General features: G+C 42.1%; 1 protein-coding gene across 1 annotated transcript; it reads right to left on the reverse strand.

Moving 5' to 3' along the window:
* Positions 1-249: 249 nt before the first annotated feature.
* MUC5AC (mucin 5AC, oligomeric mucus/gel-forming) lies at positions 250-71,403 on the reverse strand. The gene is made up of 49 exons (XM_060262396.1): positions 71,310-71,403; positions 67,586-67,717; positions 61,438-61,512; positions 59,938-60,199; positions 58,614-58,728; positions 57,094-57,184; positions 55,893-56,002; positions 54,868-55,084; positions 54,575-54,700; positions 50,861-50,978; positions 49,557-49,695; positions 47,852-47,962; positions 47,547-47,616; positions 46,214-46,351; positions 45,959-46,123; positions 43,349-43,443; positions 42,257-42,383; positions 41,431-41,683; positions 40,746-40,798; positions 40,358-40,464; positions 39,713-39,864; positions 39,431-39,569; positions 39,217-39,330; positions 38,402-38,581; positions 37,188-37,427; positions 35,096-35,252; positions 34,001-34,129; positions 32,362-32,506; positions 32,142-32,188; positions 31,844-32,044; positions 23,017-29,856; positions 21,943-22,166; positions 18,368-18,539; positions 17,947-18,197; positions 16,148-16,331; positions 14,331-14,529; positions 13,970-14,148; positions 11,616-11,685; positions 11,044-11,144; positions 10,028-10,059; positions 7,505-7,682; positions 7,052-7,156; positions 5,601-5,641; positions 4,929-5,051; positions 4,687-4,782; positions 3,859-3,984; positions 3,213-3,264; positions 2,382-2,496; positions 250-523 (listed from the first exon to the last, which is right to left on the reverse strand). Exons 1-49 carry the CDS (start codon positions 71,380-71,382, stop codon positions 250-252), a joined length of 13,443 nt encoding a protein of 4,480 aa, XP_060118379.1. The 5' UTR covers positions 71,383-71,403.
* Positions 71,404-123,980: the final 52,577 nt, after the last annotated feature.

Genomic DNA, 123,980 nt, shown 5'->3' on the forward strand with positions numbered 1-123,980 from the left:
TATTTCACCATCCACCACCCTAATTTCCCCCAAATTTATCTATGGATGCACAATTCAGCATTACTGAAGCTTAGTAGCGTGCTTTTCACAAAAGAAAAGACATTTTACACACATGGAACCTGCTGAAAGTAGATTTGTAATAATTAGGGGGGAAATCAGTATGTTCAAGATGCTTCTTTGAATTCAGTTTAAAATAACAAGGGACGTGAACATCAATTTTTTGTTAATTCTTTGTCTTGCTCATTTGTTTTATTTCTGGATCTGTCCTTGTTGCTGCTCTTCCTGTTGTTGCTGCTCTTCCTGTTGTTGCTGCTCTTCCTGTTGCTGCTGCTGCTGCTGTGACTGTGTGGGGATGGGCTGGGGAGAACACTGGCTACTCAGACAATCACACTCCTCCACTTGGATGTAAGAGTAATCCACAATGGAGCCATCAGGGCATCTCAGGGCTACATGCTGCTTGCTGGTCTTGACTTCTTGACAGCACTTGCATGTGTGTTCCATTACGTTAGTCTCTGAGGAATATCTGAATAGTTACAAATAGTAAACAAAGAGAGGTTTAGCATAAATGGTGCAGGATCAAGACACGTCTGATATTAGGTGTCAAAAATGTCTTCATCTCTACAACAGTCAGGGTTGTGTAGGCTTGCCAATCCCCAGGTCCCAGCAGGGGTTCTTCTGCTTTCCCAGGCTCCTTCCTGCCCCCAGTCAGCTGGCCGGTGGGGGAAGCCCCGCCCCCAAAGCCATCATGTGACTTTCCCCTCCGAAGGCTCCAGTCTCCAATTGGACAGGCTTCCTCTTGGGTTGGGGTGTCTGTGTTACTTGGAAGAAGTTGGCTGCAACTCGTGAGTAGAGAGGCCAATCCCTCACTTCAGAGTCATCAGAAACGGGGGGGGGGGGGACGTCTGCTGAGCACTTCACTATTCCCTATGTGGAGATTTATTCTCATAGGGTATAATGGGGAATTGATCTGGAGGTTTCAGAGGCTCTGGGGGAGCTGTTCTTTGAGGTAGAGGCACCAGACTTTCAGTATAGTATCTAGTGCCTCTCCCCAAAGTACCCCCCAAGTTTCAAAATGATTGGACCAGAGGGTCCAATTCTATGAGCCCCAAAAGAAGGTGCCCCTATCCTTCATTATTTCCTATGGAAGGAAAACATTTAAAAAGGTGTTCTATCCCTTTAAATGTGATGCCCAGAACTCCCTTGGAGTTCAATTATGCTTGTCACACCCTTGTTCCTGGCTCCGCCCCCAATGTCTCCTGGCTCCACCCCCCAGATATTTCTTGAATTGGACTTGGCAACCCTAGGGTTGTGTGTATGCCACAGTTCCAGATGAGCACATGTGGGGCAGAATGTAGTGGTACTGGGCTCTCTCACCATTAATTTTCTTTTAAAGAAAGTTTCTAGCCTTTATAATTTTGAAAATATGTTTGAGTGTGTATGGGCAGTGCCTGCTGACATCTTGAGAAGGAGCTGAAATATTTTCAGCGGCTGAGGATAGGACTTTTGTGGCCCACACATAGCACCTTCTGTTCTCCATGGCTAGCAACATCATATATACTGGTGGAGTGCCGCCTGACATGTCTATGAACTTCTGGGATTCTGTTTTATGGCCTTAAATTACAGAAAAGGAGACAAAGGTTTTTGAAAGGATTTAAGAAGATGTTGGACAGACAAAAGTATGATTTTTTAGAACATAAGAGTCAAGCTAGAGTGCTCTTTGGAGTACCCTGCAACTCCATATTTTGTGAGCAAAAGTGCTAGAACCTGATTTTGAGTAAAAAACTATCACTTTAGAAGGATTTTAAATTCTTTATAAGTCTTCTGGGAATAGCATGCAACAACAGAGATGCAAAAAGATTTCCTAGTCATCTATTCCCTTCCCTCTTAACAAGGATTGACTTTTCTCAATCACCATAATACTTGCAAAGTCCACTCTTACAGATGCTAATTAGTTTGGCCATACTTGTGTAGCTTTCTAATTAGATGTACTTTTGATGTGTCATCCTGCACATTCCTAGATCTTGTTTTGTACAATATCTGTTGTTTGTAGCCTTGTGTCTCATTGAGAAAGGCAGACTATAAATAATGTAGATAAATAAATTCTTGCATCTGATTAAGCAAGTTATAATTCATGAAACCATATGATAGAGTATTTTTTATTACTCTCCAAAGTGCCAAAGTGGAGTACTACTGACAAAAATGGCTATCAAATCAATGTATCACAGGAGTCTAAAATTAACCACTTAACTTCCCCAACTCCAGTTTTAACACGAAATTCAAGGTAGTTCCTGAACTGTTTAAGTCAACCATTAGAAACAAGCAGGACTTAGAAGAGCACAAGAGATCGTTCACAAGGACAGTGAGCAGTCCTCTTTACTTACTTTGAGGAAGTACTACAGTTGCCTTCGCAGTATGTTAACTGAATAGGTGAAGAAGCTTCACAGCCATTGTGTCTAATTATTTTCGGAGTAGTGTGGGGTATGCAATTTCGTTGCTCTGAGAGAGAAAAAACACAACAGTATGATTATATGGTCGCATGGAGCTGAGGCAGCTAAAATGGTATGTGTTCATGCTAATATGGCAAGTGAAGGGGACTGATTGGTCCATTTTTTTAATTCATATCTAGATAAACTTCAGGTAAAGAAAAAAGAGCACACTCATTTCTGTTTTCTGTGTTCATCAGTGTAAGCTTCAGATACAAATGAGCCATACTCCTTGAGTGTAATGATGCATCATCTACTTTAATGCAATTGGTGAAAGACAGCATGTTCTGAAACTTGTGAGGATTGGGAGCAGACCTATTTGTATGCATACTGAGTTCTCTAGTCAGTCAGTCAAGATTTATTGTGGCATTGAGCCATTTACAGAAATATAAATACTGAGGTCTCTATTCACAATATTTGCTTCAGTCCTACTCTTTTTGGAATCCTACTCTTCCACTGTGCAGCTTAGTGCTAAAACAATACATACTAATTATAATACAAATTGAAGTAAAATTTTGAATACCACAAGGGTGATAATAGCAAAAAAAGAGACAGAAAAACAGCAACAAATGCCAAAGCAATTCGCTCATCAAATGCCTGTAGAAATAATTCAGTGTTCCGATGACTGAAATTAACAATATTATTGCAATAAGAATGTCTGAGAAATATGTTACATAGTTAGGTCATTATAAGATATACATATTTTTGTATTTATTTGGCATTACTTACCTTTATGAATACAGACTTTGCAGCAGCCATCCTCAGACAGTTTCACATCCTCCTTAAAGAATTTTTTAAAAAATGATTTGAGAATTGATTTACTGTTACCAAATCGATCACTTTTCTTGGCAAAAACATTTTCTTTATGCAAGTGAGAGACTCACACCTGAATAGGTACAATTTCTAATCAGAAATTAACAGGATCATTTTGTTGGTAATGGGTAAAATATCTATAATTATGCCACAGAAAGCGAGTGCAGCATTGTATGTTTTGGAGACTTCAGAATGGAAAGTAGGGACTTTTAGGGATGTCAGCCTCCAGGTGGGACCTGGGGATCCCCCAGAAAATGGATGCTTTGGAAGATGAACTCTATGACATTGTACCCCACTAAGGTCTTGTGTCCTCCCCAGCCCCCATCCCTAAATCTCCAGGAGTTTCCAGTCTGGATCTGGCAACCCAACCCCCCATCCTCTGCCAGTGGCAAGGGGGACCTGACAACCCTATCATATAGGCAGCAGAAGATAAAGAGTAGTTGGGCTCTTGGACCCAAAGACTACTGTATCTAAAATACATAACATGCCACCTATGAAGTTTGTGACTTAACAATAAATATATAACTATATCAAGCTAGATAAAAAGTTCAGTCAAACTTACAGGTAGACAGTCAGGAGTTAAGGCAGGACAGGTTCTCTTGACAGGCACAAGAACAAATGTGCCATCAATGACTTCACATTCATAGGAGGTACAGTTGTTTTCAGGACTATGCCAGCTCTTTCCAGGCTGAAAACAGTTACAGTTTTAATTATATTGGTATAAACTGACACAATTTTGAAGAGTTTTGATTATATCACCAACACAGTATAAAGCTTTGTGGAAAACTTTTCCAAAAATAACAAAGTTATTCAGTTTGCTGTGCAGCTTTTTTATTAAAAGGAGGGAAATGCTATTCTTTTGTCTGCATTGTTTTGACTGCTATAATATACTTTCTTGTCCCATTCAGCACATCCAAATTACAGTTATCCCACTGTAATAAAGTATGGATATCCTTTGCTTTTGCCATCAATATTAATTAGTGTGCATATTATACAGCAGAAGGACAGAACTAACCAATGCTCTGTTAAAATGGAGGCCCTTCTGCTTACTTTAGATTAATATATGTTGAGATAGGACTGTATGCATTTTATTTAAACTTTTTTGGTTTGTCCTTCTCCAAGTAAGAAGCCAAACTAACTCTCTACAATATCTTAAAAGATTTCTGTCCTAAATCACAAGTCTGGATAAGAGCAGAACATCCCATATTAGCATGTCAAAAGGCAACGCTTGAAAATACATGACATCTACATCATGTTTTTAACCTTCATATCTGGAATGGAATGGATATTCAGTCAGTGGAACAGTACTTCCTTGTCCTTAGGAGCTTACAGTCTTAAATCAACAATGAGGACAATGCCAGAGGATTAAAAAACATCACATATTAGTTACCTGAATAATGACATGGGTGGATTCTTCCTTCAGAATACAAGCTACTGGGGTGCATTCACCACAGCATTGTCCAGCTTTTTCCTTGTAAGCATATCCCTGCATTGGGAAGGATATAGATAGAAATGCATAAAATCAATTATGTCATTTAGTTTTTTGAGAAGATAAATAGGTGGGTGGACAGAAAGAGAGAGAGAGAGAGAGAGAAAACAATCAGGGGTCATTAAAAATCAGCATGAACTCACATCTGGACAACTTGTGTTGCATGCTTTTGATATACATTCCACTGTGTATGTATTGCTGTGTATCTCTTCTTCCAGAGAGCATTTGCATAGTTCACAGGGATCCCTTGGGACAACTGCTCCAGGCTGAAAGGGAGAAACAGAAATAAATTATTCTAACCACTCTCCTATGAATAGTTAGCGTAACTACATTTATTTAATCAACTTGGGGCTTTAGTGAGAAGATATCTGAAATTAAAATCAGAATTGCTAACAAAATTCCGTTGAAAGTATAATATAACATGGGTTTTAGGTATCCTTCTTGGTTAAAATGCCTGAGGAATTTTATGGAATCTTACAGAGTCAAATTTGGAGGTTCCTCCTCAAGCAGAGCATTGAAAGAATTTCAAATGCAACCAAAAGTGATGCAATCCTAAACAGTTACACCCTTCTAAGGCAAATGATGTAATTAGATTTAGAAAGCTATAACTCTGCTTTGGATGGAACTGTAAGACTATCATGATTTGGGGGAGGAATGGGGGATAGTCAAATATTTATTTACTTTTTATTTTGAAGCAAAAAGACAATATAAAGATCTTTTGTTTTGATTTTCAGTGTGTTTAAATTGACCAATGTAATGGTTAGTCACATTGATCTGCCAGTCATTATTGCAATTACATTATAAAGAGTACTCACTTGATAGAACACATTGCTGACAACACACCCTGGAATTTTCTCTGTGAGGCAAAAAAACATACATTTTTTATGTTCTCTTAAATCATCAGATTAGAATAATAAGGTACACAGCAGTAAAGTATTAATACAAATTGCCAGTCATTTTAAGAAATTGCATACGGCAACACAGTTTCAGAGGACAGCCATGTTGGTCTGCAGTAGAACAGCTCTATTCAAATCCAGGAGCACCTAAGAGACTAACAAAAATATCTAACTAGGGGAGTTTGACTCTCAAAAATTTATAACCTCAAAAATCTTGTTGGTCTCAAAACATCTGAATCTTCTAGCAAATCTCACATTAAAGAGACTGGGGTGGGAATTAGTTTAGTTAAAAATATTGGCTTATATCTTACCACTCCATCCAAAATTGTCAATGGTAGGCAGGCTAACATCAAATCTGGCATATATAACATGTGGAGTTTTTGCTGGTTGAATGCAAATCTAGGGTCCTTACAGGAGGAAGTAATGATTATCATATGGTTGAAGAGATTCTAAAGATACTTTCCTGGGAGTAAGCCCCTGTAATAGGGTTGCCATTCCCCAGTTAGGGACAGGGGATCACCTGGTTTGGAGGCTCTCCTCCCCACTTCAGGGTTATCAGAAAGCGGAAAGTGTGTGAGTTGAATGTCTGCTGGGCACTCTATTATACCCTATGGAGACTCATCTCCATAGGGTATAATGGATAATTGATCCATGGGTATCTGAGGCTCTTGGGGCCCCCTGTTTTTTGAGGTAGAGGCACCAAATTTTCAGCATAGCATCTGGTGCCTCTCAAAAAGTTTCAAAAAGATTGGACCAGGGGGCCCAATTCTAGGAGCCCCAAAAGAAGGTTCCCCCATCCTCCATTATTTTCAATGAAGGGAAGGCATTGAAATGGAGTGCAGTCCCTTTAAATGTGATGGCCAGAACTCCCTTTGGAGTTCAACTGTGCTTGTCACAACCTTGTTCCTGGCTCCATCCACAAAGTCTTCTGGCTCCACCCCCAAAGACCCTAGATATTTCCTGAGTCTGACCAGGCAACGCTACCCACTAACAACATTGAGCTTATTCCCAAGCGGAACTGTTTAAGATTACTTCCCAAATAGCTACTGAAAAAGAAGATGTGGACAGAGAGCTACCTCCTGGTGATTCTGGTGACTTTTCTACAAGGACAACTATTTATGGGGAACTGTTGTGCACAGAAACCACATGACAAGCTGGGCAGCTTCTTCAAGAGTAAGTTTACTTGCAAAGAAGCCAAATGTCCTGTCATGCTGAACAAAAGACCATGGAGCTTCTTCTCCAGTTAACCACTCAAGAGGATTGTGTGTGTGTTGGGTGGGGGGGAAGTTATAATTGCTGTGCATATATGAAAAAAGATTAATATCATTCCGTGAAATCCCACAGCTTTTCACCTATAGTTCCATACTTACCACAAGTGGCATTCATGCAGCAGTCTCCTGGCAGTTTTTCTTGTTTTAATTCATAACCTAGTGGACATCTATCAATGGATTTGGGGCAGTAAGTAGTATTGCATACTATATAAAATAAAGCAAAAAGGAGAGGAAAAATCAATAAAGAACATTCAATTCAGAACATCCTCACATTAAAAGAATCTGAAGAGAATTTCTCAGCTTTTCTGTAATAAAACACCTGTCTGAGACTGGTGTCCTTTAGAGAGGGAGGAACCACTGCTACAGCCACATCAAATAGTACTATTTTTCTGTGGACAGGAAACCACTACGCTATGTACTCTAAAGCATATGAGCTTAAACAGATGTAATTATTTGTCCTTTCCCAAAAAAAGACAAATGTTCCCATTTTGAAAAGTTTTGCTGAAAACTGCTCACAGTACATCTTTTGCTAAAGTCTTGGATTGTACTTACTGCATTTTTTATGAGGGCAGCATGGATCTTCTAGTGTTGTTACTGAAACAGGCACATAGCCTTCATCAATACAGGGCACTGGGGCAGGTGTTGCACATGTCTTTGGTTTACACTGCACTGTTAGGGAATATTTCTCACAAGTGCACTCCTGGCAGTTGCTGTTCCAAACTGAGCCAGGCTGTGGAGAAAAGTGAAAAATGTTAGTAGTTTGCACTTCCTTTTTCGTACATGCTTCTTTGGTAAACTTCAGAACAAGAGTGCTCATGAATTACCACCCCCCAGTGAGAAGTATGATCTTTAGACATTACAGCTCACACACTTATTTGCACGGCAGATAAGACATCTGGTTTGAAAGATCAAGTCACCCCCATTTCCTGATCCTCCTTCTCAAGATATACCTAGCAAAGCCCTTCTGCTCATGAGGACCACCGTTTTCTGAAGGTAAGTCTTGACTATGTTCATGCTTTCAGGATAAAAGCTGTCCAAAACATGATTCACTGTGAACCTATGTTAGATTTTAAAGACTATCTTATATGATGATGCTGCACCTAGTGACATGCACTTATCATTACTACAAGGGTAACCTTCTACTGCTCTGTGTAAGTTGCAGCAGTATTCAAATAGCTTCTCCTCAATGTAGTTTTGAAAGTACATATGTCTCCACAATACCTCAAGGCTATATGAGCCACAGGAGACTTATACCATCCTATCTATGTCATGCCAACATCATTCCATCTCTTCTGCTAGCTGTATGACAGTGGCTTTGTGGCTGATGGTAGTGGCACAGTGGCAGCAACCCTCACAATTGCATCAGTGACGGCTGTGCTAGATGGCTCAATATCACTAGCAAAACTCACCAGGTTGGGATTTGTCTTTCACTCATTATATCTTATATTAAGTGCTCATTTACTGATCAGTCCTATGCCTTGATTGCAAAGAAGTTATTCTATCACAAAAAAGTATTTTTTCCTCAAATAATAAGTTGCCTTTTGGTGATAAGGCAAAAATTTTAATGATATGGCTAAAACTTTGAAAATCACAATGGATAGAAATATAAGGTTTGTAGCTGTTGCTAGGCTATTCTCCATTTATTTTATTATTCTTAAAAGGGTAACATGACAAATATTATGAAATAAGCCCATAAGACTCAAGAGGTGGTGGTGGTGGTAATCCCATCACCTTCCACTTGCACACTGAGACCATGCATGGCTCCCCGCAACACACCCCATCACCAGGTGGGATGCTGCTTCCGTAGGCTTGCCAGCCCTCAGGTCCTAGCAAGGGATCTCCTAATTTCCCCTGCCTCCAGACAGCTTAAAAGAGTCTTGCAAATTGCTTGTGTTTTGGACTGTGTGTGCCTTTAAATTTCAACTGGAGGAAAGCTGCATGGGTGGGAAAGCAAGCAGGGCCAGGTGGCTCTTCCTGGTGAGTATGTGAACCATGTGAGAAAGGAAGAGAAGCCAGTACAGTCCCTCTGTTTATTTTTCATTGGTTTCAGTTGTTGTGGAGTTAACAGAACTTGATTATGAAATGGAGGAAAACGCCACCACCCCCCAGACTGCTCTGCTTTCATTTTCCTGTTAGTCTGAAGAAGTTGGTTGAAATACAGCAGATGGTTACATTCATCAACTCCCATGAGTAAATTGCCCCGTGAGATCACAAAAGTGTGTGCATGCTGTGTTTATTTTGGCTGCTTTGTGAGAATGTGTGCATGTGTATGTGTGTTTAGTGGAAGTGCAGCTGCTGGAGGTTGAGGAAATGAAAACTGTATTCAGGGGTACTGCACTGCTGTATTTTTATTTATTTTAGGGAATGGAAAAGTCTCGTCGCTCCATGCCCAAAGTCCCCAGGTATTTTCTGTGTTGGACCTGGTAACCCTATGCTCCAGGCCCCTGCAAATGTTTTCAGGCCTGGTGGTGGTGGTATCCAGGAGCCACTTCAGACCTGGAGCAGCTTCTGGATATCACTCCACTGCACCCAGACCTTGAATAGTTTCTTGGACTCCACTGTTACCATAGCTGAGCCTGGATTTGGTTGCTTGGATTCTGGCTCCCCAAATAATGACAATATGGCTAGGCTCCTACAGGACACAGGAACTCTGTATCTACAGCCAATATTATTGTTTGGGGGTGATTTAAGCCTGCACAATTTATTTTTTGCTTAATTTTAAAGATTTTTCTGCAACTGGGGAGAGATGAGAGAACACTTTGCAGAACTATCTGTTTACAGTCAGTGTAGCCTGATTCACAAAATTAGATATCAACAGATTAACATTTTATATTCTGTCTAAATTCCTCCAGTTGTTTTTGACACTCTTTAAAAATAAATTTGTCATGCAATTATCTGTGAAGGAAGATCGTATCCTGTGGCTACTTGGTTTTCAAATCTAAGCCTTTGGATTATTTAAGAATGACAAATGGTGTTTAAAAATACTCATGTAAAATGCTTGAAAAAAATTCAGCTCTAAACATGGTTTGAGCTTACTCATCTACATTTCTTAAGTATAATCATATTGATACTTACTGCTTTGGGCATCCCATCTGGTCCCACACAAGCTGAAAGAATTAAAAGGATGCAAATTTTGTGTTATTGCCATTAAAGAATTGTGGAGCTAATACAACTAGCTTAAAGAGCAGGCCTATGAAAGCTGTGTGAAATTGCTGTTTCCTGAGGAAGCTGGAAGCATTAGAAACTGAGCTATAAAAGGAAGCTTTGTAACTATGGAAATTAGTTTTGAAGGCTTCATGCTTTCATAATAACAGACGTTTATCCATCTAGAAAACCTCCAATCCATAGCCTTCTGGAAATTTGGGAAAGGTTGCCATAACCATAACCAGCAGTAGCTAGATGAGAGAACACTTTGTAGAGCACTCCTATGATGGAATGCCTGTTCTTTGAATGAAATCCTCTCTGCAAACACCAAAGACTTCTTGCATGTCATTTGTATAAACAGTACAAAAAACATTCTTCTTGAAAACTTCAAATGTTCCACTGCATTCTATAGCACTCTCCTTTATGAGAACAGAGAGCTGTGCAGCAGCTTATTTTATTGTCCTGTTTAGTAGGACAGTAACTGATATCAAATGCAATTTACCCTTACTTTGTGGAAGACTTGCTGTCTAAGATGAACTTCTAGTGTTGGTTACCGGAAATCATTTTCTCTTTGGGTTCCAAAGGTATACCTGCAAATTGCTGCAATCTAGATCACCTGGACATCTAGCCCTCTGCTACTGCCCTTCTAAGCAGAGTTGCCCTATCCCAAGTCCATTGGTATTCACTAATCAGACAGAGACAATGTGGAAGACCCAAAGCTACAATCTGGAGAGTCACTACCAGTCAGAATAAACAACGCTGCCCTTGAACGACCAATAGTCTGATTCAGTATAAAACAGCTTCATGTATTCCTGTGAATTCAAGGGGCTTAGAAGGGGGTAACTCTGCCTATGATTGCATGATTCGCTGACTGTACAAGGATCTTTCAGACCATACAATACTGCTGAGTTGTTATAGCCACTTCTGTCTTACATAAGAATACTTACAGCATTCACGAACACAGACATCGCTGTAGGTGTTAAAGAGCTTGGTTCCTGGAGGGCAGTAGCAACCTTCAGTTATACCTTCACCAGTATGCTGAACAGCTCTATAGAAAAGAAGCATGCATTAGAGTAGTTTTACATCCTTGCAACATGAATATCTAGTATGTGTTTCAGTTCTCTCCATTATAATCATGCATAAAGGAAGAGGGAGCCAGACTGTTTCAAAAAATGTTAGTAATTAACAAAGTTTAGAACAATTCCAGCAATCCAATAACTTTTAATGTAGTGGACACCTGATAATATTGTTAGAAAGTTATTCCTTATTTATTCCTAGCTCAGCCTTCTTTCAAGCAGAGCAGTGCACATTGCATATATCACATTTTATCCTCACAATATCTCTGTGATGTAATTAGACTGAAAGTGCATAATTGACCCTAGGTCTAACTATGCTTGATGGCTGTGCAGAAACTTGAACCCAAGCATCCTCAGAGCAAATCCATCCCATTAACTATACTGCAATGGTTATGTCAATAACAATCATAATAATAATAAACAACTTTCATATTCTTCCTTACTTTGTGTCACAGGTTGGAGGGTTGAGTTGGCCACATGGTTCATATACTTTTCCTTTAGGACAGGCAAATGCTGTAAATAATAAGAGAGACAGAGAAAGGTAAACATAAAGATGTATTTCCCTTACCTACAGGGCTGGGAGTCGGCAAGGTAGGCGGCCGCCTGGGGCACCATCTCACCACAGGGGGTGGGGGTGGGTGCCCCCTCCCCATACCTGATCATGCTGACACTTATGCTCTGAGTCATCCTTTCTTTGCTCCGAGCACGAATGCTTGGTCCACCCCTTGCCCAGCCCTCTCCCGCTTCAGAAGGAGTTGGGAAGAGGCCTCCTTCTCCTTTCTTGTAAAGAAAGGAGGAGGTGATCTTTTTCTGGCTCCCTTTGAAGTGGGAGAGGGCCGGGCACGGGATGGACCAAGCATTTGCACTTTGTGCACCCCCCGATGACATCACTTCCAGAGGTTTCTGCACACAAGTCCTTGGGGGGAGGGGGGCGCAGGTTCTGCCTTGGGCAGCAGAACCCCTAACGCTGGACCTGCTTACATATTACATTTACAGTGAGCTTTAGCATGACCAGTCCTTTGATTTTTGTCCCCTGTTCTGAAGTACTGATTAATTATAAGGGGAGAGAGGGTTTATTAATGTTCATTAGAAACATAAGAAGAGCTGTGCTGGACCAGACATAAGAAGAGCCCTGCTGGATCAAAAGAGTGGTTGATCTAGTCCAGCAAATTGTTTCACACCATGGCCAACTGGTTGCCCTGAATAGCCAGAAAGCAGGGCACAAAGGTCAAGTTCTGATGCTGCCTTCTAACAGTTGTATCCAGAGGTTTCTTGCTTCTGTTATATGGAGACTCTCTAACCCTGCTAAAGCTATCTACTCTCATGGCCATCATCCACTGGCATTGGATTTCACATTTTATTCACTCGTCAATTAAGTAAAGGTAGGTAAATAAAATGATCCCCATGGTGCAGAGTGGTAAGTTGCAGTACTGCAGTCCAAGCTCTGCTCACAACCTGAGTTCAATCCTGGCAGAAGCTGGGTTCAGGTAGCCTGCTCAAGGTTGACTCAGCCTTCCATCCTTCTAAGGTCAGTAAAATGAGTAGCCAGCTTGCTTGAGAGTAAAGCATAGATGACTGGGGAAGGCAATGGCAAACCACCCCATAAAAAGTCTGCCAAGAAAACATCATGATGTGATGTCACCCCATGGGGCGGTAACAATTCGGTGCTTGCACAGTGGACTACCTTTACCTTTTTAAAAAAGTAAATACATATTTATTTTTGTCTGCGCTGAACCACCCGTCAACTTTATTGAGTGCTCTCCATTTCTAGTATTATGGGGGAGGGATTTTATAATGGTTATCCACAATTATAAATATCTATGGTGCTTTAAACAGTATTTTTGCATGTGGGCTTTTTTCTGTGTGGGCTTTTTTCCTGTGAACATTTATGACTGTGGGTTTTTTCTGTGAGCTTTTTTTCCTGGAACCCACTTTTTAAGAATCAATATGGCATTTGCTACTTTCCAATTATTCAGTATTTGAATTCCTTCAGAACCCTTGGGTTTATGCCATCTGAACCTGGTAGGCTTATTATTTTTCTGTTTTCTGGTAGTCCAAAAGAACTTCCATCTCCTATCACTTCAATTTGATTCAATTTTTTCAACATCCTTTCCCAAAACAGGAGTTCTGGCATGGGTATGTTACCCACATTTTCCACAGTTAATACAGATTTTAATTAATTAAATCTCTCTGTTGTTAAATTTCCTCCCATGTTTCTTAAACAATCATTTTATTCCTTTTTCTCCCAAAGGCCCAACTGCCTTCCTAACCAGTTTCACGCTCCTGACATATTTGGGGGGAAAATACATATTGTTTGTCTTAATGTTTTCAGCAACCCAAAAATTCTTTTTGCTTATCTTATTGTCAACTATATTTGTTTTGCCAGACACATAAACAGATTTCCACCAGATTACAATGGAAGCTCTCCTTCCTACCATGTTATGCTAAATTGTTATCTTCAAATACACGTCGGTTTGTTTTTTATACAAAATTGATAATATTAAACTAAATAAATTATTTTATTATCAAGATTTCCATGACTGTATGATATGCGACCCTGACCTGGATAGCCCATGCTAGCCTTATCTCATCAGATCTTGGAAGCTAAGCAGTTAGCCCTGATCATTTCTTGGATGAAAGACCACCAAGGATACCAAGCTTGCAACACAGAGGCAGGCAATAACAAACCACTTCTGATGGACTCTTCCCTTGAAAACCCTATGAGCTCACGATAAGTTGGCTGCAACTTTAAAAAGATATGTGAAGAAACTACAGCACTGATTGAATGTATACTTACGGCAGGAACCATTGGTCTTTGTTCTCCAGTCAATACAGATGCCTTTAGAGGCACAAAGAGAAGCATATATCTCCAGCCCAGAACACTGCATAGAAGTATTGCCCATATAGCAAGCATCAAAGTTACAACCTTGGTAGAAAGGTGTTGGAGGTATCACATCATGGCACTTAGAGAAGATGCTGTAAAGGTACCAGAAATGTTGCATGTGAAAATGTGCTTTCAAACAGATGTTCTTCTTTTCCCCATACCCCTATTAAAACTTTCAACTAAAAATGCAGAATGTTTTCTTCTACTATATGATATCCTTGTCATTAAATTCTCTAAGCAGGAAAAAATGAATTAAGTTCATTTGCCATCTTACTCGCTCCAAATCATCTGGCAAAGAGGGCTTGGTTTACAAGTTGGTGGTGGAGTTGGTGTGGTTGCAACTGTTGGTTTTGGTTCCAAGCAGTACTGTTTCTTGTCATCGGGAACTCTCCAAGCAGGAGCCATGCGAGGACAATCGGTTATCACACCACTGGGTAAGCGGCAATCATCTTTTCTGTTATTTGTGCATGTGCCTGGGGGAAACAAGATAGAATCAAAATAGGTAGTGGGAAACATTACATCTATGACTACATTCAGGTTAAATGTAGAGATGCAATCAGTGACCTCCTAGAGCATTTGACAATTTTGTTTAGAGCTGTCTGAAGAAATATCAGGTGGCAAGGAGGTGAACTGGCAATGTCATGACTTCAAGCCATGGTAGGCCAGAAGCAAAAGCTATGCCTCTGCAACCTAATGGCGACCTGACAAGGTCAGGCCAAGGAAAAGGCCAGAGCAAATTGTGCAGACAATTCCTAAGGCTTCCCAGGCAACACTTGGGATTAGGGATATCAAGTCCAACTCAGGAAATATCTGGAGACTTTGAGGAAAGAGGAACAAGGTTGTGTGACAAGCACAACTGAACTCTGAAGGGAGTTCTGCCATCACATTTAAAAGGACCAAGCTCCTTTTAAATGCCTTCCCTCCATTGAAAATGGTGGAGGATAGAGGCACCTTCTTTTGGGGCTCATAGAATTGGACCCCCTGGTTCAATCCTTTTGAAACTTGGGGTGGAGTTTGAGGTGAGACACCAGATACAATGCTGAAAATTTGGTAGCTCTACTTTAAAAAAAAGCCCCCCGAGCCCCAAATGCTCACAGATCAATTCTCCATTATACCCTATGGGGACCAATCTCTATAGGGTATAATGGAGGGCCCAGCTGACATACCCCCCATTAACCCTGAAGTAGGGGAGGGCCTCCACAGCAGGGGATCTTCTGCCCCCCAACTGAAGATAGGCAATCCTACCTGGGATTGGCTGGTTCCACAAGAACCAAAAAAGGGAGAGGGACTTGCAAGAACTGTGAGGAGCTATTTAAGCTCCACCAGCCCAAAGATAAGAACAACAGCTTCACAGCCAGGGGCAGCACTGGCGTTTTTGCCACCCCAGGCCACCCGTATGGCTGTGCCCCACCATGGGGGGTCTGAGTGACACCACGCTTCCTCTTTCCTCTGCCTGGCTGCTGGGTAGGGGAAAGGGGCAACAGGACGGCCTGCCTCGCTCTGAGGCTGCCTCCCTTTGCAGGGGAGGCAGCTTCAGAATGATGCTGCTCTCCTCTGAGCCTGGCTAGGAAGCTGGGCTTGGAGGAGAGCACAAACTTGTATGCAGTTCCATTACTCTCAGCTTCTGAAGTCGCAGACCTCAGAAGCTGAGAGCAGCAGATCAGTGGGAGAGGGTGCCTTTATGCGAGGTGTATGCAAGGTGGCTACATTCAGGTTAAATGTCACTGACTCCCACGTGCTGGCCCTGCTCACAGCTACTCTTCTCTCCATGCAGCTAACTCAGAGAGAAAGGCAGGAGATGGAAGGGAGAGTCCCAACAGGAGGCAGCATACTGCTCCCCTCCTAGTCTGAGGCCTCTGCAGGAGTGGGGGATGAATCTGGTACCCTCTATGTTGGCCTCATCTCCAAGGAGAAAGACATGCAATGCCTTCACTCAGTGAATCACCAGCCACAGATTGTTGGATGGCTTTCCCTTTATGCTGCTAGTGCTTGCTCGCCTGCTCACATAGGTTTAATAACAATTTGATTATGAAGCATGAACAAAAGGTTCTGTGGAGCAATATGAGTTCTGAAGAGAAGCATTATTCTTACCACACTGTCCTTCAGTATTGTTGCCAAATTTGCTATATGGAAGCGCTATAGAGAAGATTAAACCACTGAAGGTGATGGTAGCCTCAACCTCTGGTATCTGAACCATCATATTGACACCCAGCGTGGAGACAGAAATGCCATCTTTCTGGAAACCTGGGCTGACAATCTGGTTGTTGAAGTAGATCTGCAAATGGATTTAATTTTACAATCAGGAATTCTCTTTCATTTAATGTAGGTTTAAAAGCATTATTTCTTCACTCATCCTTGTGCACTTAAATTCTGAGTGATCACAAAGAGCTTTGGCATGAACACAATGAGAATTGATTGTTAATTTGTTAATTGATTGTTATTTGATTGTTATTACTAGCCTTCTAGTAATAGCTTGTGGAATGTCTGTAGAATGCCTCTGGAAGGGTCCCTTAATCTCCTATGACTTTCAAAACAAGGGTGCTTGGTAGAAGGCTAACTAACATTCCTTCTTCATATTTACATACAATATGTAATCTTCATCATATCTGACATGTGGGTTCCTCACAGTATCTGCTAATCCCCCTTTTATTTACCTCTTTTATGTACCTCAAAGAGACCATGTTGAGTGACAAGTGCATAATGATTATTATCTTCATATAGCTGGCCATAATTAATCTGGGCAGCCAGTTCACAAGAATGTGCTGCTTTAAGGATTAGCAACAAGAGTGATGATACATTTTATTTCATGTTGCTACATTTTAAAAATTAAAATGATATAGTAATGTATTGACTTCAGTAATATACATTTCCTATTTCATGGTCATCATGGGTTGCATGGAACATTTCTCCTGGAACAAGAGCTCTTACACAAGCAGAAACACGAGAAAGTCATAGCAAGTAGCTCTTGCATTAAATCAACTCAACTGTATGCCATCTTGTTTCTGCTTGCCAAGGCATAGTGGAAGGTGTATTTCAGCAGCCCCTCCAATAATGAATTTCTTCAATCAAATCATAATGCCTCTCCAAATTGAACTGCAATGACTCCTTCAAATAGTCTTTTGATTTTTGTACACAGCAACACTGACTGATCTTACAGTAGCTCTTGAGCAAATGTTACTGCATTAAGTAAACTTTGGCTTCTGCTATTGCATGCGCTATCTCAGATAATCAACAAACAATGAATTCACACATATGTAGATAGATCCCAGTAGGCAGCTGTGCTGGTCTGAAGCAATAGAACAAAGCAGTAGACAAGTGCACCTTTAAGACCAACTAAGTTTTATTCAGAATGTAAGCTTTCGTATGCTCTCAAAAGTCTGATGAAGTCTGCTTAAGAGCATACGAAAGCTTACAGAATGTTGTGCATTGAAGCATTGTTATGATATGATAAGGAAACATGCTGTTTGAGAGATCTGCGCAGGCGTTATTTGTGGTTACGCTGACCAGACACGATAAATAATTGGCTGGTGCAGGTGGAATGTTGTGAGGTCATGTTGTTAATAAAAACAGTGCGGACAAAGGCAGGGGGGGGGCTTCCTGAGAAGTGATCTACTACAGGTTGCTTGCTCAACTTTCGTGCGCACTTTTTTCTAATTCAGACGTCTCCCTGTGTGTAAATCTTTTTCTATCCGCACCTATAGTGTTAGAGCTGGTTCTCTGACAGGATATAGTTAATTTTCTCTTTCAGTAGTGAACTTTGCCTTATATTTCTTTTTGCTTTATAAAGTAAATTGGTTTCTTCAGGTTTTTTTCAGTTTTACCAGTATTATATTTCCTAGAGGTCAGTACACTAAAGGAGCCAAGTCAAACATTTTATGCAATATTTTTACCTTGTTGGCCTCTGCTCCATTGAAGCGTTCACGGGTTAGCTCTATTTTTGCAGATTTGTAGAAAATAATAATAGACTGAGGACAAGAAAGTCCATCTTCCGATTCACAGAAGTAATTATCAATGAGAATCCTGAAATTGTCGTATTTTGGTGTAATCTGCTGCACCAACACATATGTGCAGTTGTCCAGGAAGGTGTAATAAGTTCCATCAAATGTGATATAGTGAGGGTCACCCCAGCCACTGCAAACACCTTATAATGAAGGGGGAGGGATGATTAGAACTTTAACAAGACTTTGAGAAACATTCAATTGTGATAATAATAATAATAATAATAATAATAATAATACCACCTTTGTAGTAATTCTAAAATTACTAAAATTGATCTGCATGTGAAAGTTTCTGGAGTGCATTTTCACTTACATTCACATTCATAATCATAACAGCAGCCATCGTCACTGAAGACTTTTACTGGTGGGTACCCATTTTCACAGACAATATTCCGCACAGGGGGGCATTTCACTTGATTTATAACAATTTTGTTATTTCCTTCACAAGTTGACTTGGTACAATTTGATATCCATGTCTCACCCGCCTGCAAAGACAATGACATTGATATTAATGCTATATAAGCTTCAAATAGGGGCTATTATACATGGGTGTTCCCCCTAGCTTTTACGGTTCATGTTTGTTGGGTTTTCTTTGTCATTTTGAATCAATTTTCCTCCTTTCAGGTCTCAGTTTGCTTTCTGGTTGCTATGTCTGGATTTTCTGAGAGTGCATTTGTGCCAATTTTCCCTTGTTTCACTTCCAAGCTAAAAGCAATTCAGAAGTGTAAAGATTCCCTCAGATTTCTCCCCCACTTTGCCCTTTTGCCTTCCCTTGAAGGTCACTCTCCCACCCACATTGAGATTGTTCCACCCACTCTGCATCTCCTGCCATCCTCCTGCCTTCATTCCTGTACATGCTCCATTTCCCCATCAATGTTTTTAATTTTTATTTTTTTTACAAACTACATGAGTCTAGCAATATGAGACTAGCGATAATCTCAGATCACTAAATTAAAAAAAATCTAAAATGATTGGGGGTGGGGAGAGTGTAAAAAGAATTGCATAAGATTTATTTCCCTGCTGGTATTGACTTGAAAGGGGGATCAGAGAGGAGGCAAATGGCAGCATCCCCAGAGCAAAAAAACAAAACAAAAAAAGGATTTCAGTGCTGCATGCAAACAAAATAAAGGGGGAATCATCAGCACAGAATTAAATTGACATGAGATGTAAAGAGAGAGAGAGAGAGACTAAATAATGCATTTTTCAACTGGATTTTTGCTATTCTTACATGTAAAAACCCAATTGCAAAATGTATTATTTAGTGTACAGTGAACGCACTAAGTCTTGTGATGGGAAAATCTTTCTTTTCTTCATTCTATTGACACATGTATGCTGATAGTGCTAGATTAGATGTGTTTTGACTTCTGGGAGATGTAATAAAGACAACCTGCAGCTTGTGGTTAAGGTTTTAAAAAACAGTTTCAAATTTTATAAATGCATTTATAATTCCTTTGACTTTTACTCTGCCTTGCAGTGCTGAAGAAAAAGAATTTTAAAATTCCCAGGAGTACTGAATATTGTTTTTTTAATTCATTTTTAACATTTTGTGGTTTAAATTTTTTGCTTATTTTTCCCTCTGTGTTAGAGCATTAATTTGTAGGTCTCCTGAGTGGTTATCCCAAATTCTTTTAAAATAGTACACTTGCTTTCTATCATATTTTTCCTTTGCCATTCCTGAAAGGAGGTCAAAGCAGCTTACATGGTTCACCCTTCCTCCATTTTATCCTCACAATTGCTCTTGTGGTATGGTAGGATGACTGGCTTAGGCTCAGCCAGGGGGCTTCACACCTCACTGACTTGAACCTGAGCCTCCCTCTAGCCCTTGTCTGGTATTCTAAGCACTACAACAGGAGTGACCAAACTAGCTCAGGAGCCACATGCTGCTCTTTCACACATATTGTGCAGTTCCCAGAAGTCAAGGAGGAACTTAATGCAGGCTTACTCTCCAGAGAGTGGCTTCTAGGTAGGCAACTATTTCTGTCATGTGTGAAGAAGGAAAGGAGGGGAAAAGAGGCAGGCTTGCAAGTGCTTCTCTTCCACCACAGAGGTTTCCTGGAGACCTAGAGTGGGAAAGAGAATGCAAGAGCCAAGGAAGCCACTGGAAGGAGGGATGGAATTAAAGAGGGCAGTGTAGGGTTCCTCCTTCATTTCATAGCTCTTGAATGAGCTGTATTTACTAACCCTGGTGTCAAGAGATATGCATAAGGATGCAAATGATGCTCAGTGATTTATATGGTACATGCGTGTTTCTTTCTCCCACTAGTGCAAAAAAATAATTCTCTATCTTTCCCTGTGTTGGTCTTATGGGCACTGTTATTCCCAGATTTTAGGGGAGGGGGTTACGTGCCTTTCTAGCATGATCATGTTGAAATTGTATACATATATATTTTATCTTTCTGTGCAAGAAAGTATTAAGAGTTTTAATAAAGATGTGTGTGTAATATTTATTCATGTCATGTGGCTCAAACATCTGATAAATAGAGAACCAATTTTGTGCAATGGTTAGGTGTGCAGACTTATCTGGGAGAACCAGGTTTGATTCCCCACTCTTCCACATACACCCGCTGATGTGACCTTGGGTCAGCCACAAGTTCTCTCAAGGCTGTTCTGCTCAAGAGCAGTTCTGGGAGAGCTCTCTCAGCCCCACCTACCTTACAGGGTGTCTGTTGTGGGGAAGAGAAGGGAAAGGAGATTGTAAGCTTCTCTGAGACTCCTTTGGCTAGCGAAGGGCAGAGTATAAATCCAATCGCTTCTTCTTTTTCTTTATTCTATGTGGCTCTTATATTAAGCAAGTTTTGCTACCCCTGCACTACATTGTATGTTCCCACACCATGTCACTAAGTAACTCAGATTCTGAATACTATAAAGTGTAAGCTATCAAATGTCATTACATATTACCTAACCAAAGGGGGATGAGTTGTGCCTAATATTAAAGACAAATATTCAGAGAATATCTTGGGAATAAGCAGCATTAAAAGTTTACAATAACAAAATTTGTCAACAGATGCTGGAATAATTTTCAGCTCTATCACTGAACAACTGATAACTATGACTGACATTTTGCCTCTTCACTTTGTTGTACAGCTTGTGTTTCTAAAGACTGCATTGACTCAAAACAGACCTACCCATGACTATTACCTCTTATTCCTCCCTAGCTATGTTGCTAATTATTTATTTATTACATTAAACTTCTATCCCGCCCTCTCCGCAAGCGGACTCAGGGCGGCTTACAACATTCATTTATACAGTTAAGAACAATAAATCAATAAAACATCAATACAATTAAAAAATTTTAAAAGCTATTTCATGGTGCTGTATCATTACTATATTGGCGGTTCTGCTTTTTAGACGGTGATCACCGAGTACTCTAACTGATGTCAGGTGGCAGCTCTTTATTATCAGTGGTTGTGAGATTCAAGCACATCTAGCACCTTATGAAACCTCAGCTTGTGATCTTTCCATACTCCCAGCCTGTAGCCTCATTTTTATTCTCCATGTCTCTTACATTCGAGGAGCATACATAAGGCATCAGGCTTAACCCTAAACAAAAATGCTATTTATTTGAGGGAGGGGAATGGAACACAGCATTGGAATAAGTCATTTACTAAAAAGGGAATGTAAAAGTGCAAACATTAATGACCTACAGCTAAGGAAAGGAACAACCACCTGAGGAAGAACCATTTTCATAATGAAGAATTATTAAGAACTATTAGATGACTGGGGGAGGAGAATTTATAGTCTACCTGTCTCTGAAATCAATGAAGAAACTTCAGTTGAATTTTTCTACATGCAGATTACATCCTGAGCCACATCACTGAAAACCATTTCAAATACTGTGTAAATATACTTCCTGCAGAAAGAATTGCTATAAGTATTTTAGAGCAGTACCTTCCTGGGTGGCACAGCATCAGGACAACCAGGTACAAGAGTTGCTGGTTTGCTGGTGGTGGCTGGGGCTGTGCTGGTGATGGCTGGTGTGGTTTCAACTGTTGTGGTTGGTTTGGGTGTTGTTGATTTGCAGGACCCTTTGAATCTTTCAACAGAACATGTTTCACTACAAATGGCATAGAAAAGGCAGCCATCGTGGTCTGTTTTATTATAAATCGTATCACCTATAAGAAAAAATAACTCTGTTAGATCTTACAGCTCGATGCACAGATTTCATCTGTAGTATGTAGATCCTTTAACCTGATTGAGCTAGTTTTCCAGCTGTGACTCTTGCTTGAGCAGTGGGACCTAACCATTGTGCCCTTGCTCTGTTTTCTCCAAGTTAGATTACTATGCTGATGTCTTTATGGAGATGCCATTGAAGATGATTCAGAAACTTCATTTAGTCCAGAATATGGCATCATGATTGCTAGATATGACACTAGTCCTTAAAGATCTGCACTGGCTTTCTGTTCATTTTTAGTTCAAGTCAAGGTTTTAATTTTAACCTATAAAACCTCACCCAGCTTGGGGCCATGGTACTTGATGAACTGCGTATTCCCATGCTGTTCTGCAAGGACACTGCATTCAGCTTAACATTTTTGAGTCTTCCTGTCTTTGGAAGTGAGGTGGGTGATCCAAAGGGATGTTAAATATCAGCTCCAATTCACATCATGACAGCAATGGGCAATATTTTTTCTCTCAACACTATTTCCTGATCACATACTGTTTTCCAGAATTGCTGAGGTAAACATGCAAACAACGTTTAGGTGTGCAGGAAAGTCAGCAGCCTTGGTAACAACTCTGGGAGATTATTTGGAGAAGAACCTCCATTTTCTTCTACATCACCCCCTGATCCAAAACATAGCTTCCTGGATCTGCTTTATACCAAGGAAAGCAATAATTGGTATTCCAGTATTTCATAGTGATTTACCCAGTGGTACAAAAAAAACCCCAGAAATTATTTTTTTTTGGAAAATTGAGTAAAATTACTCTGGATATAAGCAGTAAAGAACTGTAAAATAAAATACATACCAGGTAGATAAACACTCTCTCCAATTTTGCAGAAACATGGGGACACTGGTGGTGTTGTAGGAAAAGAAGGAACACTTATTGTGGTTTGGAGCGTTACGGTTGATGTTACAGGTACGGTGGTAGTTGTGGTTGTGGTGGTGACTGTGGTAGTTGGTTCAGTAGTGATGGTTGTTTCTACGGTTGTAGTCTTGCAGTTAAGGTTTTCCTCACAGCATAATACCCGTATCTCATAATTGAAACACTGCTTGTACTTCCCCACTTGATTCTCATTCTTGCACACCAGTCCTTTATTGACATCACAATCTACATTCTGGCCAAGCTGGTCAATGCTTATGTCAGGGTGATTTTCAGCCCTACACTGGATATTTTCTGGCTTTGCACAGATCTTGCCTCCTGCAGCCCGGATATTATTGTATGTTTCAATGTCTCCACCCTTAAGTCCAGAAGTGGGGAAGTCTACATCAAACCACTTGGACCATGTGCATATGGCAGGTCCACAAGTTGTTCCAGGAGATGTGGTTGTTGTAGGCACGGGGGTAGTAGTGGGTGGGGTTGTGGTGATTTCTTTGCGAATGGTGGTAGTTGGAGCAGTGGTGGTTGTGACTGGTGAGGTTTCTGTGGTTGTAGGTTGAGTGGTAGTAGTGGTCGGCTCTGTGGTAGTAGTTTTGGGTGTTGTGGTTGTTGTTACAGGTACGGTGGTAGTTGTGGTTGTGGTGGTGACTGTAGTAATTGGTTCAGTAACTGTGGTAGTTGGTTCAGTAGTCGTGGTTGTTGTTTGTACAGTTGTAGTCTTGCAGTTAAGGTTTTCCTCACAGCATAATACCCGTATCTCATAATTGAAACACTGCTTGTACTTCCCCACTTGATTCTCATTCTTGCACACCAGTCCTTTATTGACATCACAGTCTACGTTCTGGCCAAGCTGGTCAATGCTTATGTCAGGGTGATTTTCAGCCCTACACTGGATATTTTCTGGCTTTGCACAGATCTTGCCTCCTGCAGCCCGGATATTATTGTATGTTTCAATGTCTCCTCCCTTAAGTCCAGACGTGGGGAAGTCTACATCAAACCACTTGGACCACGTGCATACGGCAGGTCCACAAGTTGTTCCAGGAGATGTGGTTGTTGTAGGCACGGGGGTAGTAGTGGGTGGTGTTGTGATTTCTTTGCGAATGGTGGTAGTTGGAACAGTGGTGGTTGTGACTGGTGAGGTTTCTGTGGTTGTAGGTTGAGTGGTAGTAGTGGTCGGCTCTGTGGTAGTAGTTTGGGGTGTTGTGGTTGTTGTTACAGGTACGGTGGTAGTTGGAACAGTAGTGGTTGTGACTGGTGAGGTTTCTGTGGTTGTAGGTTGAGTGGTAGTAGTGGTCGGCTCTGTGGTAGTAGTTTGGGGTGTTGTGGTTGTTGTTACAGGTACGGTGGTAGTTGTGGTTGTGGTGGTGACTGTAGTAATTGGTTCAGTAACTGTGGTAGTTGGTTCAGTAGTGGTTGTTGTTTGTACAGTTGTAGTCTTGCAGTTAAGGTTCTCCTCACAGCATAATACCCGTATCTCATAATTGAAACACTGCTTGTACTTCCCCACTTGATTCTCATTCTTGCACACCAGTCCTTTATTGACATCACAATCTACGTTCTGGCCAAGCTGGTCAATGCTTATGTCAGGGTGATTTTCAGCCCTACACTGGATATTTTTTGGCTTTCCACAGATCTTGTTTCCTGCAGCCCGGATATTATTGTATGTTTCAATGTCTCCTCCCTTAAGTCCAGAAGTGGGGAAATCTACATCAAACCACTTGGACCACGTGCATACAGCAGGTCCACAAGTTGTTCCAGGAGATGTGGTTGTTGTAGGCAAGGGGGAAGTAGTAGATGGTGTTGTGGTGATTTCTTTGCGAATGGTGGTAGTTGGAACAGTAGTGGTTGTGACTGGTGAGGTTTCTGTGGTTGTAGGTCTAGTGGTAGTAGTGGTCGGCTCTGTTGTAGTAGTTTGGGGTGTTGTGGTTGTTGTTTCAGGTACGGTGGTAGTTGGAACAGTACTGGTTGTGACTGGTGAGGTTTCTGTGGTTGTAGGTTGAGTGGTAGTAGTGGTCGGCTCTGTGGTAGTAGTTTGGGGTGTTGTGGTTGTTGTTACAGGTACAGTGGTAGTTGTGGTTGTGGTGGTGACTGTGGTAGTTGGTTCAGTAACTGTGGTAGTTGGTTCAGTAGTGGTGGTTGTTTGTACAGTTGTAGTCTTGCAGTTAAGGTTCTCCTCACAGCATAATACCCGTATCTCATAATTGAAACACTGCTTGTACTTCCCCACTTGATTCTCATTCTTGCACACCAGTCCTTTATTGACATCACAATCTACGTTCTGGCCAAGCTGGTCAATGCTTATGTCAGGGTGATTTTCAGCCCTACATTGGATATTTTTTGGCTTTCCACAGATCTTGCCTCCTGCAGCCCGGATATTATTGTATGTTTCAATGTCTCCTCCCTTAAGTCCAGAAGTGGGGAAATCTACATCAAACCACTTGGACCACGTGCATACAGCAGGTCCACAAGTTGTTCCAGGAGATGTGGTTGTTGTAGGCACGGGGGTAGTAGTAGATGGTGTTGTGGTGATTTCTTTGCGAATGGTGGTAGTTGGAACAGTAGTGGTTGTGACTGGTGAGGTTTCTGTGGTTGTAGGTCTAGTGGTAGTAGTGGTTGGCTCTGTGGTAGTAGTTTGGGGTGTTGTGGTTGTTGTTACAGGTATGGTGGTAGTTGTGGTTGTGATGGTTGTGACTGGTGAGGTTTCTGTGGTTGTAGGTCGAGTGGTAGTAGTGGTCGGCTCTGTGGTAGTAGTTTGGGGTGTTGTGGTTGTTGTTACAGGTACGGTGGTAGTTGTGGTTGTAGTGGTGACTGTGGTAGTTGGTTCAGTAGTGGTGGTTGTTTCTACGGTTGTAGTCTTGCAGTTAAGGTTTTCCTCACAGCATAATACCCGTATCTCATAATTGAAACACTGCTTGTACTTCCCCACTTGATTCTCATTCTTGCACACCAGTCCTTTATTGACATCACAATCTACATTCTGGCCAAGCTGGTCAATGCTTATGTCAGGGTGATTTTCAGCCCTACACTGGATATTTTCTGGCTTTGCACAGATCTTGCCTCCTGCAGCCCGGATATTATTGTATGTTTCAATGTCTCCTCCCTTAAGTCCAGAAGTGGGGAAATCTACATCAAACCACTTGGACCACGTGCATACGGCAGGTCCACAAGTTGTTCCAGGAGATGTGGTTGTTGTAGGCAAGGGGGTAGTAGTGGCTGGTGTTGTAGTGATTTCTTTGCGAATGGTGGTAGTTGGAATAGTGGTGGTTGTGACTGGTGAGGTTTCTGTGGTTGTAGGTTGAGTGGTAGTAGTGATCGGCTCTGTGGTAGTAGTTTGGGGTGTTGTGGTTGTTGTTACAGGTACGGTGGTAGTTGGAACAGTAGTGGTTGTGACTGGTGAGGTTTCTGTGGTTGTAGGTCGAGTGGTAGTAGTGGTCGGCTCTGTGGTAGTAGTTTGGGGTGTTGTGGTTGTTGTTACAGGTACGGTGGTAGTTGTGGTTGTAGTGGTGACTGTGGTAGTTGGTTCAGTAGTGGTGGTTGTTTCTACGGTTGTAGTCTTGCAGTTAAGGTTTTCCTCACAGCATAATACCCGTATCTCATAATTGAAACACTGCTTGTACTTCCCCACTTGATTCTCATTCTTGCACACCAGTCCTTTATTGACATCACAATCTACATTCTGGCCAAGCTGGTCAATGCTTATGTCAGGGTGATTTTCAGCCCTACACTGGATATTTTCTGGCTTTGCACAGATCTTGCCTCCTGCAGCCCGGATATTATTGTATGTTTCAATGTCTCCTCCCTTAAGTCCAGAAGTGGGGAAATCTACATCAAACCACTTGGACCACGTGCATACGGCAGGTCCACAAGTTGTTCCAGGAGATGTGGTTGTTGTAGGCAAGGGGGTAGTAGTGGCTGGTGTTGTAGTGATTTCTTTGCGAATGGTGGTAGTTGGAATAGTGGTGGTTGTGACTGGTGAGGTTTCTGTGGTTGTAGGTTGAGTGGTAGTAGTGATCGGCTCTGTGGTAGTAGTTTGGGGTGTTGTGGTTGTTGTTACAGGTACGGTGGTAGTTGGAACAGTAGTGGTTGTGACTGTTGAGGTTTCTGTGGTTGTAGGTCGAGTGGTAGTAGTGGTCGGCTCTGTGGTAGTAGTTTGGGGTGTTGTGGTTGTTGTTACAGGTACAGTGGTAGTTGTGGTTGTGGTGGTGACTGTGGTAGTTGGTTCAGTAACTGTGGTAGTTGGTTCAGTAGTGGTGGTTGTTTGTACAGTTGTAGTCTTGCAGTTAAGGTTCTCCTCACAGCATAATACCCGTATCTCATAATTGAAACACTGCTTGTACTTCCCCACTTGATTCTCATTCTTGCACACCAGTCCTTTATTGACATCACAATCTACGTTCTGGCCAAGCTGGTCAATGCTTATGTCAGGGTGATTTTCAGCCCTACACTGGATATTTTTTGGCTTTCCACAGATCTTGCCTCCTGCAGCCCGGATATTATTGTATGTTTCAATGTCTCCTCCCTTAAGTCCAGAAGTGGGGAAATCTACATCAAACCACTTGGACCACGTGCATACAGCAGGTCCACAAGTTGTTCCAGGAGATGTGCTTGTTGTAGGCAAGGGGGTAGTAATGGGTTGTGTTGTGGTGATTTCTTTGCGAATGGTGGTAGTTGGAACAGTAGTGGTTGTGACTGGTGAGGTTTCTGTGGTTGTAGGTTGAGTGGTAGTAGTGGTCGGCTCTGTGGTAGTAGTTTTGGGTGTTGGGGTTGTTGTTACAGGTACAGTGGTAGTTGTGGTTGTGGTGGTGACTGTGGTAGTTGGCTCAGTAGTGGGTTTTTGTTGTGGCTGTGTAGATGGTTTTTGAGTGGATGTAGTTGTCCCTATTTCTGTAATGATTGTTTTTGCTCTTGTGGTTGTTACTGGTACTGTTGTGGTGATTTCTGGAACCATGGTTGTGGTAGTTTCTGGAGTGGTTGTTGTTTGTATTTTGGTTGTTATTGTTGTGGTAGTTTCTGGAAGTGTAGTAGTTCGTGTTGTAGTAGTTGTGGTTGTTTCTGGAACTGTAGTTGTTGGAGTTGTGGTAGTTTCCGGTACTGTTGTGGTTGTAACTGTTGTAGTTTCTGGAACTGTAGTTGGAGTTGTCGTGGTAGTTTCTGGAACTGTTGTAGTGGGTATTGTTGTGGTCGTTACTGTTGTAGTAGTTTCTGGAATGGTAGTCGTTGGTATTGTTGTGGTTGTCACTGTTGTATTAGTTTCTGGAACTATAGTTGTTGGAGCTGTTGGAGTAGTTTCTGGAACTGTTGTAGCGGATGTTGTGGTAGTGGTTGTAACAGTAGTTTCTGGTACTGCTGTGGTAGTTTCTGGAACTTTAGTTGTTGTTGGTGTTGTCAGTGTAACTGTTGTAGTTTCTGGAAGCGTAGTTGGTGCTGTTGTGGCAGGTGTAGTCACAGGCTTTGTAGTTGTAGGGTGCGCAGTTGTTGGACATGGTATAATAACTTTTTTGCAGCATTCAATCCTTATCTCATAGTTGTAGCAAATTGGCGCTGGAAACTGGTCCTTATTAACACATATGAGTCCTTCTGTTTTACTGCATGTAACTTTTTGCTCTAATTCATTTAAAGGTGTATTAGGGTATCTTTCTGCTCTGCATTCAACAGCCTTTGGTGTCTTACAGACTTTATATCCTTTGGCCCTTATGTTTTTAAATGTATCAAAATCACCATCATCAGGTGCAGATCCTGGATAACTGATATCATACCATTGTGACCATTCACAGACTTCCTCACTGCAGTGTTCAGTTGTTGAAGGAACTGTAGTTAAAAGACTTGTAGTTTCTGTACCTGTTGTTGTTGTTGGAATACTTGTTACTTGTGTTGTAGTCTGAGAAACTGTTGATGTAGATGTTGTTTCTGGTGTAGTGGTCACACATTCATTTTCACAGCAATAGACCTTTATTTGATAGTTAAAACACATTTTCAACACTCCTGATTGATCTTCATTTCTGCAGACAAATCCAAATGATACATTGCACTGGACAATTTGACCAATTTCATCTATTGATTTCTCTGGGAATTTCTCTGCTCTGCAAGTTATACGTTCAGGTCTTTTACAGATATCTTTTCCTGCAGACTTAATGAGATCATATGTTTCAAAATCCCCTTTATTGTCCAAACTGGGAAAATGTATATCAAACCATTCAGTCCATCTGCATTTGGGTTTGCAAGTAATTTGAGTTGTAACTTCTGTTGTAGGAGAAACAATTTCTGTGGTAGGTCTAACAGTGGTCTCAGTAGATGTAGAAGTAGTTTCTGGTGTTGTCACAGAGATGCTAGTTGTTTCCGGAACTGTTGTAGTGGAAGTAAGTGTAGTAGATAATGTGGTAGTTGATATTATTGTTGTAGGAGCTATGGTGCCTGTAGTAATTTTGGGTGTAGATGCAGTAGTGTAACCACATGGTACAAAACTACAACAAAGGATTTTGATTTGATAATTGTTGCAGCTCATTGAATGCTGGTCTGTATTGTAACATATTAGTCCCACTGTCTTACTGCATTCAACTTTTTGGCCCAGTTCACTTAATGGAGTATTGGGGAATTTCTCCGCTCTGCATTCAACAGCCTTTGGAGTTTTGCAGACTTTATAACCTTCTGCTTTTAAATTATCAAAAGTGTCAAAATCTCCATCACCACTTCCAGAATCTGGGTTAGTTACATCATACCACTGTGACCAATGGCATATTTCTTGAACACAAACCGAAGTAGCTGTAGGCACTTTGGGGGGGGAGATAAAGAGAATAATTTAGTATAATATTTTGTTTCCAACTAAGTGCAGCATGGAAAATATATGACATCTGTAAGAAGAAAGTTCTTTAAATTAAATATTATTAAAATTAGTACATCAAAATATCACACAGGCCTGTTTCTGTTTAACAGCAAAGTGGCTGACCCCTGTGGGGATAATGAAAGCAGCGCAATGAGGCCACACAGACAATACAGGGGATCTAACATCTCAGGAAACTCCCCAGGTATGCAGAACAATATATATTTGCAAACTAACCAAAGGAAAAATAACCCTTTAAATCAACCTAATGAGGACTGATTCCAGGATGGAGGCACAAGAGGACAGCATTCACATGCCATGTGCCTGCACTACTCACTGTTGGTGTTGCCCTTTTCCACCTCTTTCTTCCTTATTGCAAAACTGTCAATTTGAGGAAAATCTTGCCAGGACTCCTAAGCCCGACAATTGTCCTTCCCACAACAACTGAGCTGCAGCACAGTTGCTAAAGGGGGGGGGGGGCTGTAAAACTGCTAAAAGAAGAGAGGAGACTGCCAAAACTTAGTGCTACCATTTTGAATGTGGTCATAAACTCCCCTCCCCCAGATTGGCTGCAGGCAGAGGTTTCACATGGAGGCTCTGCCTGCAGGTGATGTGCTGTTTCCCCTTCAAGGCAGAGCAAAAGAGGTTTTTCTTTGCTCTGACTTAAAACGGAATACCTCAGGAGTCAGGAGTCCCACAAGGCATGCTTGAAGAGAGCATGGCATTGTGGAAAAGTTCTGAAATGAAGCAAGAACATTTTATAATCTGTTCGGGGTGGGTGGGTAATCTCCATGTGGAAACAGCCCTTTTTGGAGGACCAGCGTTCATACAGTAGGAATCTCAGCGGCTTATCTTTGCCTCATATGACATCCTATGGGACACTAATAGTAGTTCCCAGCAGATAAAAATGTTTGTAGTTTGCAAAGAGCAGCCTATTAATTCTACGGTGCACTTTAAACTGCAAAAGTACAGCTAATGTTTTGTACTAATGCAGCTGAAGCATGGTCCTAGCTATAGGCTACATGACAGATTCAGCTGTCTCTGTCTGACTTCCCAGGAAAATCTTATCCCGTCCTGTATTGTATGAAGTTGGTGAAGTACATTTGCACTACCTTAAGAGATCATATGGGTCAAAAAGGATCATAAGATACCATTCCATGAGGAATCCAATTCCCACGGGAAAGAGAAACTTCAATGCAGGGGTGCTGAAGGAGCCTGCTATGCTAAAGCTATGTACTCTAGTCTCAAGACAAGGTTTTAACTCTCACATTGGCTTGTATAAGACAGTGCCACTTCTTATACCACACAAACAGGAGGGAATAATTCCAATGATGCTGTAGAGATAAGGTCACTATTCAGCAGTCTTTATGTAAACAGAACTGATACACTTTGAATATAGATTTCTTCCTTTTCCTCCCCCCACTCCCCCAGTGCTTTGAAAAAAAAAGTTCCATTGCAGATTTGGAATGCTTTGGCTAATTTCGATAGAGACTTTGGAAGTTACTATCTAGTGAAGATAGCACTCCTTGTTTCTGCAACTTAGTAGTGTAGCTCACAATGGGAACATCATTACAGACTTCAACTGATACAATAGCCATTTAATAGCCATTCTCTCTGTATAAAGGAGCTCTAAGAATTTTAGTTCTGTGAGAGGGGCTTGAAATCTCTAACAGGGACTTCTTTGCACTCATCAAACTACAATCCCCAGGATTCTTTGAGAGTGTGGGGAAACCATATGAGTTAAAGTGTTAGCAAATCCAAATCAGTTTGCAGCAAGGATATACGCTTTTGCCTAAGTTTGCATTGCAAACATCACATAACCCACACACATATTAGAAACCTACAGCTAAGCTATGAGAATTTCTATTGTGTCTATCACAGTTAAAATCATGTTCTTGATTTAGAGACAAACTTAACATATTTGTCACAGTTTTCTACCTGGTGTAGTAGGTGCTGGTGAAGTGGTAGTGAATACAAAGGTAGTGGAAACAGTTGTGGAAGCTGGGCATGGGAAGATGTTCCTCTCTATTGTTCCATTGTGACTGCAGATTGCAGTGATGCACCCTCCAATGCCATCTGTCGTCGTGTAGATGATTTCCCCAGGCTTGCTTTTCTGCCCTTCATAGATGCAGTAGCATTCTGTCGTTTGAAAGATAGCATTACTAAGCATCTGAAAATCTCAATGACTGTTCCGAATTATCACAATTCATACTGAAAAACTGCTTTGTCAACCTACCATCTTCAGTGTAGACACACTTCTTTTGATCATTAATTCCGCATGTACTGGAAAGGAACAAACACACACCAGATTTTGAAGACAGTTAAAATCAGTAGAATTTAAAACAGCAGCAAAAGCAGTGTATAAAATGTCAAGAAAAGAACAGATAGTACAGGTTCAGCTGGTTGTATGAAATACGTGAGACTCATATTATTTAACATATTAAGAGGAATATTACCATGATTGACAGTTCTCTTCAGACGGCATTTTTGCTCCTGGCTTATAGTATTTTCCTCTGTCATCAAAACAACCACAAGTCTCGACACACTCCATGTCATCTTCATCAAAATAAGGCATATTGTTTGGACACTGGGGATAGCAGCCTGTAATAAGAAAGATAATTTGTTTTAGGTAGTAATACTTGATTTTTTAACATGTTAGAGTAAACTATTTCCTTGTGGACTTTGACTATTCCTCCATAATGAATGATGTTTAATCTTTCTCTTCCTAATAAGACATATTATAGTATTTTCCAATTTTATCTATAACTGATTTTAAGATTCAGCCCTGACCTCCACATGAATGGACTCCCCCCACTCCAAAATAAAGAATCAGTTTAAAGTCTACAGCTTTCTATCTCAAAATGCATGAAGGAGTTGCCTGTTATAGGTTATTGTAGCCTTCTTTTGTGGCCAAAGTATTTGAGCTTCAGCATCTGGAAGGTCAGATGCTGAAGCTGAAGCTCAAATACTTTGGCCACCAAATGGGAAGGGAGCACTTCCTGGAGAAGATCCTGATGCTGGGAAAGACAGAAGGCAAAAGAAGAAGGGGACGGCAAAAGATGAGATGGCTGGACAGCGTTACTGATGTAACTAACACACATTTGAGCAGACTTTGGAGGATGGTGGAAGAAAGGAGGGCCTGGCATGACTTGGTCCAAGGGGTCGCAAAAAGTTGGACTGAACAACAACAAAGCCTTATCCTGATTGCTCAATGACATTGTATTGTTTTGTCCCTGAGAAAGAATGTGTTAAGCAAACACTGAAGTGGAGAGTACAAGAAGAACAGAAGTCTGGGTATCCATTTATTTTCTGTGATATGTAAGACAGGCTGCAATACTGATTACTAAGGACATAAACTGTAGATGGGAAAATCAATACAAAGATTCTAAGATTTGCTCTTATGTTGTAAAATAGCAAACCCAGATAAAACAAATGGCTTTGGAGGAGTAGTCAGTGGAGTAGTTGTTGTTTGTGTGTAGGACTAGCATCTGGGAGGCCCAGGTTTGAATCCCCACTTTGCGATGGAAACTGGATGACCAATCACATATTCTCAGCCTAACCTGCCTCATGGTTGGTTGCTGTACGGATAAAACAGAGGTGGGGAGAACAATACTGAAGGCTGTTTTGGGTTCCCATGGGGAAGAAAAGTGGGGCATTAGTGTGTAAATAAATTGTATTGGATGTCATGTTAATTCATTCTTGTGACCTCCACAGATTTTTACCATAAGCATGCACTGTCTTTATACTCTAATCCCAAATGCTAGTAATATGATATTTCAGTTAATCACATTGTTAGGAAAATTGTAACATTCTGCTTATTATTCAACTAATTTGCTATAAAATTATTTTATATCCCAAAGTCTTGAATATATTTGATCCTCTGACCTAGCCTGTGCTCCCCTTTATGGTGCCGAAAAGGAACCGGGCAACTTTATTTCACTAATCTACTGATCTCCCCAGTGTAATCCCTGGTTTCCAAACTTCCAGAGTAGCAATCATTCCACTTTTAGATATCATAGTGTGCATAATATCAATTAATATCCAGAAATTATAAATATCCTTCGCATGCCAAAGTCAAATCAATAATCCTTATACCTTCCAAGCCCTGTAACTCATGTAGGCATTTTCCACTTGGATTTCTGCAGGTCTTCATACAAGGAGATCCACAAGGTCTGTAGTGCCACTCACACTCCCCTTGCGGATTGTAGTAATCACAGAACAGAGCTAGAGGAAATGGGAAAGAGAAAATGCCTTACGTTATGCCACTTAATACCTTTCCTTACACTATATGTACATCCTGTGTTATTACTATATTGCAAAGTTGCAACTGCTAGCAGGATTTCTGGATCCCCCTTGACATTCTTACTCAAACAGATTATTTTACACATAATTGTATGTTGAACAATGTGGTGAGATTACATATCAATGGGCCGTTACTCAAATCCTGCTAAAATAAACATGTAACATTGTTCTGTTAGCTGCCTTGAATCTAAGGAGATGTGGACTATAAGTATTTTAAATACAATTCTGGAACAATAGAAAATAGACCAAAAAAGGAACAAGAATAAAAAGCGCATAAGAAATCCTTTAAAGTCTAACATCTATTTTATTGGTAAGGCCTGTTCTCATATTTAATCTGAGAACAGCAGTGTCATCACGATATCGCCTTTACTCCATTAATATAATGGCACTGGACCTCCCAAGTGTAGCCTGAGATCACATGGGAGGGCCAATACCATGGTTACTTCCTATGTCAAAATATCTCAGTTCACAATGGAAAATGGTGTGGGAAGTAAATATGTTACCACGCTCTCTGATGCAATCTTGAAGGTTCAAATTTTACCAGAGCAGTGAGGAATGGCAACCACGTGGTTCTCAGAATTTAAGAACTGGCCATTGAGATTCAGTTCTTGCAATATTAGGGGGCATTCAGAAGAAATGATTGTCTTATTAAATTGATATGTAACAGTCACATTATGGTGATGTCAGTGTATCAAAAGTTAAAGTGAAAAGTGGAATACAAAATATATACATTATTTGTATTATTTGTATCCTATCATCCTGTCATTTGCAGTCTCCAGTTGGAACAAGCTGTATGGGTAGAAATATTCTGATTCCCACTGATCAAATGTACCATTTCTTTTTAAAAACAAAAAAACCAAATCCTTAGAAATTATAGTCAGTACTCACGGCAGATGGATGGTGTTCTCCAAGCAATGCAAACACCAGCTTCGTTGCATGCCTGAGCATAGGCAGCTACAGCTGTACAGAAACATTCACAATCTCCCCCAGTGTCACAAGCACAGGCATCAGACACACACGTGTCATAGTATTTTGTTGGCTCAACCTGTTAGAAAAATAAATAGATCTTGTTTAATATTTGTGTATGCACTTTCAGTTTTAGCATGCTTCAGTTAGAGAGGGAAAGGGACACTTTAAAACTCTTTTGTTCCAGTTCAGCCAAGAGAATATAATTTGCTACTTTAGTTGACGTTTTTGTTTTCACGTGACATAATCCATCATAATAACAGAATTGCATACAAAAGCAATTTGTTATAATAAGAAATATAAATGGTTTTGAAACAACAGATGGATATGAGAAGGTTATGATAATCAAGCATTAGTAACCGCCAAGGAAAATAGTTTGGTAAAAAGGCAGTGCATTCTCAGAGAAAAAATGAAATTGGATGGCAAATCTCTATCATATTAATAATCCACCCAATGTGTTAATGTCAGAGCCTTACTGTACTGGGGAACCCAGCTGTTGGGGGCTTTACTTGTGACTTTCTTTTTTTACCAATTGTTAGCTGGTAGCATTTTTAAGTCAGCAAGGCAATTTTGTTTGACTTAAAAAGGAGAAATAACTGGCAATATTGTTAACTGTGGTATCAATAGTATCATCTGGGCAAAGTCTTTTGAAGATGCCATCCAGCAAATATGTAATATTAACAGCTGAGTGAGCCTGAGCATTCTTTGTTATGGCCCCCACCTGATGGAGTAACCTACCTGACAAAGTCAGGAAGGCTCAGACATTACTATAATTCTGCAGAATGTGCAATGTTCAGAGGATATTTTTATAAAGTTGACAGTGTCTTTAAAGTCTATAATTTTTTTCTTGATAGTTTGATTCTATTTATTGTTAGTTTCTATTGTACTTATTGGCTGATAACAGATGGCCAGTTTGGGGTGGCTGCAAGCCGCCCCGAAGAAAGCCGGCCAGAAGAAGAGCACCCCAGAGCTTCCAGACGGTGCTGCAGGAAGGAGCGGGCCTTGGGCGGCTGGGGAGCATGTGGAAAGCTCCCGCATCCCACTCATGGCTCCCCGGGCGCTTGTAAGGCAATCTTCTGGATTGCCAGGCGCCACCTCAGAGCCACCCCAGCTAAAAGGGACCACTTTCTGAGTGGTCCCTTTTGAGCCAGGTGGATCATCCTTCAGGACCGGGTAAGTGCAGGACAGGGGCAGGTGGCAGATGTTGCCGTCTGGCCGGTTTATTTGGGTCGACTTCAGAGACGTGTCTGAGTTGACCCAAAGTGCCAGTCTGTAATCAGCCATTGTGTTGTTTTTTATTTTGTAAAATGCCTTGAATCTCTGTAAGGAAGGCAGTAAAAAGTTTAGTAAGTAAATAAATAACATTGCTTCAGGCTTGCGCAGGCTTAGTACATTCTAGTTAAATATACTGGAAAAACACTAGATGAGTTTACCATTCATGTAGATGGATTTTTAATATATAAATTAGAGCTCTAATCAAATTTGGGGCATAAGAAGTGCCAGGTATATGAGAATTAATAATGAATACTGTTCAGGTTTTTTATGCTGATGTTTCTGAAGACCAAGAAGAGGCCTGGATGACCAGGATAGCTTTCCATGTCTTCAGCACTGCCTTTGGGCTCAAAGTCAACCTTGAAGGTGGGGCCATCCACTTCACATATCCTCAGGGTTCATGCTAACTATTCTGCAGTGTAAAGATGTTACAAGAAAATGCTTTGTAATGTACTACTTTGCCAGAAGTGCCAAATAATGGCTTGTTTCCCCAAACCAGCTTAAAAAAAAGACTATTTAAGATCTTTTGTGTCCAAATTACAAAACACAGGAACTGCAACTGAGCTATGTGCCCACAATATCATTGTAATGTTCCTCCCAATATCAAGGTGACATTTTATATTGGTCTTGTGTGTTGGTTTACGCTTCCATTCATGTCCTGTACATTTACATGCAGTCCTAAGACTAAGATCAGGGCTGTTAAAGTGACCCATACATTTACCTGGAAAAAAGTTGTCCATACCTGAGAGTGACAGGAAGCAAACACTTGGCTGGTAATGATGCTGCATTGTTTCTGGGCCCAAGAATTCCTGTATGGGTTTGCAGTACAAGGATCCCTATTCTTTTTGGCATCTGGGCAGGTGGGAGATGCTTTCCAGCTGTTACCAAACTCAAGCACATCTCCTACAACAGATTGGCTTCTGGTGGTGAAATCATTAATGTCATTTCCATCATAGTTTCCACAAAGTCCACATACCTGTCCCTGTTATGGAGATAGGAACAAAATAATAAGTAGATGTTTTAGTTTTCTGTGATTAATCAAAAACATCCAAGTTTGAAGGATACTTATGCATAGGCATCCTTACCAATCTTTGGAAGTTCTGCCCCTCATAATGGCTTTTTACTTAATTAATAATGGAGCAAATAATTAATATATTCCTTACATGTATAGATCTGCTTTCTCCTTTAAAATAATGGACAGTCACATAATAAAGCACACGGAGGGCTCTCTACCAGTAATTAAATGTGGATTTATAAAAGAATTAATTTTATTGTTTGGACATGTAAAAAATGAGTTAATATCTGTAGCAATGCAATGGGTGCCTCTTTTTTCAAGGATTATCAGATATTTTTTTGAACCCTCTCTGTTCCTTAAGGGTCTTTTCTACATTGCTAAACATTTTATTATGTGAGCAATTTCTAAGGAATATACAGTTCTTTTCCATAAAAATCAGTCACTGCTTACTATAAATGCAGAATAAATGCAAAAACCAAGAAAAATTAAATGGTCCAGCACAAGAAAATTAGGGAATCTTGTATTGAGGAAGTGGTATGTCCCAAACTAAGCTACTGTTCTACTAAACTGAATCTTTCAATAGGATTCACTTAATGTTCTGAAGCAGAGTTAGCTGTGCCTCAGAGAGAAGATCCTTTAATCTTTTGTATCCATCATACTATTTCCGATGCCTGTCCACTCCCTTTACTATTACAGCAAATAACCATTCATAAACCAAGTGGCTAGAGGGGGAAACAAGACAAATTGACCATCACATCTTTGTGTTGTCTGGGTATAATTCATCTATTTGTTGATTTGGAGGGCAAAAGTGTACCATGAAACATATAAGGGTGCAGACTGACAACATTTAAGCATGAATATATTTCCAAAACAGTTTTGACATTCTTTTTCATAGCTGATTCTGAAAAATATGTGCCAACATCTTAGCACTCACAACTCACCTTAAATTCTGAACTAAGTTTGATAAAGATGCTGGTTTTTTTGTCCCACATCAGGACTAGACCAGCTGTTGTGTCAACTACCATGTAGATGCCCATGTATCGAACTTTGTATGGCACTTCACCACCTGGAGATCTTTGTATCACATCAAATTTGCCATCTGTGAGTATTAGCTCATAATTCTGCAAAATAAAACAGTCAACACAGGTGTTTCATTGGCATTATCTATATCAGGAGTCTTAAACAATTGTGTTTTTTTCCAATATGGTAAACCCTGTCAGGCTGAATGAAACTTTTGAAATGACATGTTGTATATTTACAGTACAGTCTAATTGGTAGCTCTTGTAGTACTATTTATGAAGTTGTACAGGTACCTGTTTCTTTGATGTTTGTGGCTAGGATCCGAAATACTGCTTTGGCTTATGCTGCAAAGTTGAATTTTGTCAAAATATAAAATTTCTGACCAATGGCTCTCCATGCCAAAATATCCCATTAGTTCAAAAACCAATTGTCATGCAGCATAGTTGGGAGGAGAGGCTGGGACTTAAGAAAAATATAGCTAAAGTCCTCTTGGGCTCATGAAACTAATGTTGCAGTTTTTGGGTGCTACTCATTGAAATGCAATGAAACCTCTCTTATCTATGTAGCCTATAATTGGGTCTGTCTTTATCCCGCAAGTCAGTACTGATGACCCTTTTTAATCTAGCTATTTTATGCTTTGCTTCAAGATTTTCTTCTGCTGTAGACTGATGTCACACTTCCCAAGATTGTTCAGGTGCACAGCTCCTATGGTATTGTCATAAGTGAAGCTACTTACTCCCATAAACACTTTAATGGCCTTTGAGCAGGTAGTCCCAGTAGTCCCACAGGGGATGTTTTCAGTGATGACTCTGAAAGTTCCTGCCTTTGTACTGTTTTTGCCACAATGATCCTGCAAAGAAGAACATTATTCAGTGTTCACAAACATAGATAAACTAAACTGAAGATTTAGAGTACTATGACAGTGGTTCTTGAGGAAAAAAACTGAATACCTGGACCAATGTGTATTCACAATCTCCACTGAAGCTGTAGCGTTTGCCATCAAAGGAGATGTAATGGCCATCACCATAAACTGAGCATGTTGCCAGGCATGGTTCGTTGGTGCATTCCCACATTCTGTTCTTACATGTACTACAGAAGCAGAAATAAATATGTAACTACTATGTTTCCTGCTACATGTGTTCAATACTTCTGATTCATTTTGATACTTTCCATTCTGTTTTTAAAATGTCATGAAATAATGATCAAAATGATGCTCAACTACTAGTACGTACCAAGTGTTACATTTCACCTTGATGGTATCCCCTGCTTTATATGTGGCTTCATTGTGAATACAAGGACATTCTTCAGCAGCTACACATCCACCTTTGCCATCTGAAACCAGATCATTGGGGCACATGCAGCCAGAAACACATTGTGTGCTATACTATAATAAGAGAGGATGGGAGAGTTATTAAAATGCTGGATAGAAAAAGTATAAATTGACACATACTATTAGTATCAGTCTTTCTCAGTGAGTCACCAATGACCACTTCATTCTTCATGCCCAATGCAGGTGAAATTGCTTCAAATTTACTTTTTCAGGGGAGTTTTGCTATGTTGAAGTCTTCTTGAGAACAATCCAATAAATATCTAGAATGTCATTTGGCACATTCTAGAAGACTGTCCATGTTATGACTGAGAATATATCTGCTGTCCATATAAACATTTGTTCTATAGGTCAACCCTGTCACATTATCACCTAGCAGCTGGGCTCCAATTTTGCATTATCTGCCTGAGGTGACAGAAGGCTGTGCTGTTTGGAGACTGGTATTAGCACTTCTGTACATTCAGATGATCAAGGGATAAACTGCAGTTACTGAGCAGTAGCTTGACATACAAACAAGTTATTTAAGCAAGACAGAGTTACAAATATTTACCCTTACACATTCCATGTCAAGAGTCTGACAGCTCTTCTGACACGCAGCTCCAGCGACACCTGGTGTGGCATTGCGGCAGTCGAAATGGATCATGGGAGCATCACACACTGATAGAAATTATAGATGAAATCTCAGTTTTAGTCAGATTCTAGTTAGTACAAGAACAGACGACATTATCAACATTTCACATAGGAAAACACTGGCTGTTATGCCAGACCTTAGATTCTGAGGATTCCAACAACTTGTGCCCCTGTATTTGTCGCAACTGTGCATGTGGAAGTATCTGCAGATCTCCCATACTTGATTGGTACAGCTGCCTTCACTATTTTAGTGCAATAAAGATCACTTAAAAGCAGCAATCCAAATAGATAATAAAATGGTGCTTTACCTGGTTGTGGCTTCACCTCTCCAATGCACTGAAGCTTCCCTTGTGTGCAAGAGCTGTAACAGAGAGAGAGGAAAACCTTTTTGTTAAAGCAAGACCTAGGCTAGCCTGATTTTGTCAGATCTCAAAAGCTAAGCAGGGTCATCCTTGGTTAGTATTTGGATGAGATACCACCAAGGAAGTCCAGGGTCACAACTCAGAGGCAAACATTGGCAAACCACCTCTAACATAATGGGTTCACTGTAAGTTAGCTTTGACTTGGCAGCAAACAAACAAGTTACGTGGTGAGGGGTTTGCCAAGAAGCAAGATTCTCCTGCCACAATACTGAAGTGTGACTTTGTGATCAAAAGCAAAGACTTTTCATTTAAAATAATTTTAGTTACTTTGTTTATGGCCCACAGACTCTTGTCTATAATGGGTTTGTGGGTTTGAGGAATCTGAAACCAGATTGGCTGTACTGCAGAAATACAATGAATTCTGGCAAAAGCAAGATAGAAGTTTCAAAGAAGCCCTCTCTCTCGGCTTCGCGAACGAAGATTTAAGAAGGGTGTAAGAAGCCCAAATGCATAGCAAAATGGTGGTAGCCATCTTATTCCTTTGACATTGATTAATTTCAGTAGATTATTTTAATGGATGATCATGATTCTTGTCACCTCATACCAATGTTTCATTCAAATAATCACTTACCAAATGACGCCATTTTCATGAATTACATCTCCAGATGGTAGGGGAGACCCTTTATAGTAACAAGGACAGCTAGTAGCAGGTATACATTTGCCACTCTCATCCATGTATGTCCCTTCTTCACAGGTGCATCCATCCACTGGGGTAAACTTAATATTGCAGGTGACATCAGGCTCACTCAGAGATCGGCAGGTGGATTGGCATGAATCAATGTTATAGCGGTATGCCAGGGTTTTGGGACATACTTGGTATTTGGCTTGAGAGAAGAAAAATAAAATCATTTATAGGGTTTACCTAAGGAATTATGTAGATACAAAGTACTGGATGTGGTCAATATATCTTATATCCAAAAATATTTGTTGGGTTGTTATAGATACATACTCTCTGTTAATGGCAATGGTAGTTTGAATTGCATGTAATGCAGAAAAGAGATGTTACGATTATGCTAAAGGTGCATTATCTGCTGTGGCCATTCCACGTATTTTATTTTATTTTATTTTTAATCAAGTTACGTTATTCCAGATGTACCTAAGCCTTATCTTTGAAAACTATTCATTTTGCAATGTACATATCTTAGTATCTTCTCTAAATTGTGCCTGCTTACCCTCATTGCTAATCCAGAGTTGACTAAGTCATTTTGTTGTGACTGAAGGGAGAAATAAGCATATGCTCATTTATTCATGTTACAGTAGAGGACAAAGTTGATCCACTGAAATACTAGCGAGTCCCACTAACCTTTTGTACAGGATAACTTAGAAACACATCTGCAGTTTCCTTTAACATTCTTTTTTCTGAGTTAGAAACTTCTGTGCGTAGTTCTAATACTTACTGCAAATGTTGGTCCTCCATCCACTCAGAAGAACTCCTTTGGCAGCACAAGCCCTGACATAGGAGGAGAGGGCAGCACACATGCAGTCCTCGCTTCTCTCACAGTTGCAGGTGTCAAACATGCAGTTCTAAGAGCACAGAGAACACCAGTGCATATTAAACTACCCTTGAGACTCAGTGGGAAAGGTGGACTGTAAATAAATAAATGAAGATCTAAAACAGGTCCCTCAATGACATTTCATTTTAAGCCTTCCTGTGCACAATTCACTGAATTTTTATTTTATGAAATGGCCAGATTCCATTTTGATCTTTGTTTTATGCTTCTCTGTATGTGCTGGGGAAAGGGGAGAATTAGCTTTCATTCTATACGCGTATAGAAACCAGTACATATTTTGGGAAACGTAGATGCCACTAATACACATCTCACCCATATTTTTCCTTGTAATGCTTTGTAAAAGAAAACCATGAGGTGTCATTGTCAGAGTCAGCGTTTCCCCAGTCCTCTCCCTCCATTTAATAGACCATGGTTTGCAAGAGATAAAGGCTGATTGTGATGACCTCTCAATGTGCATTTATTTCCAGGACGCTGTATGGCTGAATCCTGTAATAATGCAGCCCCTATAAAGTCCACTTAGTTCCTAACTTTTGTTATAAATCAATTATACTACTTGGAGTTTACTCCTTTACAGCAGAGTGTGTGTGCCTATATCTATAACTAATCTAAAACCAGGCATATTTGTAACTGCACTGTACTGATGATGTTAAAATATTGTAGTGGAGGCTGGGTTACACAGAAATTAGCTATTAAAACCACATAGGATATTTGCAGGGAAATGTAAAACATTTCCTGATAGCATCCAAATATTCTGTTCTTTGTCAAAAGCTGGCAAACATTCTTATCTAGCACACAGGGTGAAACGAGATGTTTGCATTTAGTAGTGGAGCAAGAAATGTATATGTTGGATTATATGATATGGGGATTAATAATGACACTTCGAAGCTTGACAGAAGGTAAACTGAGCACCTTATCCAGATTGGCAAGTTATTTTTAAATTTTTATTAGCTCTTCAAAGAAAAAGTAGGTGTCAGGTACCGTGTGGTAAGCAGCTGGATTTACAATGGCGTGACACTTCTGAAAAGGTCCATTGCTGTCTGTCAGCAGTCCACACCAGTGCTGAGCATATTTTTCTGTGAGTACAAAACATAAAAACAGGAGCTCATTAGAAGAACTATGAGGCAGTGATAGTAGTGGCAAAGAAATTCTACTGTTTTGCTAGTTTTGTGTCATCTAGTTCAAATCCAGTTCAGCTGCTTAATACAGCTAGCCAATTGTTGATGCCAAAGTCCGAGTCTTTAAATGTCCAGGAACTGACAATTAGCTGGGACACTTTTGCAAAGTTTTCTGCTGAGAAAACCTCTAAAATATGGTGTCATTTGGACATTGGCTATAATACAGCTGAGACACTAGTAAGGGATCACTTTGAGCTTGTCACTGCAACACAATGGATGCCAGCAGGATCTTGGGATTTGTGAAGTCTACCACTTATGCATTAGCCCCTTGCCTATCCTGGGCACTTAAAAAGCTTTTAAATCTCACATTAATAATTAAAAAAAACTTTGCTGGAGAAAACTTATGTTGCCAATTTTCGCTAAGTCTATAATTTGACCTTCCTGGGCAAAATTATAGAAAAAGTGGTTGCAGAATAACTCCAGGCCCTCCTGGATATATAATCTACCCAAGAGCCTGGGACTGAGGCAGCTGGTGGCCCTAGCAGGTGACATCTGCATAAATGTAGACAAAGACCATGCCTCTTTGTTGCTTTTATGAGACATATAAGCAGCCTTTGATATGGTGAAACATGCCACCCTGTTGAGATGCTTAGAGGCTGCAACCTATAAAGCCATTAATGGTACTGGACCCATGTAACTGCAGGACAACCTCCCCTACTATGTTCCACCACAACAGCATTGCTCAATTGAGGAAAGCCTTTTGAAGGTGCCACCCTGCAAACAGGTAAGATCAGCAACCACCCGCTCATCTGGATTCTCTGTGGTGGGTCCCACATTATGGAATGGTCTGCCTGAGACTATTAGGAAAGACCCCACAGGCCTATCATTTTGCCAAATATGCAAAACAGAATTGCTCAGTAGGGCATTCTTGTACAGGAAATAGAACTGTGGTGTAATGAATCAGCTCAGGAGGTGACTTCTGCTAAGGATAAAGTTTTCCTAGCCGCCCTGAGCCCGCCTTGGCGGGGGAGGGCGGGATATAAAAATAAAGATTATTATTATTATTATTATTATTATTATTATTATTATTATTATTATTATTATTATTTATTGATTGTCTTGTTGCCTTAAACTGGTACAATTGCTTGTGTTGCTCAATCCCAGGCTGACAGCCCTGAATTCCAGCCCCACAGCATTATTTTGTTTTACTAAGAATCTGCTGTTAGATTCAAATGTTATCATATTTTGTAATCTACCAGTGATAAAGGCAGACTATAAATGAAAATAACAATAACAACAGTATGTAATTCTGTGGGATAAAAGTGGTTTCAAATCACCAGCTCCAAACCTGCCAGACTGAATGTTTAACAGTGATTGAACAACAAAATACTTTTCTAAAGTCTAATTCAATCCTGTTGAAAAATCCAGTTTCACAAAGCTGTTCCCAATGCAGAACCCAGCCATCTCCCCCATAACATTCTGGTGTTATACTTTTCACATAATTACTTTAAAAGCATGGCTATAGAAGAAAACACTTATACCATAGTTTGCACAAGTTATCTCAGATTACCTTTTCTAGTATGTCTTGCCATCATGCTGCTATGGAATGCATTGTCTATTTATATGGTGTAAAATGATCTCTGAAGATTGTCTTAGGTATACAAAATCTTGCCATCTTGCAGATAGATAATCTAGATCAGGGGTGACAAACATGCGGCCTGGGGGCCGAGTCAGGCCCCTGGAGGGCTTTTATCAGCCCCGCCCCCTGAGCAACTGACTGTTATCTGCCTCCTTTTCCCTATCAGCTTGCTTTGCAAGGCTTGCTCAATCACATAGCAGAGCTACAGAGCACATCCTGTTTTCTCAATTGCCTGAGGGTCCTCTCTTGGGGAGGAAGGGAGGGGGGAGGCAGAACTTGTTTTTCCAGGCTTTCTCAATTGCACAGCAAAGCTACTGAGTGAAGTCTCTCTTCCTTCTAGTGGCTAAGGCTTCCCCCCCAGTCCCCTGGGGAAGGAAGGAAAGAGCCACAGCTGTCTTTGCCCCATTCCCTGGATCCCAGGGAAGAAGTATAAAGAAAGCACCTTTAAGACCATTGAGTGCTAATGTTTTAAGTTTAAAAAAAAATCTTTGTTTTTCTGTGTCCTTTTAAAGTTTATATCTCTTCTACCTAATCTTAAATAGGTGCACACATGGCCTGGCCTGACATGGTCCGGCCCAACCTGACATGGCCTGGCCCAACAAAGCCTCATTTATGTCAGATCCGGCACTCATAACAAATGAGTTCGAGATCATCTTTATGTCCTTACCCATTTGTGACAATTTATATAATACAAGAGTTACTATTTCAAAGTTATGGGTTTCTACTCTTTTTTCAAACCAATGGTAAGTTTTAAAAAGTATTTATTTTCAAGGACATGACAATTATTCTGATTCTTGAAGAAAAGCTGCAGTGAATGTTCTGCGATGCACGTACCATTTTCTATGCTGAGGATACATGGGTTCTCAAATATGTTTTTGACATTTGGGCAATCAGCCTGTGTTTTCCAGGTATTGGCAAAAGCTGCTGAGGTTCCTTCTACCACCCCACTGATAGCTTTGAAGTCATCAGTCTGGATATCGTTGAAGTTTCCACAGAGACCTGAGAGAAAATCAGGTGGGTTTTTAATCTTCCATGAATTTATAAAAACAATTAGACCATTTCCTTATGTATTGTAATAAATTAACTCACCACATGTCTTTTCTTTGTGAGTTGGGTCTAAACGTGCAAAGATTTGCATGATAGGTACAAGTTGGACTTCTAACTGGATGCCAAAATTTGTGTGTAACATGATGAAGAATGATGATGGCCTGAAGATGGTGACATTGGCTGGGGAAGTAGAACATAATTAACCATGCTTCAAATGGAATCAAACATCTTATCAAGTATGAACTAATTACTGGTTTTGATGTGATAGTTGAGACATAGGGATGACAGAAGATGTATTCAGTGTATTTAACTTCTACTTAGCACTCCTATAGAGGATAGCAGCTATATATATACCAGATATATATTAACCATTTTCTACGGTGAACTTCCACCAAAATGACCTTTTGACATAAGAGGAATGCATTGAAGTTATAGTTCAAATCCCATACAATGTTAGTCTGCAACACTTTTACAAAGGGTATCCAGAGGATCATAAGTGGAGCCCTTCTCATGGAACACCGTGCTCATTTACCATTTTCCTTTTGCTACTTCAGCCCAACAATATGTGGTACAAAGTAGGGGTCTGCTGTGGAAGGTAGAATCAGCAAAATTCACCAGTAGTAGAAGAGGATTTTAGATCCAACCCAATTATTACCATCAGTACATTTTGCTGGAAATTAGTACAAATACATCCTGTAATAATGCATAACTGACTGTATTGCCTATGTAAGTATAATATTATGAGTACTGGGAATTTGGTTCTAAGTCAAAGAATTCCTGTCATAGCATAAAGTTCCCTCATTTTTATTGACAAGGAGAAGGTGATTCCATGGAAGCCTTTAAACTCAGAGCTGACACTATCTTTGTAATACCATAAAAGATGGAATTACAACGAACTATTTCTGATCCAGCAGTTGCCTACTTGTATAAGAATTTCAATGTACATTTAAATATCTGTACACCCAGGGCTTTTTTTGAGCAAGAACATACAGGAATGCAATTCCGACTGGCTTGGCATCAGGGGGTGTGGCCTAATATTCAAATGAGTTCCTGCTAGGCTTTTTCTACAAAAAAAGTCCTGTGTACACCAAGATTTCCCAGTACATTTCAGTGCACAAAGGACTATAAACTTGGACTACTATAACAGGGACGCCTTCTTATGTATGCATCTTGGTGCACAAAGACCTCTGGATAGGGTAATCATCTGTAATAAATGTCTTCTAATAAGTATTGAGCAAAATGGTCTTTGGCAAAGTACATGAGCCATGGTAAGTATCAATCAAATACCTCCATAAACCAAATTTAGCCTTTGAATACTACAATAGAAGTCAACGAATGAAGAGTGACACAAGTTATCTCCAACAGCAGAACTTACAAGCTGAGACAGGCAGCTGGGTGAGGATCATATTCACGTACACAACCCCAGAAGGCTTGATCACAATTACCTAGCCATGGAGAGAGAGAGAGGGAGTGTGTATAGTCTGCTTGTAACCAGTCAGACATTTTTTTTCCAGCAGTTTTGAGTATAGATGTTTAGAAAATAAACTGAAATCAGAAGATCAGGAAAGAACAGTGACTACATTTGTATAAAATGGTTTGCAGGAAGAAACAGCAGTTGTCTTATCCATGTATAACCTACATTTAAAACATACATTTGGCCTTTTTGGGTCTTGTACTTACTGTCTGACCTCCATCGATGCTGATGGCTACACCTTTCAAGCATGTCTCAGTGTCTGTGAGGCCACACTTTCTGATTTCAACCAAAACAGTGAAGGCATTGCTGTCACATAACTGAAAATGAAGTCACAGAGTATTAGCAGCTTGCATTGCCTGGACTTTATACCAATTTATATCACATTGACTTTGAGCTCTTAAAAAAACTTATTGAAAACAATTCTATCCCACCTTTCTTCCTGAAATCAGAATAGATCCCAACAGTTAAGAAAAGGTAAAGTGGGACGACAAAGGGCTGGATCCAAAGATTTCTTGCCGCTGACAGCACTGGTGATGCCAAGAGCCTTGATCAGGTGGAAGAGGCACATTTCACCTGTGGAAGGCTCTGTGCTCCAGCAGAAAGCTCCTTGTGTCAGGTAATTGCTGTACCATTTGCAGAACTGAACCTTTAGGTCCAAATCAATTTGAGGGACAGTTATAAGAATAAAACATTGCAGCTTAACAAATCAAGGCCAGGTCACATTCCATTCTTATGGGAGATGAAAAGCTTGTTTGTGCAAATGTGTTTTAGGTTATCTCTGAAGGACAAGCAATGTTGAGTTTATCTTAAAAGAAAGTTCCGCAGAGTTGGACCCATCACTGCAAGGACCCTGCTCTTTGTCTGCAATGCTAGTCAGTGGGAAGATGGTGCCCAGAGCAGGGCCTGCTTTGGTTATCTCAGTGAATTGTAGGGATCACTAGGGAAGATATGTTCTAAAAAGTAAGCTTGTCAGTGAGGATTTTAAAGGCTAAAAATGGCATTCTGAATTATGCCCAAATTGTGCCTGTTGGTAGTCAGCACAATTCACAAAAAACAGGTGAGGTGATGGATGGTGTTCTGTCCAAGTTACAAGAACAGTTGCAGCTGTTGAATTTTTGGTCAGCTGCAGTTTCTGAGTTCATGCAAAAATTTAGAGATCTCATATACTCCTTAGGGTTGCCAACTCCAGCTTGGGAAATTCCTGGAGATCTTGGGACAGTGCCTGGAGTGGCTGACTTTAGGGAGGGAGCTCAGAGAGGATATAACTTCATAGAGTCTACCACTGGAAGTTGCCATTCCTTGTTTGGGAGCTGATCTCTGTAGTCTGGAAATTAGTTGTATGGTAATCTTAGAATAAGTCATTTTTGCAACCCTCTCTCTTCACTTAACATTTCACCTACAATTGCTTAAAGTGATGGTGTGGTCATTATAGCACATGCATATCCAAAGATGAAGTTTGCATTGGTTCTAATTCTTTACCAAAAGGCCTTATATAAATACATACATACTAATAGAAGATAGCTTAAGTCCCTTTGGACTTACATGTAACTACTAAGTCTACCTCTCAACATAATACAAATATTTTTATGGAGATAAAAATGGGTGGCGATACATGAATGGCTGTGTCTTACACAACTATTAAATAGCGGAAATCCCTGAAGATTGTCAGTTGTATACTTTCTTATGGAACTGATCTAAAAGGCTACTGAAATAATATATTTTAAACACGAATGGATTTTATTGCATTTCATGATGTAATTTACTAAAAAAATAATTTTAATGTCAATGACCTTAATTAAATCACATTCTGCTTTTCAACTCTAATTAACAATTTTGACGCCCCTAAGTATATTGTATGGAGGGCACTCCAGTTCAAAACCTTAATGGATTAGAGAGTCCCATTTGGATTACCTTAGTAAAGACATAGCTACAGTCACCAAAGAAGGAATATTGTTTCTCATCAAATGTTGAAATGTGGGACCCTCCTTCAATAGAGCATATTCCAGGGCATGAAAGGCTGACACAGGCCCACTGGCCTCCGGTACATGTGCTGAGGAAAAAACACAAAAAGAAGAGTTGATCTTGTGTATTCAAATGACAGTCCATTTATGAGTGCACAGTCTTTGTTTTAGTCTTTTTAAAATAGAGTCTTTATTTTAGAGCTAAAATCAACTTGCTCTCCAACTTTTTTCCTTCATGAGTTTTGATGTCTTATAAATCACTGGATATTTTCTGAATGTTGGAATGTTTTCTGCATATTGGATATCCAAGTTTGATTTCAGCATTTGCTTTCTATATTTGTAGCATCCGATTGTTGACTTGTGCTGGTTTTTAGTATTTGATAGTGACTGTCTATGCACAATAGTTTGCCGCAGTGGTTTTCAAACTTACTACCTTCAGGAAACACTTTCCACATAAACAGCTGTCAGGAATCCTCTGTGGGTTTGCCACAGAAGTCCACCATTTGGAAGAGAATTCTGTGGCATGTTCTAGGGTGCATACTCAGTTCACATGGGGAAGGGTTTGGCCCCATCATTGCCATATAATGAGGAAACGTTTGGTCTGACTAATAGCTTCCAGTCCGTGTGTTTTGGAATTTATGGTCATTATATCAATTAATCTAAATTTCACAGAGGGCCCATCAGCTTGAATTAATGTATTTAGAAAATAATAATAATAATATATTGGATTTATATCCCGCCCTATACTCTAATCTCAGAGTGGTCACAATCTCCTTTACCTTCCCCCTACCCCACAACAGAGATCCTGTGAGGTAGGCTGGGCTGAGAGTGCTCTTACAGCAGCTACCCTTTCAAGGACAACTCCTATGAGAGCTATGGCTGACCCAAGGCCATTCCAGCAGCTGCAAGTGGAGGAGTGGGGAATTAAACCTGATTCTCCCAGATAAGAGTTCGCACACTTAACCACTACACCAAACTGGCTCTACACCAAATGAGGCACATGATAAGAGGAACTTTCCTTTTGCATAGCTCTTCATACGTGGAACTACTTCATTTAAATTTCTCAAAATGGAAGCAATCCATCACAATCAGGCTAAAGCAGTTAAGCTCTAGAGCAGTGTTTTCATAGACCTGGCATCTTCAGCTTTAGCAGTTACATCCACCACATTCTTAGAAATTCATCCCATTAAGTAAGGCACACAAAGTAAAACATTCCTTTTTCAACAATCTAGTATAGACTGGTGGTCTGCTTACCATGAAGTACACTGGGATGCAAAAGAAGCTCCAGGAGCATAAGCATCACCATTGTAGGTGCAGTGACAGTCCTTAATAGGGATGCAGCCCAAGTTGTTAATGTCATCATATACAGTGCCTAAAAGAACGACAGAACAAAGTTTTAGTTCAGTGGCACCTTTAAGACCAATAAAGTTTCATTCTGGGTATAAGCTTTCATGTGCATGCTGCACGCTTCTTCAGCTTACATCTTAAGCTAGTTGTATGGATACCTTTATTTTCAGATACTGTGTGGAATGCATGATGTCATTCAAATGACTTCAGAAGTATAGTATCACTGGCTGTTATATTAATATATTTTGTCTACAACATACTGTTTCCTTTTTCAAATAATATTGGAAGGCATAGCTATGAAAAAGATACTAAAAAATCTGGAGCAGAGCTTTTTTTATTATTAATTAATTAATAGGAACATATGAAGCTGCCATAAAAAGTAATCTAGCTCAACTCTGGCAAGTTGTGCAGGGCCTTAGGCACAGAATGGTCTTTCTAGCACTTGCTACTTGAGATCCCTTACCTGGAAATGGCAAGAAGCTAGAATCTTTGGTGAGTAACACATTCATTCAGTCATTCTTTCATTCATTCATTGCCTTTCTAATCTATGGCATGCATTCTGTAACTGAGCCACAGATCCTCCTTTTGCCGTTGCTTAGTTTTCCTCTGTTTTTAGAATGTAAGAACTATCATGTTTTGTCAGTCCATCGATCCATTCAACTAAGCATTCTGCCTTTTAGATGCCACAGGAAATTCTGATTAGCAGTAGATTCAGAACATACAAAAGCACTTTTGAACACAGTGCATAAGTAATGCAGGAAATCTGTTTTTCCAAATACCAGATGTGGTGATGAACTTTGTCTTTCCTAACTTTTAGAAAGATTATCCATGATAAAAAGCACTTCCATTTTTTTGCTTCCCAGAAGAATATGGATGGTCAGTCTTGGAAAGCCATGGCCCTGAACTTACCTGGGACTGTTTTGTGGCTACAGGACCACAGGGCAAAAAGTGGAACCAGGAGGTAGGCTTTTCATGCCTGCAAGACATCAGTCTGCATGGGTGCAGCCACTGGCCATCTAAGGGTGCTTGACAGCATCATCTAGGCAGCCAACTTGCTGCCTCATCTGCTGGTGTAGATGGGCTGGGGGAAAGCTCTTGGCTTAAGGGGATTTCCCCAGGTCAGCTTCTTCAAGGCCATATGACAGCTAGGTTCCCCTAGTATATCCTCCCCCCACCCCCCTCAGTTCTTGGTTTTGTAGCATGATTGTATTGTTAATATTCTTGCTTGTTATAGCTTTAGGCAGATTTAGGCATTGGCCAGATCTATTGGGGGGGAGTAGTGCCTGCATGCCCACCTACCCCTTTAAGGGGTCTCAAGGGTGGAACCAGGTAGCAGCATGCCCAGCTCAGGGACTGTCACTTAGCTCCAGTCACAGCTGGCATGGGAACCATGCAGAGGCTTGCACCCATGTGGGACCACTGATTTTGCCATTCCAGGTCTACCCCCAGCAGCTGGGTCACCCAATGTGTGGATTGATGCCTTATGCCATGCCATTGCTCTAGCTGTAATCAATAAAGCTGTGGCCTGTTTCTCCCCCACTTGCTTTCTGAGTGTTAAGAGCCCCGTGGCACAGAGTGTTAAAGCTGTAGTACTGCAGTCCTAAGCTCTGCTCACAATCTGAGTTCGATCCCTGGTGGAAGCTGGGTTTTCAGGTAGCCGGCTCAAGGTTGACTCAGGCTTCCATCCTTCTGAGGTCAGTAAAATGAGTACCCAGTTTGCTGGGGGGAAAAGTGTAGATGAAAGGCAATGGCAAACCACCCTGTAAAAAGTCTGCTGTGAAAACGTTGCGAAAGCAACATCACCCCAGAGTCAGAAATGACTGGTGCTTGCACAGGGGACCTTTCCTTTCCTTTTCCTGCTTTCTGAGTGCATGTTTTTTCTGCCTTGCCCTGCCCACCCTTCACCTTCCCATAAGAATGCAAGAGGATGCTAGAAACAGGATGCTTATTTAGTCTGCTCTGGCATGTTCTTATAAGTAAGGTAAAATGCTGATATCCCTTCTCTGGTGTCTACTTCAGACAGGAACCCTGTGCAAATTTACCTGAACTCAGAAATTTACTTATGACTGAACATGGACATCTAGTAGACAGAAATATACAGTCTCTAAATATGGGGGCTATGTCAGGCTTCATTCACCAACACATGCATCCTTTATGAATTCATCAAATCCTTTCAAAAGCTAATATACTAAAGCTGTCATAGTCCAGTGAACAATGTGAAGGACTTCCTTTGTTAGTCTTCAAACTGCCGCCTATTATTTCATTTGATGATCTTGCATTCTTATATGTTGAAGACATGAATAATTTTATAAACTTCTGCCAAGTTCCTCTTCAATCTCCTGAAAACTCTCTCTAAAAAAAGGATAATTAGTCTGGCTCCTTTAGTTGTCCCTTTCTGTGACTTCTCTGGTGCCATTATTTCCATGTTAAGACAGAACAAAGACCTTACAATTAACACAATCGATGAGGAGCTGAGCAGAGGAATAACAGTCAGTCACAACCCACTCTCTCTGTTTATGACTAAAGTTTGAGTCCAGAGGCACCTTTAAGACCAACAAAATTTTATTCACAGTATAAGATTTGGTGTCCAAGCACACTTCTTCAGATACAGACTATTGGTCTTAAAAGTGCCACCGGACACAAATTTTGTTCAGCTGCTTCAGGACACACAGCAGCCCACCTGGATCTATTTAAGACTATAATAGAGGAAGCTGCAGTGCAAACTCATATGCTTGCCAACTTTGTGGCCTGGGGCTCAGGGGATGGGATGAGGGAGGAAGTTCTGGCTGGCCATTGCCAGCCTGATGGTTCTTGGAGAAGTGGCAGCCCTAGAGCAGACTTTTGCCTGTCCAACCACTCCTGGACTTGCTGCCCATGCAGGAGGGGAGGGATAGCCAGGGTTTGGCATTGTGGGACATACGCCACCATCCCCTTCCCTTACTTAAGGCAGTGTGGTGGGCTTTGATTGCTCTTGCTAGCATGTTTTTTTCCCCCCTCTCCCACTCCCCTTCCCTTTTTCTTGCATTTGGCTGTTATGGGTTTATTTAATGTTTATTGCTGTCTTGTAATATTCACAGCTTTTTGGCAGCTGGCATTAAGAGGAAGTGATGCCTGTGTGCCTGCCTCCTTCTTGTTGGCGTATAGGCTGATTTGTACTGCTATATTGTTATGCCAATAAAGTTTTTTTGAATTGGAATTGGAGTACTGGTTAAGTGTTCTTGGAGGTGGAGCACTAAACGGCATGCTCAGATAGGGGCGGTTGTCTGGCTTTTACCTCCAGGTGGTGATGGAACCATGCAGTGGCTGTTGCCCATGTGGGACCTTGGAATTCACCCTTGGCAGGCCAGCCAGGGTGAATTAGTCCATCGGGCAGCAGACAGGTCACATGATTCTGGCTCCATCCCCATGCGATGCCAATGCTTTTGCACTGCATCCTATAAAGTTGTGGGTTTTTAAAATCCAAACACTGATGTAATGGTATTTCTTCCTACAATACCTCTCACACACACCCCTTGATAGCCCCTGGGTCTGCAAGCTGCTTGCTATTGTCTTAATGCCACAGAAATGCTGCAATCAATATAATAGATACAAATACAACAAAGAATATGGCTATTGATTAACCTGGGGGACAGAAGCAGCCATCTGTACAGTGATCCTCACAGAGCTGCGACCTTTCTGGATTGGTACAAGTATCAGAGCAGGGCGATCCACATTCCCGGTGTTGCATGTTGAAAGGACATGGCTTGGCTGAAAGCAGAAATAAAGGAAGGAATGTAAGATAGTTCCCAGAAAATATTTTTTTTATTTATTGAGGTAGAGATGGCGAATAGAATTCTAACAGTGGTTGGTTTATGTTTTGACTCTCTACAGTTTTCCTCACAATAAAGAGCTGAAACTCCATCTTGGATGCTTACCGCACAGATCTTGAGTTCTCCATTCAAGGGGCTGCCCACCAGCATGGGCACATTGCCGGGAGTATTCAGCAAAGTTGTTACAAGTGCAGAAGTCCGTCATAGATGAATCGCAGCTGCACAGATCTTGTACACAAGCATCAATATAACTTTGCACATCAACCAGGGCATTGCAGCCCATGAAGGCTTCACTAGTCAATACAGTCTGGCAGATAGTGTTCTAGAATGAAAAAAAGATCAGTGTTAAAACAATGGACTTTATAGAGTTCTGGTTAAACAAGTATAGCAATATCTTCTCAATGCAGAGCATTTATGCTGGCCAGACTCAATATATTTCCTTCGGCCATGGTCATAGGCAGGGTATCCCCTATGAGGAAAAATTCTGCAGATGTCTCTGTAAAAAATCCAACTCTGTTCAGGATATCCTCTTAAATTGCCCACTGTTTACTCAGCTATGTTTACATTTGATTAGTCCTCTTTTTCAGCTCCCTAACACTTGTGACCAATAGAGGCAATGAATTCTTGCTAGCAGTCCAAACCCCCAAGTTACTGAGCAGGTGGCAGAGTTCCTGGCAAATGTACTCAGAGGCCAAGAAAAAGAGGAAAGAAAAGAAGGAAGAGTGAGTGGAAGAAATAAGGTGTATCTATGATTCCTCTTCAGATAGTTAAGCTTTTTACTATAACTGTTTTAATTGCTGTAATATTTGAGATTACTGTTCCAAACTTTTATCACTTTGTCCTATTATTATAACTACATATAACGTTACAAATCATTGTACTTTGATTGTTTCTTCTTGTTGGCATATAGGCTGATTTGTACTGCTATATTGTTATGCCAATAAGGGTTTTTTGAATTGGAATTGGAGTACTGGTTAACTACTTAGCTGATTTTTAAAATTTATTTTGCCCTTATTTCATTCTCTTTATTTTCTTTTACAACCTGGAAATAAAGTGTGATCTGAGAATAAAGAGTGAAGGAAAGGAGTAGGCTTTACATTAAAAGAAGACACAAAACCAGAAATCCTTACAAATTCTTGACTGCAATTGTGTGGCGCTGAAGGGCCAGGATCTTGGCATTGTTCTGTGGGTCCATCCATCTTTTGCAAGTTTCCAAACTGCACAGGATTCAGCTTGATGTCTGCAATAAATATTGCATAGTATATTTTCAGAAGAGTCACCCAAATATTGGTGCATGGAACACAGTCAGATGGAAGAACAAAAATGAGAAGTGAAAGACTGAAGTTGATTCACATCAGCTGCTACTTTCTTTTGTCATTCTTGGGGAGAGGAGGAGGGATTGCTTTTATTTTCTAGTCTTAAGAATAGTTTGGGTGCCCTGTGCTACTAAGACCTCTTAAAGACCACAGTGCCTCTGCCCATCCACCATGGTGCTAATGTTCCTGCCTCTTTACTTACAAAGACTGAGTTATTGCTTCAAGTCTATACAGCGACACATTCCATATATTGACAAATGTAACTGATATAGCTGTTTCAGATTTACTGGAAATGCCCTATCGGAATAATGGGAAGGATGGCCGAACACCTGAGCCTGTGCCTAGCAACTAGCATTAACAAGCCCAATAAAAATGCCTTCCTGGCTCAGTCAGTCAGTGACCCATTGAGAGCCAGAATGAATTCCCTGTTGAGTCAGCTACTAGAAGGTTTCCTTTAAGTGGACAAGAAGAGTTGACCAAAGATGGAATGCTGAGGCCCAGACACATCCACATTAAACACCCATGAAGTGCATCTGGAAGTGTTCTTCACCATGGTCCTTCCTGCCATAACACAAGAGGGCCACAGAATAATGGTGGTCAGGGAGAGAGGGTCTAGATTAAATTGGCCTGCAAGGCTATGCAGTCCCATGGAGGCCCTCCATCTCTGGTTCTCCTCGTTCTGCCCCCCTTGCCTGCTATAGCCCTTGCTCAAAGGTATCAGGTTTCTATGCATCATCTCAAGAGAAAATGCAAATTTTGAAAGTGCCCAGACTTGCTATATGATTGTTTTAAAAAGTGGAAGACAGAGAAGCAAAACAAGACGTTAGCAGCATTTATAAGGTATCATTTCAGAAGACTAGCTCTCATCCTTTTCAAATACTATACAGCAACTGTATGGCTGTCAATCAAAAGTCTTGTATAATAGTGTTTGCAAAAATAAACAGTACCATTCTATACTGGAACTGATTAGTATCCCACTTTTAAAAGCAGACGAATCTGTAAATAGGTTACATACCATTTGCAAAGAATTCATTGTATATTGGGATGCCATTGAAGTCTCCACAAAGGCCACAAGTCTGGTTAGCATATTTCTCATTCAGTTCTAACTAAAATAGGATTGAAATAGTAAGATGTAATTATAGTGAATAGGATTGAAATAGTATTGAATAGTGAATAGTATTGAAATAGGATTGAAATAGTAAGATGTAATTATAGTGAATGTTCAGTGTATTATTATAAATCAAAATCCAGGTTACTGCAAGCTTTGGATTTGGATACTGCATCTCTTATATAGACTGGAAACAAATGTTTACAACCAATTCCATAGTTAGTAAATTGAGCTGATTTCTAAATGTTGGTATTGTGATATTATTTCTTTCTAAACTTTAAATTCTCAAAGGATGACTCAATGGATGCTTTCACATGGCAACTGTTTGCAAGTGGATTTTGCTATTCTGACACAATAAAAATCCAGTTGCAAAGCACGTTATCTAGTGTGTGTGAATGAACTCAATGACCAAACATAGTAATCAAGTTAAGCTCATGATCCAAATGACCAAAGAACCAACAGAAGAAATTTAATATCCAAACATTGATTGGTTTGTACTACCAGGTAATTATGTTGTGTGATTGTATACTAGAGTTGCCAATCCGCAGCTGGGGGCAGGGGATCCTCCAGTTTGAAGGCCCTTCCCCTGCTTCAAGTTCAGAAAGTTCCCATAGGGCAGGGGTGGCTAAACTGTGGCTCGGGAGCTACATGTGGCTCTTTCACACATATTATATGACTCTCAAAGCCTCTGCTGCCCTGTCAGCCAGTTTGGAGAAGGCATTTGTCTCTTCTCCAAACCAAACTGGTTGGTGGGAGGATGGGGCTTAGAGAATGCATTTAAAGTTGCTTTCTTTCCACCTCCCTCTCTATAAGTGAATGGGTTGTGTGGTTAATATTGCAGGAGCTGGTGGGCCAGAGTGAGTCCAGCCTCATTCATGTCTTGTGGCTCTCAAACATCTGGTGTTTATTCTATGTTGTTCTTATGTTAAGCAAGTTTGACCACCCCCTGCCATAGGGTATAATGGAGGATTGATCTGTGGATATCTGGGGCTCTGAAGAGGCTGCTTTTTGAGGTAGAGGCACCAAATTTTCAGCATAGCATCCAGAGACTCTCCTCAAAACACCCCACAAGTTTCAAAAAGATTGGACCAGGCAGTCCAATTCTATGAGCCCCAAAAGAAGATACCTCTATCCTTCATTATTTCCAAATGGAAGGAAGGCATTTAAAAGGAGCTTGGTCCCTTTAAATGTGATCGCCAGAACTCCCTTTGGAGTTCAGTCATATTTGTCACACCCGTGCTCCTTGCTCCACCTCCAAAGTGTCCTGGATCCCCCCCTCAAAGTCACCAGAAATTTCTTGAGTTGGATTTGGCAACTCTATTGTATATCATAGTTTTCACAAAACAAGTAAACAAGTAAAATAAAACAAATCACTTTTCTTTGTTATATTCTGAGTTCCTTACAAGATTTGCAATTTTTTTTCTTACCAGAAGGTTATCTTCTTGGTTCCACATTAACAGCAAACCTAATTTGGCATTGATTTTCATATAACCATTGCTTTTTTCAATCAGGATCCCTGAGTAGGTGAAAGGCAGCAGAACTCTAGAAGTAAAACAAATTGCAATTTAAGTCTGAGATAACAAATGGAAAATCCCTCATTCACAAATAGCCAATTCAGCTTTCAAAGGACAGAATGTTTCATTGTATTTATAAACCATTTATAAGCAAATACAGGTTCAAGCAGACAACAGGAACTTATATTAATTTTACTTACATAAAACAAACTTGATTTTGAGGCCCTTGACACAAATGAAATGTTGAGGAATTGAAGCCCTCCATAAGGGAACAATATTTGCTAAATTTCATCCAAATAGAAGATTGGTTTTTCTTAATTCTAGGGCAATTAAATTTAATAATTTTAAATGGCTCTTGCCAGTCCTGCCATAGGTTTTGTAGCAAAATTGCTTGAAACTTGGAGGGAATGGTAAGTTTCCTGAAAGCATTCAGAAAGTTGGATGCAGGCATCTATCCATAAACATAGTATTCGCATGGTTAATTTATAATTATTTTATTTTCCATGTGATTGTCCTCCAAATTCCAGGAAATACAGAGCAAACCTTAGGTAAGTTACTTGCAAAATTTCAGAAAGACAGGTGCAAAGGTTCCCAAGGAAATCACTATTGGATATGAATGTAATAATATTTTTGTGTACTGGGATTTAAATGAGTCAGTCCAGGAACAGACATAATAATTATGAACAGTGGAATGGCAAAGACCATTGATTTGTTGAACACACCAAAAACCTATATACATATCCTCACTTTCATAAATCCCTCCTAAGAGTTACATAGATGAGAAGTGAAAGCAATTAGAATACTCGTGACTAATTTCACACAATTGCTGTGTGCTCACTGAGCTGTCAATCATGTTGTCCCTTGCCTGCCCACCCTGTTTGAAACCAGCTTCCTCATATGGAAGAAAATAGTCCAGTTAGTTAATTCCAGACGCACAAAAAGGGCAAATAGCCAAAGGAAACAGCCAGCAACTTGAAGCAGCACAAAGAGCTTCAGATTGCCTTTCTTTGGTTTGGAGTTTTTCAGAAGTCCTTTGCTGCATTTCGGGGTCCTCTCCCTTTATGGCTACAAAGCAGGAAGATTTTTGGAGCGTGATTCATTTCCAACAAATATACAGTTCTAATGGGTATTGGTTTGGGGCAATTTTTACCTATTGCCACCTGCCCCTGACTTGCAATTTGAACATGTAGCAGTAAAGTAAGAGGAAGGAGGTTGCTGATAAAGTTATTCGACTTACTGCTTTCCATTGACAATAACAGAGTTCTGCATCAGTTCAATGACCACTCCATCAACTTTTATGAGAATACGGCTAATTATGGTAGCATTCTGAACCATGGTGCGCCTTATTTGGATGTTGAAGTCTTCATAAGTAGATTTGCAGTGGGAAGCAAAGACATAGTTGCAAACTCCAGGGAAATGATAGATGTCCCCATCAAAGGTCTTGAAGTGGAAGTTGCCCCAAGTGCTACACACTTTCCCATTGTGAGCAGGATTTCCAGCTGTGGATCAGAAGGGACTGTTAGATTCTACTAAAAGTCCTGTATCTATTCATATATGCATTGTATATCCATCTGCCCACTCAAGAATCAAATTATCAAATGGCTCCTTTGAGCTTTGGGCCTGATCCAAAGGATCCTCTTGGCCTCCTCCTCTGATAGGCCCTGCCTCTGTTCAAAGAAGGACTTCAGGGCAAAGGAGCTTTAGTGCATTTCACTTAACCAGCAATCCCCTGCATTTAGGGTTGCCAAACTCCAGGTGGTGACTGGAGTTCTCCTGGGATTACAACTGATTTCCAGGCAATAAAGATCACTTCCTCTGAAGAAAATGGCCACTTTGGAACATGGGCTGCATGGCATTATACCCCACTGAAGTCCTTCCCTCTCCCAAACCTTGGGTCCACCTCCAAAATCTCCAGATCTTTCCCAAGCTAGAGCAGGCAATCCTACCTACATTACCTGATGAACATCTGCTCTTTCCTAAAAACAAATTAAATGGCACAGGGACTCTAGAAATGGGGCCCTCGGCAAAATCCCTCCCTCTCCTTCTTTGCATGAGAAAAATAAACTTCAAAGCTGAACTTGCTGCACTCATGGAAGACCAAGGATTCTGCCTTATCACCTCCTTCTTTTGGTAGTCTCCTGAGCCATGGGGCATATTATTTTTCTTTGCAGAATTCAAGATGACTTAAAAATCATTATTAAATACCATATGAGTAAAATAACAATTATAAAAACCCATAAAATGTCATGATTTAAAAACTCCAGTTATGACCACCAGTAAAAGCTAAATCAGTCAATGCAGTAATAAATAAGACTGCCTTCAATGGCTTCCTGAAGGGGGCTTGGTGCACCTCCCAGCAGAAATTGTTCCATAGTTGTGGGGGTGCTAGCAAAAAGGTCCTCTTGTTTGCCTACCATATGAGCATTTTTAATTGGCAGGACAGTCACCCTGATTCCATATAAACCCCATACACATATTAGCATAAACTCTTTGAGATCCTCAGGTGGCTGCTGGGAGAATGGGAAGTGGAAAAAATCAGCTTCCATGAACTTGTTCTAATCACTGATAAAAGGATTCAATCTGATGTTTTAGCTTACAGCCTTTAGTCCTTCTTAAGAAACTATTGTTGCTGATCCAGTTGATGTTAAAATTATTCTTGGATAAGTGCTTTGAAGAATTATTCTTGAATAAGTGCTACAGTTGAAAGCATAAATATCTTGAGATCTGGACAACTTACCCTTGACAGCTAGAGTTGTCCTCACTGGTGGGATGATGGTCACATCTGGGTTTCTGGGAGTTTGTGTGGTCAAAACTGAAGGAAAGAGATACCATTATAGCTACTAGTACAAATGCTTATATAAAATATTTATTTATGTATTTATCTAAAACATTTATATCCCACCTTTCATCATGGTTCAAAGTGGCAAATGGCAATAGTTAGAAACATTTTCAGTTAAAACTAAAAATAAAACAACAACCCCAAATTTACCCCTTCTCCCCTCCCCCCCAAAAAGATGCTGTAAATTTAAACTTCTTCTAAAGCCCTGGCAAACAGACAATACTCCCTAAAGATATCCAGGGAGGGTGCCCCTCTCACCTCTGTAGAGCCAGAACCACAAAGGAAAAGTTGTGGGCTCTGGTCAGTGCCAAATGGGCCACCCCACATGGTGGAATAGTCAACAGATGGTTGCCTGATAACCATACTTGGCACACAGGAACATATGGTGGGAGATAGTCCTTCAAATGCAAGTTACTTGAAAGTGAGTTCCACTGGAATTTGTGGGACTTATTCCCAAGCAAGTATAATTGCAGCTAAAAGATCTCAGCTAAAACTCTTCTAACTTAGTGTTGTGAAACAGTGTTAAGTGTTGATGTTCTATTACTTCTTTCACAATTCCACTAAACAAGAAATGAGTAAAATACAGCAATAAACAACAACACACTTGATAACTGGAGAAAAAACAGACCATAGCTTTATTAACAGCATTCGCAGCATTTGGCACAGCATAGTGTCAGACCCAGACATCAGGTGGCCTGCTTGTTAGCCAATGAACCACATCCCCACCAGCATGCTGGGGAAATCAGGAGTTACAAGAAGGTGGACCCACAGAGGCACAAGTCCATGTGTGGAACCCATGCCACCTGAGAGTGGAGTAAAGTGAATGCCCCTGAGCTGGGCATACCATTAAGTACCTTGACCCCCAAGACTCCTTAAGGGAGTTCCCACTTGGGAAGGCAAGTGGCATGGCTCCCCCAAAACGGATACAGCCGAGTAGCCAAAACTGCCATAAGCTGTGACAAGGAAATCCATACTAACCACAGAACAAATACAAACATTCTGAAAAGGGGAGAGAGGGTGGGAATGTCCATGTGGTGAACCAGGCAGAACCCAGGAGGCTTGGGCATTTAAATAAGCCCAGGAGTGGGGCCAGGCAGCAGGTACACTTTGCTAAGCCTGCCCCGAGCCAGTCCCATTGGAAGGATCCAAAATATGGCCAGTGAATGGCTAGCCACAGAGAAGGCAGGCCCTCCTCACCAGTGAAACCCAGGAAAGGCAAACACTGTGAGCCTGCTGGAGCCCACCATGACTGTCACATGATCTCCCACCATGTTGGAAGCCCTTGAGCCCTAGGAAACAAAGGCTGCGATCACATGGGAAATTTAGCCCAACCTAGCCATGCCTTCTTTCCAGATTTAATGTGTGCAATCACACGCACACATCTTCCCCCTGAGTCCTGCCTGTACTTACCTTGTCTTAGGATGGGCTGGGACCAGATTAAATAGATACCAAGAACTTCCTGGTAGCACATCTCAAAAACACAGGTAGGGCATATGCCCCAGCTGTCTGAACAGCTGGGGCGCATGATGCAAGTGCCCTGCATGCACAGGAGCAGTCTGAATGTTCCTCTTGTGTGTGTGTGGCCCATGCCTCTCCCAGCAGCAACAGGGCAGGGGCTGTGTAATTGTCATGGCTCACATCAAAGAGAACCAGATTTTTCAAAGCCGGGATACTGCCATGCCAAATTCCCAGTGTGATCCCACCCAGGGCTGGCCCTAGGGTGCCCTGTGTCCCAAGCAAAGTTGCTTCACTGTACCCCCTCTGTGGCACCGAGCCCCACCAGCCCTCCTCTCTGCCTGCCCACCCACCTACGGCATGGCCGCTTCCTCTCCCTCCCTTCTTGTGTTATTTGTGTGCCACAATGCGGCACCCTCTCCAGTCTCTGCCCCCCCCCCCCGTGCGCTCAGAAGAGCATGCCAACCTCCCCTTACCCAGGCTGCTTTGACCTGGGCATTTCCATAAAGCGTTCTCTTAAGAGAGAGTGCGACGCGACGAGGCTTCATTCCTGAGCGAAGCCTCATCATGCCGTGCTCTCTCTAAAGAGAACATTTTATGGAAATGCCCAGGTCAAAGCAGCCTGGGTAAGGGGAGGCTGGCGCACTCCTCTAAGCACACTGAGGGGGCGACAGGCAGGCCACCTTCCACCACCCCCGGTGCACTGAGAGGAGCAATGCCAGCCTCCTCTTACCTGCTTCAATACGGGCATCTCTGTAAAGAAGGAAGGGGCGAGCAAAGCCTCATCACATCTTGTGCTCTCTTAAGAGAACACTTTATGGAGATACCTGCATCGGAGCGGGTAAGGGAAGGCTGGGGTCATTTCTCTCTGCGCACTGGAGGGGGGCACAGCAAATTAGGCATTTGGGGTACTGGGGGGGAGCCCAATTTGGCTTCCCCTCCCAGCGCCCTAGGCAAATGCCTAGTTTGACTAGTGGGCGAGCTGGCCCTGATCCCATTCAAAGTGGCCCCCAGTAAGTTGGCAGCCGTGGATTTCCATAGAAATTATATGTTAAACATGTTACATAAGAATGGGCATTCAATAAAGCTGCACATTGTGAAATCATCGAAATTACTAAAGTGGTGTTAGCTTTCTTTATGTAATGAGGCATTTTACCCTTTTGAATCTGATATTGGCCTCTCCCAGCTTAAAACAGCATCTTTGGCAATCAATTTACTCAGGGGGAAGATGTAAATTACTGACCTCATGTAAATTACTGGGAATGTGAGAAGCAGAACATTATGTTAGGGTTTCAGTTGTCGACAAAATATGATTAAGTAATATGGAATAACTGAAAGCACACACAAATAATTTGGGATTGAACATAAGGACTAAACTGCATGATACATTTGTTTACAAGTTGTCTCTGGTTTCACTGTTTTGATCATTGTATAACTTTGGATCTGCAAGTGCTTGGACTACTGTACATGCAGATACAAAGCTGTGTTAATAACTTACCACTGGGGATTCTTTAGAGACAGAAAAGAAGCTGGTGGAGCAACAGGAGACCCCTCCACCCATTATCAGCAAAATCAGTTTCTGATGTTTTTAATGAGACATTCTTGGAGCTGATGGGTGACTCTAATCAAAATGTTGAATCAGAAGACAATGTGTAAACAAATGTATTGTGCGGTTAAGCTCTTAAATAATACAATAAATCCTGTGGTGTGGTTATGTGTGTTTTTGCATTGAAACGGTGGCACAACAAATTCCAGTAAAGGGGAGGGGAACAAATTATCCTCATGCAGAGTTGAATCTGATTCTGAACTGCCTCTGGAGCAAGACTTACTTTCAGCTCTCCTTGCATCAATGTTTCTCCTTCTACTCCAACCCTAACCCTAAACACCATGTAACACAAAGGCTTGGATCCAGTGCAGTGTTTCCACTAACTGAAGGATTTCATAGAATGATAGTTAGAAGGGACCTCCAGAATCATCTAGTCCAACTCCCTGCACAATGCAGGAAACTCACAAACACTCCCCCCACAACTGCAGTTACACTTGCTCCATGCCTAGAAGATGTCAAACAAACAACCCCCCAGGATCCCTGGTCAAACTGGCCTGCAGAAAATTGCTTCCTGACCTCAAAGTGGGGATCAGTATTTCCCTGGGCTTGTAAGAAAGGGCCACAAGAACTAAGCACTGATGCAACTTTTCCTGCCCTCCCCACAGAATCAGCATTGCTGTCAGATGGCCATCTAGCCTTTGTTGAAAAACCTCCAAAGAAGGAGGTGTTAGCTCCCAAGGAAGCCTGTTCCACTGAGGAACAGCGCTAAACTGTCAGAAAGTTCTTCCTAATCAAAAAACTCTTTTGATTTAGTTTCAACCTGTTGGTTCTGATCTGACCTTCTGGGGCATGAAAAAACCACACCATCCTCTATATGACAGCCCTTCAAGTATTTGAATATGGTTATCATTCCACCTCTGAAGCAAAACTTTCTACCTTCTCAGTATGGCCTAAAAGGCCTCCCAAAATAGCAGGTGCAGCATGTTGAGGGGCATTTGGGGATGTAACAGGAGGGGAAAGTGAGATAGTTGTATGCCACAAATGATAATTCTTCTGTTCATGGAAACACTCCTCCAGATCTAAGCCAATGACCCCTCAAAATGTAATGGGTGAAGGACATAATTCCTCCCTTTTGTTTGCATAGCATTTCACAAGTCTAACTGGTACCCAGGAGTTACTAAGGCTTGTAATTTATTTATAGGAGTGAATTGTATATCACATGTGCAGGATTTTTTTTTTTACTTTTATTTTCATTTTAAAAATTTTCCATAGCTTTTTGGCTATGTAGTTAGCTGAAGAACATAAAGTAAAGTATTATAGTATTTGCTGTTATGGGTGTACTGCTTGTACATCCATGCTCACACATAATATATTTGTACATCTGTGTAGTGCAAATATATTTCTAGATTAGATACCTGCATTCTGTATGTGTTTGCTTTCTCCTTAACTGCTGAAAATAAATATAATCTCAATATACATGTATCTTATCCAGTGTACACAATCCAAGAACATAAGCATATAGCCTTAGAGGTTTTCATGGCTTAGAAACCTGCCTTTTTAAACTGAAGAAAACAGAGATATAACCCATCAGTACAGAAGTAACATTTGGAAATATAACCATAGGGTTGGATGTAGGGCAAAGACATTACAAGGCCTATGCAAGGATCCCCAATCTTCCCGGCATTCCCCTTACCCCAGTAGCCACTTCCAATCCTGGGAAAGTTTATTCCTTAGACTGTAAAATCTGTGTGGAATAATACCCACATTAATTGGAAGGATGCAGTGGTAAGGGAGAAGGAGGTGAAATTGCTCCTTTCATCCTCTTTTGTCAGTGGAGCTCCATTCACACAAAGGAGGGTTTCCCCCCCCCCCCAATTTTATTGCCTTCCCCTTTCCCACTGCAGCCTCCCTACCAGCATCACCAGGAATAATTTCCCCATCAGTATCCCCCACTGTCCCAGAAATAAACTTTACTATGATTGGAAGCAGCTGTTGAGTGGGGAAAGCAGGGAAGACTGGTAACTGTTTGCTTGTTCTGCTGTGAGGTTGTGGGATCCAACCCACAGGATGCATAATTAATGTCAGTACAAATTAATCATGGAGCAACTTGATGGCCATAATGGGCATTAACACAGTGTTATGGATAGAGGGTCTGTAACATTAATGCTATAAAAATAGAAGAAGATATTGGATTTATATCCCACCTCCACTCTGAATCTCAGAGTCTCAGAGTCTCAGAGCAGCTCACAATCTCCTTTATCTTCCTCCCCCACAACAGACACCCTGTGAGGTGGGTGGGGTTGAGAGGACTCTCACAGAAACTGCCCTTTCAAAGACAACCTCTGCCAGAGCTATGGCTAACACAAGGCCATTCCAGCAGATGCAAGTGGAGGAGTGGGGAATCAAACCCAGTTCTCCCAGATAACAGTCCGCGCACTTAACCACTGCAAAGAGAGCCAGTTTGGTGTAGTCTTTTAAAAATACTTTTAAAAACCCTAGAAGCCAGAGACAAAACTGATGGAAGAAGGATAGCTGATAAAAGAAGTATTCCCATAGATATGGAAATAAGAGAAACAAAGTCTAACATCAAAGATACAGGAGGATAAAAAGATGTACATAGATAGTACGATATGTAAGGATGTAAATAAATAGTAGAAAATGCTGGTGAACACCTTAGGGTACAAAAAAGAGAGAGATTCTCTCCCCCCCACCCCCACGTTCCGGAGGTAAGATATATCTACATAGTAGCTGTGATAGCACAGATCAGCAGAACGGGCTTGGAAGGATACAGCCGCTTAGGACTACAATTACATTATTAATTATAACTATTAATTAGAAATAATGCTCAGATGCACATTTTTAATTAGCTGAAATGTATGCATACTTAGACTTACTAGTTTGTCCATGAACCTAGGGCTTACAAACATGAAATTAGCCATACTAATTCTTTTCTTATGCTGGGGAAGTGGGTTGAAGCCTGCCAGGATGCAATCCTGCCCTTCACCTCCCCGTCTGACTTTGCCCAAATAAAGTTAAAACACCTACGGTCATGTCCCTGCTGGACAGATTGATAGTCATCATAATTTGATTGCTGTTGATCGTATTGAGACTGTTGGTCATAGTCCGGGCCTTGTTGATCTTCATACTGGAATTGTTGATGTGCAGCTTGGGCATGGACTGTGGCAACAATGCAAAAAATAAGAGACAAAGAATTGCTGTGAGATCTCTTAGGTCACATAGTTGTAACAATTCTATGAACCATCAAATGGCTTAGGTGCAGCACAGATCGAAGGGTTTATTTATTCAAAACATAGACAATATCCAGCATATAACAAAAATTAGTTCCAAATAATTAAAAACATAATGTCACAAAATAATGCACAATAAAATATTACTGAAAATGTAGAATATAAAACAGCAAGGCTCTATATAAAACAGCAGGTAGTCCTTAAATCCCGCAGGCTTTGAAGTTATGGATATACCTCCTATATTTGAATTCATGCTAGTAGAGTTGTCTGTGTTTTCCCAGTTTTAAACCCACTGACAATAGAATCCAGTTTAAACCCACTGGGTGCACTTGGAACCTCTTTCTTGCAATTCACATGCTAAACTAATTATCTTGGCTTCTTCCCAGTGATTACTGCTTTTCTGTCTCAGAGAAAGTTCACATAACTTTAAATTTAAAGAATCTAAATACAGACACGTCCCTTATTTCTGTGGCCACTTCAATCATTTTGAAGGTGGAAGGATCTTAGAAATCATCAAACATACAGCAGCAGCATCCGATGACTTGCAAATGTGTATAGTATTCTGAGGTTAGAGTAAGTGTGAACTTTCTCATAGAGTATAATTATGCCAGGCGTGGTAGTAAAAAGGTAAAGGTAGTCCTCTGTGCAAGCACCAGGTCGTTACCAACCCATGGTGTTATGTCACATCAGGAAGTTTTCTTGGCAGACTTTATGGGGTGGTTTGTAAAGCCTTGCTAATTTGTTCAATAGGAACTCAAAAGTTTTTGGAAGGTGAATGTATATAAGCCTATATATGAGTGCAACTCAGAACATTAAGATCCTTGCTAAATTAAACTATCTAGTTCAATATGCATCCTGTTTCCAGCAATGGGCAGGCAGAGACTGATAAGTAATGTATGAAAGTAACTGTCCTCCCTCCTTTTTGCTCCAAAGTAAGTTAAATCCAGCAATCTGCAGATGCAAGAACCACAGATTTTTCCCTTGTCCCCATACCCCACACTCCACAGCTGTCCTTTTCAACCTTGTGAAACTTTATTTCCAAGGTCATAGAACTCACATGGTCTAATAGCCACATGGGTCAGGAAGATGCAGGGAGGAAAAAGAAGGGGATGAAATTAGGGCAGCTCTACTAATGGAAAATAGAGGGTGATTTTTCCCTTTCTCCTACCCTATGCAGCCTCCCGACCCACATGGCCATTAGACCACATAGGTCCCACAATCCTGAGGATAATCTTTCTTGAAGTTGGAAAGGATTATTAGGGGGAAAGGGACATGAGAATGATTTGCATCTATCAGTGCCTTCTGCTGATAGATTACAAGATCCAATCCAATTACTGTTATTATACTACCACTGATGCTAACTTGACTCCTACTTTGTTCTACTAAGAATCCCATTTATCTATCACAGCTAATAGCTGTTGATCAACTGCTTCTTTGTGAATTTGTCTTATTCTCTTTTAAAGCAACCTGTGTAAGGGGCCACTGCTACATCTTCTTACAACAAATCCCACAAATTAATTATGGTTTGTGTGGAATAGTAGTTTCTTTTGTCTGCCTTGAATGTACTGCTAATCAATTTTCATTGGGCGACTCCACATCCTACCCTTCAGATAAAGGAAATTTCTCTCTGTTCACTTCCTCTGTACCAATAATTATTTTATAAACCCCATAGTTTTTTTTAAATTGAAGACTCTAAAAGCCTTCAGTACGTTAGCTTTTATGCACAGCCTTTCCTCACAGAGAACTTTTTCAAGCCTCTTAATTGTTTTGGTTAGTCTATTTTCACCTTTTCTTTTCTATTTTCTTTATTATTTATTTATTTTTGTTAATTTATATTCTGCCCTTTCCCAGGCGGGCTCAGGGCAGACTGCATTCAAATAAAACCAAACTCTATGATGCCTTTTTAGAGTTGGGGTGGCCAGTATTGTGCACAATATTCCATATGCAGGAATACCTCAGATTTATACAAAGGGATTATACAGGCTGTGTTATTTCAATTCCATTCACAACAATTCCTACCATGGAATTTGGCTTTATTCCACTGCTGCTGTGATCTGAATTGACAATTCATCATGACCCTAAACCAGTCGAAGAAGGTTAATGATGGAGTTGGACTCTGTTGCTAGATTTTATGAAGTCCTGATGAAAATTAGCTGTCAATGAATCAAAAACTTAAAACCTAAATTAGCTGTCAATGAATCAAAAGCTTAAAACATAAACATCTGTTCTTTTTAAAGAACAGCTTCATATTATTGTACTGAATCCATCTGTGGTAGCTTTCTATTTTAGGACCTGGCAGCGGTAATTATTGCTTATCAAAAGGAAACTTAGTGTAAACTGCATACAGCTGTCCCTGTAATAGCTGTGCAGAGTTTTATAGTATTTCTCCTTCATAAATTGGTTTAGAGATGGTATCTTAACTGAAACAATTCTCAGTGATAGTAATGTAGTGCATTCCACATATCCTGCATCAGCTATATTAGTTTAGTGTCCATCATATTTATTGGTGTCCTCATAAAAATAGCTTGAATTTATGTAAAAATCATTCAGTTTAATATGTACTTTTAAACTGTTCAAAGTATGAAGAAAAAATGAAGATGACATAGATAAAACATTTGCACAATGACAGTAGATTTTGCTGTGGAAATAACACACTGAGTTTTTATCCTTCACCAGTAACTGTGTTTTCTCCAGTTTCAATCGATATAACATCCCTTCAGAATTTTTTTGTAGGATCAGTCAAGTAAATATGAATGGATCTAGTGTTGATAAGTCTCTTGCAATAGATCTTCCTTGTATCACCTCTCATAAATACAGAAATCAAAGAACTTCTGTGTGTGGTTGCCAACAGAAGTCTAAGGGCCATCTTAGCTTCAGAAATTGTGATTGTTGTTCCCTTGTCTATTAAATAAATAAATATTAAAAATTGTAATGACTGCCCTTTATTTCAGAAGATTTCCATTCTATAGAAGGTTACAGAACAGATGCCCAGGTGTCATTCTGCTCCTGCCCAGGCACCTGTCTTTGTACGACTGAAGATCACAAGTGCTATAGAGTTTAAGTTGGGAATTCCAATTAATTGAAATCAACATGAGTTTTTTTTGTTGATTTCAAAGGAATTGAAAACACTTCACTCTGGTATAACAAGGGAGTCTATAATGCCCTTCTTACTAATCTAGTTCTTTTAACTGTCAGTTCTGTAGCTTTCAATATTCACAATTTCTAAAAGGGTCTAAACAAAACAATGGAACTATTTCTTGATGCCTTTTATATTGAGGTAGCTCCACAAACATGATTCTTTTTGATCCAGTTACATCTAGACAATGGGGTAATAAAATTTGAACACACTGACATTGGACTGAGATAATGGTGATGGGGGGAGGCAAATATTTTTAAAGCTTTCATTAGACTTAATGAGGCGTAGCAAACCAAATCAGTGTAAAGATTTTTTTTTTTTAACCTTGGAGGAGCTGGGCAATAGCTGCATATATAAGAAATGAAGATCTATTAAGGTCTCCTACCTTGGTGGTGTGTTAGGGCAATCACTAGCACTGGTATCCATAGTGGTATCCATGCCCTCCTGCCTGTACCCATCTTGGCTGGAGGTCGGCAGCATGTACCAAGCAACAGGCTTCTAAAGAGGCACCTGTCTTTTGATGACTCTTATATAGCAGAAGTGTAGACTTTGGCTCAGTTCCCAGATTGTTTCACAAGTTTCTCAAGAGGTGGGGCTTTAGAGATTTTAGCAGGTGCTCAGGTAAACAGATGATGCTCTTTTACTCTACTAGGGCTTGGCCAAATGTATTTGCATTTGGGGAGGACTATTTCCCCCCTACATTTTTTTTTCTTCTAATGAAGAAACTCAGAGGAAACAGCAGTGAAGGATATTGCTCCCTGGGGCTAATGCCCTTCAATTGTTTCCATAGACATGGAGCAGGACTTTTAAAACTGATTGTGACTTAATGTTGTTTAATTCCCTTTGATCCAGGATGTGATATGGTATCTTTCATATTTGTGAGTCACTTCTTTGCAAAAGAGATTTTATGTTGGTTTTTCTCCTTTTGAGAAGACCATGCTAACAGAAGGCTATGGTGTTTCCCAACAGACAAGTGGCCTAGGATTACTTCTAAAATATTCAGTCCTTTTTATTAATCAGGAGTGCTCAAACAACATTGTATATAAAAAAATTTAAAACACACTAAGGATAACACTAGTCCAACTGACTGTAAGTGGAGATCAGAAAATAAACGAAAGGGGGGTTTGCTGCTGGCAAATGCCATATAGAGGAGAAAGTCAATCCATGCTTCTTTGGCTGGGTGTTCCAGAGGGTGGGCACCCAAACTAGACAGGCTTTGCTTCATGCCAGATTGGTTCTTACTGTAATAAAAGGGGGAGGGGGGAAGCAGGGCCTCATTTGCCTATCTCATGTTTGGCATGTGGTGGCATATGTTTGAGAAGCAGAGTTGAGGAGGGGAGGAACCTCTCTGGTACATAATGCCATAGACTTCACCATCCAAACCAGCCATTTTTACCAGTGCAACTGATCTCTATATTCTGGAGATCAATCATAATACTGTGAGATCTCCAGGCCACACCTGGAGGCTGGCAGCTGAGAAGGCACTTCCTTATGGGAGACATAGGAGGAACTAGTGACAACTTCTTAGTCCTGAATGCTTTATTTACATGTGTTCAAGGGTTTCATTCAGCTAAATCTCCCCTGTGTTATTGTCCAACGGGTGGAAGTATCTTCCCAGAATAACTTAAATTTAAATGTAGTATATGTCCATATGGTACATGTAGAAACGAGAAGGGTCTCATCCCAACTCATCACAGCCTCATTCAATTGTATGAGCCCTTTCTCACATTCACGCAGCATATTTAAGCAGTTCTGTACCTTTACAGAAAGTTGAAGGTTGCATTGTATTAAGAACAATGCAACTTTATTTTTTAAAAACGGGCTCATTAAAAAAAAAGCTGTTACCTTTACCAAGTTCACTCTTTGAGACATTGCATCCCTCAGTGCATCAAAATGTACGCAATCAATGCATTTAGCCTCATAAGGTGTGCTATTGCTTAAGGGATTCTGTTTATGCTGGGTTAATTTGTTTAGACTGGGAAAGGGTGGTGAGAAATAAACCTCACACATCCCTCTCTTGTCAAGGCAACAGAAAGTAATGTTTCCTTTGTACACCAGTCAGCACTATAATAAATACGCACTGTACATAAGAATAGCTCAGTGGAGACCATCAATCACATTCTGCTGCATGAATCACAACGCTGGGAAAACCTGTTGGGTGGATTAGGAATTTATACAGGATATCTGTCAGAAGAAATTTGTCCCAGACAAATTTGACCTCTGTCACAAATGACTCTCAAAGAAGTAGGGTACTGCACTTTTACAAGATCAAACAAGTTCAGTTGTTAACAAGGTGGTAATTAATGCTGGTATAATGTTGAACAGTGGGTGGGGGAGCTAGCCAAATAGTTACTTATGAGCAATGGTCCTGATTTCAGAGCTGTACATTCACATTGATGAATCTCGCACAACTGTATATAGTCAAAACTATATGTGGTAAGGCAGGTATCCTTATATATCTAAAAGCCCAGACATTACTGGTCACAGCTCATCACATCAGGTATTGGCCTGTCAACAGCCACTCAAGTTCCATTGTGTTCCATTGGTTGAGCCCACTCCTATCTTTCACCCTCTGTTGCTTACCATCTCCCTGTGACATTCGGAAGAGAAAGTCGGCAGCGGCGGCAAGGAGATGGCTTTTCCTCAAAATGCAACGAAGGGGCAAGGTCTGACCCCGTCAGGAGCATTTCCTCAAAGACCATGGCAGCCACCTCTTTCCTGTCACTTCCTCTCTCCCTCCTCCCCTCAGACTCACCCTGGGACAGACCAGGATTGGGCCACTGGGGAAGCTGCTAGGCAGTGGCTGTTGCTGGCAGTAAAAGGCAGAGGAAGGAGGCCCTTTCAAGGACTAGTTGACCTTTGAGGGAGAATTCTTTGAGGCCAGACCTGACTAGGGTTGCCAGTTCCAGGTTGGTAGGAAATTCCTGGAAACTTTGTGGTGGAGTCTAAGGAAGCCTGAGTTTGGGGAGGGGAGAGGCCTCAGCTGAATATAATGCTATAAAGTCCACCCTCCAAAGCAATTATTTTCTCCAGGAGAGAGAGATCTGTTGGAGGGGGTGGGTGGGTGGAAAGTCACAAAGACTGGGAGGGAATGAATGCCTTCACTTGTGTGGGTGGGAAGACAGCAAGTGTGGGGGGGCACTCACCCAGAGCCTCTTTCTAGACCCTGTTGTATTTTCCCCCATAAAAGCCCAACCGTGATGGCAAATCTGAGAATTTTCATTGGTTGTATGTGGCCTATGCAGGATTGGCTCACACTCTGTCTCTGGCATGCCATTGGCTGATTCTGCTCTCCCCTGACCACTGTTGGCCCCATCAGGCAGGAACCTCACCAGAAGTCACTGACCTTTGAGGGAAACAGTTCTCTGCTGACAGGTTCTCCTAGGAGCTTACTGATCGCTATTGCCTCTCCTCAGGGCCTGTTGCAGGAAGTCCAGGACAGTCCATCTCCCCCCACCCCCAAAAAATGCTGCCGTGAAGCAAACAGTTAAGCAAACAGTAAACTGTGAGAGACATGTTCATGAGACAAACAGTAGCAGTTACTTCTCTTCAACTGACACAAAAAGGAATGTTCATTCACAGCAGGGAGGGACCAGTTCCACAGCAGCAGATAAACAAGCTGCCCCCTTTCCACCTGCAAATACTCTTTCTATTCAAATTAGGCTACAGTGGGCTTATATGATAGAATGGATTCTGAAGGAGAGGCCTTTCTTCCTGGGAATCAACTATTACCAATCTCCAGGAGATCACTCAGAATTATAACTGCTTTCCAGATGGCAGAGATCAGCTCCCCTTGAGATGGGGGGGAGGGAATTAATGTCTTCACTTGGGTATGTGGGAAGAGAGCAAGGGTGGGGGGGCACTCTCACAGAGGCCTTTAGATAGATAGATGAATTTATTGTCATTGTTCTCAACAAAAAGAGAGCAACGAAATGAGGTGCTCTTCCACAAACATACCAACACATCAAACACACATATTCATAAACCATTTAAATACATCTAAAACCATTAAACCATTTAAACCATTAAAACCATTTAAATACATCTAAAACGGATAAACATTCATAAAACCATTTAAACCATTAAATAAACATTCATAAAACCATTAAACATTCATAAAACCATTAAAACCATTTAAACCATTAAATACATTTAAACCATTAAATACATTAGGGGAAGGAGATAGTGATACCTTTCCAGGTTGGTCAGAAATTCCTGGAGATTTTGTGACAGAGTTTGAGGAGGACAAACAAGTTAGGGCTTCAGAGTGAGCTTCTTGCTGTGGAAGTTGACTGGGTGATTTTGGAGCAGTCAAAGACTTCCCGCCTAACCTGCCTCACAGGGTTGCTGTTCAGATCAAAGGGGGAAGAGGAGAATGATGTAAGCTGCTTTGGTTCCCCCTCCCCCAAGACTGTCCTTTTCCTATATAGAGGCTGCAGGGGGAGGAAGGTGATGGAAAGCTGAAGTCAGAGGAGCAGATTAGGGGAAGGAGATAGGGTTGGCAACTCCAAGTTTGGAAATTCCTGGAGATTTAAGAGGTGGGACCTGGAGAGGGTGGGGCATGAGATGGGATGGGACCTCAGACAGGTACAGCACCATTTCCTCCTGGGGAATCATTGTTGCCAATCTCCAGGTAAGCAGGAAAAATTGGTAAAAACCTCTGCGAAGACCAGCCTCCTATCACGTACAAAATATAAATTTACTTACAAGTAGGCATCATTCAATCATACATAGTAGATACAAATTGTTAATGCAAAGTAAGGAACATCAGTGGCCCCACCCACAGTCATTCAAAAGGCAAGTCAATGCCCATGATTTCTTATCAGTTGGGTGCAGGTCATGATTCCAACTATGCAGTTCTCCATGGAGACCGATGCTCCTATCTTCAGTTGCACAGCTAGGCACATAAAGTGATACGTGACGCGGTAGTACTTTATCCCATGTTTCGCTGTTTGCTTCTAGGAGCTCCTTGAGTAAGGGATCTTTTCCTGCTGTCTCTTCCAGAGAGCCCTCCTTCTCTGTGTGCAACCTCTCTAGACAGAGAACCTCTCTGTCTGCAGCTTTTCCAGAAGAAGAACCGGGTTTGAGTCCGCACTCCTCCACTTACAGATGCTGGAATGGTCTTGGGTTAGCCATAGCTCTCGTAGAAGTTATCCTTGAAAGGGCAGCTGCTGTGAGAGCCTTCTCAGCCCCACCCACCTCACAAGGTGTCTGTTGTGAGGGGGGAAGATATAGGAGATTATAAGCCACTCTGAGTCTCTGATTCAGAGAGAAGGGTGAAGTATAAATCTTCAGTCCTTCTTCAAAGTTATTAAATATAGAATTTGCTTGATTTTAATAAAAGTAAACTAATATCCTCTAGGCATATGTAGAGCATCTTTTTTACCTCATGTAAGAGGAAAACACATAAAAGGATGGTTTCCATGGGTAACCCAATTCTATGCAAGACTTTAAAATTCAAATATAGAAGAACTGGTATAAAATACAGCTGATGTGTGATTCTATGCTTGGTATATTTCTATCTATTCCCTTATGAACAAAACAGCTACAATTTTGCACCTATGTCTTCTATGACCATTTAAAAGCCACAAGACACCACACACACAGTTGAATCCAGTGGAAATTTCTTCTGTTGTATGTGGGGGGAAGGAACAACTTCTGCTGATTCTCTGACTCCCCTGTCACTTGGGGCATCTTTCTGAGGAGTGTTTCAGTCTGCAGCTGGAGGGGGAGGTGGGAATGTCCTTGTCTGTTGACCTCTCTGCCTGCAGCTTCTCCAGAAGAAGAACCGGATTTGATTTCCCACTCCTCCACTTGCAGATGCTGGAATGGTCTTGGGTTAGCCATAGCTCCCATCTGTCACTGCAGATTTTGCACAGGATCTATCCTTGAAGAAGTATCTGAAGAAGTGAAAAGTGCCTCACGAAAGTTGACTCTACCACAAATTTTGTTAATCTTCAAGGTGCTACCGATCTCTTGCTCTTTTCTAGGTTCTAACCCCAGTGAGATAGGAGTGAATGGTTTCCCACCTCAGCAGCACCAAGGCCCATGTAATAGGAGAAATTCACTTCAGAAAGCATTGCTACACCATCTCTTGAGGATGCAGCCTTAAGCTTGACTCTATGAAGATGGTGTGCTAAGCCTAATAAGAAGAAGACTGCAGATTTATACCCCACCCTTCACTCTGAATCAGAGACTCAGAGCAGCTTACAATCTCCTATATCTTCTCCCCCCACAACAGACACCCTGTGAGGTGGGTGGGGCTGAGAGGGCTCTCACAGCAGCTGCCCTTTCAAGGACAACCTCTGCCAGAACTATGGCTAATCCAAGGCCATTCCAGTAGCTGCAAGTGGAGGAGTGGGGAATCAAACCTGGTTTTCCCAGATAAGAGTCAGCAGACGTAACCACTACACCGAACTGTAAGGCTGTCAGTGGTTTCATATATATATGAAAACGTTTTCCAAATGTCTATAAATGTTGAACTTTTAGCTGTTGGGAGACTTGTATTTATAAGATTAATTTAAAGCAAAATAAAATAAAATTACCTCCCTCCCATTTAGATTAGCCACATGAAATCCTCTGGTCAGTACAATATGCAAAGTTATTCAAGGAGAAAAAGTTTTCACAGTGCTTGGGAGTGATTCAGGTGATGTTTCACTCTTACTTCCTGCTTCCCCATATTTTACTGTACAACTCAACACGTCTGTGAGGTCAGTCATTGCAAAGCTCATCATTTACTGAAATATATCCATTAAATCATGAAGACTGAGCACTGAAGTGATCCCTGGGGAAGGAGGAAGGTACATAACAAGGCTGTTGAAGGAGAGGGTATTGCAAGACATGGAGTACTGCTGTACAATGTGATGTACACATTGGCCACCAGTTATGCCTTATTGTGAGCAAAATCAAAGCAACTGACATGCCCAGGTGATGCAAATCTAACACAAAGTAAAAGTAGATCTTTGATTCAATTAGAACTTTATTAATAGTTACGCTTATATGCACTGGATGCATATCAATGCACCACATACTGCAGCTTCTTTCAGAGCTTTCAAATGATTTGCCTTGTTTTTCTATAGAAAATTGAAATGTGAAAATCTTAATGTTTTTACATTGTGCTTAAAAGTGCAAGCTGGACCTGTGTACAAAACAGAATATTCATTCTATAAAATGTTTGATGTTTGCAAATTATTTAAGTGATTATTTTATTACATGTGATTGAATTCCAAGCTATTCATATGAGACAAAACAATGTTAATTCATAAGGAAGATGAAGATTTGACAAGGTCTGAGTCACACTCTTTGTTAAACCAAGTTTGTGAAAAATTAGCAGGAATATTAGTAAAGTTTTAAACTCCATTCTTACAGAGCAGCAGCTACTCATGTGTAGAAGCAGGCTTCTACCTGTATATCTCTTTATGGATAAGGAACGGTGTGTACAAAAGGGTGGTGTGGCAGCAGTTACCAATATGGGGGCTCTGCATCTGTCTGTCAGAACTGAACATGCAGTAATATGGTGCTGTTAAAGCTGAATGTGCCTACACCCATATAGCTCAGACTCAGTTCACAGATACACATGCATAGCAGTGCAGGGGCAGCCCACAATGATATCCATGTGCCTTGGGACTAGGGCCAATCATTACAGATCAGACTAGATTTACAATGTAGAGCTAACATTAAAAGAAACCCCATTAATATAACTAATCTTTTCTAGATTATAGCCTCCAAAGCTTTTATTATGTATGTTTGTGTACTTATTATGTACTGTTATGTACATTGCCTTGAATCAACATGAACAATCAGAAAACACTAATTGATATGTCATGCTCACTCCAGTTCTCATGCCTTGGAACAAATATATGCTAAAATTTAGCTCTACAGTATCTCAGGGTCAGATAACAGTGGTGTAGTTCAATATATAGACTACTATCTTTCTGAAGAGGCAGTGTAAAGCAAGCAAAGACAATTGTTTCACCAGTAGTCCCAATCCAGAGACACAATCTTTTGTCCTCCCATCTAAGAGATCTTCCCCCCTTAATTGGAAGGAAAACCTAAAGATTCCATCCCTTATTCTGCCGAAGTTAACAGTGCCAACTCCTGTTAAACATTTTGCATAGGACTCTCAATACAAATAGTATGAAAATGCTAGTTACTAAATGACTTAGTAAACATGTATAGTAAGGAGAAGACATGGAAGTAGTGACAGACTTCACATTTCTGGGTTCCAGGGTTACTGCAGATGGTGACTGTAGCCATGAAATTAAAAGACGTTTGCTCTTTGGGAGGACACCTATGGAGAACCTGGGCAGAATAATAAAAGGTAGAGATATCACCCTGCCAACAAAAGTCCGTATAGTCAAAGCGATGGTATTCCCAGTAGTAATGTATGGCTGTGAAAGCTGGACCATAAGGAAGGCCAAGTGCAGAAGAATAGATGCTTTTGAGCTGTGGTGCTGGAGAAGAATCTTGAGAGTCCCTTGGGCTGCAAGAAGATCAAATCAGTCAGTCCTAAGGGAAATCAACCCAGACTGTTCCTTGGAAGGTCAGATGCTGAAGCTGAAGCTCAAATACTTTGGCCACCAAATGAGAAGGGAGCACTCACTGGAAAAGATCCTGATGCTGGGAAAGACAGAAGGCAAAAGAAGGGGATGGAAAAAGATGAGATGGCTGGACAGCGTTACTGATGTAACAAACACGAATTTGAGCAGACTTTGGAGGATGGTGGAAGAAAGGAGCGTCTGACGCGACTTTGTCCATGGGGTCGCAAAGAGTTGGACTTGGCTGTGCAACTGAACAACAACAACAATGTGAAAACATGATGTATTCCACTATCTGTGCTTAGTCAAGCCAGTATCCCAAATAGAGACCTTGTTAATTAACCATCATTTCTTATGCATTTCTTATGTGTATAAATGTGTTCATTTTGCTTTGTTTCCTGCCTCGGCTTTCCTCTTTCCTTGGCTACAGAGCTGCCTGGCAAGACCAGTCAGAAAATGAAACCTTTGCCTTGTTTTCACAATCTCCTGTTAGCAGTGGCCCTGCTCACACCTGTGATGGGGGCTGCTCACACCTGTGATGGGGGCTGGCAATCCTAGGTATGAAATTATTACAGGTTCTCATTATATTGTTTTGCACTTGTATAAGTGCACTCCATCCTGGAATGAAATCTTACCTTACTAAAACATTCTTACTCTTGACCTTCACCATTTTAGTCCATACAGAATATTCATTTTGCAAAATGTTTCACCTTTTATCTCCAGTGAGGCCACAGCCAGACAAATATTGCAAAATGTTTCCTTCTTTCTCCCTTCCCAACTACTTAGCTGCCCTCTACAATGACCTGGCCTTTTCCTTTATATTGCATTCTCAGATATTCATCCCCCTCTCTTGATTTGGGGCAGCTTGTCCTCAAGCTTATCTGAAAACCAAAGCTACTAAGAAAAGTATGAATGAGTCAAATTCAGACCCATAACCCACCTTTAACTATTTGTTTCCAAATGGTTGGTGAGATTTGTGACTATTCTAACACTATTGTTACCAGAAATACTAGGGATCGCCTCTTTTTAGGGGGGGGGGGGGGAGATTAGCAAAGGCAGACCTAGGTAAAGCTATTTAGGAGCGGAATTCCCACAAAGTTTATACCAATACTAGTTCAGAGAGAGATATTTTAAAATGACTAAACCAGAAAGGAATTTTATTAAAAATAAAATAAAACAATGTTTTAAAAATACACACTCAAACAGAATTTAAACACACACACACAAGAACACTAGAAAAATAGGTTTTAGCAGAGCAAATGGGGGTAAAATTTTGCCTACAAAATATGCAACTTCTTTTACTAGATTTTACTTTAAAATATTAAAACCCTTTTAAAAGTCAGATAAATCATTTAAAAAAAATCTGTTTGATTGTCCCTTCCTCACAGTTGATCTGATTGGCCTCTGAGAAAAACTGGGCCTTTTTTGTTGCTGTATCTGCACAATGACTTGCCAGCCATTTTCTATGGTGCAAGCATTTGGAATGTTGCTGTTGGTCTAGGGTTGCTATTCTTCAGTTGAGATCAAAAAATCTCCAATAATTACAAATGATCTCCAGACTACAGAGATCATTTCCCTTTAGAAAATGGCTGCTTTGGAGGGTAGACTTCATGTCATTATTAATTTATTGGATTTTTTTGCCCACCCGTCCCAATTTGTGCAGGGCTCAGGGCAATTCACAACAATTCAATACACTACAATATGCTGTGACTTAATAGACCTGTTCAGTAATTAATTTCTCCACTTGAAGCACTTTAACATTTTTCAAAATATAATAATCCTAAACAGAGTTATATCCTTCTAAACCCATTGATTTGGATGGATGTACAATTAGCAGGTGAGACTGGTTGGTATGTAGGATTGCCAATGACAGGTTCAGAAATACCTTGAGACCTGGGAATTCCCCGGAATTACAGCTCATCTCCAGACTACAGAGATCAGTTCCTCAGGATAAAATGGCTGCTTTGAAGGGTGAAATCTATGGCATTGTATCCACACTGAGGCCCCTGTCCTCCCCACACTCCACCCCATCTCCAGAGTTTTTCCAACCTGGAGCTGGCAACTCTCCAGTGGTTAGGATGAACCTGGCAACCCTATCAAAACCTGGAAGGGTGGGGTTTTCAAAGGGAGAGGACCTCAGTATGCTTTATAATGCCATACAGTCTGCCTTCCAAAGCAAACATTTTCTCCAAGAGAAGTGGAATAAATGTTTTAAATAAATAAATTCTATATAAGCAATCTATGTGGTCTGGAGATCAGTTGTACTTCTGGGAGATCTCTGCCCTCACTTGGAGGATGGCAACCCTAATACAGGCCTTCCTGTTATTTTTTAATGGTTAATTCATTAATGCCATTTCCAGTAAGCATACAGATAAGCAATTGCAGTTTTAATGGCTAAGGAATCAAAGGATGGATCTATAGTGTGCCTTCATTAGTGAAAATTGCTTGAACTACTACCTCCATTTTAGGGGAAATTTAAAAAGGAAGAAAATTGAGGTGAAACTACAGCCACTTTGTGCAAGTTATATCTGCCTTATTAGCCAATGTATTTGTATAAAAAGAGAACTCGAAGTACCAGCGTTACTACAACTAAACTGAATGTTCAACAGTGAAATACATTTCTCTCCTATTGATCATCTGATTAAAAACAGAATAATTAAAAACAAAATGTCCATCTTTTTGCAAGCTAAATTCTCATGGACAGAAAGAAGGAAAATTGGCTCAATTATTCAATGTATCTGAACTGGATATACCAAAATACAAATTCTAGTTAACGAATACTTTTGCATGCTGAGGCTACCTAAATCTGATACTTATATTCTCACAGCTTGGAGGAGGGAGTGGATTGAAACATGTCTAAACAACAAAATCAATAATATTTCCATAAAATCACATAATATCAGTTAAGCCAACAGCATAGTCCAGAAAAATCCAAGAATCAGTGAAAGTCATCTGAAAGAGCACTCTCCCCTGAGGGAGAGTAAGAAAAATATAAACACAGCAAATTATGTGAAGGTAAAGTCACCACAGTAAAAGCCTTAGCACAAGCTGCAGCTAATCTAACTTCCCCTAGAGAAGGACCAAAGTTAGAAAAAGAGTAGAGCTGGAGCATGGGTTCATATCGGGCAGGGGTGGGGAACCTTTTTTCTGCCAAGGGCCATATGGATATTTATAACATCATTCGCGGGCCATAAAAAATTATCAAATTAAACAACAGTGCTCCACCAAAGGAGAACGATTCAGGCCGGCAAAATTAATGCAAATAATTGTTTTTCTATTTGAAGTCATGTGGGGAGAGCCTAATCTGGCGCGCGCGCACACACACACATTGCCTGCTGCCCTAGGCAAATGCATAAGTCCAGGGCTTTTTTGTAGAAAAAGCCCAGCAGGAACTCAGTAGCATATTAGACCACATCCCTAATATTAGCATATTAGGTCACACACTCATTAGCATATTAGGTAGGGTTGCCAAGTCCAACCCCAGAAATATCTGGGGACTTTGGGGGTGGAGCCAGGAGACACTGGGGTGGAGCTAGGGGGATGGGGGAAACGGCGCTTGGGAGCGTGGCGAGCTGCCCCGCAGCTGCCGCCTCTTCTCCGCTTGCCGTGGCTGCTCCTCCGAGATGGGCTCAGCCTGAGCCCATCTCGGAGGAGCAGCCACAGCGAGTGGAGAAGAGGCGGCAGTGGCGCGGTGGCCTCACCCGCTCCGCCTCTGGGGTGGAAGCAAAGGGGGGGTGGAGGCGGGCTGGGGGCATGGCGAGCCGCAAGTCCGGGTCCTAGAAGGGCCGGGATCCGCGGCTCGCCATGCTCCTGGCCTGCCTTGCCCTCCCCTTCTCTGGTTTTGGCTGCGCTGCTCTTGGCTGCTCCTCCGAGATGGGCTCAGCCTGGGCCCATCTCGGAGGAGCAGCTGCGGTGGGCGGGGAGGGGGCGGCAGTGGCGCGGCGGCCTCGCCCGCTCCAGGATCTGGCGGTTCCCCATGCTCTCTGGCGCCGTTTCCTCCCCCTCCCCCCACTTCCATTTTTTGGGGGAGCGGGGGAAGAGGGTGGAAATCCTGGGGTCCCCCGCCAGGGCGGGAGGGTTGGGAAGCCTAATATTAGGCCACACCATTTGGGATAATCAAGTGCAAATTGAACTGTGACAGTAACTTTTCCAGGCCCTGCAGCAATTCTGGCTGGCCAGCCAGACCCCAGGGAGGCTGCCGCACAGTACATCTGGGTCCTGTGATCCTTGCCTGGCCCTGGGGAGGCTGCACAGCATGGCTGGACCTCATGATCCTCGCTGGCCAGCCAGGCCCCAGAGAGGCTGCCACATGGCTCAGTTTGGCCCAGCAATCCCCAAGGGCCACACCATGACCTCAAGGGCCGCATACAGCCCTCAGGACAGAGGTTCCCCACCCCTGATATAGGGAAAGGCAGTCCTTAATCAGAAGAAGAATCAATGTTGAGCATTAATAAAATTGCAGGGTTGTTATGATGACAAATATGATATTGTATATCAGTAGTGCTCAGTAACAGTGTGGTAGTTTTCAAACAACCATATAAAACAAGGAGAAAGCAAATGAATGCACTAAGATTTGTATAAATACTATTGTATCTAAGCATATGTATTTCCCTCTAAAGTTCATTTCATAGTTCACTTGTACCTATATAAAAGAAAGTATATTATCTGAGATCTTCAGACTCTTTATGCATGAAGATTGACATTTTCAGGATAGAGAGAATCTGAGGAATGAAAGGAAGGATACATTGCTCAACTACAGTACATTTTTTAAAAAAGATGCAGTGAAAGCATATAGCCAATAGTGCTTAAATAAATTGGCACATGAAGGATATTTTCATTTTGAGGAGAGGAAATACCTGGATGTTAACTGACCACAAGTATTTAATACTCAGCTACTAGTGTTTTGCATGCATACAACATAAGCTATTTGTTAGGCACTGTGCAGACCACAGGCAAGTTATGGTCCTTGTCTACTAAGCTTACTCGGGGTTGATCTTAACATACTTGTTGACGACTACAAAAGCTGGCTCTCTATCCTCCATGTTCTTGAATGTAACTTGCTGGGTGTTGTATATGTGCTTAGAATAGTATCTATAAGCTGGAGTTCTTGCCTGGCTCACTGGGGCCTGAAAGACAGAGCTTGGGGGACTCGGGAACAATAGGCAGCAGGATCCAGATCCTGCTGCCCTGCTCCAATCAAGAGCCCCCGACTGGTTTGAATGGTCCAGTCACAGGCAGCGTGGGAACTTTGGGTGTGTGTATATAGAAGACCCCGCGGCCCTAGCAGTTAGTATTTGTAGGCAGCACTATACCATGCTGCATTCAATAAAAGAGTTATGTTCACTACCACCTTGCCTCATTACTGTATAGAACCCACTATATTATAGTGGCGATTAGGATGGGATCTTGGTAAACGAGGCCAGCAGCTACAGGTGTTCTGCACCATGCATGCATCACCAGCGCTGACAATGGTCGCTACGCCAGGAACAATTCCCGAGTTCAATGTGACCAGCCCAGAGCGATGGGAGACCTGGTTGGATCGACTGGAGAACTTCATCCACTACCACGGAGTTGTGGGGGATAAAAGAGATCGCTATTCCTCAGCTCGTGTGGGATGAACACCCAGGAGCTAGCCCAGGGGCTAATAGCACCCACCCTACTCAAGGATGCCTCCTACATGGACATCACCACCGCCCTGATGGCCCATTTCGCACCACAGTCATCAGTCCTGACCCGTCGCTTCGACTTTTCCAAGCGCAGGCAGTGGTCCGAGTCTGCCATTGATGACTCAGGGGGAGACAATGTTCTCAAGCTCCACCATGCCTCTGCGAAGTGCCAGCAGCCATGTGCAAATGAAAATGCACCAGCTTGAGAGTGTGCAAGTTGCAGGGGAAACTACAAGTGCCGCTCCTGCCGATTCCGGGACACCGTCTGCCACCAATGCAGGAAGACAAGTCACCGCGCCAGGGTCTGCTGTTCGAAATTGACACCAATCCAAGAGAGCGCCCCCCGCTGGAAGGGCAGAAAAAATGGCCGCTGCCACGAGGTTGCTGTCATAGAGGATATCAACGCTATCACCGCGTCAGTCGGACAGGTATGCAACATCCTCATGCCGTCACCAGATAAACTCAAAACGAGTGTTTATTGATGGCGCCCCTGTCAGATGGAGGTTGACTCAGGGGCCATACACACCATTATCTCTGCCCAGACCCTAAAGAAGCGTTGCCCCAAGGGGGGACCTAAGCTATACCATCCCCCATGCTTGTACGAGACTTCCAGAAAAGAGCAATTGGCATCAAAGGGGCAGGGGTAGTCAAGGTGCAATACAGGAAATTTTCGAGAGACCTCCCCTTGCTGGTGGTGGAAGGGGATCTGAGTAGCCTGTTGGGCCGGGCTTGGTATGCACCCTTGGGGATCCGAGTAGAGGGAATCCATCATGCCCCCACCAGCATGGATTTCCAGGACATCTGTGAGGAGTTCCCAGCAGTTTTTAATGGGACACTAGGAACATACACGGGTTCCCTCGTGTTGTTACAAATAAACCCCAATGTGCCGCCCATATGGCTAAAGGCCCAGAAGGTACTCTTTGCCTTGAAACACAAGATTGAGGAGGAGCTAGACCTCCTAGTGGCACAAGGGGTCCTGGAGCCGGTCGCCAATGCACAATGGGAAACCCCAATCGTCACCCCAGTCAAGCCAAACAGGAGCATCTGCATCTGTGAAGACTACAAATGCACGATCAATAAAGCACTGCAGGACCATGCCTACCCGATTCCGGTGGTCAGCCATGTGTTAGCATCCATAGCAGGCACCAAAATTTTGGGGAAGCTGGATCTGGCCCAAGCATATCAGCAATTGCCAGTGGACACCATCACGGCTGAGACTCAAACCATAGTCACACATCGGGGCGCTTTCCCGGTAAAGCGCCTTCAGTTTGGGGTCAGCGTAGCCCCAGGGATTTTTCAGAGCTTACTGGGCTCTCTCTTAAAAGGGATTCCCAGGGTACAGCCATTCTTTGACGATGTGCTGATTGCCGCAGCAACGGAAGAGGAATTTGCCAGCCACCTCCACACCGTACTACAGCATTTCATTGAGGCGGGGCTCAAAGTTAAGAAGGAAAAAGGTCCCTACAATAGACTTTTTGGGGTACACGGTGGATGCAAATGGGATCCACCCATCCAAGGACAAAATCACAGCCATTTGCGATGCACCATCCCCCACTAACAAAGCCAAATTGCAATCATTCCTTGGCGTCCTCAACTTTTACCAAGCCTTCCTCCCCCACAAGGCAGCAGTAGTGGAATCCTTGCATAGGCTCTTAGACAAAAGGGCTCCATGGTTTTGGGGCTGCTGGCAAGCTGCCGCCTTTCAGGCTGTTAAAGACCTCCTGACATCCAACAGCTTGCTGGCACACTTCGACAAGCGGATGCCTGTCGTTTTGGCCTGCAATGCCTCCCCCTATGGGGTGGGCGCCATCCTGGCCCATGTGTTGCCAGATGTTAGGGAGGTTCCAGTAGCCTATTACTCCAGAACATTGCAGAAACTGGAGTGCAACTACGCGCAAATAGACAAGGAGGGCCTGGCAATCATGGCGGGAGTAAAAAAATTCCATGATTACTTATATGGCCAGCCCTTCACCATCCATACGGACCACAAGCCCTTACTCGGCCTCTTTGCCCCCAACCGACAAACACCCCAGATGTTGTCACCCAGGGCACTATGGTGGTCCATTTTTTGGGTGGGGTACCAGTATGGTCTTCAGTACAGGCCAGGGAAAGCCATGGGCCATGCAGACATCCTCAGTTGCCTGCCGCTGCCATCGGAAGATCCGGCCTTAGCAGTTAGTCTTTGTAGGCAGTGCTATACCATGCTGTATTCAATAAAAGAGCTATGTTCACTACCACCTCGCCTCATTACTGTATAGAACCCACTATATTATACCAAGAAAGTCATCACACTGGGATTTTCTCTTCTTCTCGGGATAGTGAATTAGAAAAGCTTACATGGTTATATCCAGCAATGTGCAGTTGGAAAGGAAAATGTACTTAACACAGTTTTGCATGTGCAAGAATAGTGCATGCTGAAGTAACACATAGGTTTCATTATAATTTTAATGAAATAACAGTGTACATATGGAACAACAGAACTGCAATATTCAGTAGTCTTTGACAATTGGCTCAGTAAAAGCCTGTTTGTGTCTGAAAGCATTAAAGAAAATTCAAATCATACTCTGAAGCCATAACTAGCTCCGATGTATGTGCCTCAGCCAGGTTTCTCCTTTGACTATTTGGAGACCTTTGCTGCTGATCTGCTCTTTGAAACCAATTTGTAAATAAATAAATCTTCCATGCTGTTTGTATACAATTCCTGCCTCAGTAAATTCTGTCTACTTGCATATTACAAAACTTATCTCACGGAAGTGAACCCATTACCATACACATGGTTTAGCTTAACCATGTTGAAAGCACAGACTAATTTGTTACTTTAACAATATCCTCATTAAAATAAGCACATAAAATTCATATCTTTATCCTTAACAAGCTAAAAAAATACAACATAGTAATTTATCTATCTCAGTATAAACAGTTTCTCCAGAGAAGCATATTAAAAGCAAATCTGCCACATTACAAAATAATTGTGCTATCTGCCTTTTTAACAATTAATCTTATATCCCTATTTCTCTAGGAAAAACAACTTAATATAACCCAAAAATCTCACTTAACCTTTAAAAGTCACATATCTGTTCTTATTAAAAGTTCTTATTAAGAGTTCCATACCCAACTACCCACAAAGAGAGAGACAGTTCAAGAAACCCTTCTTCCTAAAAAGAAATTGGTCTTCTGATTTATAACTAAAATGCACCTTCTCTCTCCTTAATACAGTCTGAGACAAATATCTTTATCCTTAACAGGCTAAAAATAGAACATCTATCTCATTATATCTATCTCATTATAGACAATTTCTTCAAACATATTAGAAGCAGATCTACTAATTTACAAAATAATTATGGTGTCTATCTTCTTAACAATTGATCCAAATTAGCTATTTATTTATATAACATTTTTGTAAAAGTTTTCCATCTTTAAAATCTCTCTTATATCTAATTGGCTACAGTGGGAACAACTATTCAAAAATCTTTCATCCTCAAAAGTTTCCACATCTTAGTTTTGCTGCTCGATTCAGCCATATTAAAAATACAGACTAGCTTGTAGGTTTACCCATATCATTAATAAACATAAAAAGCTAATGTCTTTAACTGTTAAAGACAAGTTTACCAAATTACAAAATAATTATGAGCCCCAGAGAGCACTGAGGTCAGCAGGGAAAAACAAGCTGACCATCCCTGGGCCAAAAGAGGCTAAACTTCAGAACACTCGTGCACGGGCCTTTTCCATCGCTGCCCCATGCCTATGGAACCAGCTCCCGGAGGAGGTGTGGGCCCTGCGGAGCCTTGACCAGTTCTGCAGGGCCTGCAAGACCGCCCTTTTTAAGCTGGCTTTTGCGGACTGCTGATTTATGATTGTTAAATAAAGGGACCCGCCAACATGATTTTGCTTACTGAATCGTTTTTACATGAATTGAACTGAATTGTTTTTAAATAATGTTAATTTTAAAGTCTGTATATTTATTGTATTGTATACCTATGGATGTTGTTAGCTGCCCTGAGCCTGCTCCAGCGGGGAGGGTGGGATATAAATAAAATTTTATTATTATTATTATTATTATTATTATTATTATTAATTATGCTGTCTGCCTTCTTAAAGGTTAATCTAACTATTTTTACATGAAATTCTTTTCAAAACTTTTCAGCCCTTTAGCTTTTATGTCCATATTACTCTAGACAAGACAACTTATTATAGCCCAATATATATATATCACTTAGCCTTTTAATATCACATATCAGATTTTCTTGCAAGGTCCATATCTGATTGTCCACAGAGAGAAATCTAATTCAAAAACCCCTTCTTCCTGAAAAATTTCCACATAATGATTTTCTGGTTAAGATGCACCTTCTTACTCCTTAATACAGTCATCCCTCTCGAAAAAAGTGGGAAAAATTCCACAGCCTTTGTTCCTCTTGGCATAGCTTCAGCCAAACTCCATTTCTGGTCTTCTTTTTTAACTGCACCATAGGGTTCCATTTTGATTTTCTTTTGTTCGTTTCCCAACGAGTCACTCTCCCATTTCAATTCCACAGATGTCACCAGGTTCTCTTTAGCACTCTGCTCATGTAGATTTGAGATTTCGCTAGCTTTCAGCACACAAACTCCGATTTGTTTCTTAATCAGCTCGGTTAATGAACCAATATCCTGCTTCAGAGAATTTAAACTGCTTAAAATATCTTTTTTGTAGAAGATTTCGTTTAGCAAAGCCATTTTTCTCTGTCAACAAACTCAGTCTATTAATCCAAGTTGAAAAGTGGCTCAGAGTCCCAGATAGTCCGTCCTTCCCAATCTCCTCCAGCTGGAGTTTTGTGTGTTAGCATTTCAATTTCAATCAGACCACAAGGAGAAATCTCTCTAACAGATATCTTGTTTTGTTCGGACAGTATTGCAGCCAAATAATAGTCTCTTTAACAAATATCCAATTATAATCCAGGTCGATTTAAGTATCCATATTCAGATTAATTCAGATTATTTCCAGTATTTAAAAATGTCCTTTAGCTTTTTGAAGCCTCATTCACAGGGAAAGTGGAGATATCGACCTCTTTACCTTCCTTTGAACTGTCCGTTTGTTGTAATGTAAAACGACCCATTAGCCAGTGGTATTGAAAGCACACTTACTTGCCATGTAGAATTCTCATGCTTGAGATAGAGAAGCGATAGATCAGAAGCTTATTGAAAAAAAGAGAAGCAAGCAATCGGTCGTTCACCTCTTTCTGCTATATTGGCAATCACAACGGGGGAAGCTTTGGGGCATATAGGAAGAACAGGAACAGCTGTCGCTGTGCCCCTGTCTTGCTGTAAAAGCCCCATGCTGAAAGGAGACCCCTTCAGGGTCTCTTTGGGGGTGTCACATCCACCTGATTCAGAGGGGCCACAGGCAGGAGAACCCGCAGACCTTGCTGAGCTCAAGGTGACATAACCCGGAACTCGAAGCAAAGAGGATTTTATAGGAGTCTAGCATCCTGCTTATGAAGCTTTCTTATAAAATGAAAGAAAAATGGTAATCATAGTCACTGAGAGATTGTATGTGATATGGGGGAAGAAAAAAAATGGTATATTGCAGCAACACATAGAGTTAGTTTTGTAACACTGACTATCCTTTTTGATTACATTTTCAAACATCCTTTTAAAATGTTGGCACCTAGATTTAGATCTGGATGTTGACGAGATCCTGGCAGCTGTGAGGCCTACCACATGTCTCCTTGACCTGGCCAATTTTGACCTGCGAGGATGGTGTCTATGTCACCCTAGGAGATTATCAACCTGTCCCTCTCTTCAGGGATTTTCCCAGGGAGATTGAAGGAGGCCATGATATGTCTGCTCTTTAAAAAGCCATCACTAGACCCTGCAGTTCTGAACAACTACCACCCAGTTTTGAACTTACCGTTCTTGGGTAAGATTGCTGAGAGGGTGGTTGCCAGATAGCTCCAGGCCTTCTTGGATGATGCATCCATCCTAGATCCAATCCAGTTTGGTTTCTGCCTTGGTGATTGGGTGGATACAGCACTGGTCGCTCTCTCAGATGACCTCCAGGGGCATCTGGATCAGGGCGGGTCAGCGCTGCGGTTGCTTCTTGATCTTACGACAGCAGTCTTATGGCAGCATTCAACATGGTTGATTATGATCTAATGACCCATCATTGTGCCAACAGCACCAGCCAAGAGTGTGTGGTGCCCCAGGCAGACACCCCCTTACTGCCCCATGCGGCACTGCAAAGCAGTGCTGTGCTCCCTCGCATCCCTTGCAGGTGCTGCACGGTGAGGTGAGGCGGCGGCACCCTCTTCCCTCCCCCCTCTCGTGCATTCACAGCGCGCTGTGCGTTGCCTCTGCCGACCCCGACATGGCATGTATCTTATCTTTAGAAGGACGGTGCTGAAGTGAAGGCTTCTCCCCTTCATTTCCGGAACCAGAAGGGAGGAGGAGCCAAGCGAAGGAGGGCGAAGGGGGGCGAAGGAAAGGGAAGGGAAAGGAAGGGTGGGTTGTGGTGGTGGTGGGTAAGCAGAGGAGGCAGGCAAACTAGGTGCTTGCCTGGGGCACCAGGAGGGGGGGAGCCCAATTTGGTGCCTAGTTTGCCTAGTGGGCGAGCCGGTCCTGTTGGCCAATGTAGGGATACAGAGGACTGCCCTGCAATAGTTTTTTTCTTTCTTTCTCCATGGTCAGGGACAAAGTGTGTCCCTGGCCCAAAGGACATCCATTAAGCCTCAACCAGGGCCAGAGCCTTTTCTGCTCTGGCTCTGGCCTTGTGGAACTCGCTTCCACTCAAGATCAGGACCCTGCAGGAGCTATTACAGTTCCACAGGGGCTGTAAAATGGAGCTGTTCCATCAGACGTTTGGTGGTGGATGCCCAATGTCCAGCTTTTGGCCTCTCCTGAACTGCCCTTATGTGAATCCAGATCACCACTGCCTGCATTAATATTGTACCTCTAGCACCACTGGAACCAAGAATTGGTATAGTTTTATGCCATCTGGATGTTAGTATTTTAGATTTAATGTTTTTAAATAATAGATAGATAGATAGATACAGACAGACAGACAGACCTTATGGGAATAGGTCTCTACAAGGAATAATGGAGTGCCAGCAGATATTTCCCCCCCCCCCCCCCAACTTTCTGATGACTCTGAAGCAGGGAGAAGGCTTCCAAACCAGGGGATCCCCTGCTCCCACCTGGGGATTGTGCAACCAACAAAGAGCAATGCGGTTAATGGAGCAGGATGAGCCTCCATTAACAAACCTCCGCGTAAACCAGCCTCAGAAATTATACAAATTTAAATTTACTAAAATTTTAAAATTAATACATTTAAATTTGTATAATTTCTGAGGCTGGCTTACACAGAGGTTTGTTAACCTGCTTGTCCTGCCCCACCTGGGGATTGGCAACCCTAATCAATAGTGCTAGCCATGGTGACTAAAAAGAACCTCCATATACTGAGGCAATAATCCTCTGAAACATTGTGCTAGGAGGCAACGGTAGGGAAGGCCTGGGCCCCATGCCTTGCTTGCTGGCCATCTAGTGCAACTTCAGATCTGGGCCCTACTAGACCTGTTACCATTCTGAAGGGTCTGTAAGACATAGCTGCTCCGCCAGGCCTTCGGTTGAGACAAGCGGGCGTTCTCTCCTCTTATTGTACAAGCCATCTACGGCCTTCCCTCACAATGACTTATCACCTGAACTATTATACTAGGGCTGATAACTGTGTTTAATCTGCAAAATGAACCCATCCCTCCTGCATTATGTTTTTATTGAGGTATGTGGTGTTGCTTAATTGTTTAATAGTAGAATATTAATTTTATTGTTGTATTTTAACTGTTTTTATGCCTGTAATCCACCCTGAGCCCACATGGGGGAGGGAAGAATATAAATCTAAATAAATAAATAATAAATTAAAAATGCATTCTGATGAAAGATAAATTAGTACAAAAATAAATTCCACTTGTTCATTTGTTGCATGAGATATTCGATATTTTAATCAAATTACAGATCTTTCAGAACATGGTCTAATTCCTATTTAAATATTATGAGGTACTCCTGTGTTATGTAATGGGAGCTGAACATAGCTACTGTGTTTCAGTGGCAGTAGTCTGAGAAAGGATCCCTTGACCAGCCTGAATATGCTGGGTGAATTTTTACAACATACTCTCCCTTCTCTGCTTCACATTTCCCATCTGTAAAGTTAATATTATGGAGACTAACAAAGTGGACTTGTTATCAGCAAAAAAAAAAGTTGATAAGCTATTTTGTGCATTAAATATACTATATATGCTTGCCAACTCCAAATTCAGAAATTCACGGAGACTGGGGTATAAATCTTGAGGAATGTGGAACTTGGGAAGAGGACGAACTTCACCAGGGTTTAATGTCATAGACTCCACCCTCCAAAGCTGCCATTTTCTCTGGATAAACTTACCTGTGTAGTCTGGAGATCAAATGTAACTCCAGAAGATATCCAGGTCTCACCCTGATGTTGTCAACCCTAAATGTCAATTGTTATTAATAAGAGGTGAAGATGGACTCAAGCAAGACGAAACAAGGCTTATTATGGAGTTACCTTATATTATGCAATAAAGTTGCACAGAGTTTGTCATTACAGTTTGTAAATAATTGATGGCCACTATGGGTGCTGTGAATTTCTTGACAAGCATGTTCATCCAACAAATACAATATCTCCAAAAAGTGTGATAACCTGTGATCCAAAACTTGGATTTCCTCGCCTTACCTCCATCTGACATGAACAGCTGCTGAACAGCTGTGCAGCTGCTGAACAAAGACTGTAATGATGGCATTTCATTTCTTTCAGCTTTGCAGCTACTTTTGCACCTACACAGCAAATGAAATTGATTTTCCCCCAGAGTCATGGATGGTTGTGCTGGATAATTCAGTGACATCAAGCATGTGTGGGGGGTGTATGTGGAGGAGACTATGACTGTTATAAGGCTGTAAAATACCCATGAGTAAAATAAATGTTGATAGTACATAGTACATTATATACAGTGCCACTGCCTTGGTCCAGAAGCTGATGTGCTCTGCCTCAAATATTTATTTTTCACCTTGCCCTTCTTCCAAGGAACTCATAGTGGCATGCATGCATCATTGCCCCCTCCTCCATTTCTTCCTCACAATAAATCTGTGGGATAAATTAGACTGAGAGAGAATGACAGATTGAAGGCTGCTGAGCATGAAGCTGAAAGTTTTAAACTGAGCACAGATTCAAATTTGAATCTCCCCAATCCTAATCTGCAGTTTGAACTCCTACACCAAACAGCCTCAATCCTAATCAACTTTCTGGCACAGTGGTTTTAGAAGCTGGTTGTAAAAACATACAAAAAAGATGCAAGTTCAATCAGCTAGTTTATGCAAGTATGTAATCTATACATTTGCTAGTTTGAAAGGCTGTAGTATGACAAGGCCCTGACACACATAGCCTAGGCTTGCCAAATCTCATCAGCTCTCAGAAACCAAACAAGGTTGGTCCTGTCTAGAATTTGGATAGGAGACCACTAAGGAATACCAGGGTCAGGGTTCAGAGCCAGACGATGGCAAACGACTTCTGAATGTCTCTTCCTCTGAAAACCCTGTGGGGTTGCCATTAATTAGCAGTGACTTGATGGCAAAGAAAAATATGAGAAGAGACAAAAATGTTGCATAAACTGAGAATCTGAAAGTTAAATGTATTGGGTTAGCTATAGATGAAAATTTCTATCAGTGTAATGGATTTAGATTTATTAACAGCCCACAGCCAGTATAATTTTCCTGTCTCCTCTACCTCAATGCAGCCCATTGATCTCCATAAAATGCTGCCCTTGGAGCTGCCCCCAAATGATAGGGGGCTCAAGGAATGACATGGGGCAAGTGGCAAGTGGGCATTGGTAGAAATTGCTATAAATTTAGTTTGGATTCAAACCATTGAATGTTTTTAATATACCCATCAATTGTATTGCATCTTTTGTTGTCTGTTGCCTGAAAATGAGAGGTCTGCCAGCATATTTAATTACCTTTAGCTGTAATTACAGTGATATTTAAACCTGGCATTTGTCACTGACTGTGTAAATGGGATTTTTACATTCCTTTCATTAACTGAAACAACAGAAATAAACTATAGTTGCAATAATGAGTGAATCTATAAAATCCATGTAACAGAGTAGACCTCATTCCTTTATGTGCATTACCAACACTGGTTTTTGAGTGACTTAATAGCTGCATTGACTTATTTAGCACTGCAGTTCTATGAACAATTTGCTGGGAGTAAGTGCTACTGAATGCAATGGGAGTTACTTCTGAATAAACATGCACAGGATTAATTGTAATTCCCTCTGCTATTAATGAAACCCTCATGTGTGTCTGACTGACTTTCGAAGTCATTTAGGTAGTTTACATTCAGGTACAGATTTCAAAGAATACGTTTCCCATTCCCAACTAGGGATGCTGAGTTCCACCTGGAGGCTGACATCCCTATTCCTAACAAAGCAAAAGTATTTGTTAGGGGAGAGACTTTTAAATATTCTTTTAAACCTTAACTTGCCCTGACCTAGATTGCCCAGGTAAACCCAATCTTGGAAGCTAAACAGGGCTGACCCTGGCAAGTACTTGGATGGGAGATCTCCAAGGAATACCGGAGCCAGGACACAGAAACAGGCAAGCAAGCCATCTCTCTGAAATGTCCAGGCCGCAGTAGGGGTCACCAGAAGTCAACCAAGACTTCCAAGAATGCATGCACATGCACACGCATAAACACTCAGAAAAAAATACAAAAAAAAAGAAAAGAAAAAACCAACCAACAAACCGGTAAATCTTAACTTGAGAGTGTACTTCCTCTTTCAATTTGAGGAATTGTTTGTTTATTTCCACTATGGTTGTTTTCTCATCTCATAAAGCTACACGCATTACATCTTACCCACTGATGTTATATTACTTGGAAAGCTCTCATAAGATTTAAACTGGGAGAGACAATGTAAATTCCATAAAGGACAATTATTAGACATTTGCTATTCTTAGACAATTATTAGACATTTGCTATTCTTATTCTTGCTATTCCTCTCTCTGGGACACCTCTCTTTAGACATTTATACTGCTTTATCTTGAGAAGCCAAGGATAACATACGATACTTCATTACCACAAATGAAGTAGGCCAGGTTTTTTTCCCTTCTGTGTTGCCACTGCACAATGACACTAACAGTACTACAAAGGCTGCCTTGGCTCATATCTAGACACCAGTGGCGCCAATATGGGAGATGTAATTAATTGCTTTCTGCACCACTGCTAGTCAGCAACACACTGATTCTCCATGGTGCATAGCTTGTTGTGCTGTCCAAAGCGGCTGCTTGGGTGAAGAACACCCCCCAACACACATGCTATTTGAGCAATTGTAGTATGGTTTGTGGTACTATACTGATATAGCTGTTGGTAACCCATCTAAACAGTATGTATTTGAGGCAACAGTTTTACTATTTCTTCATGTGTCAGTTCTTCTCTTGAACAATAGAGATAAAGGGACTTCTTTGTGTTGCATTGTTGATGTGCCAATAAGCACAGGCATTAATGTTTGGTGCTAAGCTATTATGTATCCCCTATTAGCCCTTAATTTCAGGCAATCTTTATATATACCCTCCAGCCACAAGGAAGCTGCTTTTCTGTGATGGACTCACATGTGACTGGAGGCTGAATGGGAAATACCCATGTTCTGCCCCACTGATTCACACAGATGTAGCCCTTTGTCATGTAGGAGAGAATAATGAAAAATGGCTCCACTGAGCTCCTTACTTCAGAGTGTGGGTGGAGGAGATGTTAAACTTCTAAACTTTTTTTTAGCTTCTGCAAGAAGGCAAGTTTCTTGGCAACTGCTAGCACAGCACAGAATACTGTTGTGTACAAGTAACCATTCATTAGAAATGTTATCTATTATTAATATTGACAGAAGGGGCTGAGTTGAGTTGTTGGCCTTATCAACACAATACTTTTTTTAAAAAAATAAAGACCCAGAGATGGCTGTAAGCACTCTATTGTTTCTGCCACCTCTGTAGAGAACCACACAGACATGATAATTTGTGTGCTAGACTATTACTCCAGAAACAAAATAGAGGAACCTGATATAAACATCATAGGAGTTTGGCTAATGGGCCTTTTTAAAGATCACTGTGGACCATGTTCTATCCATTTTCTAATCGTAACACCTAAGAGAGATGGTGAAAAATGTAAATTTGCTTTTATGGTGTGGGTCTAGATGGTTTGGAACACCTTTGTATACTCATTCATTTGCTCTGAATCATTAAAGCAAATGGGTGGGAAAGACGTGCTGTTCTAACAATGTTTGAATTTAATTCAGTACCTGTGAGAAAGAGATTCTCATAGAATAAATGGTATAATTGTTCTCATTAATTAATTTTATTTAACTTTCATTAATTAATTTTATTAAACTAAGATACAAACAGAACCCCCCCCCCCCCCCCATAAAACCATGAGATACAAACAGGGAAAAACCATAAGACCAAACTATAAAAAACATATAATAAATGGTATAAATTGAGATATTTCCATTTATATCAGCTGACTTTCAGGAGAACAAATGCCACATGTTTAGACTCATCTGGAAGTTACAATGTTTCTAGATTTGGGGAACTGGGCCCTAATTTATGAAGTTCTGGATGTCTTGAAATGTATTTCAGAAAAGTTTGCTTAATAGCTTTATAGAGACCAAGGTGATGATTTTTTCTGGAGCATATGTCATATGCTTCCCTTTTCATATTCTGTATCAGTTCCAGCAGCTGAAACTAGAGCATATTTCTTAGAGTTACGGCACAATCTTACTACCACAATTGCTCATAACACATGTCAAACGTTCAAATAATCAGAAATTCAACAATGTAAACAATAAGACAGCACTGAGTCAGATGTATGGTGCAAATGGACATGCTGGGGCAGAGAGTTGATACTTATAGAATCTGACTATGCCAATGTGGTATAGCAAATGCCTGTCTCCCTTCCACAAATTCTTTGTATGGTTTTTCCCATAAAGATCTACTATAGTCATTCCCTCCTATCAAGGAGTCAATTTCATTGTCTTTCCCATCCTCAGGTAACTTTTATTTATTTATTTATTTATTTATTTATTTATTTATTTATTTATTTGTTTGTTTGTTTGTTTGTTTGCTTGTTTGTTTATTTATTTATTTATTTATTTATTTAATTACTTTAGTTTTCTATCCTGCCCTCTCTGCAAGTGGACTCAGGGCAGCCAAAATCAGCGATGAACCAACCTTAATTCCTATTCCAGTTTCATAATGACCATAGGCCATGCCAGGGCTGTCATCATTTATTTTAAGGTACTTCTTTTAAAGGACCCACACAACAGTCCTGCTTCACTGGGATTGCCTGACCACCCCCTCCTCCCGCACCAGTGGAGAGGGAGATCCATCCGACATGTAGCAATGTGTCTATGTCACAGCCCACATTACCTGGAAGTGACATCATCACATTTGGGATGTTGGGACAACATTCTCATATTTGGGCAAAAACTCTATAATAGAAGCCAAATTTACCACTGAGTTTTAGCTCAAATACCAGAGTGTTGCTATGATTTCTGGACTTGACGATGTCACTTCTGGGTCACATAAGCAGTGATATGGTCATGTTGCTGTACATTGGATGGGCTTCTCTGCAGCTCCCAGTAAGCTCCCCCCTCCCCTACTGGCTACCAGAAGGGACCTGGCAACCGTATGTTTCACAGACTTCTATAAAACAGCAACAACTGCTACATGTTGTTCTTTGGAAATTTTATTCTTTAAAAGCTTGTGAAGAAGAGATTCCCATGAAAAAGATGAGTTATTCCTTGAATTATTGGTTTGTAGAGAGAGTGCTTTGAGAGCTCCATGGATCAAGAAGAAAAGGATTTTTATATGCTAGTTGTTGGCAGTGACATAATTTTGAATGCATGTGTACATTAGCATATTAAACTAGTTTTAAAATGTTCAAAACATTGAAGGATTAAGGGAAGGAACACAGCCAAATCTGAGGCAAAAGGATTCTGATTCTTTATAAAAGCAGAATAATAAAATCAGAATAATAAAATCTCTGGTGTTTAGTCTTTGAAATGAACAGGATTTGTTTCCAAATTCATAAATATGTTTATGATTGAGGTCAAGATGTAGGGAAGTAAACAACAGGCTAGTGTCTTTGAGACAATTAACCTATATTCCAACATCACATTCATCCTCTTTGCTTTAATGTTGGGTGTATGTTATGAGCTCAGAACTACATCAAAAATGCAATATTCAAGTATGTAGTATTGGCAGTTTACGCTTGTCCTCACCTAGGTAAACATAGTTCAAAATGCTTGAGAAACTTGGTGAACACACAAAATGCAAATGGATCAATTTTAAAATCTCGAGCTAAATGCATCTGCTGCTCCTGCACAACCAACAACTACTGATCATACTGAAGTATGAGCAGAAGAGATAACTCAGGGCAAACCCAAGTAAAATCTTAAATACACAATCAGTTCTGAGCAATGTTAGGAACAGCACGCAAGAGGTCTGCTCATTCTATCATTTTGTAATAATGGCTGTGAGCTGAACTTCAATAGAGGGTGGGAGCCTGATGCCTATTGTCACAGCCCACTTCAGCTACTGTGGAGGGCAAGTTACTTTACGTTCCTGCAGTATCATCAGAACAAGATTGTTAGCTGTGTTTCATGGTGTGAAAGCTGCCTTCAATGAAATATTGGATATTTGAAACAATGCCTATGCTGGCTGGCATCAGTCTGTACTTTGTACCTGTTCCACCTGTGAAAGAAACTTCTGCTAAACGTGCTGAAATAGATCAAGATAAGAATCTCCTTATGCTGAATTCCCCCACCCCCACCCCACCCTGCATTTTCATTCCAATAATCATAAAGTATAAAAGTCACCACTTCGTGGAAGTGCTAATTGAAAGTGAACCTGCACAGGAATGCAGAAGTAACTTTCCTTAATGGAAATAAGTTGGGTAAGTCAGCAGAGGTTAATTAGTTAACTGTTTGAATATATACAGCCAGTTCACTCATAAACTTTGGATGCATCATGTAATCCACAGAGCTGGAAAGATTTCCAACAATGACCAAAAGCGTATGTCATTTTTCTAAAGCAGGGCTGGCTAGCCTGTGACATGGATGCCACAAGTAGCACATGGAGTAGGCATTTGTGTTCTACCTGTATGGGAGCAGGAGGACCCTTGCACCTATTTATGTGATATGATTAGACCTTGCACACCTACTTGCTTCTCCCATGCCACAGTGCTGTCTGTTCTGTGGCACAATAGACTAGTATGGGGGGAAAGCCCAAAGTAATGGACATTAGAGTAGCACTCTCTTCATATTTTTCTTGTGACACGATTCTAATGATTATATGAGCTGGGATAGTTAATGTCAGATCCTCTGTAGCCTAATCACTCAACAATTTTTAGGTTTTACTAGAACTATTCAATTCTCTCTCTGTGTGTATGTGTGTGTGTTTCCTGGCACATGTAGCACATTGGTTGTATGATTAGCCCTCCTTAAGTAGAATTGCTAGTGTGCCTAAACTGACCAACAAAATCTATACATCTCATTGTAAATATATAGGTAATGTGTGAATATATCAGCTTAGTGTACATTACAGGGAATTTAGTTAGGTAGTGAAGGAGAACTGAGGTTACTCCCACCCTTACTTTATAGTTAAGCTGCGTCCGGCCCTCACGGGTACGTCCCGGAGTTTGACCCTGTGCAACTGGAGCGTTGGGAGAGATGGGAGAAGAGGCTGAACTACTTCAACCTCTATCACAAAATCACAGACGAGGAGCAGCAGAAACATCTCCTGCTCAACATCTGCGCGGAGGACATGCTGAAGCTGGCCAAGAGCCTTCTCTCACCCATGATGCTGAAAGATGCCACCTACAAGGTCATCGTTGAGAAGTTGACCAAACACTTCTTGCCTAGGCCAACCCGCACAACTTGGCACATCAAGTTCCACAAGTGGGACCAGAGGTCCGGGGAGACTGTCACTGCCTTCCGACTGGTCCGTGAGTGCACCTTTGCTAATCTCGAGAAGGCCCTGCTCAACTGCTTTGTGACTGGCCTCCGGGATGAAAAAATGCAGGCAAAACTGGAGGTCCACAAGACTCTTACCTTGGCAGATGCCCAGAGTGAAGCCGTGACATACGAGAAGTCCTACAAGGAGTGGCACACAGCCGGGGCACACCAGATCACCAGCGGATCCAACACAGACAACTCTGGGGACTATGACGTTCTCAAAACACACCAGGCCGCACTGAGATGCCTGCAGCCATGTGCAAGTGAGACTGCCCCGACGCAAGTATGTGCCAGCTACGGGGAAGTCCATAAGAGACGGTTTTGCAAATACAGAGATGCAGTCTGCCACACATGTGGCAAGACCAGACATCTGGCGTGAGTTTGCCAATCGAAGTCAGCACGCCAGGCCTAGGGGAGCGCTTTGTGGCAGGAAAATGGCCACTGCCATGAGGTTGCGCTTGTGGAGGACATCCAGGCACTAACAACCATGGTGGATCAGGTATGCCAACTTCCCATGCCTTCTCCTGACAAATTTAAAGGTACTGTGCAAATTGAGGGCAAGGCCTGCCAAATGGAGGTAGATTCAGGGACAGTCATATCAACCTGCACTTATAGGAAATCATGCCTGGGGGGGAATCCCAGCTCCATCCATCCCCATTCATAGTCTGTGACTTTCAGAAACAGGAAGTTGCTGTCTTGGGGGTTGGAGTTGTCCATATGAAATACAGCCAGTTCTCAGGTAAGCTCCCCTTGATAGTGGTAGAAGTGGACTTGTGCAGTTTACTGATGGCAGTCATGGTTTGAGGCCCTGGAGATCTGGGTGATGGGGATCCACCAAGTTCCCTTCTGAAAAGACTTTCAGCAGGTGTGTGAAGAATTCCCACTGTCTTTGATGGCACTTTGGGCACATACACTGGATCCCCCCATGGCCTTACAACGTACCCCCAACATGCAGCCCATAAGAATGAAGTCTTGGCGTGTGCCCTTAGCTCTGAGACACAAAATAGAGGAAGAGCTAGACTGCTTCGTGGCCCAAGGAGTACTGGAACCGGTAGCCAAAGCGTTGTGGGAGACCCCATTGTCACTCCAGTCAAACCTAATGCCAGCATCCACATTTGTGCCGACTACAAATGCACGATTAACAAAGCACTGCAAGACCACACATATCTGGGTTCCTGTAGTGAGCCATGTGTTAGCCTCTTTAGCGGGAGCGAAAATTTTTGGGAAGCTAGATTTGGCACAAGCTTATCAGCAACTCCCTGTCTATGCTGCCACAGCAGAGGCCCAAACCATTGTAACGCACTGAGGGTCAAGCGCCTGCAGTTCGGTGTTTGTATGGCCGTGGGGATCTTCCAGAACTTAATGGATTCTCTCCTTAAAGGTATCCCTGGGGTCCAACCGTTCTTCGATAATGTGCTGATCACAGCCAGGCCATCGAAGAAGAATGCCAGGCCACCGAAGAAGAATTTGACGCCCACCTCCAGACGGTGCTGCAGCATTTCAATAGGGCGGAGTTAAACGTTAAAAGGGAGAAGTGTGTGCTGGGGTGCCCATCATTGACTTTCTGGGTTACATGGTAGACGTGAGCGGAATTCACCCAATACAGGACAAAATTAGGGTCATTTGTGACAACTGGTCCCCACCAATAGGGCGGAGCTACAAGCATTCCTAGGCCATCTTAACTTCTACCATGCCTTCCTTCCCCACAAGGCAGTGGTAGCAGAGCCCCTGCGTAGACTTCTGGATAAAAGAGTTCTGTGGTTTTGGGGCCGCTGGTAAGCTGCTGCCTTCCAGGCAGTAAAATACATTTTAACATTAAACAGCTTGCTGGCCCACTTTGATGAGCCTCTTCGAACAAGTCTGTCATTCTGGCCTGCGACGCTTCCCCTTACGGGGTGGGCACCATTTTGGCCCATGTGTTGCTGGATGGCTGCGACGTACCAATAAGCATATTATTCCAGGACTTTACAAAAGTAGTGTAATTACGCGCAGATTGATAAGGAGGGCCTGACCATTGTGGTGGGGGTTAAAAAAAAAATCATGATTATCTGTACGGCCAACTCTTCACCATCCTGACGGACCACAAACCCCTTCTGAGCCTGTTTGCCCCCAACCGCCAAACATCACAAATGCTCTCCCCGCACATGTTACGGTGGTCCATATTCCTCGTGACGTACTAGTACAACTTCTAGTATTGCCCTAGGAAGGCTATGGGCCATGCTGACACCCTGAGTCACCTGCTACTGCCCTTGAAGGATTCCGATCCAGCTCCAGCATACCAAATCATGTTGCTGGAGTCCCTTCTGAACCGCCCCGTGCATGCCAAGGACATTGCCGGAATTCTCAACTTTTGTGTCCTGCCGGGATGAACTGTGTTCACAAAGGTTGTCTGTTGTGAGGAAACAGGCTGGTGGTGCCTCCGGTGCTGAGGCAGCAGGTCCTCACAGTGCTGCATGAAACCCATTCGGGGATTGTGCGCATGAAGGCGCTGGCCCGCAGCTATGTATGGTGGCCAGGAATGGATGGTGCTATTGCGTCCTGGGTTGTTCGATGCCAACCATGCCAGGAGACCTGCCTGGCTCTGCCCCGAGCCCCAGCCCGACAGTGGGAGTCCACACGCAACCCCTGGTCCTGCCTGCACCTCGACTTTGTGGGGCTATCCAGAAGCAAATATTCTTCCTGATAGTGGACTCCTACTCGAAGTGGCTCAAGGTAGTACCAGTAGCATCCACCTCATCCAGGGCTGCATTGGGGACTCTCTGCAGGGTTTTCGCCACACATGGCCTGCCCAACACACTCGTATCAGACAATGGGATGGCCTTTACATCGGCCGAGTTCCAGGATTTCTGTGGCCACAACTTAATAAAACACATAAGGTTGACCTCCCTTTCACCCAGCCACCAATGGTCAAGTGGAATGGATGGTGAGGGAAACTAAGGAAACACTCCGCTGTATCATCCATGGGGACTGGGAAGCCCACCTTGCAGAGTGCCTACTGGCACAGCATTCCATTCCCAGTATCGCCATTGACCGTAGCCCCGCCGAGCTCCTCATGGGCTGGTGACTAGCAACTCTTCTGGAGTGAATGCACCCAGACTGCGCCCCAGACCTACAAGAGGTGCCAGATACAGTCTGGGCTCCCCATGGGTTTGACACTGGGGACTTTGTGTTTGCTAAGAACTTGGGGGTGGGGCAGCTGTGATACTGGCCTGGATTTCCGGGGTGTTAGGGGCTGTCACGTATGAGGTCACCTCAGAGGGCGGGTTTACAATGAGGCGGCACATAGACCAATTGCGGTCACATGAGGTACCTGGGGGTGGGAGCAATCCACCAGCCGCACCAGCTGTGAGTGGCCTGGAGCCTACTGAAGTCGAGGCCCCAGCTCCCACTCCCTCATTAGCACCCGAAGCCTCTGGGAACCAGAGCCACCATATACGCCCGAGACCTCCGAGGACCCAGAACTGCCAGCCAAAGTTCCAGCATCACCGGCCCCACAGCTAGCCACACCTGAAGCCGTGACTAACCCACTGCCCATTCCAGTGCTCCAGAGGTTGTCATGAGAGCACTGCAAGCCTGTTTCGCTACAGGACTATGTTAGCTAAGGCTTACAAACTACATTCATTACATTCATTGTGAGTGCTGGATCTGACATAAATGGAACTTTGTGAGGCCAGGCCATGCTTATCATAAAATGTAATGCCAGATGGCAGAGATAAAAATGTTGTAGAGGATACAGACAAACATAATTAAAGATATTATTTTTTTTACTTAAAATGCAAGCATACTTAAGATTCTTGCAATATTTTGTTTAAAATGGAAAGAGGGGGAATAGTGGGATTTAGCAATGCATTTCTTAAAATAAGCATCAAGAAAAAGCACAACGATCACAGCAGAAACTAAAACTATAAAATGCTTTGAGCCTGGAAAACATGAAAAGTTGGGGAATAGTGGGATTGGGCAATGTAATTATGCAAATAAAATATCAAGAAAAAGAACAAAGGTCACAGCAGAAACTAAAAATATAAAATTCTCTGAGCCTGGGAAAACAATGAAATGGCATTGCAATCTCCCCCCACTCTATTCAGATTGGCAATGGCTCCCCAATATAATATCCCCCTTTGGCTCTGTGTTCCGAAGTTAGAATACTCACTAGGCACCAGTTCTCAGGTCCACTGAGCATAGACAAGCTGGCTCAAAGCATCAGCCCTTTATTTGCCAAGACACAACTCCAGGAAGCAACAGTTTCAGCTGTCCATATGAACACTGGAAAGTGAAACTATGCTCCACTCCATTGAAACACATTATTTATTTAGTAAATTTATATTCCGCCCTTTCCCATAATGGGCTCAGGGCAGATTACAGACATAATAAATAACAATTAAAACCCAATAATAAAATAATAAAAAAACAATCAAAGCAAGCACAACAGGATAAAATACAGCATAGGCAGTGCGGGCACATTTTACAGATTAAAACATCAATGTCATAGATTGCAGCACAGATAATGTTGCAAGGAAAATGTGTAATAGATTTTTCATTATAGTCTCTGGGCCCATTAAGGTGTCTGGGCCCAGACAGACTATCTATAGCAGGGGTGTCAAACCCCGGAGGGCTGCTATCAGGCCCCTGAGCAACTGGCTTCCATCTTCTTCCTTCTCCCTCTCTCTTGCTTCCTTCTGCATCACAGCTTGCATGAAGAGGCAGCATGAAAAAGTGTGGCCTCAAAAATAGATGAACACACCTCGAGCCAAACCTGATGCAATCCTTGGAGCACGGATGGCGAAATGTGTTGTCATCTGTCACACTGTGCCCCCCATTTGCGGGACCATCCCTCCAGCATTTTCCTGATCCAAAAGTTCCCAGTGGCTTCTGTGTAACTCGGCGCTTTGCTAATGAACGCTAATGCTGCCAGCTGGCTCCGAATGGACTTTAACCCTAAACCTCTGTCCTTCTGATGCACACAAAACTGCATCATGTGGGCCACCATAATAGGCCAAAGGACCCGCAATCCCGCTGTTGATCTAAAAACCCGGAACTGCAAAGAGGCCCTGTCATATGCTTTCCTAGTATTGGTGCCAATGCTAATAGGATTGGCCTACTGGCTTTGGCCCTCCAAGCTTCCACAGGTCCCGGGACATCTACGCCAGGAAAAGGTCAGCTTCCAGAACAAGCTGGTGGAAAAGCTTGATCTGTTGGCAAGACAGGGTGTCCGCCACCCCATTACACACTCCTGGAACATGCTTTGCTCGAAATAGCAAATTCAAATGAAGGCAGCGGAGTGTGAAGGCTCGAACTAGATTCATTACCATTACTGATTTGGATGACATGGAATTGACAACATGTACCACAGCCATGTTGTCACACCAAAAATGCACTACATGGTTGGCCAGCTGCTCCCCCCATAGCCATACGGCCACCACAATGGGAAAGAACTCCAGAAAGGTAAGGTCACGGCAGAGCTCACTAGCCAACCATGCCACAGGTCATTGCTCCGCACACCAATGCCCCCAGAAATATACCCCAAAGCCTATGGATCCCGCCATGTCCGAAGAGATCTGGAGGTCAGATTTGATTTTTAGGTCTTCCCTCCAAAAGGAAATACCATTAAATGATCTCAGAAATTCCTTCCACACGTCCAGGTCCTTTCGCATGCCGGCAGTCACCCGCACCTTATGATGAGGGAGATGGAGGCCACCCATGGTGTCACAAAAACACTATAGGAAGGCCCTCCCAGGGGCTACCACTTTGCACACTAAGTTAAGGTGCCCCATGAGCTGCTGGAGTTCAAGTAAAGACACCTTACATCACCCCTTGAGCTCAGCTAGTCAAACCCTAAGGCTCACCACCTTGTCCGCAGGAAGCTGTGAAGCTTGCTGCATAGTGTCCAGCTTGATGCCCAAAAATGTTAGCACCATGGAGGGGCCCTCTGTCTTCTCGTGTGTCAGTGGCACCCCAAGCTCCTTTGCCATGCTAATAAACGACTGCAGCAACCTGACACATTGTCCAGAGCCCGCTGGGCCCACAAAAAGAAAGTCATCAAGGTAATGAACCGTGTTCATTAAGCCTGAGCGCCCATTCCAAAAAGGAACTGAACCGTTCAAAGGCTGCGCACGAAATGGAGCAACCTGTCGGCAGGGCCCTATCCATATAGTATTTCCCCTCAAAGGTAAAACCAAGCAACTCAAAGTCCCTGGGATGTACTGGGAGAAGGTGAAATGTGGACCTGATGTTGCATTTTGCCATCTCGGCCCCAATACCACAGCCCCTCACCACCTTAACCGCCTGGTCAAATGACGTATACCTAAACGAACAAAGGTGGTCGGGAATGAAGTCATTCACAGAGCCACCCTTGGGGTAGGATAGGTGGTGAATCAGACAATCCTCCCCAGGGGACTTTTTAGGTACTACTCCCAAGGAGGAAACATGTAGACTGGGCACCGGGGGTGACCCAAAGGGGCCGAGGACACGTCCTTCCAGACACTCCTTGGCTATCTTTGCTCTGACCACGTGTTCCATCCCTATCACCAAATGAAGGTTGGCTGCCATACAAGAGACCCGAGGTCCCTGATATGAAATACGGAACCCATAGGTAAAACCCTCCAATAAATAGACCCTATCTGCCAACACATGGTAATCCTGTAACCATTGCCTAAGAACCTTCAGTTGTATGGGGCTAGGTCCCTTTACTGGATGGTGGATGGTTGCCCCTACCCCGGGGCATTTTGCACTGCCTTTTGGCTTGGATTTGCAGAGAAGGTGTGTGACCCCCTGCATAGGGGGCATTCGTGCTTAAACTTGCATGCCTTCCAGGAACATACCCCCTGGGATGTATATTCGCAGCACAACAGCCGGGGTTGAACCGACTGGCCTGCAGAACTGTGGGCGCCTGCACTAGATTGCTGTTTGTGTACCAGGTGTCCACTATCAACTCTGTCACCCACATTGGGTTTTGCTGGGGACATCAGCTGCAGCCACAGCTGCTGATTTATTTGGTCCCAAGGGAGAACCAGATTAACTGCAACCCGCATACGGAAGGCTTCATCGTACTGCAGCCATGCTGCCCCCACAAAATCAGGATAAGGCCTGTACACAATGTCACAGTACTGAAATAGCAGAGCTCCCCGAAAAGGCTGTGCCCTCACTATCACCCCTGCATAAATTTGGAAACCTGGTAGCCAATTGGCCCAGGTCCTGTCCACCTTCCTGTGTTTTAGCTTTTCCCCCTCTATCTCATCCGTTTCCTCTTTGTCTTTTTTCTCAATCTCCCTATACAGGAGGCTGAATACATCAACATATTTGCCCCGCAATATCTTCTCCCTTGTTGCCGCTGAAAGATGATCGCCCAGGGGTAATGCATGATCACCATATGGGAGGACCCAAAAAGGTACCGACCTGTAAGGATTAGAGGGATAACTCAAAGCACACCGCTGATGGCCTGGCCACCCTCCTAGCTGTGCCATCTGCTGTTGTCCCTCCCAAGGTAACACACCCGTTGTCGCCTGTGAGGTAGGAGCACTGACCAAAGTTGCCAAGGCTGCTGAGGGAGCTGGTGTCTGTACTGGAGGGCCTAAATAACCCTGGCCCTGCATTTGTGGAAAGGATGTCGTTGCAGCCCAAGATGGCCCTGACTGGCTTCTATGTGCCCACGGCCCCACCTGCCCTAGTGTTGGCACCGCTGGGCTAACTGTACCCATGGGCACTGTCACTTGTGGTTGACCCAAAGGCCCCCATTGCCAGGCCTGTGTGTGTTGCGATAGTATGGGCTTACCTCCACTCCTTGATGGTGCCACCGCCACTTCTCTGATTTTTAAAAAGTTTTATTGATTTAAACTACAAAACAGAAGCATTGCAGAGGATACATAACAAGAGGGAAAAGGAGCCTTTACAGAGCGGGAAAAACAGAAACAGAAACCAGTACGAATATATCAGTTATACTCCACCTCGCAATAAAATACTCAAATCTTCCTACCTACAAATATGAAAATCTCCTTAAATGTTACCTTCCTTTCTTCTTTTACCAGGATAAAAAAAAATTATTTTAATAAACTAGTAAAGCAATATACAACTAAACAGTTCTTCTTAAACACGAATTGAATATAGCCAGTTAGTAAAAAAAAAAAAAATTCTTACAAGACTGTCTCAACATCAAATTTTACTAATTTAACTTACACCTATAATAAGCACAAATTAGGTTGTTGATTTAGCAAAATCCTTATTGAAGGAAGCACATGAAAATCCTTTCTTTATTCATAGCAAATTACATGAGATACAAAGTATCAAATACAACTGATTACTTTGTCTATCTCCTTCTAAACCATTTTTCCTGCTAACTTATTAAAAGCAAATCTGCCAAATTACCAAATCTATCAAATTCTGCAGCAGTTATGCTATCTGCCTTTACCGTTGATCCTATTTTCACATCATTAGATGCAGTCTCACTAAATAGGCAAACTGTCAGTACATCTACTACATAGACAGTTATGTTAATTAGACTCATTAACATCACTTTTTCAAGATCTCTCTTATTCTTTTAAAGTTTAACATCTGTTCGTTATTAATAGTTACATGTTTACTTATTCACCAGGAGAAGAGAAAAAAAACCCAGATTCCAGAGTCCTTTTTCCCAAGGATTAAAAACTTTTAAGTTCCTTTAGTTTCTGCATCCAAATTGTATCAGAGGCAGCCCATTTGTCTACAGTTTATCTTTTTGTTACACTTCTTAGTCAGAGTTCCTTGTTCAGCCATTCACCAAAGCAGAAGCAAAAAATCCAAAATAGACTTCCAAATCCAAATTTGGAATAGACTTCCGAAATCCAAATTTGTTGATTGAAGTGCAGTTTTTCTCTTCTCAACATGGCCTGCCTCCTCAACCACCGAAGAAAGAATTCATCGCCATTTTCTTTTCTTCATTTGATTTTGTTACAGCTTAACTTCCAGTGTAGTTTTGAAAATGCATCAGAGGAGACCATCTTATTTTTCCTTTATTAGTTTTGCATAGTAACAGTTTCCCCTTCTGCTTTCACTGCCACCAATTCACTCTCTTTAGTGCTGGACCCCCGTAGATTTGCCATTTCATTAGTTGTCGGATCTTCTTCACTCAAATCATTAGCTGTGAGCATAAAATAATCTCTAAGAAGCTGCGTAAATGAGATAAAATCTTCTGTCAAAGATCTGAGATTTGCACAAATATCTTTTCCATTTGTCATTTCATTGAATGGTGCCATATTAAGACTCAGATTGTGCATTCAAAATTCAGTCTCTTGGGTCAGATTGTATTTTTGCTTCTCTCCTGTTAGTCCACATTCTACAACAGCTTCAACTGACGTTTTAAGAGGCATTCTTTCAGTTACAGTCAGATAATAGAGACAGAACTCTTTTCTGTATATCTCCTTTGTGTTCAGATCGTATTGCAAATTCTTGATAATCTCTGTAATATATATCCAATTAAAGTCTGGGTCAATTTTAATAATTATATTCAAACCAGTTTAAATAGTTAAGACTGCTCATGATGTTCCGAGGCCTTTTGAAGTAATCCTTGAGCTAATCTTATGTTGATATGCAGAGTGACCCATCGGGGGGGGGGGGTAAAGTTAGAAAAAACACCTACTTGGTTAAGTAGAGTTGTCGCTTTAGAAGTGGAGAAATGTTGCTTTAAAGATGTACTGGAGAAAGTGAAAGCATAAAAGCGATCAAGAGTTCTTCTTTTTCTGCTGATATAGCAGCTTTTATAGCCGTGGAGCTTCAGGACACACGAGCACAGAGAGCAGATGCTGCTGACCCCCTCCCCCCCCTTGAAGTTCCCATGTCGAAGAGAAAGCCCTTCAGGCCTTCCCTATGGGGGCATCACTTCTGTGACACCCCTCCAACGAGAGGAGAAAATCTGCAGGCAACTCTGAAGCCAAGATGACGGATCCTGGAAGTCGTGCCACCGCCACTTCTACTGCCGCTGTCTGGGCTGTCTGGTCTGGATCTGTTGTCACCACCTAGTCTCCTGGCTCATCATGCAGAGCCTCACCATTGCCAGCACCTGCGTCCTGGTTTGGATCCTGCTCGTCATCCTCTCGCTCGGCTCCACCCTGTAGAGCAAAAAGATGGGCCAATATCTTCTTCTCAAATATAAGTTTGGAAGACTTACCAGTTGCCCTGTGTTTCCTCCATGGACTGAAGCACCTCTCTTGGGGAGGAAGCGGGGGGAGGCAGAGCTTGCTTTACCAGGCCCTCTCAGTCACACACAACAGAGCTACTAAGCCAAGCCTCTCTTCCTTCTACAGGTTGAGGCCCCTCCCCCTCCTTGTCCCCTGGGGAAGGAAGGAAAGAACCAGACTGTATTCAGGAAAGCCACACTGTATTCAGGAAACCCACACACACACCGATCGCTATCTAAATAAGAATTCCAATCAACATCCCCGCCAAAAACGTACAGTTGTAAAAACCCTCATCCACCATGCATCATGCATCTGTGAACCAAGCCAACTCCAACAGGAACTACACCACCTCAAACAGTCACTGTAGGCCAATGGATACTCCCAACAAGAAATTAGAAGAGCCCTCCATCCCAGGAGACCATCCACACCAAATCCCAAGCCACACACAAATGTGGGTACAGCCTTCCTGCCCTACATAAAATCTGTCACCGACCGCATTGGCAAAATTCTCAAATGCCACAATGTTGACACAGTCTTCAAGCCCACACAACAGATCCGCCACATGCTGCGCTCGGCCAAAGATATGAGAGATCCACTTTCAACCCCTGGAGTCTACAATTGCCCTGCTCCTGTGGTGCAGTCTACATTGGCACTACCCAACGCAGTATCAACACCCGTCTCACCGAACACAAGAGACACTGTCGCTTGTTTCAGCCAGAAAAATCAGCTGTAGCTGAACATGCACTTCAAGAAGGAGACCACGTCATCCACTTTGAAAGAACTGAAGTCCTTTCTACAGTCTCACATTATCATACCCGCCTGAATAGAGAAGCTATTGAGATTTACAAACACCAGCACAATTTTAACAGAAAGGAAGAAGGCATTTTCATCCACCAATCTTGGTACCCAGCTCTGCAAAACACCCTACAGACTATAAATTGCAGAAAGTCTCAGAACAACCAGCACATTCCACAGAACAATCAGCACAGTCAACAACCATCTTCCTTATCCTCACACCCCTTCCAACCCTCCCAGCAATTAACACAGAACAATGGTCACATTCAACAGCCAGTTTCCTTATCACTACCCTTCCAGGAAGCCCCACCAAACAATGGGCACATCCACAAACCAATTGCCCTTTCATCACACCCCTTCCAACCTAGAAATAGCAGCTCTCCGGCAGCCCTGGCCCCACTCAATGCACAGCAGCCAAGAAGGTCAGTGTGCCTGCTCCGGCTGCAACGCCACTGAGGATGTTCTCCGCAGCTGAGAACGAAATGTCTGGAAGGAAAACTTTCTCCAGTAGAACACAGCACTTGAGCCCGAAAGATTCTACAAACCCTAAAGAACCAGAGCTTCCTTTGTCCAGTTCCCTGGGTCCAATGGGAGAGATACAAAGAAAGCACCTTTAAGACAAACAAGTGCTAATATTTTAAACATGTTTTATTTGAAGTTTGTCTGTCCTTTATAAAGTTTATATCTCTACTACCTAATCTTAAATAGGAACTCACATGGCTCAACCTGACATGGCCCGGCCTGACAAGGTCTCGTTTATGTCAGATCCGGCCCTCATTAACAAATGGTTTGACACCTCTGATCTATAGACTATGGGCACAGAGACGTTAATGGAAAACCCATTCTGCATTTTTTTTTTTTTTGCAGCTTTGTAAGCTCAGAAGAACTTTCTGCTGCAACTGGCAAAGACAAGGCAGAAGGAGCAGGGAACTTTGGCAGCCTCAGAACTTAAAATGGTGAGGACAGGAGGAGAGAGAAAGAGCTGCAGGCCTGATTAATGCAGGTTGGCCATTTGACACCCCTGCTCTATTGCGAACATAAAGCAGTTCAGTCTGCTGCTTTGGGCTGGTCTCATTCAGAGAGGTCCATATCCAAAGCAGTATAGCACATCTTATTTTACTACTATAGTTTTATTTAAAATACCACTAAGTTCAAATAACTTGACTACTTTTGCTAACTTATGTGTACTAGTGAAAAAAAGATGTGGCTCTGTACTTTATGTGTACATTTCTCTGAGTGGTGCTCCCACAAAGCAGAAATAAAGAAGTCCAAATGATACATATGAATTTGCCCAGGGCTTTTTTTGTAGGATAAGCCCAACGGAATTCATTTGCATATTAGGCCACACACCCTGATGCCAAGTGATCCGGAACTGTGTTCCTGTGCAATCCTACTTTTAAAAAGCCCTGAATTTGCCCTGGGTAATTAACAGTCATTGGCTCCAGTGAGAACTGAAAATACTATTGGAATTTATTTTATAGTAGGCCCTGTTCACACAGCATGTTGAGTCCGTGTTGAACTGACCCGGTTCTGTTCCGAATATCTTTGTTCTGGATATTATCAATCAGACTGCCATACTGCAATTCGAATCACTCCACACTAAAACCATCTTCTGCCGTCCACACGACGGGACCACACAATTTCCCCTAGGGTTGCCAAGTCCAATTCAAGAAATATCTGGGGACTTTGGGGATGGAGCCAGGAGACTTTGGGGGTGGAGCCAGGAGACATTGGGGCGAAGCCAAAAGCAAGGGTGTGACGAGCATAATTGAACTTCAAGGGAGTTCTGGCCATCACATTTAAAGGGACTGCACATCTTTTTAAATGCCTTCCTTCCATAGGAAATAATGAAGGATAGGGGCACTTCTTTTGGGGTTCATAGAGTTGGACCCCCTGGTCCAATCCTTTTGAAACTTGGGAGGTATTTTGGGGAGAGGCACTAGATGCTATACTGAAAATCTGGTGCCTCTATCTCAAAAAACAGCCCCCCCAGAGCCCCCGATACCCACGGATCAATTCCCCTTCATTCCCTATGGGAATCGTTCATGAAGGTGCATGATGGTTGTGGGGGCGGGGCTTCCCCCACTGGCCAGCTGGCTGGGGGAGGGGGGAAGCCTGTAAAACCGGGGGATCCCCCTCTGGGACCTGGGGATTGGGAAGCCTAATTTCCCCCCTCCACTATTATGTGTGTAGAGCTTTGGGGATTTATGCTGTTGAGGAGAGAAGTGAAAGCACTTCATTTGCATATTGGGTGGAGTGTCTGTAGGAGTGACTAGAAGAAAAGACAACTGGGTAGTGGGAGGAGCAGAGGCCTAGTCATTTGGGCTGTCCAAGGACTGAAGTTCTGAGGCCTCAGCTGAAGAGATTTTTGTCTGGTGTGGGCCCTCTGTTTTTTGGAACTGACTGTTTTTCTGGAGGTTAGCCCCCAGACCGTCTGCCTATGAACTGAAGCTGACTTCTTCTGTTGGATGGTGAGGAGAGAGGCCCTAAGGACTTTCCTTCCCACTGGAGGCCTGCTGCATCTGAGGGACTGCGACTGGGCCAACTTCATCAAGAAGGCAGCACGTCTGGGACACTGACTGCTGGATCTCTGGTTTGGGAAGGGAAAGTACTTTGCAAATGGGGAGCACCATACCCTATGTACAAAACTGTGTTTATTCTTATAATAAATAGTTACTTTGCTTAAGTCAAGGTGTGTGAGTGGGAGGGGGGGATTTAAGAAAGGAGGTCTTAAGCCTTGTACTTGCCCTTACTTCCAGTGCCTGGATTACATGTGCATGTGTGCATTATGCACACATGTGCATGCACATAGGTTAAAACATGTGGCTATGCAGTTATGTGCATATCGCTAAGTAGTAAAAAAAATGGCGACTGTAAACCAGATGTCTGAGGTAGGGATGTGCATTCGGCTCGGCCGAGCCGTATTTACAGCCGAATCAGTGCTGATTCGGCCGCATACGGAATAGCCTGCAGCCGACTTCCATAAGCGCCCATTATACGGCAGCCGAATAGGCTCGCTGTGTAGTTACGAATAGCTATTCGTAAGCACACAGCTGTCAATTCAAAAGGCGGCAAATAGCTTCTGGAGCTTCAAAGGAGCTGCTTTGGCGCCTTTAGTGGCTTCTTCCCGCCTCTGCCTTAACCTCCCTGGGATCAGGGAGGGGGGGGAGGGGGAAGAGGAGCCCCAGCAGCCAATCCAAAGCATGCATTTGCAAAATGCATTGCAAATGCATGCTTTGAAGGGCTTTCTAAGGAGTCTTCCCTTCCTGGCTGACTCCTCCATGCTGTGTGTGAGAGATTGTGCAAAGGGCTGGCAGTGGCTGGCTGGCCCTTCGCTTAAGCTGCTGCCTGGTGCCTGCTGCAGCTCTCTCACTCAGACATCCCTGGACTAGAGAAGACAAGGTAAGACACTCTTTGGGTTCTTGTATTTATTTATTGTTGGTAAAAGGACTTTTTTTAAAGACTTAGAGTCCCTTTACTTATCCAGATTTGGGTGGTGGTGGGGTAGCTTATTTGGGGGTTTCTGCTTGGGGAGGGGGCCTGGGGTGGGGGGGTTTGCCAATTTGCCCATATCTTAATTTAGTGAGAGGACTTTTAAAAGTGCAGTGTCCTTTTACTTCTCCTGATTTGGGTGGCTTGGATTTCTTGGGGTTAGGGTGAAGGGGGATTTTTGGGGGGAGGGGGTGGCAAAGTTCCTGTATTGTTAAAAGTTAATTTTTTACTGTTTTAAAAGTATTCAGTGTTTGATTTGTTGCTGCTGTGCTGTGTTGTGCTGCTGCTGTTACTCTTTTCTTTGGGTTCTTGGGGCGGGTGCTGTTTGGCCTAATTTCCATTGTTTAAAAGGCCACTTTTGTCCCCCTTTTCTTGTTGGTGAAAAGGCCACTTTTTTAACACTTGGCCTTTTGTGATTCTGCTGGTTTTGTTTTGGTTTTTTAAATTGCCTCTGGTTGGTGTGGGGGTTGGTGAGGGTGTGTGTGGGCTGGGTCACTTTCTTGTTTTTATAGAGTAGGTTGTGTGTTCTGTGGCAGGGAAGCTGGCACCTGGGTGAGAGACCCAGAACCAGCAGGCTTTTTGTGGTTGGCCAGCTCTCCCCTTGTTATTTGGGGCAGGGCTGGAGAGCTGGCATCTGTAGATTGTGTGTTCTGTGGCAGGGAAGCTGGCACCTGGGTGAGAGACCCAGAACCAGCAGGCTTTTTGTGGTTGGCCAGCTCTCCCCGTGTTGTTTGGGGCAGGGCTGGAGAGCTGGCATCTGGGTTTGCTGCAGCCAGGTCTGCAGAGCAGACCTTGAGCAGATTGTGTTTTGTGTGGCAGTGACGTTGGCAACTGGGTTTATATTGGTGCCAGGCCTGCAGGCCCAGGGTTCATAGATTAGATAGAGGGATGTAGTGCATTTGGGGCCTATAGAGATTCTCTGGTGTGAAGTTAGGTTTGGCTTTGGGTGCCCCAGGAATTGGACCCCCTGGTCCAATTTTTTTTTGGCCTTGTGGGTTTTGTGTGGGACAGTGCCCTGAAGCTGCACAGCAGTTTGGAGGGGCTCTCCTCAAAACCTCCTGCTCCCCAGAGCCACACTTCCCATGACAATTGCAGTGAGGAAGTGGCTCTAATTGGTTTTTTCTCACCATTGGGAGCAGTGTTCCTTTTGGGGTGCCCACAGATGGGTGCTGTCTTTTGGGGCCAGGGGGGTTGCATGCTGGGGAGTCCCCTGAAGCTGCCCTGCAGTTTTGGGGCCTCTCCCTCAAACCCCCCTCTGGCCAGAGCCACTTTCCCCACAGCAATTGTAGTGGAGGAAGTGGCTAATTGGGCTTTCCCCATCATTGTTGGCAATGGGCCTTTTGGGGAGCCCAAAGACAGGGACCCCCTGGCCCAATCTTTTTGGGACTTGGGGGGGTTGGAGGGGAGAGTCCCCTGCAGGTCCCCTGCAAATTTGGGGGCTCTCCCTCAAACCCCCTCCCCTCCAGGCGGCTTCAATTATACCCTATTTGCCATTGATTTCAATGGCCCATAGGGTATAATGATGGAATAGGGGCACCCTCTTTGGGTGCCCCTGGAATGGGATCCCCTGGCCCAATCTTTTTGGGACTTGGGGGGGTTGGAGGAGAGAGTCCCCTGCAGGTCCCCTGCAAATTTGGGGGCTCTCCCTCAACCCCCCCCCCTCCAGGCGACTTCAAATATACCCTATTTGCCATTGATTTCAATGGCCCATAGGGTATAATAGGACTGTATATTCGGTAATAGCCGTGCATCTACCGTATATGCGGCTATTCCAAATACGGTATTCAGTAGTGCATGGGGAATCCGAATTTTTTTCCCCCGTGTACTTCCAAATCTGTGTAATTCCGAATTTTTTTTTTTTTGCACATCCCTAGTCTGAGGCTCCTTTTGCTCTGGGACAGCTTTCAAACATCCAGAAGTTGGTTAATATTGCAGCAGAACTATCCAGACAGAGAAAACTACAAGGTGAAATCGGAGAACTCAAAAAACACCGCAAAGCAGCAGGTAACAATATAATCCGGTTCCAGGAAGAATTGGGGGGGGGGGCTACCACGAGTTAATACTGGGAGGCAGATGTTGCTGTCTGATCAGCCACTTTAAATCCAGAAGAAAACAGCAGTGACATCAGGTTATACTGCGCATCTGAACAGGGCCTTATACTGCAATCCCAAAGAGAGCTATATGCATCCACTGAAACCATTGGGCCTAGAATATGATATAACTCTTTTTAGAATACCAGAGTTATTTGAAATCATTCAATAGTAAAATGTTGTTAATGATTAGGTTATGACTCATTGCTAGGGGCTGGGAAAGAGTTGTCTGCACAATCAGATTGGCTACAGTCCTTATACTTCCCCTGTACCCACATTGTGATGCTCTTCTTGGGAAGTGCTTTTTTACTACATTTTCTTTCTACTTGTGACACACTGATGTTCAGATGTAATGCTGCTTGTGGCTTGGTGCCATGTGACTAAGCCTATGTGCTTCCTCCTCTTCCTTTCCCTCCCTCCTTCATTTGTCTACTCAAAGTCTGTTAGCAACTACCACTTTAGCACAAACCACAGTCATGTTTTGCAGTCCTGGGCTGGATGGGAAGCAAAATCGCCCATAGTTTTCCCTTTTAGATATAATTGCAAATTCTGGATTGTGCTTTGAGAAAACAAGTGAGGAGTGGTGTTTCCTATTCCAGGATGGGGAATTCCTGGATATCTGGGGGTGAAGCTAGGGAGCTCAGCAGGGATTTGATGCCGCAGGAGTTCACTCTTCAAAGCAGCCATTTTCTCAAGGGGAACTGATCTCTTGTAGTCTGGAGAACAACTGTAATTCTGAAAGATCTCAAGGCCACACCTGAAGACTGGCAATCCTAGCATTGAGGAGACAGGTGGAGCAGGGAGCACATGAGCATAAGGTTTGGTCATATTAGTGCAACACCATGGTTTTGTGTTACATCTGAACCATCCCACTATGATCCAGCTTTCTTGGATTGACCTATGTGTTATGTCGGAGATAGGAGCTGAAGGGTGGAAAAGTAAAATTACTGGAATGGTGATGATGTTTGGAGCACAATTTAATAGGAGGCCAGCTTCTATTGTTGGAACTGTGAGAAGGTGTATGAGAGAAGACCAACAAATAATCACTTAGTTTATCAGAGGTGTGATGCTGCCATGGCTTTGCTGACACTTCTAAAGAGAGATTATTTTTGTACCACATAGCTGGCACATAAACACACAAGAGAATTCCAACATATATAGACCACTCAGGGGCAGATTCACTTGGGGATGCTAAGACAACATTGTTAAGCCAAGTGTCAATGAAAGGCAATCTGGCCTCTTCATACCTCTACACAGCAGCAGCAGTAACAGCTGAAGCCAAAAGTTCAGCCAAATAGTTTATTCAAATCTCATTGGTAACTTAATACTGGAATGCCTGCCCCCTTGAACTTGCCTGGCGCCTAACTTACTTTCCTTTAGGCATCAAGCCAAACCATTTCTTCTTACCAGGCTTTTAAAATCAGGGATTACATCTTTTAAAGCTGTTTTATGGTCTCTTTCAAACCTTAAGATTGTTTTATTACTGTTATTGTAGGTTATTCTTGTGTTTGCTTAATGCTGTTTTTATGCCCTGGCTTGTTTTTAATTATATGCTTGGTTCAGGCATATTGTTTTTCTTACCAACCACCTCAAGCAAGGTATCTGAAGAAGTGGCATATACATTTTCTAAACTGATAAATGAATGCACTTTGGCCACAAATGTGTACATCCACACAATACTTACTGTTAAGATATATCTTGCGCAAAAATGAATATATAGAAGAACATTCATGTTTGCAGGTTACATCTACCTGCTTGACATTTAGGGCTTTCAGATAATAACAGTTCTCTTAAGCACAATTTCGGATGTCAATGATAGCAATGAATACATTGCATGCAAGTGGGATACATGTTTTTTATTTTTCTGCTGGATCTTGCATACCTACCCTGTATGTGCTCTTTCTGCTCACATTTTGGAGTACATGCATGGGGAAGAGAGATGTGCTCTTTCTTTGGATGCTAATGATATGAAAATACATGTAGTGTGATCACCTTGTGCTTCCTGGTTTTTATTAACATTCCAAACTGCATCTATACTATAGTAGTTTTTCACTAAAAGTCCAGAGTTTTTCAACTGCATCTCTTGAAGGGTGTGAAGTGGTTACTGTAACCTGTATTAGGAGTTACCAGGCCTCAAGATTCAGTGGGAGCTCACAGGAGCACAGCTCCTGAACCTTTCTGAGAGTTCCTCCTCCTCCTTCTGAGAGTTCCACCTTCTTGTCCATTGAATAGTATGTGCAGCTGCATAACAATCCCTGGATGAGCTCCACAACCTACAAAATGACCACTGGGAGTTACTTTCATTTTCCAGCTGTTTCCATTTCCAGTCATTACATTTTGTCATCCCCATCACCCACCCCAGAAACTGGATAATCTGATTTATATCTGTGCTTGTAACTGCAGCCCAGAATGTATCCAATCACTGCATCAGCTCTTAAGACCTATTGTTAAGTGAATGGCCAGTGACGCAGAGAAGAAATCCCATGAAAATTTCAGTGTTTTGCAAGAGTTCAAGCCTTTTGTTTTAATTCATTATGCTCACCCTTTCCAGGAAATGCAGCTGGGAAAAATTTATTTGACTTGTTTAATCACTTCTCAAACATAAACCTAAGCATCTGTGGCTTCAGTCCTACGTATACTTGACAGGAAACTTAGCGAGGCATGTTTCTATTCTTAGAAACAGGCAGAATATATTGTAGAGGTTAGTCAAATGACATTCGGAGGACAATATCTATTAAATAAATCTATATAAATTAAACTGATGCAAAGTTCTTGTTGGATAACCTGAAAACTGACATTGGTGCTGCAGTGGCTTTTACAGGCTTGTTCTTCCCTACAATGAGTAAAGGGAAGCGAAACCATATTTGTCTGAAATAATTTGTGGATATTGCCAATTATATCAATGTCAACTTGGAGGAATTTTGCTTTTCATTGCTTGTATGTGAATTCTCTGCTGATTTCCATGGAGAAAGAAAAAAATTCTCACAGAGGGTGCTGGCAGGAAAGAGCAGAGTAGAGTGGGGAGGCAGGAGTGTTAAGTGGGCAAAGTCTCCAAGGGCATAGAAAATCCTTGAGAAGAGAACTCCTGAAAGTGAAGGAAATGGGACCAGTTGGTCAGAGAAGCTGATTCCATCCTTCTCCCAAGTAGTATGTTATATACAGGTTTTTTGAGCAGGAATGCACAGGAACACAGTTCTGGTTGGCTTGGCATTGGGGGATGTGGCCTAATATACAAATGAGTTCTTGCTGGGTTGTTTCTACAAAAAGGCCCTGCATAAAACAATGGTGATGTCAGGGGGTGTGGCCTAATATGCAAGTGAGTTCCTGCTGGGCTTTTTCTACAAAAAAAAGCCCTGGTTATATATAAATAAGAAATATAATATTAGAAAAAGAAGCCTGCTGGATCTGACCATTTCAGCCAACATTCTGTTCCACAGATTAGCTAACCATCTACCCATGGGTATGAAAACAAAGCCTTCCCCTTCTGTTGCCACTCAGTTCCTACTTCACACATTACATATTTTAAAATGTTTTAAATACATAATCTAAAGTGTGATGTCTCAAGCATATATATCACATGAATACTTGGCAAGGAGCCAAGATTAGTTGCAGCTCCTTGTTGAGTGTATGTTCAGTGGCAAGCCTGAGTTTGTCTTTCCACAGTTTGTGAAATGATCCAAAGACATATAGTGTTAAAGAGATAATTATAAGCATTCACAAATGGATGCCAATGACCGCATACTCCTTCTCTATTTGGTTTTTATAGAATAAAGCTTAATATCGGCTGATTCATGGCAGCTCTTTGACTACATTAACGATTTTCCAAGTGTTGTCAATGAAGATGTAAAATTGAAGGTCTTGGCATCTATAGTGTAAAGACAGGAAATGCAAAGTTCATCCAATCTTATTATCACATTTGTTTATTTATTTAAAACATTTATAACCTACTTTACGGACTAAAAACAAAAGCCCATGGTACTTTATCAACTGTATATGCAGAAGCATAAAAATATATTCAAAACAATAAAATCACCAAGCAGTTAGATGTACAGCATCCCCAACATTATGCCCATCACAGCACCCTCATTTTAATCAAATTAAACACAATGTGTAATAATCAACCACATGATATCAGCCTTATCATAAGCTTTTATGTTGCTTGGTTTTAATTTTGGTTTGAGTTTATATTACTACTAGCAGTAAAGCCTGTTGTAGGAAGAAATACAAAGAGCCCTAGAAAAATATTGGCAGGCTGGCAGGAAGACAAACAAACAGAAGGAAAGAAAAAGAAAGAGAGAAATAATGGTTGGAAAAAGATGGGGAGAAAGGAGTGCAAGAAAGAAAAATGAAAGGAAGAAAAGCAGATGGAATGAAATAAAAAGACAGGAAGACAGAGATACAGAGAAAGAATGAGAGAAAGAACAGAAGGGAGAGGTAAAAAAGAGGGAGAGAAAGGAGTAAGAGAAAGAAAAATAAGAATAAGGAAGATAGAATGAAAGAAAAAGACAAAGACAGAGAGAATGAGAGGAAGGAAGGAAGGAAGGAAGGAAGGAAGGAAGGAAGGAAGGAAGGAAGGAAGGAAGGAAGGAAGGAAGGAAGGAAGGAAGGAAGGAAGGAAGGAAGAGTTATGGAAAAGTTGGGGAGAAAGAAGTGAAAGAAAGGAAAATGAAAGGAAGGAAGGAAGGAAGACAGAAAAATGACAGGAAGACAGACAGGAAGGCAGGCAGGAAGGTAGGTAGGCAGCCATTAGAAGCCTCCCTTTCAACCTCTCCCATTTGCAGGCAGGGGAAAGTAAAAGGGAAGGAAGAGTTATGGAAAAGTTGGGGAGAAAGAAGTGAAAGAAAGGAAAATGAAAGGAAGGAAGGAAGACAGAGAGACAGAAAAATGACAGAAAGACAGACAGGGAGGCAGGCAGGAAGGTAGGTAGGCAGCCATTAGAAGCCTCCCTTTCACCCTCTCCCATTTGCAGGCAGGGGAGAGTAAAAGGGAGCCTTCCATTGGCTCCCCACCTCTTAAAGCAAGCAGCTATCAGGCAGACCTGCTCTGCTGGTGGCTAAAAGAGGCAGGGAGCCAATGCAAGCCTCCCTTTTGCTCCCTCCAGCTTGCAGGCAGCAGGAAAGCAAAAGATCCATCTTATGGGGCCATGGGATATAGTGGACTCCATTGTATTTTACGGGCCCGTGGGCAGAATGGACTCCATTCTATGCTATCAGTCCAGAAGATAGAACAGACTGCATTGAATTCTATGAGCCCATAGGACAGAATGGAGTCCATTCCATCCTGCGGGCTGATAGGGTAGAATGGAGTCTATTGTGTCCTATGGACTCATAGGACAAAACAGAGTCCATTCTATCATATGAGCCCATTGTAGACTAATCTGAATCGAAAGAGTGAAGAGTATTTGTAGGTGGGAAGGAGGCTTGACATATTATATAGTGTCAGTCTGTTTATTTGCTGCTGTTGAACTGGCCCTTCCCTGCTGTGAATGAACATTTCTTTTGTGTCAGTTGAAGAGAAATAATTGCTACTGTTTGTCCCATGAACATGTTTCTCACAGTTTACTGTTTGTTTCACTGTTTGCTTTGCAGTAGCATTGTTTCTGTGTGTGTGTGTTGCAGGGCAGGGGGAGATGGACTGTCCCAGACTTCCTACAACAGGCCCTGAGGAGAGGCAGTAGTGATCAGTAAGCTCCCAGGAGAACCTGTCAGCAAAGAACTGTCTCCTTCAGAGGTCAGTGGCCATCTGATGGGGTTCCTGCTTGATGGTGGTGGGCAGGGGAGAGCAGAATCTGCCAATGGCATGGCAGAGACAGAGTGCGAGCCAATCCTGCATAGCCCACATCCAACCAATGAAAATCCTCAGATTTGCCACCATGGTAGGGCTTTTATTATCTAAAGGATATCATACTGCATTTGAGATCTGTTGAGATTTGAAACAGTTTAGATCTGTTGAATTTTGTATGTCTGAATGCACTGCTTAGTTCTGTGGTGATATGTGCAGTCTCTGGTGTGTAAACTGGACTCCCCTGCCTCCAAGGGTTTCCCAGTCATTTCTGTCTTAGAAGATGAAAAGGATGCTAATGTTTGTTCCTACTTCTACTGTCATGGATGGATATTTCTGTGGGTGGAAAGAATTCCATCTACAAAGTGTGACTTTCTCTCCTCCTCCATCCTTTCCACTGTATTCCAGAATCTTCCCTGAAATGCTGTACCTGAGGGTCCCCTGTTGTGTGGAAACACCTTTTCAGGAGGCTGCAGCAGAAGCAGAAAGTAAGAAAGTCAAGTTCCATGGGCA

This window comes from Heteronotia binoei, chromosome 21 (genome assembly GCF_032191835.1).
Source record: "Heteronotia binoei isolate CCM8104 ecotype False Entrance Well chromosome 21, APGP_CSIRO_Hbin_v1, whole genome shotgun sequence".
In the NCBI taxonomy this organism is placed as follows: domain Eukaryota; kingdom Metazoa; phylum Chordata; class Lepidosauria; order Squamata; family Gekkonidae; genus Heteronotia; species Heteronotia binoei.

Bases quoted from the DNA above. Each gene is read 5' to 3' on its own strand.
- MUC5AC (XM_060262396.1), bottom strand. From the start codon at position 71,382: ATGGGTACAGGCAGGAGGGCATGGATACCACTATGGATACCAGTGCTA. The intron at 67,718-71,309 runs GTAGGAGACCTT...TTGTTGCCACAG, and splicing joins TGCCCTAACACACCACCAAG to TCCATGCCCAAGCTGCACAT. The intron at 22,167-23,016 runs GTATGTATTTTA...TTTTTCTTATAG, and splicing joins AGAGAGTGTTTATCTACCTG to GTGATACGATTTATAATAAA.